The 144,179-nt window shown below is 36.4% G+C and overlaps 1 protein-coding gene and 1 long non-coding RNA gene across 2 annotated transcripts in view; one reads left to right on the forward strand and one right to left on the reverse strand.

Annotated features, from left to right (window-relative positions):
* The window catches only part of LOC122486463, a 14,873-nt gene extending 2,515 nt beyond the window's left edge, over positions 1-12,358 (forward strand). The window contains exons 2-3 of the long non-coding RNA XR_006298168.1: positions 11,773-11,880; positions 12,094-12,358. This is a non-coding gene — a long non-coding RNA (uncharacterized LOC122486463). The remainder of the gene's footprint in view (positions 1-11,772; positions 11,881-12,093) is intronic.
* A 58,380-nt stretch (positions 12,359-70,738) lies between these two features.
* PPP1R3A (protein phosphatase 1 regulatory subunit 3A) lies at positions 70,739-108,426 on the reverse strand. Its single transcript, XM_043589307.1, has 4 exons — positions 107,609-108,426; positions 76,200-76,258; positions 75,962-76,086; positions 70,739-74,044 (listed from the first exon to the last, which is right to left on the reverse strand). Exons 1-4 carry the CDS (start codon positions 108,394-108,396, stop codon positions 71,648-71,650), a joined length of 3,369 nt encoding a protein of 1,122 aa, XP_043445242.1. The 5' UTR covers positions 108,397-108,426; the 3' UTR covers positions 70,739-71,647.
* Between the last annotated feature and the right edge of the window lie 35,753 nt (positions 108,427-144,179).

Here is a 144,179-nt window from a genome sequence, read left to right on the forward strand (position 1 = left end):
CTATGTTCAAAAAAGCAACAAACTTCAAAATTCATGAGATTAACCCTGGAACTAGTGATATTGGTAGTTTATCATAGTGAAAAGTGAACTCAAAGTCTAGAACAATATTTTCAAAGTTTGAATCTCAGAACGTTCTGTATCAGGATCACAAGTGAAGATGGGGTTAACCAGCTTGTTCAAATGCAGATTCTAGGCCTTACACTAGACATACTGAATAAAAATTTGAGAGTTGAAAACTGCCCCCAGGAGATCCTTTTTGATATTGAAGCTTGAGAATAATTAGCTTAGGATACAATGGATGATTAATGTGATGAGGGGAAAACTAGTAGTAATAGTATAAAAAATAAATAGTTTACAATCCTGAAATCTATAAAGCTCTGAAAACCAAAAACCTTTGCTTTATTTCCTTAATTATTTTGTTGTTTGTTTTGTAATATATTTAGAGATAATTCCTAGCATTATCTCTATGTATTTTTGGCAAAAATTTGTGCAATCGTGTATATGTTTATGTTAGATCATGTATAGCCTCTATTTATCCTACTTTGCATGCATGTTTGGATTTTACTGTATGGTCACTGTGGAGTGCCCCAAATGGGGTTGGTATGTGATATAAGGTAGAATGCACCCTATTCTGAATTCAGAATCGCATTTGACCCAAAGAATTACAGATAGGGGAATGGGTACCTCCAGTTGTTCAAAGACTTTCTTTCCTTTCCTTTTTTTTTTTTTTTAATTAGTTTATTTATTTTGAGAGAGACAGAGAGAGAACAAACCAGGGAGGGGCAGAGAGAGAGGTAGAATCTCAAACAGGCTCCTTGCTGTCAGCACAGAGCCGGATGCAGGGCTCGAACTCACCAGCCGTGAGATGGTGCCTGAGCTAAAATCAAGAGTAGGCCACTTAACAGAGTGAGCCACCCAGGTGCCCCAAGACTTTTTAGTTACAAGAAAACACTGCACCTAAATGAGCCTGAACCTACAGCAAATACTAAAGGGAAAATTTTTGAAAGGCAAAGGAGAGAGAGAGAAGGAGATATGGGGAGAGCCTTTGGGCTACAGTCAGTTCTGACACCTCTGGATGGAGAGCAGAGAGGAAGGAGGCGGGAGTGGGGTGTGCTCCAGATTGCAGAGCATCTCTGAGAAGTCTCAGTCAAGGCAATGTGGAGTCCCTGACCAAAATCGCCCACCAGAGGATTCTTGCTTTGGACAGAAATGGCCTGCCTCCGGTGCCCCTGCCATGCTTATTCATTAGCTAGGAGTAGCCTGGGCATTAGTGTGGCCTCAACATGAATATCTGTACAGATCTGAAGCTACAGCAGCTAGTCTTACAGCAGATTTTCTTTAATAAAATCTGGGTGGTGTACCTCAGTGGCCTCCATAATTCCTGGTTTACCAGATGGAGCAGAGCAGCCCAGAAGCCAGGAGCTTCACTTAGGATTGGAATATTGCAGCAAAATATACTTTGTTGTTGTGTAAACTTCTGTTTTATTGAGTCTTTTTGTCTCAGACTCTAACTGTATGCTAGTCATTGCAGTTCACATTTCTAATGGTCTTTACCCATATATATTTGTCAAACCATTTGCCCTCGTTTAGGATTTGGAAAATATGATTACGATAGGTTAAATTTTTTCTTCTTTTTTTGTCAGTGATAGTCAGCCCTGAGAAGAAAAGCTATCAAAGGAACTGTTGGGCTCTAGATCTTCTGGAGAAACCTTGAAACATTTGACTCTCTGCTCCAATTCACATCCTGCTCAGTCCACTGCTGTTGAGGTCAAAACTGTCTTGGTTAACAAGGACCATAGCCAAATGGCCCTGTCCTCTGCCTCTCTATCTCCTGAGAGAAGCCTGACCTGGAAGAACCTATTTGTTTGCTATAAACCAACATTAGTAAACAAAAGTAGATTCTGTAAAATTTGTTACTAACTCTACCAATTTGGGTGTTTTGCTATCTTCAGAACCCAGCTTGGTCTTTTCATTTATAACCAGATAATGTGGAATTTTCCAGATAAGTCTTATGAGATACTGATAAAGGCCATTGTTTGACAAGAATAGAAGGATAAATTAGGACTCTGTGCTGACCTCTGTTGATAAAATACATAGAAAATCTGTTATGTTTTTGCCACGTCCTTTCATAGAATAGACATTTATAGGGCCAATTTTTCCTTTCTTTTCCTTTCTTTTCCTCTTTTCCTTTCTTTTCCTTTCCTTTCCTTTCCTTTCCTCTCCTTTTTTTCCTTTTCTTTTCTCTTCTCTTCTCTTCTCTTTTTTCTTTTCTCTTTTTTCTTTTCTTTTCTTTATAAACTGTCTTGTTAATAGTGTTTAAGTTCAGCCTTGCTTTTCCTTGTTTCTTTGCTGTTTCAATATAGTGATCACCTTGAAAATCAAATATAAAAAATTCCTAAGAACTTAAGTGTCTGTTATTCTGGTTTCCATGGGGGCTCCATGGGTTTCAGGTATAAGAAAATATGGGGGAAAATGTTCACTAGTCGGTGCCCTTGCCTCAGAGTTCAACTCTAGTTGTTCTCAGAGATTTTAGCATCACGCTCATTACTTATTTATATCTTCCCTCTTTTTTTCCACTTTGCAGATAATTGCTACTTAATTGATACTGCCTCTATGCAAACCTAGTCACAAGACACACTGCTAAATAGAGGAATCATTAATCTGCATGTATGTTGTAGATTTCCTTAAAAGGTTGGCTGGAATAAGCAAAGTCATTAGCAGTTTATTTGCAACAGTGCACTTATGAAAAGCTCTGTGGAGAACACATCAACAGTCAGTATGTAACTGAGCAATTAACACGGGACTCCTGTACTTTGGGGTGTTAGCATGGGAGTAAACAGAAGCAGATGTGAAGTGTTTGTACTGTTAGCATGCACGGTCTGTTCTGACATATGCAAATACCACTCATGCTTACAGAACCCGCAACCCCTATTGTACCGTGACCTTACTGATGAAGCCCTATGACAGAAGTACTTCATTTGCACTGGGTGCTATTAATTATTAACAGGCCAATACCACCTTTCCTTGTTATTAGAGATTTGCACAAAGCCAGGTAATAAAGCATCACAAACAAGTTGATAACACTCTGGTTCCCAGCTTGCCTTGACTACTGCTTTCTTGCCAGAAGAGAAAATAAAGAACAATTAAGGACAGAGAGAGCAGAAAGGGTCTCACAAGACTGACAGATGGGATCACCTGTGCAATCCAGACATGAGTTTAAATAGTTTTTTCCATGGGACTCAGGTGAACCCTGTGATGATCCAGTGGTTTCCATATGAAGGCAAGAGAATTCTGGTCTTGGGACAGGTTTGTATCATAAGGACTTCATTTACCATTTTTCCCTTCCTTGACAGGGAGCTGGAAAATTGTTGCTGACTAGAACAATTAAAATTGGAGGGAAATGACATGACTTTCTGTCCTGTGTCTTTAAAGGACGTGTCATAGGCCTCACCTTTCATATCACATGCATTCTAGAAAAGAAAGCAACTTTTATAGTATAAAATGTAATTCCTTCCCTCTCACTGTCAGTAAATTCTGAGATTTCTCATCGTTAAAGAAATAGTCTGTATTCCTAAAGTCATATATCTATCTCAAAAATGGTAATACTTCATTAAAAAGACAACTGCAAAAAGATTATTCTAGAGCTTTGTTATTCTGTAAATGGGCATCCTACTCATGAGTGATTTGACAAAAGACAAGTGGTTGATATTAACTAGTTAGAATTTTTTTTTTAATTCTCTAAATTACAATACAGTATACTTTTAGAATGGTGAAGAGAAACTTGCCCTTAATTCATTTTATAAAGAATATTTTTTTTCACCATGCATTGCTGGATATATGCATATATTCCATACTTCTAATGTTTTCCTATGACTGAGCGAGATGTAGTTTAAGTGCATCCCATTGGAATGAATTAATTTGAACCATTAGTGCATTCTGCTATAGATATCCTGACATTTACTTTGATCTTATACCAAAACCCTGGTTTTCCATTATGTTTTTGTGTAAGCATCTTACATGGAACCTGACTAAAGCTATTAAGGTAAGGGCTGAAACAACATATCTTAGAGTTATTGAATTGAAATTTTATCTCCTCTATAAAACTTAATCAGCTAAATGAAATGTGAGGCAGATTGCTCACTGTTCAACTTCACCCTATAATGCAGTTCTCATATTTGAGGGGAAATCACAATACTAAATCCTATGCACAGTGTAAATCTTCATTTCTCATAACCTTAACAATATTGTCTCCATCTTTATTTAATTTAAGTACAGCCCATATTTTTCTAGGTTTTTAAGTCGCTGTCCAGTATAGGGCAGGTGTTTTTGCTAGTCATGTTCTAAACATACTGAGTATAATATTTAATAAAATAAAATCTATTTTGTTTATTTAAAAAGTACTTTAATTTTATGAATATAATCCATCAAATAAGAAACATTTTCCATGAAGAGGGTAAGAGGTAGAGTGAAAATAAGTAGGAAACTAGAAAAGTGAATAAAGATTCATGTTGTGAAAAATAACTTTGCTTTGAATGCCTTGATCTTTAAACCGGCATATGGCCCAAGAGAACAGGAGTCCTGAAAGGAAATGTTTATGATCCAGGTGATATATTAACTATGGTGAGATGAGATAGATTGAAGCATTCTGAGTCCTGGAATTAGGTGCCCTGTTCCTGAACTATGGTGGAATGTATAGAATGAAAAGTGGTAAGAGAAAATCTCCATGGGTCTTTCATGTTTCTCTCTGTCTTGGGAGCAAAGCCTTTTGTTCTAAGACTGATTTTTTAAGGATGTTTGTATAGAAACAGGCTTGTAAGATAGAAATGTCATTTCTCTCCAGAGGAAGAGGCAGATTTGCTTACTGTCCAGTATAATAAAGATAATGTCTCCCTCCAAGGCATATTCAGGTGTGCCTACTGCCCATTATAAAAGATTTGGGTTCCCAGGTTCAGAGTTCATCTCCTAGAGCACAACCTACTGCATATGCAGTTATCATCTAACCCTCTTTATTTGCTCTGGGAGAGCTTGGTCTCAGTTCCTCAACACAATATATATTGACTTCCATGCTGGTTGCTGTGCTATGAGTAATGAAGTTCTTTGGGTTAGAAAAAGGAGTCTCACATCTATGACGAGCACCCATAAAATTGTGGCAGGCTAACACATTAGCTCCCAAGTAGAGTAAAGTCTCAGACCCATCACAGATCTCAACAGTTTGGTGGTGGGATACTGACAAAGATACACTTTCTGGAAGAGGAAAAGTTAGGGCCTTATGGGGAAATTAGTGGTATTTGAGAGAACCCCCTAGGAATTTTACCTATAGTAAACATAGCAACCAAATTGTATGGCCAGCCTGGCAGTAAATGGTCCTCTGTTTTCTTACCTCTTAATGAGCAAGTATTAGGGAGTTGTTTGTAGGCCAAATGCCAGGAAGTAGTCTCACAGACAGACACATGAGTGGTGGCCTGATTGTTGCTAACTCTTCTCCTATGTTGAAGGGGGAGGATTCCTTGACAATACCGCAGTCAGTCTTAGGTCAACCCCATTGAAACAACTAGCAACTAATACTATGAGTCATCCTAAGTAAATAGAATTTCCAACCCATTTCAGATAATAACTAAAGAATGTCCACTCCACTTGGCTGAAAGAAGGATAATCCATGAATAGTATGGGCAGGATCTAGGCAAATTATAGAACATTGGCTGGTTTACTAAAGAGATGAAGGGATGAGAAGCCAGGCACTTCCTGCTTGTTAAGAAAAAATGGCAACAACTGGGCAGTTTCATGGCTCAGTCTCTCCATAGTTTAGCATGACTAACTTAGTTCCATTCAGAGATGACAGTAAAAGGTCACAAGGTTTTGTTTTGTTTTGTTTTGTTTTGTTTTGTTTTTTGTTTTATTTTGCAGTGGGTCATGGCTGCACTAAGGGAAATTAGGCCCTCCCAGGGAGATTTCCTGGACACATAAATTCCCTTGAGAAGCCACAGGTGAGATATTGACTAGACTTTGGACTCTTACTTCCCTCATTGGGCTAACAATACCAAAGGAGTTTACTTGCTGGAGAATGAAAAATTGACCCAAAGAATTTTAGATAAATTTTTGTAGTCAGCCCTGACACCACAGAATACTCCCTAGCCTTTCTACTGAAACTGGGTATGAACCTAAGGTATACTATTTTGGCCATGGGATAGCAAATGATACAGATTAAGATAGATTGCATTTAAAAGGATGACTATTGCTCAGGGGTGCCTGAGTGGCTCAGTCGGTAAAACATCCGACTTCACCTCAGGTCATGATCTTGCAGTTTGTGGGTTTGAGCCCCGCGTCAGGCTCTGTGCTGACAGCTCAGAGGCTGGGGCCTGCTTTGGATTCTGTGTCTCCCTCTCTCTGTGCCCCTCCCCTACTTGCACTGTGTCTCTCTTGCTCTCTCTCTCAAAATAAAATAAAATAAAAACAAAAAAATTAAAAAAAAAAAGATGACTATTGCTCAAATCAATCCCAAGTGAATCAAAGTGTACAAACCTGAAAGCAACAATCTCAAAGCAGTGTGCCTAGGGCTACCGAATCAGAGGGTCTCCAAAGCTAAAGTATGTGTGTAAGTGACGATAAACCTGGTTGATAAAGGCCTTTGGTGAACCACTAACATGGGAATTTTGTTTGGTTGAGCCATGAAAAACCACTGTGTCACTGGAGACCTACGTAAGTGTTCCTTACTTAATAGCACAAGAGTACTCTCACCTGCATTTCCTTTCCCTCCCTCCCTCACTAGCCTGATCTTAGCTGCTTTACAAAGAAAGATAATTAAGGAGAAAAGCTAAAGTTTCCTTGTTCCCAAGGGGGACTGAAGTCCATACCTATTCATCCTAGTAACATGCAGAACTTTGGAGAGGGTAAGGACCTAAATTTTTATAGCTCTGTTAGGTACAGGCAGAAAGTTACTGTCCTATATGATCCTAGGGTGAGGAAAGGGATGCCCAAATTCAACTGACAGGGTTTGGGAAAGGTTTGCAGTGGAGAAAGGAAGTTAAAATGAACTTGTGGATTGGACTCTTTGGGTTATTTCAGTGTACTATATTGTTGTGGCTTCCCTTGCTGAATGTATAATTGGTATTAATGTTTCACATGCTTGTACTATGAATGTTCATAAAGTCCTGGGGGGATTTTTCTGATCAGTAAGAGCACATCTGGAAAAATGCTAGTGGGAAACATAAAATTCTTCCTATCATCTCTTTCTGACATCTCTACAGCCTAAAATAAAGCTACTGACTATGTGCCCTGAGTGGTGCCCTGAATTCACAGAGTTTCCCCTAAGTATCTGGGCCTAGTTCATTGATGATTCAGATAAGCAGAAACCCAGCAGTGTCTGTTGATCAGCTCTGGCTCCTCAACCTTAGTGCCGGCCATACAGAGCCAAAAATGACTGGTTGTTCCTCTCTGTGGGCAGAGCTTAAGTCACTTTCATAGCTTTAGCCTTTACTACCCTGGATGAACCTACTTATAGATTGAATGAATCTTGGACTGTTGCCTAGATGTTTGTTCTGCTACTTGTAAAACTATAGTCTGGAAGATTGTAGGAATCTTTTTGACAGACTGGCTACAACTGGTCCTTGACCCCCTCTTAGGGTTATCCATGGCACCTTACCACTATTGACACTTTTCACATTATGAGGTTGCCTTTCCAGTCCAATCAGTCAACTCTGGCCACTAATAGGTGTCAGGCTTTCAGCTTTTCAGTTCATGTGCAGTTTGACAGTCATGCAGCTCTTATCACAAAATCCAGTGAATAAGGGGTGATAGCAAGGTTTTGGTTATCTTCCATGTACTTGACCATTCACAATCCTCTGATATTATTGATTTTTAGAATGGCCTCATAAAACATTGACTTCAAAGCTCTCTGACTTTAACTCCCCATCTCATCCTGGTCCACACAGTTTAAGGACAATTTGGTCACTGAATATGGCTATCTACATAAATGTTCATTGTACTTTGGCCACTTCCTGGATAATTGTCATAATGATCAGGACAAAAGGGGGGTTATATAGATCTATTTTGCAAGTTCATATTTCGGAGATATTCCTAGGCATAATGACTTTTTTTGTCCCTAAAAGCCACCTCAGGATGGCCTGATTGGTAACCCTCTTGGTGGCAGCCCAGCCAAAAGGGGACCTAATGAATTCTAACTTAATTTTGGTCAGCCACTTGGCTTATCTTATTGAATAACCATGGGCTTAGAACATAAGGATGATAACTACTTGGTCAAGTGCAGTGCTTTAAGTTTCCTCCTACAATGGCCAATTTGTCAAAGTGGGGAGCATAAGGGTTTTGATGAGTTTTATAAAAATTCCCATGTCTCTCTTTCACCTGATCCTTCTGTATGAGTAGGAGATGGTTAGAAAAAAGGTGAGGATATAGCTATACACAGATTTTGTGGTGGTTGAGGGAAAACAGCATCCCTGTTCTCTGGGGAAAGAACAGTTCAGACACCAAAAGGTATGAGGGAAAAAGAGCATTAATAAATTCTTTCTTTCATAATCACCCCTGCCACTTTATTCATGGGGTAAAATATCTTGTGTGGCTCTCCTAAGTTGTTGCAAACACTTTGAAAAACTGACTGCTAGATCTGCCATTCCCTGTCAGATGGGCCTGACCAAGATATGATTGCTCTTTCCTGGAACCCAGCTTAAAAAACTATGGAAAAGAACAGATTATGGTCCCACCTCAGCTACCAAGCACACAAAACATCCATCAACACCTTGGGGTACTTGCCTTTCTCCATTGCTGTAACTGTCAGTCATTCCATGGGACAGATAAGTGACACCTGGTTGGTGCTGTGGAAAAATAGGGTGGGTCAGAAGAACTGCCTGAGAACTAGATTAAAAAATTCAAACAGAACCAGGAATTGTAAGGGTTACCAGCCAGTGGGAGGCCATATTTGATTACTGTCAAACTGGGCTCACAATTGATGTAAGTACTACTGATGGAGACTGACAATTAGAGATAACATGTTTTTTCCACGGGCACCACACACACCTCTATGACTATACTCTCTGTGTTGAAACCAGACATTACCTTGCCTCCCTCCCCAAAATATGGTGACTTGTGCCTAAGGGGTGGTCATGAGACCTTCAAATGTTTAAAGAAACACCACCAATAGATTATTTTGCCCTTAGATGACTTAAAGATCTCTCAAAATTAGCCATCCTTGATTACCTGGGGAAACTTCTGGAGGGATTAATGCTACATTATTGTGTGTGCCCTGGAGACACCTTTAATAGTCATCATCTAATTAAAAAAGCAGCATGAAATTTGTCACTGGTATCAACTGAAATGATTAATCACACCACTGGTCAGGGCTGTTATAGAGGACAGATTTTGATCTAGATGTAGCCATATACCTGAATTAATGCTTTCAATCTAGTGAGAAAGTCAAAATAGAGCCTTGAGAAAGCCACCTGGCTTTCTAAGGTAGATCATGATGCTTTCATGGGATTTATTCAGCTGGTATGGTGTTGGATTTGGGGGGCTATGGTTAATGTCAATCCTGCAAGTTAGCCTCATCCTGCTGCTTAAAGTCCTATGGATATCGACCTGAATTAAATTCTATCTGAGACAAATTGAAAGAATTTGGCCCCAGCCTCTGTTGGTCAGATCAGAGTGGCTGATGCAGTCACATACTCATGGGAATATTTTCCAGAATCTAAAATGGTTTAGAAACAAAGGATGAATTTTGTAGGGAGACAGTTATCCCTGGGTCTCTCACATTTTTGCTTGTCTTGAAAAATGAGTCATTGACTGCCTTTTGCTCCAAACTATCATTTCAAGAATGTTTGTCTAGAGATAATGTCTCCATCTGGAGCAAAGAGCAAGCTTGCTTACAGTCTTGGACAATAGTATCTTTCTCCAGAACAAAGAACAAGCATCCTTGCTCTCCAGTATAATGTCTCCCTCCAAAGCCAAAAGCAGGCACATTTCTCAGTCATGTTAAAAGATCCAGACTCAATAATCTCAGGGTTTCTTTGCTCCCATGCAACCCTTTGCATGTTCAGGTGTCATATGGTCCTCTTTGTAACTACCCTGTGGACTTGGAGATAATTACATGAAAATATGAAGAGCTTTATGCACAAGGATGGTCTTTGGAACATTGTTTGTAATAGTAAAGATTAGAAATTTTATCATATGTATATAATGCAAAATTGGTAGCTATTAATATGAGCTATTAAAATTTGCAGGCATTTTATTTGATATGTAACTATGCACAGAATAGTTAAGTGGTGCTATAAATGGTAAGAGATGAGGCTGAATAGGTAGGCAGAGGCCAGATTCAGAAGGAATTTAAAAAGGATATAGCAGGAAACTTCATTGAAGGGACTTAGATGATCATATTTTTGTAAAAACTCTGAAAGTATATACAGATGACATTGAAATCAGATCATTTAGGATGTCCTTACAATAATCTAGGCAAGAGATGGTAAGACACTGTAATACCACCTGGCAGTAATAATAGCAATGATGGGATGACTTCATGAGACACATCAAAGGGGAAATTCACAGGATTTGATGAATCATTGGATGACACTATGTGAGGCAGGGAAGAAAGGAGGCTGTGAATTAATGGAAGGTGTTAAAAATGATATCCAGGGCAATTGTGATTATCGTGAGAGATGGAATCTGGGAGAATGAGCTGGTCTAGTTTCAGTTACTGGGGAAAAACAGCCTTCCATAGGAACGTGTTGAATAAGCAGGTGGATATGTCCTCTAGTATTAAAGGTGAAGAGGGAGGGCTGTGGTGGAGGTGTAGGTTTGAGAGCTGTTGATAGAAAATATTTCAAATTATGATACAGAATGAGGTTCCCCAGCGAGATCATATGAAATATTACAAAAATCCCCAAAATGGAAATGTACAAAACAACACTTTTTTGTAGCCAATGAGAGAGATTTAGAGAACAAAAGGAGGGGTATTGAATCTAAAAAGTGAGTCTTAGAACGGATGATAGTCCTTAGAGAAATGAAGCCTCTCTTATTGGCACTCATCATCTTAAGTCATTGTTTCCATGGACATTTTGAAAAACTCAATGAGAGTACAAAGAGATTTATGGTGAAAAATTGTCAATGGGAAGTATAAATTATATATCTTTTTAATTCTCAAGATACAACACTTTTCTTTTGTAACAAAAATACCAAAACAAAACTCTACATTATCTTTTTGGCTAGAAGAAATGTGTAGGAGAGAGTTATTCTCGGGATAATTGACTGAGGGAAGATGTATTTATCTTCCTAGAAAACGATGGCATAGATTTTTAAGTGTCTTGAAATTTGTCTGGTGGGAGGGGAAATCCACTGACCATGCCCATCAAGCCACAGATGAATGCTTTTAATTCAGCCACTCTGGTTCTCTCGGCCAGGTGGGAAGAGTAGGCTAGGAACACAGATGTGTGTGTAACATATCCCTATGTCAGCAGGGTGGGAGGGGGTGTCTCAAGATATATTTTATTTCCTCTTTAAAAATAAGGTTTTTTTCTTCTTTAAAAAATAATGATGGCCAGTAATAAAGAATATTCAAAGAAGTGCCAACTATCATGATGGGTACCTTTGCCAATTCTTTGCCCTGCTAAAAACCTGAAAAAGAGTATTAAATTTGGTATAGGATTACAAAGACTGCTCCTTCAATTCAAGTGATTAGAAACATGGAAGGGAGTTCTTGAAAACACAACAAAGCATTAAAAAATTAATTACAAAATATCTGCCCTTTCATACTCTCTGCTTTTCCATCCTCAGCCCCCTTCCACGACCACCACTAGCATCTTGCAGAATTGAAAGTCAGAACAAAGGGGTGAGAAGAGACCAACAGAACACAAGACCTGACACGTCTGTGAAGAATGACAGGTAAAGGGGTTGCCTGTGTTATTTGGAGGAAGGTTCATTATAGGATGGTAATTAACATTATCCCTCACACCGGTAAGTTAGAAGAAGAGGGGCATACAATTCCTCTGAATTATTTCATAGTCTACTAAGACTTATCCCTTCTGTGCCCTCCTGACAATTTGTGCAATGTTCCCAGATTCTCTCCTCATCAATTTTCTTCTTGTTTTTTTAAAGAGAGAAGCCCAAGTCATTTTCCAGAGCTAGTTCTTTGTGCTTACTATTGCAGATTGCCTTAAAAGGTATGTGCCGGGAGACTGTACATATTAAGGACAAGGGAGGCTCGCCGTATAATCTATGCATCACATGAAGGATTTATAAAATAAGAGGCTATTTATAGATGATGATCTAAACTCTCATCACGTTCTTTTCCCTCCCAGAGAATCCCACTTGGATTTCTCTCCTTTTTTCTTTCCTGCTAATTGAATCTTCCTTTTTTTAATGTTTCCTTCTATTGTCTTTTCTTTGCTTCCTTTGAAGAGAAAGTTAGGTTTTTGTTCTTGTTTTATCCCTTTTTATCTTATTTTCTATTGAATAGATGGTCTGTTGTTTTGTATCTCACCACTAAGTTGGGAAATTCTCCACACCATTTATTTAATGAACTAATTACAATTCTTCTGACTTTAATTTGGTCAATTACAATTTATGTTTGGTTACCTCAAGTTCCTAGACTGACACAAATTGTGTCACTTCTAGCAGCTACAAATGCCATTGAAAATAAAAATTTGGTGTCGTTCCAATCAGTCAGCTCTCCCTTCTCCTTTTTAATTATTTATTTTATTTTTAAGGCTCAAACTTCTGTCATTATGAAGAGGGTTGTTCATTATTCCAAAAACTGCTAAGAACAGGATTGCTACCCAAGCAGAAGAGAATCTGTTTTAAGTGGTGAGACATTTGGGTTGATTGTGGAAGAAAAAGGTGCCTCATATTCTTCCTTCCCTAGTAGAAATGCTTCTTTTTAGAATTCTCAGACCTGGTCCTTATTCACATTATTCTCAAAATAGAATGTAGTGACATTTATAAAAGGATGAATAAATCCTACTTTGTTGCTTTACACCTAAATACTTCAAAATTTAAACACTTCATGAAAAAAAGATTAAAAGTGTATCTATTAACACTAATGTACTTACTTTAGTGGATTCCAGGCTGTAGGATGTTAAAACAATAAGATTAAGTGTTGAAAGAGTCATTCTAAATATTTATTTAGCCCCATCTACCTATATCACTGTAATTGATGTTTCTCTGAGATACAAAGAAAGCACATTTCAATTTGATTCAACAAATATTTATTAAATTACTATTATTGCCAAGACACCGTGCTAAGTACTGCATGGAATACAAATATAGGAAATGTAGTCTGGTAAAGGCTGGAGTTCAGTTCTGTTTATCTCAGACAAGATTTATTGAGCACCTAGGTACCATGCAAAGTATTGAAAAATACAATACGTTTTCTGTAGGCAAAGAAATGTATAGCCTGGCAAGTTGGGGTTGATGAATCCTTAAAATTCAATGTAAAATTGTGTGGGTCAGTGGTGTGTGTGTGTGTGTGTGTGCACATTCGTATTTTTTCTGAGAAGAAGGATACTATCTTCTGGATTCTCAAAAAGTTCAGTGACACCCCAAAATATTAAAAGTCATGTGTGCAGTACAGAGCAGATTCTCAGTGCTGTAAGAGAGATCCAAACAAAGGACTCTTTCGGACCCTGGTTCTTCAGTTGCCCACATGGTGCTTGGAACTAGGCTATGTGCTGAGATGACCACTAGCAGAGGATTTTACAGAGAAAAGGGAAAAGGTCCTCAGAACCAGAAGGGAATTTTAAACGTTACTGCTAAGTAGAGGGATATTAAATGTTACAGGAGAGAAGGGAATCGTCAGTAAATCCTGGAACAGAGGCAGCAGGCTTTTGGATCCCTGAAGAAATACAACTCTAAGGAGCCATGGAGGACATGTAGGGCTTAAGTAATTAGAAACAGAGGACAGTGCATGTCTGGTTTGGGGAGATGGCCTTAACAAAGCTGCAGTTCAAGGAGTAAGCAGGAAATGGACAGTGATTCTTTCCTTGATGTTTCTGTATGCACCCTGAACTGATGGAATCCTGGATCCAGACTCTTTGGAGTCCAGTTGTCCTTCAACTTGGCTTTAACAGTTGCCACACCTGTTATACCATTGCTGGCTGAGCCAAAAAGTAGAGATTGTTGTGTGCATAAATACACAGAAAAATTCTGTTTGTATACAGAAACATGCAGACATGTTAGTGTCATATATATATATACATATATATATATACACGTGTATATGTATATATATGAGCGAATATATATATGAGTGAATACATATATATTCATCTCTTACCCAGCTTTTCTGATCACCATTCATTAACATATTTTTGAAGAGCTTACCTTTTGCTAAGTCTTGTGTGAGAACTGAAAAAGAAAACTAGCTCCCATGATCAAGGAGCAAATGTTCATCATGTGAAGAGAGAAAGGGGAAGTATTGCAGCAAGAAAAGCACAAATAAAGGCAGAGAGGCAGGTCACCTTATGCCTCTTCCTGGAAATGGCAAGTATTTCATTTGAACTGTTGTTGAAAGCAGAACCCATCAAAGACTGAATTTGATGAAGTAAGACCTCATGGAATACAGTGTATATCATGTTCAGAAGCTCAGGTTTTAGATACCAGGGAACCTTTAAAAGAGTTTAAGCAGAGGAGCAATATAATTAGATTTAGATTTTAGACAATCTCTCTGGCAGCAGTGTGGACAGTAAGACTGAAGATCAGGACAAATTTGCACAGTATTACAACAGATTAAGCGATAGAAGATGTCACATAGATGAGAAAATGTTACAAAGTGAAATCAGTGAGAATTGGTCCTTTATAAGATGTGGGAAATGAAGGAAAGGGAGGAATCTAGGATAACTACTAGGTTTACGGTGTGGGTGACTGAATAGAGGATAGTTGTACTCAACAAAGCAGAGAACACAAAGGCAGGGAAGGTATTAGCCAAATTATGATCAAATTACTTGAGACAGGTTGAGTGTGAGGAATCTGAAGAGGTAACGCAGTGGTCGCTTTTATAAAATGAAGCTTGAAAAAGACCTCCAGATCAGGCCTTAGCAAACTGGGCCCAGCAAGCCCTATGTGGCCTATTACCTGTTTTTGTACATCCTATGAGCTAACACTAGTTTTGCCGTATTTAAATGGTTGAAGAAAATCAAAACAAGAAAAATATGTTGTATTAACTTGCAGGGCTGCAATTAAAAAGTACCACAGTCTAGGTAGTTTAAATAACAGAAATTTATTTTCTCACCACTCTGGAGACTAGAAGTCTGAGGTGTCTGCAAGGTGATGGAGGGTTGGTTTGTTCTGAGGCCTCGCAGATGGCTGTCTTCTCCCTGAATCTTCACATGGTCTTCCTTTTGTATCTCTCTATCCCAATTTCCTCTTTTTATAAGGGTACCAGTCATAATGCATCAGGGCTCACCATAATGACCTCATTTTCATTGAATTGCCTCTTTAAAGACTCAATTTCCACATTCAGCCACATCCTGATGTACTAGGAGCTAGGACTTCAACATAAAAATTTGGGGGAACACAATTCAGCCCCTAACGTATGTCATCACGTGTGAAATTTGCATGAAATTCAAATTCCCGGGTTTTATTGGAACACAGCCATGCTCATTTGTTCATGTCTTATTATGGCTGTGTCTGTGCTACAACAGCAGAGTTGGGTAGTTGTGACAGAGACTGTATGGACTGCCAGACTTAAATTGTCTACTATTTGGCCCTTTCAGAAAAAGTTTGCCATCCTCTACTCTACATAAAAGATGGTTTGGTAGCCACAGTTTAGGGCTTGTGATAGGAGTGATAAGATTACTAAGGGGGAGTGAATTGTGTGAAAAGAAAGAGGGAAGAGCACCCCTTAGGACATAAACAGGTCAGAGAAGGAAGAGGAAAAGAAGCTTCCAAGGTAATTGGGGACAAGAATGAGCACAGCTGTCAGAGAGAAAGAGGAGCTGAACCGTGCATGTTGTGTTTCACAAAAGAGGAAGCAGCAAAGAAGACATCCATGTGGCTAACAGACACATGAAAAAAATGCTCAACATCACTCATCATCAGGGAAATACAAACCAAAACCATGATGGTACACCACCTCACACCTGTCAGAATGGCTAAATTAAAAACACAGGAAATAACAGGTGTTGGCGAGGATGCAGAGAAAAGGGAACCCTCTTGCACTGCTGGTGGGAATGCAAACTGGTACAGCTGCTCTGGAAAACAGTATGGAGCTTCCTGAAAAAGTTAAAAAGAGAACTACCCTATAATCCAGAAATTGTACTGCTAGGTATTTATCCAAAGGATACAAAAATGCTGATTCCAAGGGGTACATACACCCTGCCATTTATAGCAGCATTAGCAACAATAGCAAAACTATGGAAAGGGCCCAAACGTTCACTGACTGATGAATTGATAAAAAAGATGTAGTATGTGTATATGTAGATAGATAGATAGATAGATAGATATACAATGGAATATTACTTAGCCATCAAAAAATGAAATCTTGCCATTTGCAATGACGTGGATAGAGCTAGAGTGTATTATGCTAAATGAAGTAAGTCAGTCTGAGAAAGACAAATACCATATGATTTCACTCATATGGAATTTAACAAACAAAACAGATGAACATATGGGAAGAAGGGGAAAAAAGAGGGAAAAAAATAAGACACTCATAAAAATAGAGAACAAACTGAGGGGTTGTTGGAGGAAGTGGGGAGGAGAATGGGCCAGATGAGTGATGGGTACTAAGGAGGGCACTTGTTATGATGAGCACTGGTTGTTTATGTAAGTGGTGAATCACTGAATTCTACTCCTGAAACCAATATTGCACTGTAGGTTAACATAAATAAATAAATAAATAAATAAGGCAATGAACAGTGACAAAAAACCACAAGGGTTCTAATGTGATAGAAGCCAGCATTTCGCATAGGAGGAGCTGGTAAATTAAAGCAAACACTATAAAGATGTGAAAATAATGAACATCAAAAAATGGCTTTTAGGTTTATTAGTGATCTATTTGCTTTGAAAATGTAATATATATAAATAAATACTTTATTTTAATATTATTACTATTTTAATATTTTTATATTTTTGAATAAAGCATTAATATATATTAATGATATATAATGTAACTTATATATTTAATTTTATAAATTAAATTTTATAAATGTTTAAAAAATGTATCACTGAAGTTTTGCCTTTCATATGAATTGCAGAATGTTCCCAAGAAAATAATCAAGTGTCTAAACTGTAAGTATTTATATTTTGAAAACATTTCTTGTGAAATTGTCTCTAGAATAATACTTTAATCAGTGAGTAGTGTGAGGTAAAAAGAACAATTTCAAATACATTCTAAAACCATATTTGGTACACATTTTCTTTATTTTTTTTATTATTATTATTTTTTTTTTACTTATAAGCAACCAAAATTTATTTCTTGCAGTTCTGGAGGATGGAAGTCCAAGATCAGGATACCGGAGTGGTGGGGTTCCAGTGAGGGCCCTCTTCTGGGTTGCAGACAGCTAACTTCTTGTATCCTTAAGTGGTAGAAAGAGCTGGCTCTCTGGCCTCTTACAAAGGCACTAATTCCATTCATGATGGCCGCCACCTCATGACCGAATTACCTCCCAAAGGCTCCACTTCTAAACCCTATCACACTGGGGGTTAGATATCAACCTATGAATTTTGGAGTGAGCGGCCACAGATATTCAGTCCACAACAGTAATTCTTGGAAGTTTAAGCAAGATAGTTTTAGCTGATTTATAAAACTCTATCTCTCTTAAAAAGTCAGGAAGAAATTAAGACATATTTTTTGAAATTATTTCTTCTCTTTGCTCCTCATTAAGTTACTTTCTTCTCTTCTTCATCCACTCCTCTGCCCTTATTTTTGTCGATGTTGTAAAATTCAACTTTTACCACTAATTAAATCCATTAGGAGTTGAAAAGGCATCCCAGCTGTTGGATTCTTTTTTTTTTTTTTTGATGTTTATTTATTTTTGAGAGAGAGACAGAGCGCGAGTGGGGCAGGGACAGAGAGAGAGGGAAACACAGAATTCAAGGCAGGCTTCCAGCTCCAAACTGTTAGCTCGGAGCCTGACACAGGTCTCGAACTCACAAACCATGAGATCATGACCTGAGCTGAAGTTGGATGCTTAACTGGCTGAGCCACTCAGGTGCCCCTGGGTACATACTTTAAAGGGCAAGATGTATAGATATTTCTGCCTTGTCACATTTACCAGAAAAATACCAGACTTCCATTTCACTTCATGCTGAGAAAATCATTGTAGTTTGTATTTTATTCCTTCAATGTTACTATCACATCCTTACTTAGTCCTTCTTAAAACAAACCAATCTCATATAAAGAGTGGATCTTACTATAAACTTCCATATTTTGTACTATTTCATATTTTATGCCTTGAATGAAGTTATTCGAAAAGAATGTCGCTGAGAATTTTATCACTAATAAAGAAGGGCATTTGAATAGAAAACAGCCATACCCATGAACTAGTGGTTTAAATATTATGATTAGATTAAAACGGATGCACCCTTTGTATGCATTAATTAATAAGACTAGTGCCAAGGACCTATTTATGCTTATAAGCATCACTTACTATCAACAAGAAATAAACTCAAACATAAATTCAGACCACAGGAGCATGAGCATTTCACAAAAGTACTAAAGAAAGAACTGTCACTAAAATTTAATACAGTAAAGACAAATACATCATGGACATACATAGAGAATGACTATTGTTTTTTTTTTTTCAGTGTAATTTTATTACTAATATATTCCCTGCACCTCTTATATTTACTCTTGAAAATTATTTTCCTCTATTATTTTTTATTATTTGGTTATTATCTTTAAATCTGCTTATTTTCCAAAAGATTTTCAAGCCTTTCTGTATTTCTTGGCATATTATTTATGTATTTCCTAACCAATGTTATTTATTTTCTAGTATTTTGCTTCTTAGGAAAAAAAATGTATTTTGAAGGCAAAGATAGAAAATATTCCAGAGAACTCATCCATCTGGAGTAAGTACTTTCATGCACATTCTAATATTTGTATTGGGCTGAATTTCTAATTACTTTATCATTTCAGGAGCAATGTAACAGAGTGGTCTGCACACACACAAAAAAGTATTTCCATTTGGAAGACCCAATGCTCTATTTAGAAATGGCTCCTGCCTATTAAAGTACTAGAAATAGATTTTTCATTAGATTATTTAAATAAATAAATCCAAATGCTAATGTGCTTGGTGTTTGTAGCTAACATAAAAGCATTATTATAATTGCTAAGATAAATACTTCTTCAGCCATATTCTTGTTGTACTTAATGACCGCTCCTTCATAGGAAAATGCTTGATTTCAAAGCAAAAATTTTACATTTTTTAATCCTGTAATATCAAGATAAATTTCCTGTTTAATGTCTTGACATTAGTTTTACCATGTGGATTAGTTTTAGTATCAATCCTTTAAAATGTGTTCTCAGTGAAAACTGTTTCCTAGAAAATGAGATTATCATCTCTTTGGTCCTAGACAATTGTGTTAAATGGATACACTGTTGATACAACTTTTAGTTGCGTTTTACTTTCAGGGGGAAAAATACTCCTAGCTGTAGAGGGACCAAAAAAAAAATGGTTAAAATAGTCTTAATACTGTCCTTCCACTCTAATTATTTTGGTGTTTTGATTTTTGAAATGCTATGCTTTGTTTTCTTAGAATGTGGGTACAGATATTGAATCCAGCATACACTAAAATCCCCAAAAGGAAAGCAAACATTTTATGAGAACATAGTGATTCTTCATCCAACCAAAATTTACAGACTGTGTGCTCAGCTTAGAAAGCATTAGTCAAGACTGAACTCAAACTTCCCTGTGGGAAGCGACAGCTAGTCACTATCAATTTATACTCCTAACTCATTAGGTAGAGGAGAGAATGTAAGCCTAACTTTTGCCCAAAGTGCAGCAGGGAGAACAGCTGTAGTCTTCAGCCTACTTTCCAGTTAATCAAGGGTTAAGTCCAGAAACACTGGAAAAAGACTAAGTAATCTGACTTTTTAACAAGTATCTTTACCATTTGCCAAAGTTTTTCAGAAATAAAACTTGTCAGTTTCTACATGTATTACTCATTTCTTTCTTTCCTTATTCCTTTTGTATAAATCATAATCTAGAATTCAACAACGTCTTGTGAGTTATGTATTTTTGGTTGATTTGTTTGCTTATTCTCTAACTGTACCCCATCCGTCAACACTCCACACACACATGCTACACTAAGACTGCCAGGTAGCCAAGCAGAAGAAAAAAAGAAAGAAGAAAGAAAGAAAGAAAAAGAAAGAAAGAAAGAAAGAAAGAGAGAGAGAAAGAAAGAAAACAGTCTCAGAAACTTGTTTCCTAAGTTAAGCAATATTTTCAACTTTCCTAAAGATGTTTTCTTTCATCACTTTTTGATGAAAATACCATATGTCCCCATGGCTCACATAATAGAAAATGTAATCATATACATCTGGGCAAGGTGAAGAATGCCAAGGCTGACCCAGGAGCCAAATTATGTTACCTTAATCTTCCACACTTAGTTCAGGAAAAAATGTTAAAACTTAATAGGGTCTGGAAGCACTAAAATGGTTCTATTTCATAGAATTTGGATTTGTAATTTTAAAACTTTTTCCAGTTTTTAAAAAGCTACCAATTAAGCTGCTAAAATTCAGAGGGTTTGTGCTTCAATATAACCTCCCCCCACCCATAATTTAATTTTCATCTGAGCAGTCAAGAAATATATACACAGGACCTGGGTGAATTATGAGCTCTGCCCTTTTTTTTTTTTTTCCATTTACAGCCTCCACACTTTTCATCTTCCCCAACCCTATCCTTCCCCGACCCTGTACTTCCCCAACTCTATCCCTAAATTCCTTTCTGCTGCTGATAATCTTTTCCATTTTGATATAATTGCATACTAACTGGGTCCCCTAAAATTCCAAAGGCATTTTCACATGATACTAAATATAAAGGACTTGATAGACTGTGAACAAAGCCATTTCTGTCCCTAAGTATACTCCAGTTATCATCTTTACCTCTAAAATAAAGTTTCTGTCTATATTGGTTATTGGGTCACAGGAGAATGGCTAGATGGATTTGGAAGGTGTGTTTGGGATGGTACAAACAAAATTATTATGGAGTATCATGGCCAGTGGTGGTGATAAAGGGCATCCCAAAGAGTAGGCAGTCTTCCACAGTTGGCAGCTGAAAGTAGGGCCTTTAAGGCTGCTATGCAAAAAGAAAAAACAACAACAGTGATTTCAACAGTGAACCCCGAGAACCAGGGGTTGACTTGCAATTGGGGTGTTTCTCTTGTGTTCATTCCCATAGGTGAGCAGTAGCAGGGACTTTTATATTTAAAGAAAGATTTTGAGGGGGCACCTGAGTGGCTCAGTCGGTTGAGCATCTGACCCCCTTTTTAAAGTTTTTATTTATTTTGAGAGAGGGAAAGAGAGAGTGAGGGAGAGAGCAAGTGAGCAGGGAAAGCGCAGAGAGAGAGAGGGAGAGAGAGAATCCCAAGAAGGTTCCGTGCTGTCAGCATGGAGCCTAGAGCATCCAACTCTTGGTTTTGGCTCAGGTCATGATCCCAGAGTCATGAGATTCTACCCTGTGTCGGGATCCACTCTGCGAGTGGAGCCTGCTTAAGATTCTCTCTCTCCTAAGGGCATCTGGGGGGCTCAGTTGGTTGAGCATCCGACTTCAGCCTCAGGTCATGGTCTCACAGTTTGTGACTTTGAGTCCTGCATCAGGCTCTGTGCTAACAAACATCTCAGAGCCAGGAGGCTGCTTCAGATTCTGTCTCTCTTTCTCTCACTCTCTCCCCCTCCCCTGCTCATGCTCTGTCTCTCTCTGTCTCTCAAAAATAAATAAATGTCAAAAAAAGAAGATTCTCTCTCTCCCTTTTCCCCTCTCCCCCGCTTGCTTGCTCTCTATCTCTCTCTAAAATAAATTTTAAAAAAAATTTAAAAGATAGGTTTTGATTCTTCCATGCAATTTTGGAGTTGTATAGGAACAGCTGGTATATGACAATACTATAGTAATTTCTTAGAAAATTATTTATGCTTTAATATCTTAAAAATTATATTAAAGTTACTTATTTTGCTATATATAGTAAATTGGAAGAAATAATTACAATGCGATCCTTGACTTCAAATAGCTGACAGTCTTGTGAGGTGGAGGACTGTATTTGCCTCCTGTAATGCGTGATGAAGAGAAGAGGTTTAGACAGTGTACTAGGTCAACATTGAGCAAAGCTTACTAGTCTTGACTGGGCACATAGAAAAGCTTTATTAAGGTATCTGCCTTCATATATAAAATGTTACATTTTAATTTTAAAAATATTTCACAGAGTAGCAATTCATGCCACCGGAAGTTTGGAAAATTTTTGACAACACAAAAAATCTGAGTATATACCTTCAAATTCATTTTGTTTGGACCAAAACATTAATCAGTGAAGTTGTACACAAAGACTATGTGATATTACCATTTTTTCTTTCTTCCTCCCATTTCACATCTCCTCTCCCTTGTAATCAACACTATCAAGGCTCCTGTTCCCAAAATTCCCTTGTACTCGGTCACCATCTCCAAACTGAAGGAAAGGGCAGAACTCTTCAGGGAGAAAATGGACAACAATGACATTTAGGGGTCAAAAAGCTTACCTGAAAAGGTGGCTTTGGATCAGACCATGAAAAGCACTGTCTGCCATATGTGGGGGAATGAATCTTACTTAACTCTGTAGGTGTTTCATTGAAGAGCTTTAAGCAAGACATGGACAAGACCAGATCTGCATTTCAGAAATATGATTGTAACATCACAGAGATAGGAGAATAATTTCATTAAACCACAAGAGAAGCTAAAAGTTCTGGAGGGCTGATCTAGAAGGATTTCATTGTTACCTCTTGGCATTAAAGAAGCTGTATTAGTTTGCTAGGGCTGCCATAACAAAGTACCACAAACTGAGTGACTTAAACAACAAAAACTTATTGTTTCAAATTTCTGAAGTCTGAAATCAAGTTGTTGTCAGTGCCAGTTCCTTTTGAGGGCCATGAGGGAAAGATCTGATCCAGGGCTCTGCCCTAGTTTTATGTTTGCATAGTTCTCGCTGTATGTCTCTATTCAAATTTTCCCTTCTTAAAAGAACATCCATCCTATCGGATTAGAGTCTATCCCATGGCCTCATTTTTAACTTGATTCCTGTGTAAAGATTCTATCTCCAATAAGGTCGTATTCTGAGGTACTAAGGCTTAGGATTTCAACATATGAATTTGAGGGGATACAATTCAACCCATGACAGAGACCAATAGACAAGGATTAAATAATTTGTTTGCAATCATAGGGTTGATCAGGATTAAAATCTAGATCTTTTAACTCTTAGCTCAGGATTCTATCTACTATACTAGAGGTGATGCAAGAAAGCACTCTGTTGCCAGCTAGCATTGTGGTTTCAATAAGGTAACTTTTAAAGTGCTGATATTGCCCATAAAGAATTAGTTATTCACAAAGGGATTGACTAATGTCTTGAAAAAATTTTAAATGAGAGTCCTGATTTTAGCAACCAAATTGATTTTTTAATAGAATTTGGAAAGCAGAGTTGATCTTCTTAAAGCAAATATCATGAGGTAATTCAAAGTACTACACGCAAGCCCTCGCTCATGCAGTATTATTCAGCATCGTCCAGTGATACTTTCATACAAATCCCAGGATCACAGTTTGTGAAAAAATTAGATGGGATAGCTTGTTTTTACTGGTTAAGACTCCACTTTTCTTTTATATGCAATAAGAATACAGCATTTTTTTTTGTTCATAATAATGTTATAAAGCTTACATTCAGAACAAACTAGGACAAAGGACTAAGTGGAGGTAATATGGAGCCCAAGCTTGGGAACAAATCTCGAATTTTTTCCCTGATGTTATGTCAGCTCATATGATGATTATATAGGATTTATATGTGTGGTGCTCATATGCTTTAAATCATTCAACAGATAGTTACAACCACAGATAATTCAAATTATTCATTATACTAAATCATTGTACCATCAAATGGAAATTTGTCTAGCACTACTAAAAAAAAAGTTCATTTGCTGAAGAGGTAGAACAGTTTTATTAATTGTTAGAATTTTGTTATGCCACAGCCATTTATCCTTTGTTTATTTTGCTAAGAGAAAGTATAGAATAACGTTTAATTAGTAAGTATGGGGCTACACAGAGATGTCCCTCAAAGATCTTGGAAATAAGTGAACTTGTCCACAGAGAAGTAAATTTTAAAAGCAACAAGTAATAAATTGGTAAAGATATAAGCAGTCACTGGAAAGAGACAGGATGACTGATAGGCCATACAACCAGGCTTACTCCAGTCTGATTATACATATGTGCATTGCACATACACATACACACACACACACACACACACACACACAAAAGTAATATGTCCATCAACAAGGAAACTCATCAGCACAGAAATAGAAAGAGAGTAATATAGGCTGCTGCTAGAAGTGCCCATTCAAACACTCTGTATGGTAGAGAAAGAGCCCTTAGCCATCAGGTATCTTCAATCCAAATGGCAAGGCTATTCCTCCAGTGTAGATGGATAGAGGTGGTGATAGCTGATGAACTTTACTGATTTCAGTGCCATTGGCAAACCCCTTACTTCGTGAGAGGGGAGTGTTAAGACACCTTAGTATGAAGCAATTCCATATTTAATTCATTTAACTCTTTTTGTTCAGATTCTACTCTGAAATAGCATCTTCTTGATTATGATTTAGTTTTAACTATAGAGCTTGATTATAGAGAGAGAATACAATACTAGAATACAATTGAGTATTCTAGTCCCATATGATTGTCCCCATTCTAACTGCAAATTAATACATTGACAACCTGGCATTAGTCCCTCAAACTTTTATGCATCCCAGTTATTCTACAGAATTTTCTTAAAGCTATGTTTAGGATAATGTTACAACCTTCAAAGAAAATGGGCAACTTAATCTTGACTTTATCAGGTTCTTTCTGGCTCCAGGAGGCTTTCCCTTAGATGACAACAGTATCCCGTATTTCTCTTTTCTGATTCATTTCTACTTTAGGCAGTAAGAAAATGTTCTCACCACTGTTTCTATGAAGTTTTTCTCTTCCCCTATTCTTAAGCAAGAGAAACATGTCTAATTGGCCTAATGTCAACCATATACATTATCTAAGTCAAAAATCATTCTCTTTAAAACACATACAAATTGTTACTTTTAAGAACTTAAAAGATTTCATTCAATTAACACTGAATCAGTTTCATCGTAGAACTAATATTGTACCCTATGAGAAATACAATTTGCATTCCATTAGTTCATATTCTTAAAATGCTTCAAATGGAAATGTCTTTGAGTGTTAAGTATTTTAGCCTCCTGAAGGCTTGTTATTTATCATTAATGTTTCATCAAGAAATGACTTTTTTATAACCTAGTTTTAGAATTCCATCAATAAGTACAAAGCTTCACAATAGGTCCTTGAACCTCCATTCTCAATAATAAGTAACAATTATCTCTGTGTTTTATACACATTATATGGAATTAGAGCCCCCTGTAGAGACATTAGATTAGGAATTATGAAACCAATGTGGCATGCAGTCATTGTCCTGATATTTTCAAACCATCAACAAAGAATGGAAAAAGGGGCATCTGGGCCCTGACCTACCATGTGGGACCATATTATGCAGCAGGGTATCTCTATGAGAGTCACTAACTAGACTGCCTGTGTAAAGTTAGATAAGGGGTAAGCTTTATGCTGAGAAACTCTATAAATAATTATGCAGTTCACCAAGCAAGGTAACACTGCACCCTGCGGGGTCTGAATCAGATGACTCAGTATGTGAAGAAAAATATTTGTATTTAACTGGAATTTAATTTAGTTTCACATCCTCACTATAGGTTAATCTTCCTTAAAAGTAGGTCACTAAATTGGTAGTGTTTTGAAGTGTAATTTCTTTTGCCATGTCTGTCATGTCTGTAGACCAACTTTTGTAGTTTATAATGTAAATCCATACTTACCCAGAATAATTTGAGGGGTTAATTCTATGGTGATCAATGAAATGGCTAAAATGAAGACTACTGTCTAACTGATAACAAGAAGATTTCAAGTAAAGGTCCTTCAAAACCTAATTTAATGAGAAGGGATTCATATGTAACTATCTTCATCATTCTTTTTTTAAAAATTCTTTAATGTTTGTTTATTTTGACAGAGAGACAGAGAGCGAGCAGGGGAGGGACAGAGAGAGAGGTAGACACAGAATCCAAAGTAGGCTCCAGGCTCCAAGCTGTCAGCACAGAGCCCGTCGCGGGGTTCAAACTCACGAACCATGAGATCATGACCTGAGCCGAAGTCTGACACTTAACTGACTGAGCCACCCAGGCACCCCATCTCCTTCATTCTTAAATATGTGTTAATAACTGTCCCTAAATAATTATTTTCTGAAGTTAAATATATATGTCTCACTTATTAATTTGTTTTATCTCAACGCTTCTTTCTTTCTAGAGATTTTCCCAGAACTCTTCAGATCAGCCTGGATCCAATTTTCATAACTCATCCACACAGTGGATGGTGGGCATTTATATTATGTCTCCTTAGAAGCAGACATCGTCCTACACAATCATCTAGAGCTTCTTGCAGCCTTGAAAGGTACATCAATTTTTGCATTCATCAGAAGAGTAATCTTCATTGTTATTTTTATTGTTACCTTATTAATTTCTCCCCATTATTCCTAGTAACCTCTAATTATAGAGCCAGGTAATGCTATGATAAGTTCTGCTGGTTAATAAGATGTTTCTAATCCAACTGACGAATGTCCTCTGAAACACTTGAGCTCTTAAATTAACCTGATAAGTCATGCTTCATAAGAGCCAGTAAATATCCCAGTTCATTTTGGCAATCCAAGGAGATTTTTTATAATCTGGAAAAGGTTAAGAGATGCAGCTCAGCTTCCTGGGACAGTATTTGACATCCACTGACCTTACCCGAGGAAAAGCTATTCTTCCCTAGAATCTCAAGGCAAAGACATGATTCATTCTGTATCATTAGGCTGCGTACATATAGCATAGAAAAGGGTGTTGGGAAGAGAGAACTGGTATTTATTGAACAGCTATTTTATAATAGCCAGCAAGTGATGGAGTTTTACACAGGTAGGCTTATTTCATGCTCACAAAAGTGCTACAGTAGATAGCATCAACTTATCAAAGTCATTCCACAAATAAATATATATAGTTGATAACACTCTATTGTATAATGAAACTTGCAATGAGAATAGACCTAACTCTTCTCATATACACCCAAAAAGAGATAAATATGTGAGGTGATGGTTGTACTAATTAACTAGATGGTGGGGAGGAATCTTTTCACAATGTATACATATATCAAATTACCACGATTTATTATTATTATATTTGTTCATTATACCTCAATGAAACTGAGATTAAAAAGGAAAGGAAGAAAAATTCAGAGATAATAATATCTTAGCTCTAGGAGAAGAGAGATTTGAGCCAGGCTCTTTACCCTATGTAGCCTCTAACATAGTGGACTACATAAAAATAAATTTTTATTTGTATATCAAGACACACACACACACACACACACACACACAACCACCACACCAAAATAAAAGACAAATGACACACTTGGAAAAAACTATTTTCAATTTATGTTCCAAAGAATTAATATCCTTAATACATAAAAGACTTATAAAAGTAGAGAAGAAAATAATCAACAACACAATAGAATAATGGACAAGAGATATGAGTAGTAAGATCACAAAAAAGAAATCAAGGCATGTGGCTCTCAAATATGTGAAATGATGCTCAGTATCACATGTAATAAGTTAAAATCCACTGAGATATATTTTCTCATCTAATTGGTAAAATTCAAAATTTTGTTATAATTTACTAGTCATGCACAATCTAGACTCTAATGGACATATAGCCCATTTTCATAAAAATGTAAATTTATAGGAATTAAAAGAGAGACATGGAAAGGAAAGCTTTGGAGTAAAAGTAGAAGACATACATCGATCAGTTGCAAAATTTGGACCTTATATGGATCTGAACTTGAAAGAGTTAAAAACACTTATGAGACAATTAGGAAAAGTTGAACAGTGGCTAGATGATTATGAAAAGAAATTATTGGTAAAATATTTGGTAAATATTGATAAAAAAATTTATGCAGGATAATGGTATCATGAGTTTTTTTGTTAAGTCCTTATATTTTAAAGAAATACCCTGAAATATTTATGAATAAAATGAAACGATGTTTGGCATTTGCTTCACAATAGTCCAAGGCAGGCAGGCAGTGGAGGATGTAGTGGATTTTATAAAGCAAAATCAACTATGAGTTGACCATTTTTTAAGTTAGATGATAAGTTAATTATATTAATCTCTAGCTTGTTATGTTATTGAAATTTTCCATAATAAAAACTTTTTTGGACTGTCAAAGCAGTGTATATTAAAAATAAATATAGTTGGGGAGCCTGGGTGGCGCAGTCGGTTAAGCATCCGACTTCAGCCAGGTCACGATCTCACGGTCTGTGAGTTCGAGCCCCGCGTCAGGCTCTGGGCTGATGGCTCAGAGCCTGGAGCCTGTTTCCGATTCTGTGTCTCCCTCTCTCTCTGCCCCTCCCCCGTTCATGCTCTGTCTCTCTCTGTCCCAAAAAAATAAATAAACGTTGAAAAAAAAATTAAAAAAAAAAAATAAATAAATAGATATAGTTGTCCCTCTGAAGCTCAATTTACTATAGTGTATATCAAAATATTTTTGTGATAAAAAACTGACAAAGTCTCTACCGAACCCTGAAAATCTGAAGACAAAGACAAGGTTTATGTTTTTAGGATTGCATAACAGACAACTTCTAGTTCAAGGTGAAATCCCTTGTTCTTTCACGTTCCCTAGCAATTTCCCAATGGCTAAGACAATCTCCCTAGGTCCTCTCTTCCTACATTCTTCACACTTCTCCTCCTTACTTTCTGTTTACTTACTCTGGGCTTCACTCTCAGCAGCCATGCTAGGAAACTAAAAAATTTTTAAAAGCACCTTAATTAAATTATCCCCCCTTTTCTCTCCTTGTTATTTGAGGGACTGCCATAAGAATCATCTTTCTACACACAAAGTGACCTGAAATTATTTGCTTTAAGGAGATCTTTCCCCACATTTAAATCAATGCTCTGTGCCATAAGTATATGGATTTATGTATTAAATAGATACATATTCTCAAAATCTTAGTTTTTTTGATATAGTCATTGACCTATACCGTTCATATTTCACAGCAACAGTTTGCTAGGAATGCATTATATTGTTTATATTTAGATTTTTTTTAACTTATAAAGACTCATTTTGTTCACTGTTAGGAAAAATATACATGAGGATATACGTCAAATATATATGTATATGTGGAAAATATGTATTTCATCAAAGAAACAATTATCTTTAAGTAGTTCTTTTTTTTTTTAATTTTTTTTTTCAACGTTTTTATTTATTTTTGGGACAGAGAGAGACAGAGCATGAACGGGGGAGGGGCAGAGAGAAAGGGAGACACAGAATCGGAAACAGGCTCCAGGCTCCGAGCCATCCGCCCAGAGCCTGACGCGGGGCTTGAACTCACGGACCGCGAGATCGTGACCTGGCTGAAGTCGGATGCTTAACCGACTGCGCCACCCAGGCGCCCCAAGTAGTTCTGAATGAGAAAGTCATCATATAACATCTAACAAACTTGTCATCTTTTATGCTTTAATTTTTAAAAATCACTTTATATTGTTCTCTCCATTTTGTTTCCTCCATCCCCCCCCCCCAATGTAACGCATGGAGACATTACAACTACACAACTTTCAATTTATTGGAAAATTTCTGTATGATTTTATAAATTTAACTTTCTGTAGCAACTTTTGTACTGTGCAGAATTATTCATAACTGCCATATCAAAAGTCATCTTTATTATGTCAACAAAAATTTATTGAGTTTCTGACAATACAGAAGCACCGCCTCTTTCCCCTGTATCCCTCAGGACTTGGGCACAGAGCCCCGTCTCTCTCTTGCAGTGTTCTGGTATACAGTGCAACTCCAACTTCCCCTGAAACTTCTGTAGTTTGGATCCAGAAGACATCTTTGCCTCTTTTCTATGTTTATTTAGCACATGAAACCTTTGACTCTTGGATTCATGCATCTCAGAAGTACACCATTCATTTCTGGGTAGCTCTTAACTTGTTTTAAGCTTGGACAATTTTTTTATATAGCTTCTGGAAAAAAGTTTAAAAACATGTGTTCAAGGGAAGATCCTCAAAGCCCAAATGCAAGCTCATGCACTAAACTATTGCTTAGTTAGTTATTTTTTTTTTTAAGTTTATTTATTTTGAGAGAGACAGAGACAGCATGAGCTGGGGAGGGGCAGAGAGAGAGGAAGAGAGAGAGTCCCAAGCAGGCTCTGTGCTGCCAGTGCAGAGCCCAATGTGGGGCTCGAACTCATGAAAGTGTGAGATCCTGACCTCAGCTGAAACCAAGAGTCAGAGGCTTAACCAACTGAACCACCCAGGCGCCCTGCTTAGTTTAAATTCAAGTGACATCCATGGAAAGACTGACTATAGATAGGACAGTCATTTTTAGAGGAAGCTAGAAACAGCATCATAACTTTTGGGAATGGCCAACAATTAATTTGCTTCCATGATGTCATATGTACAATATTAGGTCACCTGGTAAGTGTTGGAATACATTTTTGCTGCAGTGCAAGGAAGTTTCTTTTCACCATATGCACCTTAGCCGATTAGTTATCAAATTCACTAGTGTAATTAAATGTGAAATAGGAAAACACACCTAATTCCTTTTTCCTAGAAGCAAGTTCTTTTTGAGAAATAGCACACCATTAAGCTAGTTGGTTTGGAAAAGACTCAGTAACTTTTTATTTGAGCCCTCCCAAAGACAATAGCGACATTATTCCCCATGGTTTAGGTTCTTTCCTAGTTCCTCTTACTCTGAAATTTCTGATTTAATGCAAAAGCTATGTCACACATTTTAGTCCTGAGGGAAATTACTGTGACCTGTTTCTTTTTTCTTTTTTTCTTTTTTTTCTTTTTCTTTTTCTTTTTTTTTTTTTTACTTTCTTCAGGGAGTTTATTTTTCTCCACTTCCCCCTTCCCCCAATTGTTGGCTATTTCTTACCAGCTACACTCCTCTAAATCCTGTTCTGGCAGGGCATGCCAGCTGTCTACTGAGGATGCATCTAATCTTGGCCCCTGTCTGTCATTTGGCCTTTTTAAAATGGTCTCAGTTAAACATGTTGTGTAATAAAAATAAATAGGTTTGCCTCCCTGAGTGCTATGACTCACCCTCATTAAAGCCTCTGCTGCCTTAAACGACACTGATTTTACCTTTCTCTTCAGAGTAGAAAAGCTAACATATGTGTGCTTTGCAATAGAATTAGAGCCAGAAGATTCTTGTATTTTAGTTAATCCACATTTATGGATCACATACTATATGCATCAACCAGGAACGTGCCAAAAAAAAAAAAACCTGCATAAAGGGCAAAAAACAAACAAACAAAAAAAACCAAAAAAACCCCAACTCTACCAACTATTTCATCCCGGTATATTTAGATTTAATATCAAGAACCTGAAATCCACAAATCTTTCAGGAGTTGGTATCTCAGGAATTCCTTCAGCTTGCATTCTTGGCTTTCACAACCCTGAACAGAATATACATATTTAGTTGCTCTTGCCTTCCTGTGGTCCTGTTCACCTCCAACCCCACCTGCCTGCCTACCACAGCTTCTGCTGTTTCTGACAAAAAGTCCTAGGTGCTGAATACCCTTCTGCAAGTTTCCCCTCCATATGTCCGTCCAGATTGCTGTAAATAGTGTATGCATTATGCTTGAGTTCTTTGAAATTATAAATTATTAATACTAGCTGGAAAATATTAAATAGTTATCTCTATTGTGTTGTTCAGGACCTGTCTGAGTAATTGGTTTTGTAAAGGAATGAACATGAATCTGAGGGAGAAAAGATCCACAAGGAATTTGACTGTCTTATGTGTTCCTACGATATGTTGCATAGTTCATCCTAGGAAATTTTCAGATATATTATTTGCATGTTATACACAGATAAGCAAGAAAACACTGCCTAGTAGTATTTAAAAGTTAATACCAATTAAGATGCAGATGGAACTTTTCTTTGAAAAAGCACCTTGTAAAGCAAAATCATTTTAAGCAAAATCAACCTATTTGTAGTTTTTTCCTAGTATTCATGTAAATGTTGCTACCTTCATACCATGAATCCCTGGGTCTATATGGGCAAATCATTTGTTTAAGTAGCATGTGGCAGTCCCAGACTGTCATCTGCCAGTTGTTACACATCAAAGCCATTAAACACTCCTTTCTAAAAGGAGAGTAGAGAGGCTGATAAACAGTTTGTATCAATGGCCAACCTCACACACTTAGAGGGCAGAATTATAGGGCTTTAAATATGCCCACCAGAGAGTAAATTAAAAATAAACAAATAAAGGAAATTCCCAATTATAGCTTTACATGTTAAAGGTCAGGCTTCTTTAATAGAAACTTCCTTTGTGGGCCAGTGATTCTCCCTGTCCATTTTTTGTTTTTGGTTTTTTTTTTGGGGGGAGGGGGGCTCTTAAAGCACTTTCTTTAGAATAGAAAGTTAAAACAAAATCCAAAATAGAAAGTTAAAATTCAGGGCACCTGGGTGGCTCAGTTAGTTGAGAATCAAACTTTGGCACTGGTCATGATATTGCAGTTTGTGGGTTCGAGCCCCACATCGGGCTCTGTGCTGACACCTCAGAGTTTGGAGGCTGCTTTGGATTCTGTGTCTCCTTCTCTTTGCCCCTCCCCCACTCACGCTCTTGTCTCTCTCTCTCTCAAAAAGAAATAAACAATAATATATATATATATATATATATATATATATATATTATATGTTAAAATTCAAGGTGAACTCTTACCACATATTTTTCATGAAAATAGCTATCTCACCAGGAAGAAAATTGGTCATGGTTCGAACTAGTTTCTCAAACTGTTTTCCCAGGATCTCTGGAAAACTTAGAAGGAAAGAAGACATGCAACTTCAGGGTCAAAATTTCCAAAATAGTGTTTGAAATTTGTTTTTTCATTTTGATGATAATCTTTTTAAAGATACCAGTTATAAAAGTTCTCTTTTGTGGTATACATTTTATTTTTTATTTTTTTTAATGTTTTTAATGTTTATTTATTTAGAGAGAGAGACAGACAGCGTGCAAGCAGGGGAGGGGCAGAGAGGGAAGGAGGGAGACACAGAATCCAAAGCAGGCTCCAGGCTCTGAGCTGCCCGCAGGCTTGAACTCACAAACCATGAGATCATAACCTGAGCCGAAGTCAGATGCTTAACCGACTGAGCCACCCAGGTGCCCCACTGTGGTATACATTTTAAAGAAAAATATGTTTCCATAGGTTTAGAGGTCTGCAAGAAGTTTATTTTTTACCCCTCTTTATAAAAGGGGTCTATACCATGACTCAAGTTTGAGACTAGCTTTGGTTAAGGAAATGAACAAATTGGTTCTTACTATGTAACAGAGCAGCAGAAACTGAAGAGAGAACAAGACACATGATGGGAACTTTCAAAGGAAAATTGCACTCAAGAAAGTTAAACAAGGAAGGCTTTATTTAAGACTGTTGTAACAGGGGTCATTACTATTGCAATAAGGTAGAGAAATTGAACTCAGTGTAGGGGAAACAACAGAGGGAAGAATTATTAAGCTCTGTAGGACTGGAAAGTACTGGAGAGCATTAAGGGGGAAGTTGGTCAATGTGATTAGGCTATCCGTGTTTGCTAACTGGCGCTTATTCTAGACTGATAACAAATTTAAATTCCGAACACCTAGCTCAGTACCTTGCACAGTGAAGAACACTCAATGCGTTTTCTCATGGCAAATGTTAATTGCGCCTACTCTAGTCCCACCGTATACTAAGCATTAAGATAAGACAGTTTCTGTGCATTAGCAGGTGACAGTAAAGTCGGGAAAAGAAGCAAATAAACAGGTTTTCAATAATGCAGCCTGCTATAAGAGGACATAGAGGAAGGAGTACATGTCCCTCTGATTTAATACCTATAGGGACTCTAGCTTATTGTGGTTGGTGCCATTCATTCATTCATTCATTCACTCATTCAAAATACAGTTATTGATCACCTACTATGTATCAGACACACTTGTAGGTGTTGGGATTTAGCAGTGAACAAAACAGACAAGAGTTCATAGGGTTTATATTATGATGAGTGGGACCTACAATAAACAACCAACTATGTAAGGCAATGTCAGAATAATGGTAAATACAACAAAGAAATTAAAAAGTCTGGAAAGAAGAAAGGGTAACAGGAAAGCCCTACTTTAGGTAGGGGGTTTGGGGAAAACTTTTCATAAAGGCAAGTTGTAAGCAGATTTTAGAACGGAGTAAGGAAGCAAGTCATGCTAGTATGTGAAGAAGAACACTTCAAGCTGAGAACAACAGCATATGCAAAGGTCCTGGGACAGGAGCGTATTTGGCATGTGTCACAACATCAAGAAGGCCAGCATAACTGGAACAGAGGGAGGAGTAAGAAGACTAGAAGGAAATGAACTAGGAAAGTTGGCCAATGGCCAAATGATATAAAATCTTGTAAAAACCATGGTAAGGACTCTGGATTTTATTCTAAACATGATAGGATGCCAATGGAAGATTTTGAGCAAGAAATCAATATGATACAATTTTATTGGATTTGCTCTGTACTTGGGGGGAGGGCTGGTGCATTAGATAGGCAAAGATGTCTGGCGATGGCAGACTGAGTTTACTCTGGAAAGATACATTAGAGCTAACTAAATAAATAAATTCAACTGGGTTAGAGAGTAGAGAATGGAGTAGAAAATTGCAGCAGGCAAAGGCAGCAGCATGTGTAAGGTTTGGGGACAGGAGTCATGATAATATCTTAACTGGGCTGATTTACCCAGTAGACAGTACTAGACGCACTGTGCTAAAGGCCAGTGAGCTTTCAAAAGATGGCAAAAATGTTTGAGACCAAAAAAAAAAATCTTTTTTTTGTTGTTCTGAAATAGTAAAGGGGGAAATTTTTAAATTAAGTGAATCAATAATTATAGCAAAATATAGTTAAAAATAGAATGTAGACTCCACAAAAGTAGGAACTTACCTATTTTGTTCACAGAAGTATTTCAGGACCTAAAATAGAGACTAGTCTGTAGTAGCCACCTAATAAGTATTGAATGAATTAATGAAATTCATTCTATTTTATAAAATAAGGTATTATGTCAACCAGTCAACCATAACTCTGCTCAAATCCTAGTTTTTTGTAAGCTCCTCTTCATGTGGAACGTGGGTTTGCTGTAATATGTCTGATAAGATGTAGATTTCCAAAAGGAATTATTTCCAGGCCTGTGTCTTTAAAAGAGTCTGTGTCCTGGAAACCAGCAAGTAGTTAGTATTGCATGAGCTGGTGGAATAGTAAGGAACAAATCTAGAGGCATCAGCAGGAGCCAGGCTGTGGAGGGCTTCGTAGTGCCATAATGAGAAGCATCAACTTCATCCTGGAGGGAATATGGAGCCATTAAAAGCATATTAGGAATGGAACTCAGAGTCAAATGTTAAAACAGGCACTCTGGTTTTCACTCTGACAGTGGATTTGATTGAGATAAGACTAGTAATTGACTGGAGACAAGGTAAGAAGATGGTTGTCTCAATCTGAGGGTAAAATGAAGGTAGATTGATCTATAAGGTCATGACCCTGGGAATGATGAGAAGGGAACTGACTTAAGTCTATTAAGGAGATAATATTAGTTGGAATTGGTAACTAATTAGTTGTAGAAGTAGAAATAGGAAAGCATTGTGAATGATTCTCAGGTTTGTAGCTGAGTCATTATAGATGGAAGGTAGTGCCTCTCCCAGAGACGAGGAGTAACAGAGGAAATGCTTATTAAATTAATTAATTGATTGATTAATGAAAAGATGTTTCTAGTCCCCCTCCAAAATTTACCATCAATTTTACCTTGGGTAAATTACTTAAATATCATTTCCCTTATCTGTAAAAAAAGGACAATTGTATCTACTCCACCTGCCTCATAGAGTTGGTTTGAAGAACAAATATAATATTTTCTAATATAAAAAAATTTACATTTTACACACAAAAATATTACATAAGTTAGAAAGCATATTTTTAAGAAGGGGTCTTCTTGAACTCACCATAAATATATTTTTAAAAGAATATTACAGGGGTGCCTGGGTAGCTCAGTTGGTTAAGCATCCGACTTCAGCTCAGGTCATGATCTCACGGTTTGTGAGTTCGAGCCCCGCGTCAGGCTCTGTGCTGACAGCTCAGAGCCTGGAGCTTGTTTCAGATTCTGTGTCTCCCTCTCTCTCTCTGACCCTCACCTGTTCGTGCTCTGTCTCTCTCTGTCTCAAAAAAAAGTAAAATAAACGTTAAAAAAAATTTTTTTAATAAAAAAATAAAAGAATATTACAAATGCTTTTTCATCAGCGTGCTTTTCCCCATCTTATCCTCAGCAACACTGTTATGCATTTTATGTTTAACATTTTGTTACTTAAAAAATAGTTTTCTTTATATATGCATACACTTCCAAACAAGGTATCACAAAGTTTTTCTTGTTCTTGAGCTTTATGCAAGTATGTCATCTAGACAAATGTACCTTGCTTTTATTCAGTAAATATTATGCCTTCATTATGATTACAGAAAATTTGTATATAAAAGCAAGAAGAAAACTAGAAACAATACACATGTCTATCCACAAAATAATAAAATTATGATAAATTCTCCCAGTGGAATATTGTATAGCAGGAAAAAAATCATAGCTAAATATAGTAATAGAGAATATGTATTATTACCTTGAAAAATTGCAAGAAGGTATGCAAATATAATAATGCTTTTATGAATTTTATATAGTTAAAAATAAAAGTTTCTAAGGAAAGTCTATCCTATTACAACACCTGATAAGAAGTTAAATCACATTTGATAAGAATTTAGCAATTAAGAACCAAGCAGGAGATTGTTCATTGAGAAAATAGATGTTTTCTTTTGAACTTTTGTTTTTACCTTTATGTTCTCCTACTTAGAGGTGCTCAGTGATCACCACCACTAACTGCCAGGAATGCCTGCTTTCTTGAACTCTAAGGCCTAAGCATGTATTAAGAAATATTTTTTGTCTGTAACAGGGTTTAGGAACTAGCCAATCTGTTTATTTTGTCCCATTCAGACAAAGGCCAACTTTATTAAAATTAAAACATTACCTGACTCAAATCATGTAAGACTTAGTATTTTATTTCAATAAGGGAGGCTTCTCTATTTCTGAGGGCTTTTTTAAACATCAAGAATTTTCATATGTCCTAAATTGGATTCAGAGCTATAGAACTTATTTTTTAAGCTCTATGAATAGATCTAAGTGTTGTAGTGCTAGATAATAAATCCTATAGAATCAAGTTATTAAAAATATAAACGTCTATGGCTAGGAATTATTCTATTTGATTTATATCTTTCCTCCCTGTATCCTCAGTATTTAAGGAGTACAATAGTGATTCCGAAAATGTGCCAATCCAAGTCAACGCAGCTTTGCTTCAACCCATATCCATTATAAAAAGGTAAAGTTTTAATTTTAATTTTAATTTTAATTTTAATTTTATTTTTGGCAGGAAGACAAAGGAGGAAGTCTTGTTTATGCTTCCATCTCAGTACGAGCAGTATATTCCTCATCTAAGACATAATTTTCAGTTTACTACTACTACAACACTGCTTCATTTGTCTTTTCTGTATCTATCTATACATATATCTATGTAATACATACAATTATCATGTATCACATTATGATTACAATTATCATGGCTCATTTAAGTAAATATTTTCTTTATTCTGGTAATAGTTGATACATTTATAATTTTTTCTGTGTCTAAGTGCTTGACTGTTAAAGCCTGCAGCCTGTTAGGTGAGAACTTATTATCCACATTTTGCAGATGAAGAAATTGAGACCCAGTGAGTTAAGTAGTAAGATCAAGATCACACTGTTCCTACGTATTATACCTAGGGTTCAAACCCACATGTCTGGCTCCAGGGTCCATGCTCTCAACCTTACCCTATATTGCCTTTTACTAAACACCTATATGAAATGAAGCCATTTAAAATGTTGGTATAGAGTTAGGCTAGCAACCCAACCCAAAGATGTTTCGAATTTGCTTAGTAGCTACTTTGAAAATTAACCTTTGAAGTCTTTTTGCCTTCATCAACTAGGTAGAATTTTTTCCCCCATTAGTACTGCCATTGAGTCTATGACCTCTTCCAGCTGGAGACTACTCTTAACTATTTCTACTCTCCTGAACATTGTTGAAAAGATACATAAGAGTGACTGATGCAATTAATTGGCAAATTAAAAGAAAGTTTTGGTAACTGGGTGCTTCAGATTGAAATTTTGCTCTTAAGAAACAGTAACATATTTTGGTCTGCATTAATCAAATGAATAGCCTGTATTAATCTATTTCATTGGGTAAAAAAAAAGTTGATCACTAATTTAATTAGCTTAGCCTATAATTTGTGCCCTTTGGTCATAAACTATCAGAGATTATTCCTGTGACTATTTTAACAAGGCCTTTGAAATTTGAGTACATAGCATTCTCATGACACTATAGTGTTGTCTAAAGGTGCAAGCACAAAATTTTATTCAAATATGAACATTTTGAGCAAATACTGCAGTGTATTAAATTATTTCAATATATTTAAAAATCTAACTAAATTACTAATTCCTATTGAAAACCAGTTTACTTGTGATGAGCACTGGGTGTTGTACATAAGCGATGAATCACTAAATTCTACCCCTGAAACTAATATTACCACTGTGTGTTAACTAACCAGAATTTAAATAAACACTTGAAAACCAGTTTAAAGGGTACAAAGTTTTCAAATGAAGAAATGTTTAAAACATTTGCTACTGTGTACAAAAAAAACCTTAGCGTTGGTGAAATATAGTCAAAATTTAATTCTCAAATTATTTTAATGGAGAGAAATATAAGACAATCATTTGTGTGTTTCCTGTTTATTACCCGACACTTACAGATATAAAACATATGTAAGAGAGGTAAGTCAGGCTCCTAACCCTCCAATCTCTGTGTAACAAGGCTGGGCCACTTATCACAATGGTTCTGTTCATTCAGTTAATATTTATGGACCACCCATTCTATAAAAGGCACTATACTAAATTCTCTGTAATCACATACTGCATGCATATGATATTTTAAAGTGCTTCCAACATTCACAAGTATTGTCATGTTTTGAGTTATGAGGTACAGTTGGCAACATTGGTGTCCTTCTTATCTGATTACAAATGTAGAAACTGAGGCCCAGCAAGGTTAATTATACTACCCAAAGTCACAGAAGTGGTGAGGAAACAGGCTACAGAAGCAGTAATGGTAATAAAAAGGAGAGGGAATAGAAATAGCCCATCAAAAGGTTCTGCTTCATAAAAGTCTTGATTTGAAAGCAGTGTTAAATGGTGTGGTCATACACGGAATACAGACCAAACTCACTTTTATCATTAAGGGTTAAGATTCTTTTGATTGATACAGACCACGTTCCAATAATAATACTGTTTTTAAATATAGTTGGTATATTCTTATATCATACTTTTCTCTCTTCTTGCTTAAACTTAATTGAAAAAACAAGCTTCAAAAAGGCACCCTAAGAATAAATAGGGTATGTAATGAGCAACCATTATACATGATTTCTTCACTCATGTGGAACTCCTATAACCCACTAATGAGTTCACCACTTGTGAGGTACTAAGGCCTTTTGTTTCAACTAGGTTAATCATATTTTATGACCAACCATTATGCCTCTTCTATTCATGTATACTACTATTTCATCACTAGGTACAGTATTCATACTTTATGGTCCAATTTATTATTTGGCTGCATCTGAAAACCGAGTCTATATGAATATTTTATTTGATATGCAAAATACACTAAAGTTACTGTTACCTTTATAAACATATTATAAATTGTATAAAAAGGCATATTTTATTTATTTATTTTTTAATGTTTATTTATTTTGGGAGGTGACAGAGACAGAGTGAGAGCAGGGGAGGGTCAGAGAGAGAGGGAGACACAGAATCCGAGGCAGGATCCAGGCTCTGAGCTGCCAGCACAGAGCCCGATGCGGGGCTCAAACTCACAAGCTGTGAGATCATGACCTAAGTTAAGTCAGATGCTTAACTGACTGAGCCACCCAGGTGCCCCTAAAAAGGCATATTTTAGAAAAATAAGAAAATTGAATAGGAAGTTTCTAAGCTTTCCCATCCTCGATGTCAGCATACTAAGCATGCAGAAATTTATTTGGCTCAGTGTTGATGGTAATAATATCTACTATTTATTGGGTACCTTCTCTGTACCTTACTCTTTATGTATACATTTATGTATTCATTATTTCACCTAGCTGAATCTTTAAATTGCACATATTACAAGAATTATCTTCATTTCACAGCTGAGGAAAGTGACGTTCAGCAAGGGTAGTAACTTTTCCATGTCAGAAGGCAAATCCATCCTAACACATTATCTGCTACATCATAGCTTTTCCCTACCCCCAGTCCTTCCATCCTCTCAGACCAAAAAGCTGATGTTCTGTTTTAATTCCTACTCCATCATCTCTGCAGCTCATTTATTTAGTTATTTTTTCAACATATATTTATTGAATACTTACTACAATCCAGGCATAGTTTTAGGAACTGAGGACACAAAGTTAACAAGACAAAGTCTCTGCTCTCAAGCACTTAGAGACTCAAGGCAAAAGCAGGCAATAGGATATAAATAAACAAGATAATTTCAGAAAGTGATAAGTGCCGGGAAGATAAATAGAGTGAAGAGATAGAGAATCCAGGAAGGGGGGCTGGTGCGAGTGGAGAGTGTCTATTTTAAATTGGAAGACCTTTCTGAGGAAGTGACATCTGAGCTGGGCCATGAATGATGTGAAAAGACACCAGGTGATCTGGGGCTGGGTATTCCCAGTGGAGAGAGCACTAAGTGCAAAGGCCTAAGGCAAGAGCAAGTTTAGCAAGTTCAAGAAATAGCTAGAATGCCAATGTGGCTGAAACTTAGTGAGCTGAGAAGAAAGTGGTAGTATGAGATGGGGCTGAAGAAACAAACAAACGCCCGATCCTGTAGAGCCTTATGGGTCCTGGTAAAGAGTTTGAATTTATTTTAAGGGCTGTACGAGGCCACTGAGGTATGTGGAAATGTCCTAGCCTTATCACTGCCAGTTTAGCTCTTGTTTACCTCTAGCCACCTTCCGTTATCTTATTGTGATGAAGCAGCTGCCTCAACTATCAATCACCCTCTTAGAATCTCTTCTGTCTCCTGTGGGTTTACCTGACAAATTTCACCTTTTGATACTGATGCCAGAGCCACGTTAACTAAGTGCACACTTTGGATGCCTTGGAACTGCCCTGAGCATGCTCTACCATTCACTAAAATTATCTTTACTTTCTCTGACCCAATGCTGATAGTCCCAGCTAGATATCAGAGAAACATCAAGGGGGTGAAGGTAGAGATAATTCTCTTTAAAGTGTGGCCATCTGACATCACTTTACTAAACTCTGTAAGAAATGTTCACATTTTTTTTTTTATATTTAAAAAAAATTTTTTTTTCAACGTTTATTTATTTTTGGGACAGAGAGAGACACAGCATGAACGGGGGAGGGGCAGAGAGAGAGGGAAACACAGAATCGGAAACAGGCTCCAGGCTCGGAGCCATCAGCCCAGAGCCCGATGCGGGGCTCGAACTCACGGACCGCGAGATCGTGACCTGGCTGAAGTCGGACTCTTAACCGACTGCGCCACCCAGGCGCCCCGAAATGTTCACATTTTTAAAAGAAATTCATATGAACCCAAATGAGCTTTTAATCTGTAGAATGTCAAGTCATTTTAATAAAGTGACTTGGGAATCACCACATATACAGGTGTAGCCAGGATTAGTTCTTCTAAATTAATTCTGCTTTTCAAAGTTCTATGACTTTCTTACCTCTGACCAGTACTTTAAAACTCCAACATTTTTCCTACACTTACTCTCTTGACAGTGGTATTCGGGAGGAAGAAACCAATGGGAGAAGGGTATGAGGATGACTCAGAGGCAACTTTTTGTTTTAAAGAGAGAAACAGAGCATGCGTGAGTTGGAGAGAGGGGCAGGAGAGAGAGAGAAAATCTTAATCAGGCTGCACACTCAGTGTGGAGCCCAATGAGGGGCTGGATCCCATGACCTGGGATCATGACCTGAGCTGAAATCAAGAATCAGATGCTCCACTGACTGAGCCACCCAGCTGCCCCAGAGGAAACTATTTTTACGTGAAAATTAGTTTTAAGTTAAGGATTTGTACTATAGGTATATGCACACAAGTATATACTTATGGTAAGTAGATATACAAACCATTTCTAGAGAGAATGAATTCTAATATATAATAAAAAGCATTGATATTAATTAAAGTTTGCTTCCCAAGTTTGTTAATAAAAATGATTCCAAATGATTTCTGTGGTCTTGAAAAGTAGTTATAATCATTTCTCTAGTATATTGCCCATAATTCAATCAAACTGGTTAAGGGAAAGGAGCTAGGGAAAGCGATTGCTTTATTACACATGTATTTGAATGTAGTGGCCTAGTAATTACTTTATATTTTTATGTAAAGACAATCCTGTAGAAATTTTCATACATGTGAGATCTCAGAAGTTTAATTTCTCCTATACCTAACCTTAGCAAGCAGGTTCAGTGACATGGAAATCAAGAAAGAGAAAGACATAGGACCCAAGAGAAGTGGATGCAGCCCCAGAGAACAGTGAAATGAGAAACAGAGAATGAGACAGTGAAATGAGAGCACTGCTAGGCAACAAACCTGGAAAGCAGTTAGTCTATGGCAGCAGGAAAACTGGAAAGAAATTTTTGGGGAAAACATTATCTGATAGAATTTTTGATATGACAGAGCATTTGAAAAAAATGTATACAACAAAGACAGGTAGTGTAAGAAAAGAGAAATGCAAAAAGTAACACCATGAAAACCAAAAAGTAAAACAATAAATGAAAAGAAATAGAACTAGAAGACTTGGCTCTATAGTGCACAATATTTGCAGACTAAATGCTGTAAATATTCTTCACTGATTTAATTAAAACATCTACATGGTTATTTAGAAGAATGAGTGAGGGAAGGCATTAGGGTCACACATCGGTTAAACTCTCATCAGTCTTCTCAGGAATTGAATAGATGTCTCAAAAAGATAAATCAAGAATGGTCTGTGTATTAATAGAGATGAAGTATGCTATCTCCACTGTTAGAAACAGTTAAGAGTTAAAAGTGATTCTAACTCTCAAGGTTATTATCACTAGACTCCTGTCTCCTGCAATGTCTTCTGAGGTATATGACTTGAGTCTGTCCTGCAGTGTATCTTTATGGCATTTCTGATGTCCTTCCCATTTGAAGAACTTTAAAGAATCACTGATCTACAGTCTTATTGCCATATTGTCTCATTCATTCAAGAAATATACTGAATGCCTGCTATATATATATTAGTTAGTACAGTATGTACTAAAACTATGAAGCAGGAAACTTAATACTGAGAGATTGTATTCCTTTAATTAATTCTACCTTAATTGTAGTACATATCGAAGAAAACAAGCAGAAATACAGTGTGTGGCATTTAGGAAACAGGTTCAAAGGTGCCTTTTTTTTTTGAACCTGACCTATGTGTATGTATGTATTTGACAAAATAAGCAAACCAAAAGAAGCAGAAATAAACAAATAAAAATATTATACTTCCTACTTCTTTCTTATGAAGCATTATTAGAAAGTTTGTAGCCTAGGAACCACAGTTTTAATTACTTTCTTCATTTCTGTCAGTTACTCTCTTCAGTCATCACATATGCTGTTCATAAGAAAGAACTTACTAACAGAGTAAATTGTTAGAAAACAGTCTTGCTGATATTTCTAAAATGCAGTTTGGATCACATTAGCCATCTGTTTAAAATGTCCAAAATTTCCACTTTGCCCTCAAGATAAAATCTAAGTCGTTCTTTCTCTGTATCTTATCCTCCCCTTCCCTTCTTTCTTTCCCTTCCTTTCCTAAACTAGTCAGTGACAAAGCCATCTGGTGAGGCAGAGTATGACAGGCATAGAGGTTGCTCAGAGTGAAGAGTCAAAGCCCAAGCAGAGTGAGTAAGGCATCTGCACAGACGTGGGGACAATCTGGTATTGAGTGCCTGAGTCTGATAAGGGTGAGATCTCTCTCAGATAACAAGGTCCAAGTAGAGTGAGGAGAGCATCCACACAGAAAGGGAAACGTAAATTATGGATTAGTTATATACAGGAGGATTGATCGAACAAGTAAAAGATATTAAGGAAAATAGGAGTCGATTTTCCCAGTGTTTGAGAGGGGAGTTACACATACAGAAAGAGATGCAACTAGAATGAATCCAGTGGCACTGTATTATAATTGCAGGTGTGAAATCTGGTTATGTATTGATATATTTACATCCCAAAATGCAGTGGTTTGAAACACCATGATCATTTTGTTATTTCTCATGGTTTCTGTGCCTCAGGACCTTGAGAAAAGCACATTCAGAGAGTTTATCTCTGGGGATTCAGATGGGAAGACTTGAAATATGGGCCTTACTTGGCAGCTGGGGGCTAAAATCATCCAAAGACTCACTCCAATGTCTAGAGTTCCATGCTGGCTCTTAGCTGGGATCTCTACTGAGGCTATTGCTGGAACGTGTACACCTGTCCTTTCTTTGTGGCTCTCTTCTTTTTAAAAGGATGATTCCTGGGTTCCAAAAGGACCAGAAAGAAGCTGTATAATCTTTTAAGACCTATATTGAAAGTCCCTTAGTCTCATTTCTGTCATAGTCACAAGTATTAGCTTAGGATGCTATAGCAAAATACCAAAGAGTGGATGGCTTAAAAAACCAAAGTTTAGTTTATTTTCTGACAGATTTAGAAGCTGGAAGATCATATCAGGATGCCAGCATGGTTGGGTTCTGTTAAGATAGCTGCCTTCTCTCTATGTTCTTACATGGCAGAGAGAGATAGAGAGCAAGCTATCTGGAGTATCTTCATATAAGGGAACTAACTGCATGATGAGTGCCTTACCTTCATGACCTCATTGTAACCTAACTAACTCCCAAAGGCCCCATTACAAATACCATAACACAGAGGGGCTAGAGGAACATATGAATTTGAGGGGACACAATTCAGTGCACTGAACTCCAATTCAAGGTAGGAGACAGGCATAGGTCTCATTTTCACATGGGAGAAGCATTAACTTTATATTGTAAAATAATTACGTAGTTCATATGGTATAGGAGACCTTGTCATGGCCATCTTGGAAGATGAAATCTGCCAACTTATATGTACATGTATACACACATATACATATATGCACATACATATATGCATATATGCATATTCCCTAACTCTGTCCAATGAGAGGCCCCAAGAGAATAACTGTGCCCTACTCAACAGCATTGAGTACATCTAGAAACCAAATCTTGACTTGCAAATATCACTCTTCATTCATTATAGGGAACTGGGGATCCTTGGGGAAATAGCTGATTCAAGAGCTAAGGAAAGAACAAGATGATTTTAGAACCAGTTGTTGTGACAGAAATCAAAAGAATGATGAAAGATGCCAAAAGGATACAGGGATCAGCTTAAAGGAGCTCAGTTGGCCAACTCTGGAACCATTTGAACATCAAAAAATATAATGAAAGTAACTGATTATATAACCCATTGGATTAAATATAAAACCTTTAGTGAGGAATGGGATATGTACATAGTTTCAAATTACCTCTTTGTGCAAATATGATTTACAAAACTAGAAAAGGAATTTCACAGTGAGGAAGTCTGACACATGCCGTCTTAATTAAGTGATTAAAGTGATCATCATTAAAGGGACAAATTAAAATTTCATACCACCTGATAGGAGGCAATGAGAAAAGTATGGCCCCCTCTTCTGTGATATGCCTGCTGAAGATGCATCACTTGAATCAAATCATGACAGAAAGCTAGCCTATTACAGTGTCAAAGTCAAGGAAAGACTGAAGAACCATTTCTGACTGAAGAGGACCAGGAAAACTGGATGCAACATGTGGTTCTGAACTGCATGTGTTGCTGTAAACAGCACTACCAAGACCATGACAAAAGTTGAATGGAGTCTGAAAACGACATTACAATCCTGTATCAGTGTTGATTGTTTAATTTTGAGATTGTATTATGGTTATGTTGGAAAATATATATGTATGCATTTAATTTTTTTTTCAGAAAGACATAGCGAGCACGAGTGGGGGAGAGGCAGAAAGAGGGGGAGAGAAAGAATCCCAAGCAGGATCCATACTGTCAGCACAGAGCCTGACATGAGGCTCCATCCCATGAACCATGAGATCATGACCTGAGCCAAAATCAAGAATTGGTCACTTAAGGTCACTTAACCAGTGGGACCACCCAGGAGCCCCGGAAAAGTGTTTTTATTTGTAGGAGACGCAGAGTAAAGAACTCACAAAGGGTGTCACATCAGCAATGTTCTTTCAGGTAGTTCGGAAAAATAAATGTTTTGTTGTTGCTATTGTTCTTGTGCTTTTTTGTAAATGGGAGATTGTTCCAAATTATATTTTTAGAAATGACACAAAGCTTAGTACACATTCAAATTAGTTAGCATCTTATCCACAAACCTTCCAGTTTTGTGTGTTACCTTATATCTTCCCACTTCCCTGAAATAACCACATGCTTTAGTTCCAGAGCTGGTCAAGCCTCCTTCTCATCCTTTTACAGGAATACTGATACCTTTCTCTTCTCCCTCCTAGAAAATTTTTCGTTATTCTTTATGACCCACTGAAATGCTCTCTCTGTGGAACCTTTTCAACTCTTTTGAACACAGTTATCTAGGCTCTCTATTCCCATCAACTTTACACATTACTCTGTGGGTATTGTCTGTAATACAATACCTGTTATGAAGGAAAGGCCTGCAATATATTCATCTTCCCATTCCCAGGACTTCTCACAATCCCTAGAACATAGAAGCAGCTCAATATACTGTATTGAATGAGTGAACACTAAATTAATGGATAAGGTGTTGGAACTGTTTGTTAATATTGCGTTTCAAAAGGAGTTCTGTTATAACACTTAATCTTATATATCACATAAGCTTGTGAACATATGATCTTTGGGGGAGTTGTAGTAGTCCTGTTATATATGTGTTACATTATAAATCCTTTCAGATTATTATTTTTGAATAGAATGGAAGTAAAGAGAGGGAGAGAGAGAGAGAACAGGGAGGGAGGGAGAGAGGAAAGAAGAAAGAGAGAGAGATTAGAAGGGAGGGGAATAATTTTGAGTTTGGGAAATCCAGTGAATTAGTAAGACTTATCACCTCTAATATCTGGTTAGCACAGCTGCTTGGGCATAGTGGACAGTATACTTATGTTAGGATAGACAAACCTGCATGTAACCTCCAATTCTGCCACTTTTCAGTTACGTCGTGTTGGGCAAATTAGTTAACTTTGATGATTCTCAGATACTTCATCTTTTAAATGAAAATAATACTGTGAACTTCATAGGTTCATTGTGGTGATTAGAGGGAACATTTTATTTTATTATTTTATTTTTTTAATGTTTATTTTATTTATTTCTGAGACAGAGAGAGACAGAGCATGAATGGGGGGGAGCAGAGAGAGAGGGGAGACACAGAATCCGAAGCAGGATCCAGGCTCTGAGCTGTCAGCACAGAGCCCGACGCGGGGCTCGAACTCACAGACCGCGAGATCATGACCTGAGCCGAAGCTGGACGCTCAACCGACTGAGCCACCCAGGCGCCCCTAGAGGGAACATTTTAAATAAAGAGTTTAGCATTATGCTGGGGATATTATAAGTCCTTAGCAGGTGGTAGCTCTTATTTTTATTATCCCTAAGTTTTGATGCTCCATATTCTCTAACTGATAAACTATCTATCACCCTGTTGTACTTGATCAAGAAGTTAATACACTAAATATTTGAAAGTATGAAGCAGGAAAATCCTACTTCGAAAATATCTCATAGTTTTATTTTTTATCTGTAATAGTGTTTATGATTACAGATTTTGCTTGCAGTTTGGTTATTTTCCTAGGCAGTTGTATTTCCGGGTGAGTTGTGTATGAGAATAGACAATTGGACATTTTGCACATGTAAAGCATCTTCTTTGGTTTTGACAAGATAAGAGGTATATTGTGCTTAGTTCTTGGGATCATTTTCTTACTTTCCAGACAAAAGGTTTTCTACTGCTAATCTGTCAGTCTTAAATCTCATGGGATATGCTCTCTTCAACCCTCCTCTCTCTTGTTTTTTGAGTAAATAATTATATGATGTGTTCTTCCTAATGCATACATTGCTTTAAATCAAAGCTCTCTACAAGAAAAATTTACATGGAAATGAATCACATAGTAAGTATTAATGGTGTTTTGAAATAATAAACAGCAGCTATAATGGCTTTTAGTCAAGTCAAACTAAAAAAATAAAATAAAATAAAGTAGGTTACTGAGTTCAGGCTGATGTTATTTTTCACATCACTTCTCTTAGAGTTAGAAAATTCATGAGGAATAACAATAAAATCTCCCAAACTGGAGACAACAAAAGATTTCAAAGAGTGAGCCCAAGATATCACACTTCTAACTTTAAGGTCATGGAGAGTGAGAAACCTAAGCATAGAGATCCATTCAGGGTCTGCATTTGCCTGTAACCCCCAGTGTTACATGTGAATTTCTATGGTGGTGATGTCCACATTCCTCACATGAATTGCTGAAGGAGTTTCTACATACCACCTCCTTCAGTATTCACTCTAAACAAGTCAGCAATCACTATTCACTCTTTAAGTTTAAAGAACATTCTTTTTATGTGCGTTGAAAAGTGTTGTATAAAATTGGAAATTTCCAGGGTGTTGTTTATGTTCAAGGACAGAATTAAACAATGAGGAGACATCAGGCTTGGAAGAGTCTCTGAAAACAAAGACAACCTATATCCTGTATGAAGAGAAAAACATTAGTTGGAAAAGGCTGTGAGTCGATGCATCACTGAGCGCACATACACCAGTGTAATTATTACTAGTAAGTCCCTCTTCTCATGCTGTACACCTGTACTGCTGGGTCTTTGACAGTGCTCAAGAGCTACACTTTGCTCTGTGGATTGCAGAGGGCACCTAACAAGCCACCCATATTTTGGAAGCAGTGAGCTGGAGGATTAATGAGTTGCTTAGGCCCCCTCCTTTGAATGACTATTTATTGATTCTGACAGAGGCATAAGGAAGTGAATGATAGAGAGGAGAGTTGCATACCTCATCTGGCTCTCTGCCTTAATTTGTTTGTGAAAATGAATTAAGACTGATGGCAAATAAGACCGTGCAGGAAAGACAGGACACAGAAAACTATAATGGTCACAGAAAGGGAGAGGAGCAACTAAAAAAAAAAAATCCAGTTTTTAGCTGGGTGCTATTTTTATAGTCTAGGATTTTAGGCACACATAAGCTATTTTAATATCATGTGTATGAATACATTCACAAAGTTATATGCAGTTTACAGCCTTAAAAACAAGGTTTTCCTAACTTGCAGCACAGTAAGCTCGATTTCGTGTACCTGGGTCTGAAAAAAAATCAGATTGCATTCTTTTAGTCACGTACATCATCACCAATAAAAGAGATTTCAGGTGTTCAACCACAATGGCACCCTTGTTAAAGATGCATGAAGTCAATGGAATAGATCCTATTTCTCTACCGCTGTAGAGGCTCTGGAGGTCTGTCAGTGATAAACATTTGTCTGTCACTTAAATGAGGCATAAATGACTCAGAAGAGAAGATATAATTAATATGCGGGGTGGGGGGGGTTGTTTGTTTGCCTTCTTGTTTGGTTTTGTTTTGGTTTTGATAAGGCATGCTGTTGGCCAGACCAAAATTAAGGTTAAGAATGCAGTGCTATTGGAACCCTCTCATTCTATGTGGTCTTTAGCTTCCTTTGTTGATGGGATAAAAATTAGAGTGAAAACTCCAGTCAGCTGGGCTTCTGTGTGGCTATACTCTTGTATTAGCTTCCTAGGGCAGTTGAAACACAGTACTACAAACCGGGTGGTTTAAATTAGCCAAAATTTATTGCCTCCTGGTTCTGGAGGCTAAAAGTCTGAAACGAAGGTACAGGCAGGGCCATCCTTCCTCTGAAATCTGTAGGGGAGAGTCTTCTTGCCTCTTCTAGCAGCTGGCTGTTTGCCTGCAGTCTTTGCTGCTCCTTGGCATGTAGACACATCACTCCACTCTCTGCCTCTGCTGTCCCATCGCCATCTTTTACCTGAGTGTCACTGCCTCTGTATTCCCCTCTTCTCATAAGGACGCCAGTCATATTGTATTAAGGGCCATTCCACCCCAGTATGACCTCATCTTAACTAATTACCTCTGCAAAGACACTTCTAAATAAGGTCACATTCTGATGTACTAGAAGGTTAGAACTTCAGTATATGGTTTTGAAGGACATGATTGAGTGATTTCCATGTGTATGTATGTATTTATTAAAGTTTATTTTGAGAGAACACACACACACACACACACACACGCTTGAGTGGAGGAGGGACAGAGAGAGGCAGGGAGAGAATCCTCAGCAGGCTCTGCACTGTCAGCTCGGAGCTCACCTTGAGGCTCAATGCCACCAACCATGAGATAATGACTTGAGCCAAAATCAAGAATCGGTCACTTAACTGAGCTATCGAGGCGCCCCTGAAAGACACAGTTTAACATATACAATTCTCAATTGATTTTTCCCTAGAACAAATATGTTTTGGATGATTTATTTACATGTAAGACAGTGGGAAGTACATCCCAGTGAGGAACAAAATTGTTTTTTTTTTTTTAATTTTTTTTTTCAACGTTTATTTATTTTTGGGACAGAGAGAGACACAGCATGAATGGGGGAGGGGCAGAGAGAGAGGGAGACACAGAATCGGAAACAGGCTCCAGGCTCGGAGCCATCAGCCCAGAGCCCGACGCGGGGCTCGAACTCACGGACCGCGAGATCGTGACCTGGCTGAAGTCGGACGCTTAACCGACTGCGCCACCCAGGCGCCCCGAGGAACAAAATTGTTAAGAGTACTTAAAGTTAGGTTGAATTTCATGGAGTCTCTTACCTTCAATCTAATTACTACATTCTTCTCCCTTCAACAGATTTTAAAAATTTTAGAATGTTTGAAAAACAGAGTTTCCTAGTTTCTGATTTGCCTGATGAATTTTATAAAATAAGCTTAAATTAATTATTCTCTTTTGCCAACTGCTAAAATTAATCTTTTGCAAAACTGCTAACAAATCAGCAAAGTTTCTATAAACCTCTCAATCTATCTATGATTCCAGTTCTCTTCAGACAGACCCCAACTCTGGTTATAAACCAAATGCCAACTATGTGCCAGGCTCTGGGCGGGACACTTTTCCTACAACTCTCCCTAAATCCCATTATGTTGGCATTATTCTTTCCATTTTACATATAAATGAACAAAGTAATTATAGTTATGTGAGGTCAGTCACTTCTTATAAAGTGTTAAATGCAGAAAACCCACCCTTTTGAATTCTCCCATGTCCATATAAATGGCTTGACTAACTTTTCCTCACTGACTTGGCTGGTTGTTTGGCATTATGTACAGACTGACCTGTTACTACTTAAACTTGGCCTCTGCTTATTACAGAGAGGGAAAAAAAAATCACCCTGAATTTACCTTATGAAAGATATTTTCCACTAGTCTTTTTGAAGACTGGTAATTGTTTTTCTGCTTTTTTTAAATTAAAAGGGATATAATTTTATTTAATTGTAGAGCACAGACTCAACATTTGAACCCTTTATTAATATCACAATACAATGCATGTGTTTACCTGGTATAACCAATATTGAATTCAATGCAATTTACAAGCATTTTTTATTTTCGTATTAATATGGCAACTTGATATTTTTAAGACAATATCCCTAGTACTGGTCAATTTACAGGAATGTGAAGCGATAATTGACTTTGTTCTAATGGTAAGATTAGCTTTTATTCACTGAAATTTCCTTTCTTTTTTTTTAAATGTTTATTTATTTTTGAGATGGAGAGAGCGTGCATGTGAGAGGAGGAGAGGAGGAGAGAGAGAATCCCAGCAAGCTGCACACTGTCAGTGCAGAGCCCAATGCCGGGCTCGAACTCACGAACCATGAAATCATGACCTGAGCCTAAATCAAGAGTCGGATGTTCAACCATCTGAGCCACCCAGGCGCCCCTCCTCCTCTCTTGACTCCCCATTTCAATCATCTCCATCTGTGATTTATCACTACACGGCAGCAAGAGAAGATTCTGTTAGTCCCTACCTGAAATGCATTACACATTAAATGAGACCCAAGCTCCTCCTCTTGGTTCATGAGATGCATCCTGGTCTGAACTCGTTTCCTTTGTGCTGCTGCTTGTTACTCTCCACCCTAACTCGCTTGGGGTTAATTTCTCATCAAGAGCTGGTTCTTTCCTTCCCCGGATCCTCCACTCACACTGTTCCCTCTGCTTTTCCATGGCTGTTCCTCCTACTTATTCACGCCTCAGCTCATATTTGGAACATTTCTTCATGGGTGCTTGCCTTGCTTAACTCTATCCATTAGATTGCCCCATGTCATTCTCCTTCATGTCACCTTCTGCTCTGTTTATTTTCTTATGAGCACTAAACACCCTTCATTGTTTGTTTACCTGTTATTGCTAGGTCCCCCTCTAGACAGTTAAGCTCTGTGAATTCAGAGAATATGTCTGTTTTGTTAACCACAGTACACTCAGTTTCTACCTCATTGCCTGGCACGTATTAGGTGTTCATTAAATATTTATGGAAAAAAATGAATTGGCATTTAATACTTGGTTTCCCCATGAAATCTTGGTACATTTTTAATAAGTTTGGTTTTGGCAGTCTGCTTACTATTATATGGAGGAAACCAAAGAAATACCAAGGTATGGGATGTTTTGCTTTTATGTTTGCTTTTTGTTATGTATTTGAGTGACAACATTGATTTTAGGAGTTTTATAGCTAATTGGAAGCTCTTCTAAAGACAATATTTGACCATATTATACTTCCATCACTATAGTCAAAGGGTAACAAAACTCATCATTGTCCTGTGTGTGCCTCACACTTGACATGGGTTAATTGGGAATATAAAAGACAAAGACAAACTTAATACTGACTTCCAAAGCACAAATTTAAAAATATATAACTATCGCTCCCAAAAAACAATATAAGACATTATGAAAAATGTTTAGCTATAAAAATTATTCATACCTCTCATAGGTTACTGGGGAATTTTAATGTTTATATAAGTACTACAAATAATGACTCAATTATATGTATGAAATGGTTGAATTGGTGGCTACTCTCTTTATTACCATCAGAGTATTAAAACTGCATTTGTTTAAACCATTAATGTGATACATTATTCTTTTAAAAAATTCCCCATGATAATTGTTGGCTCTTTTTCATATCTCTTCAGGACCCAGCCCATAATGATATGTCAAATAGGCACTCCATACATATTAAACAAACGAGTAGTCATTAAATACATGCCATTAAATTGAGATCTGAACTCTTCGTATCTGTTTTGTGACCTTTCCTAAACATTACCTTCACCCTGTAGTATAATGCCCAGAATTAGGGGGTTGGGGGCATGCTCCTCAACTTTGCCACTTATTGCCACTCAGCTCCCTCTTTCTATAACGTTACTTATCTCAGTGGGAGCTCCTGAGACTGCATGTCCAATACTTCGTACATCTTAAGCACCCAGTTAGCTGGTTACTGAAGCTAATTATCAGGCAGACTGTAAAACAGATGGCCATTTGTGATCTCTGCTAGCTCCTTAATCAAATAACATCAAACACCTTTTAAAGGCCGTATCTGGACACAGTCTTCTAGAAACTCTAGGTAATATGCATAAGGTAAATGTGTTTAAAATTAGCCAAAATACCAAAATATATGCTTGATTTTTTCTATCTGTAACAAAATTTCCAATGTCAATGAGGCAATAATAACAAGTCTCATTGGAGTTACTGATACATGTTATGCTTTGGCATTAGCTAGCCATATTCTAATATGCAGTGGGTATCTTTCATCCACTTACACTGTACTTCTTTTCTTTAACTTTACCTGTAGGGGTCACTGGTGTCACAGGGCAATCTTCCTCTCTGTTGAGGTTTTGAAGGGTAATTACCTGCTGACAGGTAATGTATTATAGGAATAAGGTAATATATTCTTACGATTTACTATTCAGTAAGGAATTCATTAACATAAAGATTATGACCTAGAATATACCCTTGGGAAACTTTCATGTTGATATGCTTTTATTTGGAAGGTGAGTCACTATGTTTGCTAGTGGAAAATAGTTGACAGAAACTTCATTTTTAACTTACTTCTTATTGGATATAATTATGGGGTTCAGTCAAATGACAATGAACCAAGAAAAAAAGTGAATCATTCATTTAAAATTTATTAAATAGATATATCCTTGAATATCGTAAGAGGTATGATTGTCATAAGAAAAATGCATTATATAAACTTAGTTAATGAAAGTAGCTTTATACATTTTATTAGGTATGTTAGTAAATTCTAAATAGTAGCCTTCTTTTCATTCAGGTTGTTAATATAATAGAGACTATAAGAGATGCTTTGCATCAATTATTTAGTTAAAAGAGTGCCAATAAACCTTAGCATCTGATAATCTAATACAAATTCAATTTTTGTATTCATATAACTATTTCTTTCATATATGGTATTTACCTAAGTATCAAATAAATAATCTTCAAATAATAATTTTTAATTGGTGAAAATGACCCAATTAGACTTATTGTTGATCTGTTTCTTTTCTTTGAATAAATGTTAAGATATGGAGTTTAGAGACAAATTGGACTAAATCCAATCCATTTCCTTTTCTAAAACAAAAATTATGTCAGCCAGGGAGACACCGTCAATGTAGAAAGTCTCCATGCAACTGCTGACTGGGGAGAGTGATCATCCACAGGCAATCTTACCTCCGCTGTGTGGGTCAGAGAACAGTACAGGGAATTCATTGCTGGTGTGTTTGGTTTTTTTTTTTTTTTTTGTGGGGAATAAACTAATTAATGGGGCCAAAGAAATAAAGGAAGTTTGGTAATTTTCCACTAAAGTTTAGAGTAGCAATAAAATCAATTCAGAGAGCTTATTTTTAAGAGACTGATTTTTTTTTTTAACTCAAAGCTGAAATTGGCAATGAGACCATCTCAAACCCATAAGATAGTTGTGTGACTCCTTGATTGTTAGAACTGGATCCATCAGGTTTTTGCAAAATTAAAATGGGATTTTAAGAGTTAATTTTTTAATTCCTTGGAAATTTCTTCATAACCTTTCTCTATTTCACAATGAAAGGCAAACACTATCTTGAAGTTGAAATGCAAGTGAATTCTGGAAAAAAAATGTATTTGTACTAGAACTGCAAATGTTTGACAGAAATTGGAAAGTGGCTCTTTAAAAGAAACTCTCAGCAGGAGAGCCATAATTAGTTTTGAGGATTACTTCTAGTGGCTTCTCAGACCAACAGGACTTTGTTTGCTGTAGCATCTTAAGGTATCTAGGGGACATTTAGGCTTCAAATATCAAGGGAGATATATTTTACTGTAGTCCAAGGAGCAATTGAAAATATATGTGAAAGTCGCAACAAAAGCTGCCAAGTAGAAGCCATTTAACTTTATATTTTTCACAATCTTAAAAATAATCTTTGTGTAACTGTCCCATACTGTATGGATTTGTATATTTATTTTTAGGAAAAAAAATCCTCTTCCACTCTTGTGGTATATTTTCTGGTTTTGGAGATAAGATATAAAAATACCACAATAAAAATTAATATGAATTTTTTAGTTTACATAGCAGGGATTAGGAAAACAAATCATCATTTTAATTTTATATATCAAATTTGTCTAAAAGCTGAATCTGGCAAATTTTTCAACTCACTGGAAAAGTACCATCATCAAAGTGTAGAACTTCATACTGCCATTAATGAATCAAATAAGTAAATATTTTTTGAGCCTATGTGATATATCAATTTTTGTTTAGATATAAAAGTATAAAATGTGGTCTTTCAGTTTACCACTAGTTGAGAAGAAATGCAAGTAAGGTAAAAGTAATGATCAAAATATAGTATCTATGTGCCAAATGAATGGAAATATTAAAAATAATAATTTGCTAAGGAAAGATATTCATATCTGCCAACCACCGTCATGAACAAAAATTATTTGTGAGAGTTTTAAGCACAAAGTCAAGCACAGAGAGTCCATGACTTCTAGAAGCTGGTGATCATATATTTATTTTATAGATGAGGAAACAGAGGATCACAATAGTAAGGGACTTGCCCAGCGACACCCACAGAAATCAGTGATAGAGTGTGGTGGTAGAATTATGAAGGCAAAATGAACTATGGCAACAAGCCTGAATTGGTTTTCATGCCTATAGTAATACCTCTGCCCTCCTGCCCTCCTCTTTATGCCTTGCTCCCAAAATAATCTTCCAGAAATGCCTTTGATCTATCACTGACTTGTTTAAAGACCTCTTCAAGTCTCCATGAAATCTAAACTTCAGGCTGCTTTCCTGCCTTTTTTTTTTTCCCCCTCACTGCCTTCCCTCCCTCTATGCAAACTAAACACAAACCAAGCTATTCTCCAAAAACATTCTGAACGTTTTTAAAACATTCTGCCTTTGCGCATACTGTCTTTTCACCCTGTAACGCCTTCCCTCTTATCTCTTCAACTGCAAGCTTATCCATCCTATGTTCTGCTCAAAAAAACACCTCTGGGGCCTTCCTTAATCTTTTCCAGTTGGAATTAATCTCTCCCATACTAAGCCTATTATACCTCTGGGGTATATATCTATTGCTCCTACAAAAATTGCAAGTTCATTGAGGACTGAGACCTCCAATTTCTCATATTTGTATCATCTGCAGTACATTGAATAACTTACACATAGCCACAGAGAAGTAGCAATGACATAGCAGTTTATTAGTAATAACAATAAACATAATTAAAATATATAACTTATATTAGGCACTTACCCGGTGGCAGGCAGTAACCTAAGTGCTCTAGATGGAGTCAGAATTTGAAGCCAGGCAGTCGACTCCAGTATCCTTGTGTTTAGCCGTGTAGGTTCTGGAGTCAGCTGCTCTGGATTGAATCCTGATTCTACCACTTACTAACTGAGTGATCTCTCTGTGCCTCGGAGCCTCATCTATACAATGAAAATATTAATAGTGTCTACCTCGGGTTTTAAAATAGATTGAGTTAGATCATTTGCGTTAAATATTTAGGGTAGTGCCTAGCACATAGCAGTGCTGATTAGTAGTTAACTCAATTTATTATAGTTTTTTCTAAGTATTTATTGAGTTAAATTAGTTCAACCCTCTTGGGTAACACTTCTTACTTTCTCACCTCCTATCAAAATTCTATTCTAGCTTTAAGGACCTGCCCATGAGCCAACTCCTCTGTGAAGTCCTTCCCAATGTCATCGAGATTATTCTTTCACAGTATGGTACTCTTCTAATCTTCTACTACATCTAACTATAACACCTGTTAGTTCCAGGAAATAATTACGATCAGCTATGGTTAGCAGTAATGTAAGAAATAGCTATGGAGTTACCAACTTTTTCTCATGATAACAGAGAAATGATTGTCTAACCTTTTGTGTTTTGACTCACCTAAACATGTAAAAACTGTTCTTGTGGTAGGCAGAATACTTTCAAAGTCCTGAGTAGGAATATTTAAAACAAAAACTCTATACTTAGTCACAACTACAGCAGAATTCTAATTTATAAATTGGAAGGCACAACCTCTCAAGGTCTCCAGGTAGCGTTAACATATGAAAGATGAAGTGTTTACTCAATATGCTAGTAAAATCCCAATTTAATTCAATATTTTCCCATACAAGAATTGTTTTGGTATCTGAGGAACCATACTCAATTTTCTAGGTTATATTAAAGCATGTTTTTGATGAGGTAATACATAAAGATGTATTTTCCTATAATGAAAAGTAAATATATAGTAGGCATTTTCCCCGAATAAGATGGGAGGGATTTTACACTTGTCAGGACTTGATAGCTTGTTAGGTCAGCTATACACCATGATGTGGTTCAGGAGAGCGACACAAATAAGCAGAGGAGTGGTTGCAATGTACTTTGTTATTGCTGTGTTTTGGTCATGCCTTTTGAAATTGAAACATGACAAGTAGTCTAAATTAGTCATTGGCTAATGTTTTTAGCACTAAAATAAGTTTTTATTTCTTTGTCTAGTTATTTAATGAGAATACAATAGGATTATTATATATTTTGGTAGCATCATACTTCAGTGAGATCATAGCAAACACTAACCAGTCCTAAAATCTTTTGAGATGATGTATCTCTCCCATACTAAGTATTTAAGTATATTTAAGTATCTGAGATCATCTTAAGGTAGAAAAGACTATCATTAAAATGCAGGCGGAAAAGAAAAAAGCTTAGAAATCCAGGTTGTCTCTCTCAGGCCTCTCAGAGAGATTATGATCTCTTCTACAGACCACTCTCAGTGTCTCTGCTACAAGTGTGGAGACTTTGAGAAAAATAATATCAACTACTTCAAATGCACGTACCAGCATTCCATAACAAAGGAGGTTTGATTCCATTAGTCATTTGAACATAGACCTTTCAAGCCCTAGGGACTTCTTGGATTACAATGAAACAAACATTTTAGCAAATGTCTTGGAACCTGTAATAACAAATCACTTCCTTCTCTTTAACATAATAATTTTCAAACATATTTTGAATTCCATAAAAGGATATGTGGTAGTATGATTTACAGATAAATCATAAATATTTTTGAAAATTCAATTTCACACAGTATCTCTGATCTAATTCTAAATTCTTTAATTTTGAAATTTCATTAAGTTTTTTAAATTTTAATTCCAATACAAACATAAAATTCTAAATTCTTTTTGATTAATTTCTTAGCACTTATCGAAGAGAATAAAAGACAACATACTCAACCAAGGTCTGTTGCTATTGACAAATCAAGCCTTCTAAACAAAGCCATTCTTAGGGCTAAACTATGCTATGAGATAATCCTAAATACACATCATTAAAACAGAGACAGCCAGTACACATATTTTTCCTCTCCCTTTAATACTCTTTTTGGCTAATACGCAGGACTGAATTTTTCTCCCACCAAGCCCCACTCCTGCCATTTCCTAGGACATGACACATACAATACTCAGATAAATACAAACAACATTTGATAATGTGACTCAAAGCATGTTCACAATTTGAACCCAACAATTGGAGTGGAGCTCCCTTTCTCATGAGAAAACAGACTAAAACCTAGAATGCAGGTTGAATAAGCTCCAGGTCTAAGAAGAATAAAGACATAGCCTTCCTGCTAAGAATAGCACAAAACAACCAACTGACTTTGCAGTTGACAGAATCTGCAATGTTTATGTTACCCCCACAGCACAGAAGCCCCCAAATCTGATGATAAGATCAGCTGCATGTGAGGATCAAGAAGCCAGGTGAAAACAACCACAAATTAAGATCAAGACAGGGAGAAATAAACTCAGAAAAAGAAAGTGACAGTGAGCTTGTAAACAAAAATTCTAAAGCACATAAAGAAATCAAATACCAAATACAGCTAACCAAATCAAGAATTGGCATATTCATTCCAAGCTAAATTTATTTTATGAAATTTTCCAATAAAGACCTTGAATATTTATGTTTATGATTCTCAAATTGATAAATGGAAGAATATTTCTGTTTTTTTTTAAATGCCAAGGAATTATTTAAAAATACATTTTAAAAATTCTGGGCATAAGAGGGAAGAAATTCTATACATTTAAATAAAAACCATGGTTATTAAAATTTGAAAAATAATTTCTACATTAGAGTAGAAGAGAAAAACAGTGAACTGGAGGAATAATTTAAGGAATTCATTAAGAATGCAGTATAGAGGGGCACCGGGGTGGCTCAGTTGGTAAGCATCTGACTTCAGCTCAGGTCATGATCTCGAACTCTGTGTCAGGCTGTGTGCTGATAGCTCAGAGCCTGGAGCCTGCTTGGAATTCTGTGTCTCCCTCTCTCTCTCTGTCCCTCCCCAATGAAATATAGAGAACAAAGAGGTAGAAAATATAAAATACAAACTTAAAATAGCATGGTAATAAGTAAATTCAAAATATTAGTTAATTAAAATACTGTGAATGGTTCAAACTCACCTATTAAAAGACAGATTACAGAATGGATTCTTTTTAAATATAGCTATAAGTTGCTAGCAAGAGGTATGATAAAATGATGGGGAAAGCTGTATTTTGTGAATGCTAACCATAGGAAAGCTACTACAACAATATTAATATAAAATGGAATAGAATTGAAGGCAAAATATTAATTTAAGGCAAGATATATCATGTATAACAATAAAGGAGAAAATTCACTTAGGAAATGCTAGCAATAATGAACTTATTTGTAACTAAGAACTAAAGTATTGAAATACTTAAAGCAAAATAGGTACAATTGCAAGAAGAAATGGATACTTCCGTAATATTAGTAGATTTCAAGTAATGCTGTTTGAAGCAGACTAAATATTAGTAAGAATATGGTTTTGAACAGCAAACTTAGGAAACTCAACTTAATAAATATGTACAGAATTATATACCCAAAAAATACGTGTGTACATGGAATAATAATTAAATTGATAGTGTAGTAAATCACAAAGGAAGTGTTATCATAGTTCAAGTAATTGGCAATAAATCATATTCTATGACATAGTCTAATGTAATTTGACACCAATAATCAAAGATCACAAAAGAATTATCCTGTTAAATGACACATTCTTATGTTAAATGACAGTGGGAATTATGGGAACAGGAAATATTTAGAAGTGAATGGAAAATTTTACGTATACATGTTTTGAGATATAGATAATTATCTCAAAACCAGTTCAATGCAGTTAAAAATGCTAGGTTTATTTCATAGTATTATATGAACTTTTTTTTAAGAAAAAGGATTAAAAATAAATGAGGTATACATTCACCTCAAAAAAACAAGGAAAATTGGGGTGTCTGGGTGGCTCAGTCGGTTACACGCCAACTTCGGGTCAGGTCATGATCTCAAAGTACATGAGTTTGAGCCCCGCGTTGGGCTCTGTGCTAACAGCTTGGAACCTGCTTTGAATTCTGTGTCTCCCTCTCTTTCTCCCCCACTCACACTCTTTCTGTCTGTCTGTCTCTCTCTCTCAAAAATAAACATTAAAAAATTTTTTAAAACACAGAAAATAATTAAAAATAATACAAACTGGTTGTACTAATAAGAGTTATTGCTAAATTCATAAAAGGACATCTAAAAATCAATAGTGTTCTTATATATTATTGGCATAATTACCAAAATATCAAACTAACAACTAGTAGAACTAGTGAGAGAGTTCAAAAAAGTGGTTGAAAAACTGGCATGTAGAAATAAACTCTTACAATATATCAATAATTTCCCAAAAGAAATATAATAGGAATAATATAATTCATTCACAATAGCACCAAATTCATAAATCACGTAGGAATAAATCTAATAGTAAATGTGCAATGTATTCATAAGGAGTATTATAAATCATAGTTGGGAACAAAAATGCACTATTCTTATGGATGGGCTTAATATTTTCACGATGTCAATTCTTCTCCAGTGTGCATATTCAGTAAAATTCCATGAAAAATCAAGTTTTTCATGAAATTTGACAAGATCCTATAATTCAGATGGAAAAGCAAAGGGCCAAGAGTTGTAGAATTATAAAGAACAAAGTGTAGGAACCTTATCCCACCTGATATCAAGATCTAGTATAAATCTATAGAAATTAAGATCTTATAGGAGGGCACTTGGGATGAGCCCTGGGTGTTCTATGTAAGTGATGAATCACTAAATTCTACACCTGAAACTAATATTACACTGTATGTTAACTAACTGAAATTTCAGTAAAAACTTAAAAAAGAAAGAAATTAGGGCCTTATAGATCCACAAAAGGAAAAAGAGAGGCAGAAACATATTCATAAAAAATATGAGAATTGGTGCATTACACATTACAAATCCCTACCTAATCTTGAGAACCTGGAAACATTTCCTTTACAGGAACTCCTCATCAGTCTCTGCCTCCAGTTACTGGGACACAATGGACTCTATCCGGAATGAACGTCTTATCCAGACAGAGCAAATGAATTTCTCCCTTCTAGGAGATTAGAACTGATACCCAGAAAATTCTAACTAGTTAACATTTGGACATTATAATCAAGATGTAAGACTGCTATTGGAGAATACTGTTTTAGGAATCATATATATATATATATATATATATATATATACACACACATATATATATGTATATATTATATATATATAAGCCAAAAGAGAAAATCCACTGACCAAAACAGAAAAATGAAAGACAAAAAACAAAACAAAACAAAAAAAACCCTCCATTTCTGATGGCTTTTCATGTCCTGGCTTCTATTCCTATTGATGCCTATTTTCACTTCTAGCCCTGGAATAGTTTGTCTTTTTTCCTTATGATATGTTGTTCTTTTTTTCCCTTAAACTACTTTGAGGGGGTTTGGTTATTTCCAGAGAAAGCACTTTGAGTGAATGAGATTGACTATCACCAAATTTACATGGACCTTAACAATTAAAAATAATGATGCCCAACTTTATAAAATAATAGGAGCTCTACACCTTCAATGATAGAACAGCTTTATAGATACATAGAATTGACCCCAGTGGTATTTTTTACGTGAGGAAAGAGTATACGTAAAAAGACCAGTATTTAAAAACTGTTCCTCTATGTCTTATGTGGGTAAGGTTGGGTTGAAGTCAGTAAAGGCAGAGCAAAGATTTTAAGGCAACTATGCTAGCCTTTGTCATTTATTCAGCATGTACATATTTTGTGGTCTTAAATTGCGATAGTAGTTCCTTGGGTAATATTGCCAACACACATATCCTAAGCAGAAGTGAAGGAAATGCTGATCTACTGCCATTCACAGTCTTAGCACAGAACACCTATGTGAAGTCAGGCCAAAAGTTAAGGTATTGCAAAGGCCAGAACTCGATGGAGAGACTCTGGTTCTGCCTTAAAATGTCTTTGTCTCTCACTGAATATCTTGGGCTATTTATTTATATTTTAATTTATTTTTGCTATTCTAAAAATTTTTTTAAATGTTTATTTATTTTTGAGGGTGAGGGCGAGGGGCAGAGAGAGAGAGGGAGACAGAGGATCCAAAGAGGACTCTGCTCTGACAGCAGAGAACCCAATGTGGGGCCCAAACCCACCAACTGTGAGATCATAACCTGAGCCGAATTTGGACACCCAACAGACTGAGCCACTATTTTTTCTATTGTAATGCTATTGGCCTACGCCATGTTTGTTAAATGCCAATAATATGATCTAATTTCTTTCCAAAAATTTTTTCTTCCTCTTACAGATAATGAGCAGAATGTATACTCATAACATAGCTTACAGCAACATATGCTGTTACAATTTTGAGTAGAATACAGTGGCCATCACTCCTTTGGCAAAAGTTTCTTCTATCTTCATAGTTCCACTTTGGCTATCCTGGATAATGGAGTTATCATGTCCTGAGCCCTCTGAATAGGGTATAGGCTATAGTATCTGGTTCCACAGTGTTAAAATTATCTTGTGTCAGAAATGTAAATGACTTCTTTCCAGTGGTTTTTGACCAGTGCATTCTTTTAAAAAGTTCCTGCTTTTTGTTTTTTAGTCATTTGCCTCAGCATACTGAATCTGAAAAAATGTTAGACTTCTTTACTGAGGCTGACCGGGAGGTGGTATATTATATTATATTCTACAACGCTAAGGACAAGAATTTTACAAGCTCTAGAGGTGTTCATATTGCAAGCTTCTACTTTTATTCATGTGACACAGGGTGATTTACACCTACTAGCTAGAATATTTTGCTGGATTTTTAGGCTGACCTTACCATTTTTCATTCAAATTGTGTAACTTTTGAAAGTGAAAGGAGTACTATTAATAATTACACGGGGACATCAGGAAAAAATAAGCACTATATCAATCACATCAAGATGTATCTTCATTGTAGTTATTATGTTTGTAAAATTTAATTGTAATGAAGTATTTGGGATTTTTACTGTGGTTTTCGTGATGAATAAAATTATAGAGTTATAAAGATTCCACATCTCTGAAATCCAAGAAGCAAAGTGTTTATAGGACCAAACATTCCTTCCTTTGTGCCACTTCTTTTCCTAAATATTACCTCTGTTACTGAATTGGTCACATGATACTGCAGCTGCTGGTTTGTATCTCCATCCCCTTTGCTATACTCAAGCTAGGTAAGACCTGGGACAGGTGCATTTCTTGTGGCCTGGAAGGGAATTGATGTATATTTTGCTAATTGAGGTTATTTGATTCATTGAAAAGAAAAAAATAGTTTTAGGAAAATTTTTTCTAAGGAGCATTAATAAAGATAGGATTATCTGTGGGGGCAGCTGGGTGGCTCAGTCGTTTAAGTGTCCAACTCTTGGTGTCAGCTCAGGTCATGATCTCATGGTTCTTGGAATCGAGCCCTGCATTGAGCTCTGCACTGACACTGTGGAGCCTGCTTGGGATTTTCTCTTTCCCTCTCTCTCTGCCCCTCTCCTGCTCACTTTCTCTCTCTCTCTCTCTCTCTCTCTCTCTCTCAAAATAAATAAATATACTTTTAAAAAGATATAATTATCCGTGGAAAAGATGGTGTGTTACAGGTAATGGACTTATATATTAGTATCACACCCTGTAGCATGCTAGTATATAACTGTGATTCATAATATAATTTGGTATATCTGGATTAAAGGAGTAACAGTATAATGGTTAAGAGGGTCGACTCTGAAGAAAGTCTACTGGAGTCTGACTCTAGACTTTGCCACTTACTAGCTGTGACCTTGGAAAAACTAGACTCTCTGTGTATCTGTTTCTATCTGTAAAATGGGAGAATAATAGTAAATACTTCTCTCTCTCATGGACTGGTAAACATAAATGAGTTGTTGCACACAAAGAGCTTAAAAGAGTGCCCAGTTCTTGTAAATGCTCAAGTGTTGGCTATTGCTCTGTTGTTATAATAACAATCGCTCTTATTATAATAATTATAACAGTGATAAATATTATTATTGATACTGTTATTATTAAATGATGAACCTCACATGCACAGATCAATAGAGATACAGATATAGATTTATACTCAAATATCCTGGCTAACTGGGTACCAAGCAAGAATGAATTTTTCATTCCTGTAATGAAAAATCAACATGTTGCACTTAAATATTAATTTAAGGATGGGAGTAAGACCAGGTAAGCCAAATAATTCACATGGGAGAAGGTAACTAATTAAATTGAAATCTATAAGATTTATCCCAAATATTGAAGACTATGAAATAAATATGAAGGATATTTATAATCTCTTACCTTTACTTCCTATTTTCCTTTCCAACTTTCAAAGAATAGAAATGTATTTAAAATATTTTCACTTATATCTGCAAAGGTGGGAAATAAATTATCTTTTCTTTAACCTTTACTCCCTTCAGAATGTTTTCACATGAACATGGGGGACTTAGTGCGTAATGAAAATGACAATTGAATTTCCCCAAAATTCATGGGAATACTTGGAAGTGTCATTTAATGTATAGAAAACATGATATCAATACCAGTTTTAGAATGTATGTATAAATATGATTTAAATGGGTGGTATTTTCATAAATTCTCCATGTTAAAATATTTTGTAAATTGAACATTAAAAGCCTCCTACATAAAATTATTAAAAGTAGATTATGGTTTATTTCAGTGTTTACAAAGAAAACGTCTAACCTTTTATACTGATTTTTAAGCACTACCTCTTTGCTGCTTGATATTATGTTTTATAGTGTCTTTAAGAAATTTTAAATCTGTTTTCACTCAGAACAAAGTCAACCAATACATGGCACTGATGAATTCTACAATACAGTAAATGTGTATCTTACTTAATTCTTAAGACACTAATTGCAGATGGTCTCAAGCTGTTGTGTGACCTGATACTACATTTCCAGGCTATATACTGCTTTGCTTTAGACTCTGTCTCAAAAATAGACATATTTTTGTGTTACCGTTTTAATTTTGTATCTAATATGATAAAATGAGTGTCTTCAAGGAAAGGATAATACCAACTGCGTCACTACACACTGTTAGTAGATCATGTTCACAGCCATTACCGTCACTTATCAGATGTTCGAATACCATGCGCACATGCGTGCGTGTGCGTGCGTGCTTATGTGAGTGTATTTTTGAATATATGCAACATATTCATATATATATAATATAGATTATATAATACATATTACTCTTTTATATGTTAATAGGGCAAATGTTTTCTTTTAAAAAAATCCAGTGACTATTTTTGCTGGTTGTGCTATTTGCTTCACCCGAAAAGTTGACATGCAGAACAGGTGTGAAATTGAGAGATCAGCCGTTTTCAAAGGGCATGGCAACAGTTCAGAAGATTGAGTTTCTTACACTTTATACCTTGTGATGTTTGTTGGTTTTTAAACTGCTGCACTACTTTATCTGAAACCAGGTCTTGTTCTATCAATTTTCACATTAGCCAGTGAATTGAAGTATGCATTATTATTCTTTTAATATATAATCAGTATGTTATTTCCCATGAAACAGAAGGAAGGGGGTGTTTCTTGTGCTAGGAAGAATTCACAAATACAGAAAATCAATTGAACTCAAGAGAAGTGGAAAGAAAGGATTGTTTCTTTCTTCCCCACATCCCAAATCCACTGCATTGCTCTGTCTTCTCATTCTCTTGGCCCCTTTCTATTTGGTCTTTGGTAGTTTACTAGGCCATCCCAGCTTTGTTCTGATAAAATTTATTCATTGTGAAGTCAGACCTCAGAGTAGCTTGTCTACGTTTTAGAAATAAGATAGAAAGGAGACATTGCTGCAGTTCAATTCTATCCACAAGTATTGACTGAGGGATTCCCACAAACTAGACCTTATGAGGTGATGGGAGGGAAGAAGAAGCCATTGTTCCTGTCCTGAACAAGCAGGCAGTCCAGTTAGGATAATTAGTGAAATGCCCACTGCATGCAAGAAAGTTAGCATCATAGGAGATCTAAGAACGAGGAGACTGCACAAACTGAACTGGTAGGAGACTTCAAAATGATTGGGGCCTGAGGTGTACGTAGAAAAATGTGCAGAGTTAGATAGGAAGAATAAAGAGATCTGCAAGTGACCTAGACAGAGGGGTGTATATGAACAGCCACAAAGGAACAGATGTGCGTGGCATGTCCTGGGGACAATGTGCCTTGCTTTCCTGACGGAGGACTTAAGGCAGAGAGTAGTGGGGAATAAGGCTTCATGGTTCAGGTAGGGTGATAAGGATGGTGGATGAATTCCAACTCAGACCCATAACTTGATTAGGCACTGGATGAAATGTGCCACAGAATCAGAGTTTGGAGGCATCTCAGCCAAATAAAAATGATTTCACTGTAACCCACTGTTGATTTACCCATTAGTGGTATCGTGAATATAAAGAATTGGGTATATTAGGGGAAAACTTAGGGAATTTTCCTTAAATTTTCACATAATATATTGCTTCATGTTGAAAAATGAAGGTAATATATACGCATTTAGCAAATACAGAAATAACACAAAACAAAAATGCTGAACTTTTTAAGGAGTTATTTGTTTAATAAGTTTTTAGCATAATACAATGATGACATTTCTCAAAAACATATGATCCTTCGAGGCTCGGCTAGTGAAGATTTAATTTGCTATTTAAAGAGGTTTGGGTAAAGTTATTGCAACAGATTAATGACCAAATCTATTTTTAAAAGACAAAAAGTAGATTATGTTGCTATGATTTTTATTATGAACTGCTTCTCAGAATGGAAGAAAAATAAGTAAATTCATTTAAGTAAATAAAAGTAACTTTGTTAGCTGGTCTCTTCACACACAGATACCACTATGAAGACCGTGGAGGAGCATGGCCTCCCAATATTTCTTTCATACCTTGTCGTGGAATCAAAGCTGACCCCATTCTCAGTTCCACAAGAACTGGCTGAAACGGGATTCAGATAACAAAAGACAACCCCCATTACATTGTTCAATTCCTGTATTCACTCTGTAAAAATTTGAAAGATCAGAGACCCTGATGACAGAAACCAGTGGATGAATTGGGCCTGGGGGTGACAGTCCTCCCGCCTGCTATTTATTTCTCCTGCTAGTTTTTTGTTGTTTTGCTATGTTTGCTTTTTTGGTTTATTCATATGCAAAAATCAGCCTAATACAAAAGGCAGCAAGCCTGGTGGTATGATATAATATTCAAGACAAAAAAAATTGTTAAGAAAGTCCCACGAATACTATTTGGGAAAAATAGTTTCTTTATTTCCCCAAATTTGGTCTGGATATCTTTAAGTTTTCCATTTACCCAGCAGACTGGTTTAAGATAACAAGCAAAAATGATCCTGTTTCTCTCACAAAATGGTGACAGTCACTGTTGCATTATCAAAATATTAGAACTCCCCAGGGAAGCATGACCGCATTAACCCAATGTTCTTGAATGTTGAGGAGTGAGTCATATCATTGACTCATTTCCTTTTACATGGAAAAATCTATTGGGATATTGATGGCTTATACAGATACGATTTTTTTAAGACCGTTGATTCTACTACCTGTACTTGCTAACTAATTTTTAGAATATTCTTTCTAATAGAAGCCCAGCAAAATAAAAGGTAATGGGGATTTTATCACATTTCTTAGCCACTTTAGGAAGTAGATGTGTAGTGCAGTTCTCTTTGCTTATTTTCGTGCCACACCCTCTTTTGGCCCTTAATCAATACTCGCGGGTGGGATGGGGCAGGGGACATGGTGAGGGCAGCTATGCTTATAAATATGACCTTACCATGGTGATTCACAGTTGAATCTGTATTAACCAGAGGCTACCAGTTTTTTCTGAGATCCACTTCTGTTGCTTATCATAATGCTGTGATCAAAATGGGTTGCAAAAATCTTCCTCTCCACCTAGCAATACTTTCCTAAGCTTTTATGGTTTTATTTCAAATTCTTCATAAGAAATGTTTGGAAAGTCAGTTAAATCACCAGTTATTTCTTCATTGCATGCAGAGAAATACATAATTAAATATTTTAAATTCTTTCAAACTTCTATTGTCATATTACAAATATGCATGAGAAGGTTTAGTAAGTTAATGTTACCAAAAGTCAAGTAAAAGAGATAAAAGAAATTACATTCTTTTATGTATAAGGGAATAATTACATTTCAGGCACCTGTGTTCATAAAGAAATGTAGTATTCTTTGCATTAATAAGATATGGCATATTGACTGAAACTCTTAAAGGTAGAATGCAAAAACCATGCCATTAAGATCTGAAGAAATACTAACCTTATTTCCACTGTAATTTAGACCTGTCAACAAAATTATCAGGATAGCAGTTTTAGAGATAATATTCTAGGTACAGCCTACAGTGTTCCACTTGTATTTATTGAAAATGTGCTTTCTCAAGCAATCAAATATTTGCCATAAGTTCTACTTCAGGATGTTTGTATTTGTTCAACTAAAAAGTTAAGGTCAAGCATTCAGTTTCAATGGGACTTGAGACAAGCACACAATTAGGAATTTGGAAATAGTTGTGTATCTACTGAAAATTAGGGAAATGATTTACTACCACATTAAAGTCAGTTTAAATGCTTCATTCTCATTTTTTCTTCCCATAGATGCATGTTTCTTAGGACTGTGGGATGAGATAATCAGGTTTTACTCATTGAATTTACCTTTACAGGTAAATAAACAGATTATATTTTCTCTTTGAAGACCAATGTTACATGCTCTAGGAAAGAAGTTCCTATGAAAAAGAAATCACCCAAAAGGATTCCCTCAGTGTGACTCTCTTCCACATTTCTGGCCAAGTCAAAAGTATCAAACTATATACCCATGCCTCCTTCTGGAAAATTAGCCATTCAGGGTATCAAAGGAAGTACTTTGCCATAGACCAGAGCACAGGATTTTTGCATCTAGCAGTCATTCAATAAATGGTTGTTGAAATCTTGTATAAAAATCTTTGCATTACCTTTATGTGACCAAAATGATTAGTTCCATGATTTCACATACTTAGCCATAGATAATAACAGCAGCCAATGTCACTGCTATATTGGATATTGATTTCTCCCTGAGTAGATTTCTAGATCTACTTAGTTGCCTATTTCAAACTTGAGTAATCGGGGTACCTGGGTGGCTCAGTGGGTGAAGCGTCACACCCTTGGTTTCAGGTCATGATTTCATGGTTTTGTGAATTCAAGCCCTGCCTTGGGCTGTGCTCTGGCAGTGCAGAGCTTGCTTGAGATTCTCTCTCTCTGTCTCTCTCTCTGTCTCTATCTGCCCCTCCCTCACTCACACTCTCTCTCAAATAAATAAACTAATTAAGAAGGAAAGAAAGAAAGAAAGAAAGAAAGAAAGAAAGAAAAGCCTGAGTTATTACCTGATATATAACCTAATGGTATTATAACTATCACCAATGGTTATTTGTTCATTCTCTATATGCACCTTGGGAAATAACTCATTGTCTTATAACAAAAGCGATTAAAAATTTTTTTGAAGACAAAAAAATACTACCAAGTAAAACAGTTCATTTGGAAATCTTTTTTTAATTATTATTATCATTTAATGCTTTATGCTTTATAAGTACAAATTCATTCTGAAGCAATGCTTGTAGAACTTTAAAACCTTGACTCTTGAATAATTGACATTAAAATTGTTCAACTGTGTTATGCTTTCTCTTTATACAAGAGAAAAACATTGCTTAAGGACGGGCCACCCACAAAATTTTGTAGATTACAAGATTATCTCCCAGTTGCTTCAGTCTCTGTCAGATTCGGCTTATGAGTGCTCTTTGAATGTGTGAAGGAGGTAAAAAGGATCCGTGTATAAAGTATTCAAACAAACAAGGTCTTTCTTTAAGTTTATGCATTTCAATATACATGGGTATTGTTCTTAAAAATATGGAATCAAAGTTGAAAGATTTGATCTATCAAAACGTGCTGATAAATGATACAGTGATAAATGCAAATTTCATGGTCAATACCAAAAGACCAAAAAAAAAAAAAAAGTCCTCTGCCATTGTTCATGTTTTATCTATTTTTTTTTTTTTTAACCGTAGAGGGAAAAATACTCTCGGGGGGAAAAATGAAGCTTTACTGCAAAAGAAATGAATGCAAGAAATGGCACTTTAAGTAGTGAAGAGACGTGAAGCATTGCAACTTCATAGCCTGCTAAGGAGCAACAGCTGTACCTAATTTCAACTTGACGTGCTTCAGATCTCATATTCATATAGGCATTTAATGATCCAAACATAATGGTCCTATATAGAATAATTACTTATATGAAGGAGCAAACTTCATACGCATTCCTTTTTAAATGATCCTTCAAGAGAAAAACTGCACTGGGTCTTTGAACAATGAATAGTCTCTTTCACCAATCCAAATGTTTGGGGCTAAAAAGCTTATCATTTAAGAGAAAATAATAATAGTGGTGAGGTTACTTCTTTTTGACAGACTCTTTTTGTCTCCCCCCTTCCCAGGATAGCCAGTACAATGAAAAAAGGTAGAATGCCAAGCCAATCATCAGGTCATACTGGTAGATAGTTACAAGAAAAATCAGAAACAAAAGGAAATAAGGTATTTTAGAGTTGGTGTATTTTGAAATCAGAGATTCACTGCTTTCACTTTGACCTTCCTGGGCAAGGAGACTAGCAGAAGAAGAGCTCTCGGATTCCTTGTCACCTGAAGAGCCCGGTGATTGTCCAGAGTTGAATCCTTCTTTTCCATGCCTTGCCTCTTCCATGTTCTCCGCGGCTTCACTGACGGAAATCTTTGGCCATAGAGATTTTTCCTCACTGCATTCTTCTTGTTGAAAAATCTGGCTTGTCAATCTTTCTCTGCTATTACCTGATGTCACTACTCCTGAACTTTTAGAAACTTCTTCAGGTGTAGACCCAGGATGAGGGTGCTTCTCGGTACCCGGGATCTCACTTGTTGGATTACAATTATATTCTGATTTAGTAGAAATAGATTGGAGAGTCATGGTAGTAATTATATTCTCTACAGCAATTGCCTGTTCATGAGATGGCACTGAGGTTTTAGCATGGTGATTGGAAACGTGAGAGCCATTCTGAGAAGCTCTATTAGTGTCTGAATTTAAAGCAGAATGAATAACAGCTTCTAGATCCTTTCTCTTTGATGATTCTTGGACCTGTTTATGATCTCTGTTTTCTGGAAATGTTTTTTTGTCTGTTGGTAACATTCCCAAATGTAAATCCAGTTTTGAGGCTGCCTTTTGATTGCCTGTAATGACCTGTAAGGATTCTTCTACAGATGTGATATTTCCAATGCCACGTTTCTTCCTGTCATGTGTCTTCCTGGGATTGTACATAGATACGGTTTCTTCTTTCTCCGTTTCATCTACATGTACATTACAAATACCCAAACGTGACTCCTTTTCAAAATCATTGTCATAGATTACACCTCCTGTATCTCGTTGACAAAGGGTATAATGTGAATCATCATTTCTCCCTTCATGTGGATCAAACGCTGTTGCCTTTACCTCGATGGGCCTGTCACTTCGTGCTGTCTCTTGAGGTAGCTTAGCAATTATTGCTTTTTCTCTAGCAGACATGCTTTCTAGAGTACTTTCTGATGTTGTCTTAATTATATAAGCTGTACCTGCTTCTGCTCTCTCAGTAACACCATGATCAGCTAGAGAAGACAGTTCACAGCTCACTGTTTCTTGGCAGGTAAACAATTCTTCCGTAGGAGTAGCTTTCAAACTCCTTGTATTATCTCTCTTTCCCCACACGTCTTCACAATCTGCTTGTTCCTTGATCTGTTCTGTTCTATTTGTCTTGCTCTCTCTCGCTTTTCTCTGACTTTCCAGAACATTCCAACTTTGTTTATGTTGTGCGTTCTTATTCTGATCTTCAGGATTAATCCAACCTGATTTTTCTTCTTCAACTTGGAAAAGACAATCATTCCTCAAAACTTTTCCATTTCTTCGTGAACAAACCTGATCAGGCATCCCTCCAATAGTGGTGCCGTCACTAGTCGAGAGACCATGCTCTGGAGTTGTTAACCCAGCTTCTTCCCGACTTAGACTTATCCTTGGTGAATGAAACGTATCTGCTCTGATTGTCTGGTCGGGAATTGTGGTGTCTTTACTCAGCCGAACGGCTAGGTCTCTGTTACCAGCTCCGGTCCCTTCCATACTTATTTCAGAGTGGCCCTGCTTCCTTTCTTGGTCATGTACGACTGAATGAAAATTTTTGCTTTGTTTTTCGTTAACACCTGAATGTGTTCTTTGCTCCCCCTCCTCAGTATTACCATTGCCATGATCTTTCTTAGAAGATCCCTTTCCTACTGATTCTTCTGAATAGAAATCCAAACAGAAACCTCTTCTGAAACATTCCCAATCTTTCACTTCAATTTTCTCAGCTCCTCCTTCATGTTTTTTATTGAGATTCTCTGTGACTAGTTGATCTGAGGAGGGACAAGATATTTGCACTCTGCCTCTCGCATGGGCTGGATTAGCATTATCATCCAGTACTTCTCTGCTGCCCGTGTGTAATTGCACTAATTCATCACTACTAGTATCTCCCAATGGTGGCTTGATTTCTCCTATATCTGGAGTAATTTTCTCTGAAGGTTGATGACTACACTTACTTCCTGAAGAGTATTTTTCATTGAAGTAAAAATCTCCCTTGAAGGAGCTTTCTGCTGATGAACTTGGAGACAAAGGCCTTTTAAACATGTCAGTGTACACTTCACCATGGATTTGCTTCTTCTCTAACCCCTCAGCTCTATTTGGAAAATTGACCGGATCTATCGCAAATGTATTCTTTTCATCTCTGGAAGCTGTACTTCTTATTAAGCATTGATTTATCTTAGGGGATAAAGAACAAAAACAAAACAGATAATGACCAAATGATTTTAAATATACAAAATGAACTCCATATATTTCATTAACGGGGCTAGCAATTAACCGGTAGGTTTCCTTGGCTCGTTTCATTTATGGATTTTGTATAAATTCTCAAAGCCGGATGTTTTGGGGGGATCCTTGTAGGCTATGACTTGGGAATGAGATTAATAAGAAAAGGGACCAAAATTAATCACTCTCCTTCCCAGCTTCCAAATATCACATTGTATTATTCAACTATTCTTGCTTGTCATTGCACTTTCTCCTCACTTAGGATATACACATTGATAGCTCCATGCTAATCAATTAGAGAGCAGCTTCCTGGGTGCCCCTTGCTGCATTTACACTTGCTGTAGGTGCCCCTATTACAGTTTCTCTTATTAATATGTTTTCTGCAAAGCCTCTGCAAACTATTAATAGCAAAACGTCACTCAAAGAAAAGTGAGGGAGTTAATGTCTCTGCAAATTCTGTTTTAATGACCCTCTGCCAACTGGTACTCAAATGTATTTGAGCTCTTCAGTGATGCCAACTGTCAGGATTTAACAGTGAGATGCCTGTGTTTTTTTTTTCTCCTCATAACTGACATTTGCATGATCTCAATAATTATATGCAAATCTTACGTTTTCCCCTTCTTCTCACATAAGGCTCATGTTACTTGTCAACTGCACAGCTGTCTTGTAAGCCAATGCCTGTGGGTTCCACAGATTTGGTTGTATTTCCATCTATTATAGAGCTTCATTGTTTTATGCATTAACGTCAGCATGGAGCAAATTAGCATCTAAATTACAGCTCCCTGTTCATTTATTGGATGTACAATCTCAGTAACTTCTAAACAAACTTTTATATTTGAGTCTGCTCATTGTAATGAGGTGTATTGGTGAAGTATGTGATTTTTCAGGGCCCTTTCATTATATTCTGTGGTTTGAAAAAAAAATGGCGATGTTAACTTTCAGCTGGTGAGAATTCTCACAATGGGTGACAACTTTGTAGTTTCTTAAAGTTGGAGCAAAGTAAATTGCATACTTTAGTGATGCAGCTTCCATATCACTATAGAAAAGGTAGGAAATGTAGGGAAAGAGATGAGCTCTATTTCTTTTCTTTTCCAGCTCTGACACTTGAAGAGGCAAATGTCATTTTAATCTTAGATGATTATGAATCCATGTATCCTAATGATATGAGCTCCAACCAAATACAGTAAAGGATAAATTGCATTATGTGACTCATTTACTCCCATTTCTTCCTTTGTGATAAAAATGCTATCTAAACCATCCCCCCAAAATTCCAAATAGATTGAATGTTCACCAAGTGTGAAATTTATGATAACAAATTTAATACTAAATTGTACAGTGCTGGATTTGTTTCCTGTTTAAAAAATATAGCACAGGCTATTTTCTCCTCATTTGGTAATTTAATACTTTCCAACAACATAGAACTGTGGGGGTCTCATAAAGATGGAAGTAAGTTTTTAAAAATGCTGCTAAATGCAAGAATCACACTTGAAGAGCTGGACAGACTCTAACAATCATCTAGTCCAGCCCTCTCATTTTAGAGACGAGTTTATGCTAAGTGTGCACTTGTCACAAAGATTAGAAATGCACATCAGGATAGTGCTACCTCTTCTATAATTCCTACAAACTATTACTCAGAGCCGCTGGTAAAGAGATAAGAAATGAATGTCATTAATTTACCACTGCAGAGACCAGAAGCAACATACTGAAATCAAAGTGCCTTGTTGATCAAGCTACAGATGCGAGGACAGAATAGGCTGTGCTTTCACATTTGCAAATTATATTAGTTGAAACTATCGAAAGGCAGGCGTTGCAGCATCTTTGAAGCATAAATGGATTCATCGTCTCTAATACCGTGGCAACCAGAACACTTACCATCAACTCTAATTCTATTTCATTATGTTCATCATGTTCCCTGTTTACGTCTTTTACATTTTGATTACTGGTTTCTGAGTCTTCCTTGTCTTCATGGGAACAAACAATTGTTGGGATGTAGGTATCTGCAAAGTTAATACAATTGTATCTATGTGAGACTATTATCATCATAGGCTTTAACAAAAGGCACAGACTTTGTTTAAAAATTAATTTGAATAAATCAAATAAAAAATAGTACCTGTAATCTTTGAATTCTCAAAGTCATTCTCATCTGAGGTCAATAATGATTCTTCTTTACTGTCAAATTTAAAACAAAATGTTATACATGTTTTCTGGGACTACATCTTCTAAGTATTTTTTGTACAGGGGGAAAGTCAAACAAATAGCAAGCCAAATAAGTATTATATAACCTTTCATATTTTCTTGCGTTACTTTGTATGCTTTATAAATAAAATTGATTTCTTAGAATAATTCAGTAGCAAATATTATTAGTAGAAAAATTTAAAAACAACTTCCATAATGCTGTATTTCTAAATAAGATTATGTTGCCTATATTAAAACTTACATAACCAAAGTAAAAATAAGTGTAAATGTTGATTATTCCATCATTCATGAATTTAATATTTGCAAGTGAGAACATTTTTCTCTTGGTTTAAATGCTAAAGTTTTATGAACTGTCAGTCCATTTGTGGTCATGGAAATTGTTTTTTAATGTTCTAATGATTAATTTTTTGTGTTCTACTTTACTCAAAATTCCTTCATTTGGATGGATACAACGTTAACTCTCCTTTCAGGAAAGGAGAGAACAACAAACTTACTAAAAAACTGAAAGGCAGCTAAATTTATACTCAGTTCAAAGACTTTATGTGTGTATTGCCAAAGGCTAATTTTACAACCAAGACTTCAGATTGCTCATATGAAAGCATATATTTTCTTTCTTTAAAATTATTTGGGTTATACTTCCTTTATGATAATATTCTGCATTGTGATTAAGAAAGGTAAAAATATTTTTATTTCAAATGTACTCCATTTGTAGTTTTATTTGTGGAATCATTAGGATTTAGATTTGTCCATGACACTCAGCAAGAAAAATGTTACTGAAAAAGCCTATTTTGTGTATAGCTATGTCACAAGCCAATCTATCAGAAACGATTGGCCCAGTGTCCACATTTTCTTATATTGTCTCAGCTGAATTTTCTTCTAGTGACTTTTCTCAATGACTTTTCTTGAATAAAATGCACGTAGAGAGTTGGCAATGTCTGATAAAGTTGTATAATACAGTCTGCTCTTCATTACGTGGATAGTGTTGATCCAATTTCCAGGAAAGCCAATCTTTTTCAACAAATCATGAGAAAACTGCAAATTCTTCCATCTGGACCATGCAAGAAAGAAATTCAGTTTTGTATATATTTATGATGCTTAATTGTAACTTCACCAAAAATATTTGGTATTTTCCAGTGGGCCCATTAAATAAAATAATGTTTCTATATAAATATAGTATCACTGGAAAAAATATAGCATTTACATAGTGGATACTGACTTAATCTATAAATCTGTATCATTTAATGAGGCCAGTAAATATGCAAATATTTATTTTTATGGAATTTAACTGCAAATTGATGCATTTTCCTTTCTCCACACACCTAATATATAGGAGCTTTAAAAAACCCAAACCATTAAATATCATTTGATTGTTCTTGCTTCCTCTTTATTCCCATAACAGTGTTGAAAAATCTCATTTGTAGAGGGAAAATCATAGACATTTAAAGCCTTCTGTTTTTACTAACTAAAATGCTCTCAATCATTTTTCTAAATTAATTCTCTAAGATACTTCAATTTTTAAAAAATAAGTGCATCAAAAGGAAATAAACCTGCTTCTAACTCATTTTCGGGATAATTAGTTACTAAACTGTGTATTATTACACTGGTGTCTTACAAAACATGTAAATACAGAAATATGGGGGGGGGTGGATTCTTAGATTCAGGAATAAATACAAGAAAGAGAAGCTGAACTACATGAAATTTAAATATTATATCAAATATCTATGCAGTAAACTAATAGAAGATGTGTAAGACTCCTACAAGGAAAAGAATAAAATTGTATCAGGAAATACTAAAAACCTAGAAAAATTGAGAAACATACCATGTTCATAGATAAGAAGAAGATATATGAAAGTATTCTTTCCCAAATTGATCCACAGATTCAATCCAATTCTAAACAAAATTCCACAACAGTCTTTTATAAAATTTGAAAATATGGTTTTAAAGAGAACAAAAGACTGAAGAAAGAAGAAATATTTCTGAGAAGTAGCTGTGAGGAAAGCTTGTTCTACCTCATTTCAAGAGATCTTATGAAATTTTAGTTACTAAAACAGTTATGTTGTGGGTGCCTGGGTTCAGTTGGTTAAGTGTCTGACTCTTGATTTTGGCTCAGGTCATGATCTCACGGTTCATGAGCTCTAGCCCCATATCTGTGCTAATAGCACAGAGCCTGCTTGGGATTCTCTTTCTCTCTACCCCTTCTCCCACCCCTCTCTCTTTCTCTCTCTCAAAATAAACAAACTTCAAAAAGACAGTTATGTTGGCACAGAGACAGACAAAGATTGAGAGCTTAGTAAAGATTCTCACATATCTATAACTTGGGTATATGACAATCATTGTATGTCACATAGCAGGTAATAAGAGATTTCCCAATACATGGAGACAGGGAAAATGACTATTGTTATGAGAAAAAAAATGAAATTGGCACAACCTATATTTAGAAATCTACTCTGGATGGATGAAGATCTGAAATGTCAACAACCTTGAAATTCTTAAAAAAATTTTTTTAATGTTTATTTTTGAAGGAGAGAGAGAGAGAGTGTGAGTGGAGGAGGGGCAGAGAGAGAGAGACCCACACACAGAATCTGAAGCAGGCTCCAGGCTCTGAGCCGTCAGCACAGAGTGGAACGCGGGGCTTGAACTCACAAACCGTGAGATGGTGACCTGAGCTGAAGTCAGACACTCAACTGACTGAAACACCCAGGTGCCCCAGCAACCTTGAAATTCTTAATAGAAAATGCATGTGAATATCTTATGGACTTCAGAGTAGGAAACATTTTCTTAAATAACAAGAAAAAAAGTGGCTATAAAAAGGATTGTCAGCCTAACTATATTGAAATTTAAAACTGGTTCATTAAAATACATATTTATAAGAGAAATGTATAAATTACAAACTAGGAAAGAATGCAAAATCAACACAAATAAGTATAAAGACTACATAAAGAACTCCTACAAATCAATAAGAAAGTACAAACATTTCAATAGAATCAGGGGAGAGGGACAGACATTTCATAGAAGAGAAACTTCATATAAGCCTATAATATGCACATAAAGGGGTAGTCAGTATGGTTAGAGAACAGAGAAATGTAAATCAAGACCACAAGGAGATACTCTTTTATATCTATTTAATTGATAAAAATTGCTATCAACTACAGAATCTTGAAACAACCCAAATGCCCATCAACAGAAAAGTAGACACAAAACGATGGCATATCACAAAAAAGAATATTACGTAGCACTCAGAATTAATAAACCAAAGAGACATACAACAATATGGATAAATCTTAGTAACATAACATTAAATGAATAGTCCAAAAACATTACATCAGAGGATGTTCTTTTTTATATGCTAAAAACTACTGAAATAATTTGAATACATATATGAAGGAAAACAGAATATACTAAAAAGCTAAATAATCTCTCTCTCTCTCTCAAAATAAATAAAAATAAAACACTTTTTTAAAAAAGGGCCATTGATTCTTCTAGAAGATATTTTGATCACCCACTCTCATAACTTTCAATAAACACTGGAAAATTCAAGATAAATAAACTATAGCCTTTTATTTCTAGGAAGCTATAATGTAATGACTAAAATAGGTGCATCAATAGGCAATTATAATCATAATAAGTGATAAATATTATAATAAATTATAGAATATTATACATATTCTCTAAGACAAAAAAAGAGAGGACAGAAACCAGGAGGTTATTCTGTGGGAGAATCATGGGATTTTTTACAAAGGAAATAACATTTTGAGTTACTGAGTTATTGAGAAAAGTAGGAGCCTGGCAATGAGAGAAGAATGGCAAGGTCATTCCAGACAGAGGCAATAACAAGTGGTAAAAGATTTAAGGGTATTTAAGGGATTTAAGAAGGCACAAAAGAACGAGACACATTCAGAAATAAGATGTTCGGATGGTTTGGATTGCATTTTGGGGGGGGAGGGGAAGAATGCCAAGGAACAGAACTGGAGCTAGTTTGAGTACTTTTTTTTTGTTTTTATTTAAATATCAGTTAGTTAACACACAGTGTAATATTAGTTTCAGGTGTACAATTTAGTGATTCAACGCTTCCATACAACACCTGGTGCTCATCACAACAGGTGCACTCCTTAATCCCCATCACCTATTCAACCCACTCCTCATGCCCCTATCTCCTCTCTAGTAACCATCATTGTTTTTGAGCATGTTTTAAAGGGCTTAGCATGCGGGGAAGTGGATCTGAGTTCTTTAAGCATGTTTTTAGCCACTGCGGGCGTGGTGGGACCTTTCTAAGGAGAACCTGGATAGAATGAGCCATGGTGGGGCAAAAAGACTAGCCATGAGATGACTACAGTATTTCAGGCACAAAATGATGAGGGTTAAAGGCGATGGCCAAGAGGAAAGAGGAGAGAAATGAAATGCTACATCCTTTTGATGTGGCAACAATATGATTGTTGATCAATTCCTGTAGATAGATTTAAAAAATGACTAAAGCTAATGCACTCATGAGATTTAGAAATCTACTATTTTTCCTCCTAAGACCTAAGTAAGGGAGAGTTAAGTCTGGTAGTTAACTGGGGCTCCTGCACTACCAGTCAGTACGGTGTTGAATTAGTCTCCAGGGTGGTTTCTGATCTCTTATGGGCTGGGTGATCTGCTTCTCAGGTACCCATGAGAAGCACCTTCCTCCCTAATCTCACATGCTTAGACAGGGGACCCTCAAGTTATGCTTATTAGTTTTCTGGGTATTATTCTAGTCCTTCCCTGGGGAAAAAGAAAATGCCTCTTCATCCATTCTGTTCACCTGGGCCCATAATATTCTAAGTAGTTACCAGTCAGCCTCTAGGTTGGAGCCAACTTGTTTTGCTAGATTTGGGCATTCTATCTTGATGAATTTCTAAGGAACTAGAGATCAAGCTCATAACGGAAATTTAAGCATGCCAGTTGTTCAGGAGCCCTGCTGCCTTGTCCTTCTCTTTTCCCATAAAAACTATAGCTCTTGATACAACAACAGTTCCCCAAATCTCCTTTCACATCAGAAGCACCAGGTCCTATCTCTGTAAGTTTTAAATTAATAGACCTGCACATGGAGGTGGGGTGGGGGGAATGGACAATGATATTACTGGTAATCTCCTAAAGTGATTTCATGCGAGGCAGATTTGCAAACCCTGATATAGACGTGGTGTGTGTCAGTGCACGGAGTCCATTGGGTCTAGTTGCGCAGGTGGCCCCTTCCCTAGTGATAGGCAGTGGAGAGAGTCATTCTTCTGCTTCCGTTGACCCTCCTGGCCCCAAACCCAGTTCCCTTACTCCGTGTTAGTTTGATAAGACTTTGTAACACGCTTTACTACTATTTAGAAAACACTTATGGGTAAAGAGAAATAAAGGCTAATGCAGAGGTTTCTAGTTTCAGAATTCCAAAGGATGGAACTACCCTCACCTGAGATGGAGAAATCAGGAGGCGAAGCAAGGGTGAAGGAAAGCAGATGAGTTTCATTGAAGGAAATGTGTTAGGCTTAGAAAGCCTTTGGGCTTTTGACAAAATGGGAAATGAAAATCAGTTCTTATTGAGTGAAAAATGCCCAGATTATGTTGCTTTTCTTTTACCTCTCATAATACCATTGCACAAAGGCTACAACATCTTTACATTTAAAAATTTCCCCCCACTTCAGAGAAATGGGATATAGTACTGCAATTTTATGTGATGGCCTCAAGTAGATAATAAATATGTTTTGGATGTGTAAAGAAATTAATGATTTCCAGTTAATAATGATCCCTATGAAATGTAATAGTAACAAAATATATAGCAATCCGTATTCATTCATTCAATCAAGCATGATTTAACAAATGTTTGAGTGCCCACAAATTTCCAAATATTGTACTAGATCATCACAATGAATAAGACCGAGTTCCTGCCCTCAAAGAGCTCCCAAACCCATGGGAAGACAGATACTTTTTACACAAATCACAGTGTAATAAGTGTGTGTTCAGTGGGGTGGAAGATGGGGTAGAAATAGTTTCCAGGAGGATCTGGCCTCTAAGTTGAAAATAAGAAGTAACGCTAGTTAGGGAGGAGGGGAGCGGCAATTCTAAGTTTAAAGTGTCATGTACAAGTATATTATCAGTAAAAAAGAGCTATTTTAAATATGTCAAGCAATTTAAGATACAATTTAGGAAGAATGAAAGATCAAAACCCTGGGTATCAAATAGTAGTCAGCCAGTTTAACAGGCACAAACTTAAAATCCTAACAATGCTTCTTAAAATGTGGTTCACTGAGCTCCTTCAAATAATGACCTGGTACTCATTACAAATGCTGCTTTGAAGGCCCAAAACCGGTTCTGAATCAGCATGTCTGGAGTGGGGAGTAGGAACTGCATTTTTTAGTAGAACTTCATTTTTTAGTAGATGTTCTAGTGTTTGAAAACATCTAGTCTCACTGCTCATATAAGGGCTGCAGGAAGACACTCTAAGAATCCAGGAAAGTGATGCAGGAAGTAGCTCCTTATGTCTCTGACTTTTCAGCAAGTCACATCCAATTCTGCAAGGATTGCTGCAGCTCTATGTACAAAATAACTGTTTACGTATCACATATACCCAGAAAATAAGTACATTGGAAAACAGACCAGTCTAGGTATCTTATAGAATAAAATGATGAAAGATCGATAAGGTAGAAATTGAAAGGTATTTGAAACCTATCTAATAAATTAACAAGAAAACAATAATTTGTGTTTATGAGTCAGCAGTTAATAACTCACAACTTGAGTCAGTTCTACAGACGCTCAACTTCTTAGCCTCATGTAACTTCAGAAATGTTATCCTACTTTTTTTTGCCAAACTCCTTCAATTCATAGGACCTCAGTTCTGTAAGAGGCCTCATACTTGGATAGTCCCATCCCATCATATCATAGGCAGAGAAACTCAAGCCTAGGGAAACAATATGGCAGAAGTCACACACACTAGTAAGTAAACTAGAACTATGTTCAGATTTCTTGGTCACCATGCCAATGTTCTCTCATAGAGGGTCAAACCAGAGTGAAAGAGAAAGGCTTGGATGCATATCTCATTCACCACTTACTAGCCATGTGACTTCAGACATGATACTTAACCTCTCTATGCCTCAACTTTCTCCAAAATATTGCCTCCTCTTTATATAGGGCTATTATTTAACATAGTCTCAATATGTGTAAGTGTTTGATAAGTTTATTATTATTATCACTACTGTGTGGTAAATATGTTTTATAACACCATAGCACCAAAGTCCCATCTTTTTCCTTTTACTTGGACTTACCTGTATTTTTTAATGTTTACCCTATATTCTCTCATATCTTTAATTCACAAGCTACTTTCAAGAGTAAAATTTGCAACCCATGATAGCATACTTGCTTAGTTGTTTTTAGTGTGCCCTTCTTAGAGGACCATCCTCCAAAGAAAAATCACCAGATCTTCAGTGAAAGTAACCTTTTATTTAAAAGTGTCCTCTCCAAATACAGTGTGCATGGGAATGTTAATTCACACTTTGTTCTATCACCCAGTTATTTTATTCAGTGTCAAGATCTGGGCACTGAGTTAATGCTACTGCAGTTTCTGGGTATATGGACCTTCTGCTTTAACACTGTCAAAATGTAGTAGGTTTTGTGTAAGTAATCATACGGTTTTCCTAAGGTCCTGTAATGCCATTGCGCTAAAAGTTCATATGTCTCTTAAAATAGGAGTGAAACGTCTCGGAGACCCATTCCACACAATCTACGTCTGATGTGATGGAATTACCTAACCAATCAGGGTAAATGTCAGGATTAGGTTGTAGGCAGCAAAAGTGTAACTCTTTTCCAAGAGGAATAAAAAAGTTGGCATAAAAAAGGATCACTTCCAAAGTGAGTCATGACTTGTCTCTGTGTCTCCTTAACACTGCTTGAAAATGCTTGGCATTGCTCAAAGAGAATCAAACTTCCACTCTGAGATAAACAGCTAAAGACTAAACGTTGAACTGAGAAGTTCAGCCTGTCCTTTTGTTCAAAGCGGGGACCTCATTTTATTTCCTCTATCATCCTCCTTTAAAGAAAGAAAGGAAAATAAATGAATGGAGAGCTTTTAAATTAAAAAAACATATGTACCTCAATTGAGATTTTTTTAAAAGGACACTTAAGAAGAGTACATTAGCCTTGACATTGGCACAGACAAATGGCTACTTCTAGAAATACCAAAAAGACTTTCAGACATTTTTATTTTACCCATTTCTGAACTAGAGGAAGAAAGGAAGCAAAAGCTTGTACTTAATGAGAGGTAAAGTTTGTAATACATTAACTACTAGCGCTTAATATCTATTCCTTTGGTGTTACAATACCTGGAGTCTTCTCTTAATCATGAATAAAACTGAAAACAGAAGCAAAATATATGATCAAAAGAGAGAGAATTAAAGAGATAAATTTCTAATTGTGCACAGACGTATCTAAGGAAAAACATTTAAAGGCATGATGCAGAAGGGATTTAGATTGAAAGACGAGTTACGTTCAGTTCCTTGATGATAAAGAAAGGACAGTAAAAGGAAGACAGCTCTGCATTATTAACAGGGATTGAAAGAAGCAGGAAATCATCTTAAAGAAAAACTTCAAAATTTTTAAATGGCTTTATATTCCCTTCGATGCTGAATCTGGAGATGAATAACTAATACGGTAAGGAACATGGTTTTCGTGGACATCACATTCCTTATCTTTAAAGCGAAAGCTCTGGATTAGATTAGGGATATCAAATACAATACCCTCATGCTGGCCTCCCTCTCTAGCATCCATGGCAAGCATTGATAACGCATCAAGGGATTTCCTTGCTGAGACTCCACTGAGCTCCACGAACCTTCTCCGCACAGCCTGGCATCCACCACTTGTCAACCCCTTTATTGTTCAAATTGGAAGGAATTTGCTCTTCTCACTTTTGCTATTAAATAGCATGCCTTCCGGTTTTAGAGTTCTATATTTATATAAATAATAGGGGTATCTATGAATATAATTTTGACATGTTTAATTTGGAAATTTCTTAAACTAATTAAAAACATCAAAATGCTAGAAGAATCAGTAGAAATAGCTGTTAACCTAAAATTGTAATACAGTCAAAAATAAACTCTTGATAAAATCTTATGACCAGCAGTATCAGTTCAAATTGATAGAAATCCTACCTGCACAGTGTGTGAGCTCATCTTCTATTCTTTGTAATAAAGATGACAGAATCATGTATTTCCACATTATTTTACTTTTGTCCAGGTAGAACGTTTCAAATAATGGAACATTACCAGTATCAAAACTGGTTGGGATAAATAAGTGTATTGGGTAATACGTAACATATAAGCTAATTTATTACTTTTAAAATATAATCGTAAACCATGGCGAACCACACGCCTCTTGCGTAAACTCTAGTGAACTGCTCAAGCATTCAAGAAACTAAACACATACCATGACATTAGGGAGCAGATGGTTTTATAGAGTCATTTACCTATTTTCCATTTACTACATTTCTGAAAATCTCTACTTCTATTTCTCAGTTAGAACATTGCCCATTGCCTCAGTGCTTGATCGTGAATATGTACTGGAAACAATGGTACTGTGCCTTCTTGATGCAGGAAATTTCAATAACTGAAAAACATACTTTTGCTGAAAAATTCTTTGTTAAGTTTCTTTTCCAAAGTTTCTTCATTTTGTCACTCTTTTTCCTACTCAGGATTGCCCCTTCGAATCTGCTTTGTTATGTCAAAGCACTAGGTGCTTTTTTTTTTTTTTCTTGCTCACTTCACCTCACAGGAATCAGGACAAAAACAAAACAAAACAAAACAAAACAACAACTACTTAGATTTAATTCTGTGATGGCATCTGGGCAACATGTGCCATTTTGTGGCAATGTGTATTTTCTAAAGAGGTACTAATTTGTGAGGCTGTAGGAGGATCTTGGAGATCCAAGTGTGAACCAAACATTGTAGGTTGCTTTGGGAGGAGATGTGATTATAAGTAGAACCCATGAATTTTAAGTGAAGAAGGCTTATAGGTAAACCTGGCCCAAGGGGGGCCTCTGCCACGTCCTGCCAGTTATACTTGTTATACTCCACTGAGGGAGAAATGTGAATGTTTATAATCGATAGGTACTGGAAAAACTAAAGAATACACATCAAAGAGATTTCAGAAAATATTCTTAAACTTATTGGCCCAAAGTCCTTATTTCACTTGAGTTTTAAAGGAAGTAATTGTCACCCATGGAGTAGGTGGGTGACAAGAAACTAGTGATTATTCAGCTGAGACTCTTGCTACTTCAGAAGTCTGACATTCTTTTTCTCCACAATTCCCCAGCAAAGTGATTGCTAAGAGCTTTATACCATCTCCATCTTTCAAAAATTATCAGAGTGTTGTCATGTGAATTTTTTTTCCAGAAGATACTAAATTGCAGGCATTATTTTTTTCATAATGATACTGATTTTGTCTCTGGTGGTGTAAAAACTCATTATTCACAGAGTCCTGACTACTGAGCCAGCTAATTGCAGTTTAAGAAATTCTGATTCAACATGTTTTCTTTGTGGAATCTACATGTAAGCATTGCCTAAGCTATTTGGTTTGTTAAATCCAGAGCTTTGACATCCCAGCTCTATAGCATTTGTGTTACGTGTCGTTTTGAAACTGTTTTAAGAAAAAGCAATTTCGATCCCCACAGTGACCAAAATATCTCTTAAAAGTAAATAAAGTAAATGTGTGAACCACTGAAAAAATAAATAAATAAATATTTCCACAGAAAAAAAGAGAGAAAGTACTTTAAAGTGTAAATTGATATATCCAGTGTATGTTTGGAAGGGTTGGGAGACGGAGTCAATACAAAGGAGCATGAGACTCCCAGACTTGAAAATCCAATCATTCCAGAAGTGACACCTCTCGGAAGGAATTGTTGACGAAGTAAGGGTGATGGGTATGAAGTCAGAGCACTAGCCTCAACTATTCACCTGAGCATCTTTGCCCTCAACTGTGTCTCAAGATAGCAGTGTTGACAAGTAGTAATTCATTTTTGTTATGGGGAACAAAGTGCTAAGAAACTTCTCCAACTTTTTTCCCAGCTTCTGTCCATTCCTGTCTCCTGACCAAGAATTTCAAGCATGTGTCAATACTCTTTCTTTCATCTGGATAGTAAGTTGGGTGAGATGGTATACAGTTCAGTAGAAATACTGAAAGAACAATTCTGCAGTATTTCTTCTAGGAGATCACAGGTTTTATGTTTGTAAAAATTCACCAGATATCTTAAATATAATAATTGGGACCAACAAACGTAGAGGCATGACAAAGCAAGTTAGAAAAGTTCCAATACACAGTGTCTTCCTGTGACTACCTTTGTTAAATTTAAAAGCTATAAAGTCATTCTTAGCTTGTTTCTTCCTTGCTATGGAATTATACATGTCTATTTCCTCTATGTTTTGAATTTTTTATATATTATCAGCGACTGTTTTTTAGTTTTAATGAGTGTTTATGATATGAAATCCGTTGTAATTCACTTCCATTCTCAAGCAATTCAGTTTCACCAACATATTTCCAAACTAGCTCTTCTACTTATGCTAATCACAGCATAAATTGATATATCAGGGAAAAGAGAAATATGATAAATTGGGTTGGATGGTTTATGTTAAAATCCAAATAAGAACCCTATTATCCAAGTGGATTTGTATTTAGCTGCATTTGAAAAGTTTTCTAGGCAGACCGAGTAAGGCTTAAAGCATTATTTCTAAATTTAATGCTTTTGTGAACTTACGTCACACATTAAAATCATCTTAATGCACCTTTTTGTCAATTCTTCACAATAGTATTACAAAAGGAAGGAAGGAGAGGATACATTTAAAAAGCAAATGAAAAAGAACTCAATGGAAGCCTATTAGGCTACCTGTTGATGAGCATGTAAGAGAGTCATTAATATGCGGCTCATTGACATGATAGGCCATAATGACTCCTCTAGGGACGGTTCAGTCTATTGTGTCAGAGACTAGTTAGGGATTCATTAACGCGAAGACTCGTGACTTCTTAATATGCAAATTATTAATGCAATGCACTGAGGCATCCCTCACAAATGTCCACATTTTGCATTACATGTTTTTTGCCACCCTTCACCCACCCCTTTTGTGAACTATTTTCTTTCTTCCATCTTCTGTTGTGGATTTCTTCACAAAAGATTCTGCACTCACGTGGAATCTATCACTTCACATTCAAAGACCTCCTCCCCTTCAGCCCATGTTTCTTGGATTTAATGCAGGTTTACATATACAAATCGCTTGAACATTTTGAATAAAGCAGTAAAAATTCAGCATAAAACCTGATTTGAGATATTTCTCCAAGGTCAAATTGGTTTTTGGCTAAAGGCAGGACAACGTGAACAAAGTCGTTGTTTTTAAAAAGTGAGACTCTGAAACGTGAATAGTATCATTTGTCCTGAAAGTGGGAGGGGAAAGAGAAACAGAGAGCTGAGAAAAGCCCAAGAAAGAAGACACAAGAAAAAAACATTTAATTAAACCAAGAAGAGTAACTATTCATACCAATGTAATACATTAAATGAAGAAGTGGATTTACACTACTCAATGTCTAGCATACAGCAAGTAATCAGTAAGTATTAGCTGGTATTATTATGTTGGCATTTTGCATGTTGCAAAAAGTTGAAGGTAATATCCACATTTCCTATTGAAACAATAAGAAAAAATATTATGGAGTGAAAGTTATTCCGTCTTTGTCTTTGAATTAACATACCACAAGGAGGGGATCAAACATATTCTTTATTCCTACAGCAGAATTAACTACAGAATTCATGGAGAGATACTCAAGTATTTTTTGAAACTTATCCATATTTCATGTATAGAAAATATGTTATAATATACCTTTTCATGTGGGACTTTGTATACTACCCATATTCATTTTCTTGCACTTTATTACTCTAGCCTTGTCTAAAATACAATAGCTTCTCTACTACATTTCAGGAGAAACAGACTCTATTTCTAAATTCCATAAACCCTAAACTCTGCAGTGGGTCTACAGAAGTCTGTTTATCATGAAATTCATATTTCCATACAAAATCAGTAATTTTTTTCCATACAAAATCAGTAATTTTTTTAAGCTAACAGCTTATAGAAGTATAATGTGTATATAAACTCACCCACTTTAAGTGTACAATTCAGTAATTTTTAGTATATTTAGTATATTTTCAGTACATTTTAGTATATTTAGTATATGATGGAGTTGTGCCATCACAAAAACCTAATCTTAAAACATTTCCAGCACCCCAAAAAGAAAGTTCATGTCCCTTAGAATCACTCTTCATTCCCCACCCCCAGCCCTGGAGTACTAATCTTCCTGTCTCTATATATTTGCCTAATCTGGGCACTTCATACAAACACATTTATGCAGTATGTGTTCTTTCGTGTCTGGCTTCTTTCACAGCGCATCATGTTTTGAGGCTCCTCAGTGTTGTAGCCTGTATCCGTTCTTCCTTTCTTTTTGTTGTTTAATAGTATTCCACTATATAGATACACCACACTTGGTTTATCCATTCACCAGTTGTCGTGCATTTGGGTTGTTCCATCTTTTGGCTCCTGTGGACAGTACTTCTATGAACATTTACGTATCTGCGTGGGCATATGTTTTCATTTCCCTTGGAAGAAACCTAGGTGTGAAATTTCTGGGCTTGTGATAATTCCATGTTTCACATATTGAGAAACTGTCATATTATTTTCCTTTAAAGTGGCCGTTCTATTTTATAATCCCACCGTTAGTGAGTGCATGAGGGTTTTAATCTATTTCCTTGCCAGCACTTGTTATTATCTCTTATCCATCATAATCATTCTAGTGGGTGTGAAGCAATACCTCACTGTGGTTTTGATTTGCATGTCCCTAATGATTAATTAGTTGTCTACTGTTTTATGTGCTTATTGGTCATTAAAATAGCTTCTTTGGAGAAATATCTATTCAAATGCTTATTTCATTTTATTTTATTTAATTTCTAAAATTTATTTATTTATTTTGGGAGAGAGAGAGCGTGCAAATGAGGGAAGGGCAGAGAGAGGGGAGGACAGCGAGAGAGAGAGAGAGAGAGAGAGAGAGAATTCCAAGCAGGCTCTGCACAATGGGGCTCAATCCCACAAACCATGAGGTCATGATCTGAACTGAGACCAAGAGTTGGTCGCTCAATTGACTGAGCCATCCTGGCACCCCTTAGTTTATTTTAAAATTGAGTTCTCTTTTTATTATTGAGTTGTAAGAATTCTTCTGCATGTAACTCACTTACTAGTTATACGATTTGTATTTTCTCCCATTATGTGTGTTGCCCTTTCACTTTCTTGACTGTGTCTTTTGAAGTGCAAAAGTTTTTAATTTGGATGATGGCTGTAATTTTTATTAGCCCTAAAGTCTTTGCTACCTTGGAGAGTTCCTATATAGACTTTATTTGATTAAATCTCTTTAGGGAAAAATATTATTTTTAATATAAATAATCTTTATTAATATAATTATCACAAGCAGCTAATTATACTTCACATTCTCACTAATGCTAATTTCAATACCAAATGCTAGAAAACATCCAACAGTAATTAGTCCTACCTAGGTTCTAGACTGAAGTAGTTGTAAACAGATACAGAAGTGATCCAAATGAATATGTAGATTTAAGGAAACAAGTCCAACTGATTTAGGAAGCTCATAGTACAAACATCATGTTATTTTGTCTGGAGCCTACCATTAGAAGAGATAGAGTAAGCATGGAGGAGTTCATCAGTGCCAAGATGACTCTCCCGGTTGAAGGTCTTTGGATCCCTGATTAAATAGAGCAAAGTTTATTACTAGGAAATCCTAAGAAGATGAAGTGAGAAGGGCTCAATAAGATAGACTATGGTTGAAGATTAGTACAAGAGCAATATGGTGCTTGGAAGGACTAGGTGAGAACCTGATATGAGTCAAAAGGCAAGGAGCAGGTGACTAAAGAAGTTGGGCCACAGACTGGGATTGCTGAAGGAGTCGGGTGCAAGAGCCAAATTCTGCTGAGATGCAGCCAGATTGCCAAAGGTGGTATCTCGGCCACACTTTCAACAAGGCAGAGGGAGATTCTGGAGTCAATACTCTGAAGAATCATACTACCAAGTGGGTTTGAAGGACTCAGTCCATCTATTGGACATCATGCTAATTCAGAATGTCAGACACAACTCAGTGTGTTTTCGATGGACAGATATTTAATATTTGCTAGACATTATACTAGAAGTTAAACCACAAACACAAGCCAAGATTAAACAAACTCTGCCTTCATAAAGTTTACAGTGTAAAGAAAGATAAATAAAACCAGCAGTTTAAAAATCACAATTGCACCATTCACGACTGGGGAAGCCTGGGGTCCTACAGAAAAAAATACTAGGAGCACTAACCCAAACTGAAAGAAGGGAGGGAGCTGGCTGTGTAGATACATGGGTTTGCAAAGAGAGATCAGACTGGAGGAAGAGGAGATCCTGCAATCTGATTACAGACACTTTTTAAAAGCTTGATTTTCTGATTTATAAAATACACAATTCTCAAAAAGACAAACTTTTAAAAGAAAACTTCTAAAATTTACTTCATTCTAAATGGTAATTAACTTTATCTTTAACATTGCTACTATTACTTAACTCTCTCACGTGCCATACCTGTAAAAGTGTTACTTCGTTTAGATTTACTTTCTTTTCGTTTAAACTCTATTAGTGGATACTGAGACCAAATGAATTGCAATTTTTTTTAGAAAGTTAACTCAGAACACCTGTGTTTATGTCTTCAGATTATACCAGTTATTCTTAATCCTGGGGCATAACAGAAACACCTGGGGAGCTTTTTAAAAATACCTGTGCCTGAGCCCAGCCCCTGACAAGTGCAATTCATCTTTGTCATGGGGCCTACTTATGGGTGCCCTTTTTCCCCCTTTCCTATGTGCAGCCACACTTGAGAAACCCTGGTTTACGCTGCTACACTGGCTGCTCTGGGAAGGTATGGTTAGTGTGAAATTGATTCCTTCAGTAAAAATACTTGGAGTTTTCATGGGGTGGAAAGAGGAGACGGAACATATAATCAAATATGCTAGCATTAATATAAATTTTACACAGGTTGTATTTCTGCTACTGTTATGTCTATAAAACAATTAATTTTCATTCATCATGGAGATTGCCCATCCATACTTCAGTGAATCTAAATTTACTTATTTTTTTTTAACTGAAAGGAAAACTACATGTTGTTTAGGGTAAGAAACGTTCATAATTTCTACACTAAGAACCATATTGCTATTATAAAACTGATAGTGTTTGTAAAATTTTAGACCCAGACTAGCAAAACTGTTGAAAAAGGCAGAACTTTCAATTTCATAGTTTAAATGTAAGTTTGTGGATAATGCTAATAGCTTCATGTTTTTGGAGTTTATCATATGTAAGAGAATGTTTCATGTAAAAATGCCACAACCAGGTATATTCTGGTCTTCTTTTTTCCTGATATGATACACAAGTGAAGGCACTTAGAAGATTATACTTGCTGTCTTTGAGAATCGGCATTTTGCAATGGTTTGCTTTGTTTGTATATGTATGGTGTTGATTTTATGAAAAAAATTCTTTTCACATGTCTCATTTTATATAAACTTATTATGCAAGTTTGTACAATACTATATATATATGATACTAGTAGTCTATAATCAGGATAAACAAAATATGCGAAAGTAAAAATGATAGGTACAATTATTTAGTGCTTTTAAATTCAAATAACTCCAGTGTTAAATTTCCTCTTTGTTTAGATTCACTATAACACAACTCCATCTTCACTAAAACAAAGCTGCAACTTGGTCCTTCAGTGGAAAAGATGGACCTTTGAAAGATAAGATATGAGAATCTGGGCAGCCAGACAGCAGCCAGGAAAAGGAGAAAGGGATCCTAGAAAGGTATGGTGTCAAAGAGAAACTGTTTTCTCTTTACTGCACGCTCTCCTTTCAGTCACGGACCCTGTGATGAGGTAGTGACTGGTCCTGTGGAAAATATGCCCAAGGGTCTATAGGAGACATAAGTAGACAAAAGGGAAAGGTCCATCACTTAAAATCACTTCAAATATTGCCCCAGCTGCTTCGTTCAGCGTGGGACTCTGTTCCCCCAGATTTCTTCATGACTAACTCTCTTCAAGTCTCTGATCAGTTGTGATTTCCTCAGTGATGTGCCGTCTTTACTAATTCTTCTTATGCCACTTTGCGTTTTATATTCTCAGCTGCATTTGCCATCTTCTAACATAACTTACTTATTCGTTATGTTAATTACTTATTAGTTTTCCCTCTATTAGAATGTAAGCTAACCAAGGAAAGAGACTGTCATTTTTTCACTACTGTATCCTTGCCGTTTCGAATAGTATCTGGCACGGGTAGTATGTGCTCCATAACACTTGTTGAATGTATGAAGACCCTTGATTGATTTCTCCAGTCACTCGTGTCTTTTGTTTGTTTATTCTCTATCCATGCACAAGCTGAAGAGCACAGTAAGACCTTTGCTACTGATATTCTGATTTTTTTTCTTTCAAGTTAACCAAAACTCATACTCTGTCAATCTTGAGGTCACTGGTGTTATAGAAGGGACCATACTAGGGTAATTTCCATATGCCCAACCACAAGGATAAACATTGAGACGCCTGGACTAATCTTTCTCACTCAGTTAAAACATAACCCTTAGATTTTAAAGGAAGAATTTGGATCAACTAATTATAAAAAGAAAATTTCCCCAGGCATGACCATGAAATAGGTTTAGAAATATCTAAAAACATGTGCCATCATACATATCTGCTTTTTATATTAAGGATGACCTATAGCAAAATGAAACAACTAACATTGATAATGAGAAAGGAATAAAACCTATATTTAACCATTCCAATAGTAAAAATGGTAAAGACACAGTAAAAAAAAATGGTTAATAACATAAAAAAGATTTTAAACCATGAGACACCCAAAACACAAACAGAAGTGTAATGGTGCTCATAAATGCCATAAGAAGTTTTTCAAGGCAGTAAGGGATCTTCCATAAAACACGATTAGTAGAAACGTGTTAGGAGAAAAACATGAGGGCAATTATGCTCAACATTTACAATTAAATCAATATCATTTCATACAGTTAGCAACCCAGTTCATACTTTTCATTTATTTATTCTGAATACTTTCTGAATTAATATAATTGAAATACTACTTTATCTTTGAATAGAGAGACTAAAGTTCAGATATTCAGCCTAGCAAGAGGGCACAGTTCATTTTCAACTTTGTTTTTCAAGTTTGACTTTCACAATTCTATCCATTCTAGGCAGTCTGATTGACCAACAAAATCCTCCCGTTGTCCTTCGCACTGTCTTTTCCACAAATATTTTTTACTCTATGTAAATGCTCTCCTGCTCCTCCTCCACCTACCGGGGTTTACCGTTTCAACGTCAAGCTCAATTCCTCTGAGATGCCCTTCCTAATGAGGGCAGCCTACAAGTACAGTCCTTTCTCGAATGCCTATTGCTCCGTGTCTCCATTGATTTTCTCTGAGTACGTCATTCCATTTGTCACATACCAAGTTGATAGCTAACTCTTCAGGTATATAAATATTATCCCTTAACCAAATCCATGCTTGAAGATAGAAGCTACCTAGAAGTGTTCTACATAAAACAAGAACCCTCTTATTTCTTTATGAATAAGTGGCTGTTTGAGGCATTTTGGTTCAGAGCCACAGCAGATTAGAGAGCTTAAATCACAAACCTGACTTCTCTTAAATATTTTCTGGACTTGATCAAATAGATCCCTTTTGCCCAATTTCTTATATGAAATGAAGTGGTATTGCTGACTACAATGTATAAAAGTGATCTAATGGGAGATAACTTTATATCACTATAGAAATGTGATAGATTTAAAACATATATTCTTTAAGCTTATATAATTCGAAATTTCTAAATGAAAGGACATGGTAACTTATTAAAGTAGTAATATCATAATATTAATATCATAGAATTAAAGTTGTCAGTGTGATATAGTCCATACGTGATATGAAAGTCCCGCCTCATTTTGTAGCCAAGTTCTAACTAATGTTACAGATCCTTAGGTACAAAATTAAAAGAATGAAAGGAATTTCATCAAAAATTACCATAACTGGCCAAGGAATTCCCTAGGAATTAGAGAAACACACACCCACATACACACACACACACACACACACACACACACATGCACACAATTGACATTTATAATCATGCCAACATAATTTTGAAAGGGGTTTCAAAAATTAATTTCCTTAGAGGTTACAATTCATCACAGACCATTATATTGGACTGTACTAAAAAAATACCCCCCCAACTTTCTCAACAACGATGCCTTACCCAGAAAATGTTTAATTCAGTCTCACAAATAACATTTTCAGTGGGAACCCATCTCCACCTGTACTTTGAAAGTTAACTGGGGGCACCTGGGTGGCGGCCTCTGTTAAGTACGAGACTGTTGATATCGGCTTGAGTCATGATCTTGCAGTTGTGAGATGGAGCTCCCCGTTGGACTCTGTGCTGAGCCTGGAGCCTACTAGAGATTCTTTGTCTCTCGAAATAAATAAATAAAAATTTTTAAAAAGTTAATTGGGAAACAACAAGTTTAAATAATAAAACTTTAATTTCTACCTAACTTCACTTAAAAACTTCTTATAACATAAGAACTATTTACAAATGCCATGCGTTCCCTCCCTCAATAATACATTTTCACTTTGGGTCAAGACTTTAGGTTTTATACAATAAAGTTCTTTTAAAATATTAGGAAAATTATAGTAAAACTCTTAATGAAAACTATGGGGTGTCAGTGGAGGGTGATGATATAAGAAATAATTACTGTGTCAGTGTAGGGGGAGCATATTAGTATTTTTGCCATAAAAATATATAATTATTTATGCTAGTTTCCTAAGATGTTTGTTTCACAAATATTACTGTCACAAAACTCTAATTTTTAATGTTTAAAAAAATTTAATTAAAACTTTATACTGTCTGATGATGACAGTACTATTTCACTTTGAGCTTGTTAACATTTTCAGCAAGTATTTTCAAGGTATTTTATGTTCTGCAAAATCAGCAATTAGGTATAAACTAGAAACTTTCCATTGCTTAAAGTTTTCAAAAGTTAAAGCTCTTGCCTATAAGAATCAATGCAAATGGGCCCCTGTGTTATATAGTTTCAAAACATCTGCATACAGGAATATGGGAAGTCTTCCTATTCTTCCTGTAACTTTTCTTTAAATCTAAAGTTATATCCAAAAAAAAGTAAATAGTATTATATAGAGTGTAGCAGATCCATCACACTACCTTTGTAGGTTTAAGGTTAAACATTTAGATGCATTGCATTAGTCCCCTTAAATATTTTTGGTTTTTGATTTCATGTAGGGGAAGACCAAGATTGCAATCCCAAGACAGAGCTGAAAGTGCCAAACAACTTAGTACAGTTGAGCTTTAGGTACACAGGAGGCATCCAGGAGAGGCAAAAGGCCCAGGCAAGGGAAGACAATAAAATAAAGAAAAGCTAACAGGACAGAAGGCAGGCCCAGAATCCACAGGTGTCAGGCTGAGGGAGCAGCACACGAGCAACAGTAGCACTAATCTGAGTATTGGCTTCGGTCCTAGCCCTGGCAAGAAAAAAGAATGAATGACCCAATTCTGATCAGTAGACATACAATATCTGCCTTTGGTCTTTCATTACTCAGCCTGTTAAATTTTTCTGGCTCTGGTCCCACTGGTCTGGACTGTGGTATAAAGAAAGTCATAGGCCAACCAATGAATATTTATTTTATTTGAGATAAGATTATTTGACATTACTTCAAAGTAATATTATGGTGACTCCATGAATCAGGTCTTGGGAAGACTCGGGAAGACTCGGGATAGAAAAAAAGACCATCATAGTAGACAATCCCATAGTAGACCATATTAATTTATTTCTGAATTGTTGAGAAAGTTACTGCAGAGACAAATTTGCTTTTCATCTGTTGTTTTTTATAATATGTATTTATAGTCTTTATATATTCTATTCTTAATTTTTAAAGTAATTTTTATTTTTGATCAAATGCACGATCATTACCTCATGGCCATAAAATATAATATGGATATAGAATCAATAGGAACCAGCAAAAGAGAAATCAGTTCTTATGTTTTTTATTTGCATGGCAGGGATGTTGTCTTTTATTAAGGGATGTTGTCTTTTATTAAGTTTTTTATATGCGTGGCAGGGATGTTGTCTATTATTTTAAACAAAATATAAAATAAAGGAAGAAGAGTTATGATTTAAGGAGTAATGTAACTTTGGTGTGAGACATCAAGGGAATTAATTTGCCACCTGGATATCCAGATGGAGATGTCCAGAAGGCATCTGAGTTTTAAAGATTGTGAAAACAATAAACGTACTCATCATTAAACCATAACAAGCATAATTCATTCTTCAATTATTCAGAAGCTGCTTTTGGATTTTACTAGGCCTCAGGGTTATCAATGAGAAAACCAGTTGCCTTTAATAGATATCTTTAAGAGCTTTTTATATGCAAATACTTTTATTAGTTACAGTGAGGAATAACACTTAGACAAACATATCATTCCTGGCCTCAAGGAACTTGCAGTCCAGTTGGGAAGATGATACACACATGAGTTTTTCTTTAAGTGCAGGAAAAGGCCACCACTGTAAATGCCACCTTTGTAAACATTCTGACTAAACAGATGCCGAGAGCCCTATGACAGAAGTCTCTTCCTTCCAGACATACAAATATATGATAAGCAATAAGTCTTCTGTTAAATGTTAATTTTTCTGTCTCTAAATAAATTACATCAGATACAAACATGGTAAACAGCAATCCTTTCATTTAAGGAAAGCTGTTTCCTTTTGTACCCTAGAAGCAACTACTCCATGAAAGAATATGGCCAGAAATACTGTCATTTAAAGGAAGAATAGCAAAGAAATATAAGGGCAAGGGGCAGCTGGGTGGCTCAGTTGGCTTAGGTCATGATCTTACCGTTCATGAGACTGAGTGCCAAGTTAGGCTCTGCGCTCATGGTGAGGAGCCTGCTTGGGATATTCTCTCTCTCTCTCTCTCTCCACCCCCCCGCCCCGCTCTCTCCCACTCTCTCCCTCTCTCCCTCCCTCCCTGCCCCTTCCTTGCTCTCTTTTTCTCTCTTAAACTTAAAACAAAACAAACAAACACACAAACAAAACCCCAAAGCAATATAAGGGCAAAAGGGATCCTATTTGAACTACATGAGTTTAATGAGAATGGTAAACAAATGTCTTGAATGTCCATATAACGAGCATTATCTAAAAATTCAACTTTGTTTGCCAAAGTTAGCTTTAAATGAGATATTACTAATACAGAAAATATGCACACGATTAGCAAACATATGATCTATCTGAAGAATGTGTTTATGTATTACACACACATATACACAAACAAGATAAGGTTTAAGTAAAAAGCCCATAAAAACAGATACGTGTGTGTATATTTTTCCACAAAAAGGAATTGAGTCAAGAATAATTCAAATATAGATGGACAGTATTACTTCTACTGCTCCCTATGTTCAATTTACTAAATAAATTATGAACTGGATTAGCTTTCCCAGTCCTCTGCATATATTCATTAAAGCAAATAGCACACACACACACACACACACACAGTCAAGAAATTTAACATCTATTCAGATGAATTCTGCTTGTAGACATTGTATTAACCTTTCTACAAAAGGATACACCTAACAATTTAAATTTCAGCTGGCTTAGACTACATTTGATTTTTATAAACCTATTCAAAATTTCTTTTCATTGTCTTATACAGATATATTCTTGAGTGAAATTTTATTAAAATATTAGATATCTATAAAATAGTGTACATAGCTATTCTAAATTATTCATTATTTGTCTAAGATTCTAACAGCTATCTTTTTAGGTAGAATTGAGAAATACACTGAGTAATCTTCTGAAATACCTCTAACTTTGTAATTTTGTAAATTAAGTATCTTTCTCTTCTGTGACTCCCATAGGAAGTACAGTGATAATAATAATCACTCCAGAACTCAACTCAAAGCTACTAATGGCAGGATTGGGAGAGCTGTTTAGCAGCCTTCTGTTCCCTGCCGCACCTGAAATGTTAGTGCCCACAGTGCCATCCTTGTAATAGTGATACCATTCACTCCTTCAGAAAATCTAGTTGGTGAGGAGGTTTTTTTTCTTCTTTGATTTTTGCATTAGAATACTACAAACTAGTTTATTAGTTTACTAGTTAGGCCTGCAGGGTAACAATCTAAAGTTGTTAGGTTACTTGACAAAGAAAATAGAAATCAGTCACAGAAACCGAGGAAACAAATGGCAAGATTAAAGACATAGAACAATATGAATGGGACATAAAAGACAAGGAATTCCTGATAGAATACATTACTGAAGAGCACAATTTCCCAGTAGATGATTAATAAGAGAATATATAACCATTCGGCCCGAGTAGTTTTTGGCATAAGTCTGCCTGAAAGCAAAAGAATTAAGCGGTCTTTTCTAAAACAATACAACTTGTTGAAAATTACTCAGAAATCAAGTGTGTTTTAACATTGGAAACAATGATTATAACTTTATTTACACCAAACACAATAGAGACCTACTTAGAATATATGTGAAGATTATATTTTCTATTGCACCTGAATGTGATTTTCAAAATCTGTGCAATGCTTCTATTGGTAAATACCCAAAAGATTTAACATATGACAGTACATTATAAAATCAGCTGTATTAATCCTCAAAGGGAGATATTAGTAAAACGTGAGTATTGTTCCCAGTTTCATTTCACACATGGCTTATGAAGCTGAAATTTACCTACACATCTCTTTGTGATTTGTAATTGTGTATGGACATCCACAGTAATTTTTAAGAATGAAAATAAGCTTGGGGTTTTACTTAGGAAGTTATAGTCTATTTGATTTGTATCATAGCTTAAATCTGTAAAACAAATCAGAATACCATCAATGTTAAATGGGCTATAAAATCTGTTTCACATAATTAAGAAAAGGGCCTACTATTTGGCATGCTTTACAAATCTGAATTGGGGGATATTTTGTCTTTTTTACTACTACAGATTTCAAAAGGGGTAAATAAAATTCAAATCCACAACCACACATAGGACAGTCATTGTCTTATGACAGTTTGAATCCCATTTCTATTTGTGACGTAAATGGTACTTATTTGCAACACACCCCATTTTCAGACCCTTTCACTTGAGGGGGAGGGAGTAGCAAAATTTCCTGAGACAGGTTTGTTTCATGTACAGTTGGTCTCTGTCACTAAACAATGCCATATAGCATTACAATCTAGCAATTTCTATTTTGTCATAAAATCTTTAAACAGCAGGGTGATATGATTAAGCTTTCAAAACCAGTTATTACTTATATAATAGATAATAACACTACCATGGCATTTACCCAAGTAAAACTATTAGAGAAGCAGAATAAAAGCCTGAAAAGATCCGAGACATATGTCCTGAGGAGATTTTTTCTTTTTTATATAGTGGTAAGGTACTGAGAATGCTTTAAAACAAAGAAATGACTGAAATGCAATGGTATATAATATATTTTCTTAGAGGAAAAGAACTACATAAAATTCAATTTCATCTTCTATTCAGAGGTATAAAGTGATAAGGTGAAGTCGTGTGCAGGTAACTTATTTATTTAGTCCAAAAGAACTATTTTAAGAACTACCTTAAAAAGAAACACGTTGTAGTTTTTTGTAAGTAGTGTTCAACTTATGAACAGGCAATCCAGATTTTTTTTTGTAACCCAGAAATTGCTGGAATTTGGAAATAATTTTCCTCATAGCAGCAGTGGCATCAATATCAGTGTCCCTGATTGGTGACCAAAAGCTTATTGAATCTATAATACAACTAAATTTGAAACTCTTTGTATTAGCCTGGGTCCTGGCAGCAGAAATTATTATAAGAAAGAAAAGCATGCCTCCATTAATCCTGAGCATAGAACTAGCCATATACAAGATTTATAAAAGTGGAATTTATCAGGGCGCCTGGGTGGGTCAGTCAGTTAAGTGTCCAACTGCAGCTTAGGTCGTGATCTTGAGGTTCATGAGTTCAAGCCCTGCATCAGGCTGTCTGCAGCACAAATCCTGCTTCAGATCCTCTAACCCTCTCTCTGTTATCCCTCCCCCACTCACTTTCTCTGCATCTCTCTCAAAACAAATAAATAAACTTAAAAAAGTGGAATTTATCACCAATGCCATTTTGAGTGCATATAAAGTATCAGCAACTGAGACAGATGCTTGTATATGTTAACTCATGTATTTCTCATAGCACCTCTGCCAAGTAGAAATTATTATCCCTATTTTGGCCTTAGTGAAAAGGATGAAAAATATAATTTATCCAAGTTTGCACAGTTAGTAATTAGTTATACTGACAGCTCAAATCTGCCCGACTTTAAATGGTATGCTGTTTCCATTAGGCCTCATTGTTTATGGAATCCACCTTTTCCCTTCAATACACACATACAGTCCAGACCCTCCCGAGTCCTCTTGCCTCTATGGAGCCTTTACTACAACTCCGTACACAAACTTGCCTTGTATCCCATAATGCTCTCTGCTCTAAAATTATCCATTTCCATTGTTTCAATCCACACTTAAAGCCCCCTTGTGCAGCTGACTTTAATCAGGTGTAAGATAAAGATAGTCCCTGCCATCCTAGATGTGTCTGCATTTAAGGAAGAGGTGTGTGTGTGTGTGTGTGTGTGTGTAAAAGTTTCAGGCATGGTTTCAAAGTGAAGTGTCAGAGCATAGAAGACCTTTTACGTCTGCCAGGGCACTAAGGAGTCGGGCCCACCTCAGGTGTCTGCTCCTGAGGTCACTTCCCCTATGTTATTTCTGTTGGGGTGTTGGGGTAAAAACTTAGAAGAGGGACAAGAGCCACAGGCAGCAAAATTGGAAGAAGGTGGAAAACTAAATGTCCCAAATTATAACCATTTTTTTCTTCTTGGAGCCTTGTTGGCTCATAATGCTTGGGCCCTATAAGAATTTGTGTAGACTTGCAGATGGGCTTTGGGTGGGAAGTAAAGTCTCATGGAGATCCAGAGGATCCATGTAAGAAACGGGATCCATAGTGATTTCCTTCAACCAGAGCTTCGGAAACACCTTGAATGATGAGACTCTCATGTTCTTCTCTCAGAAAAGGCTCCAAAACTACTCCATGGAGTCTAGGCTTCTAGGGCTATGGGTTTATACAAAACCAGGAAGCCACAAAGCCCTGGTAGATCTCCAAGGAAACTAAGCTACTTGGCTCCTTGCTGTCAACCAGCTGGCAGCTTCTAAACGGTCCTCTTGACAGGTCCTGTGCAGCTGCGTTTTATGTTTCCATATGGCCTTGCCAGGGTCCCCTCCCCCCCTTTAACCAGACCTGGCTTCCACAATTAGTACGGACTCACAACAAGTTAGTTATGGAATACATTAAGTCCTAAAGGCCTCATGGGGCTATTTACACCTCTTTGGACTATTTCCAGGATCCCAGATTATACTGTAAGTGTAAATTAAGGAAGTCTCACGATCCAATGGGCCTGACTGGAACATGCAACATTACCATATCTTATGCTCCATTTTCCAATGCTTTTCTTGGCTTCATTTTGACGATTTTATACCACCCTGAAAGGTAAACTCTCTGTAATCTTAAAATCATGCTTTAGAAAATATTTCTGTCTTTTCCCTTCTTGAATGTGCCTTATTCTATTCTCGGGTACAAAAATTGAAGACTGATCAATTTTCTCCTTTGGCATTGAAATCTTTCAGGAATTTATTTGCATTCACCTGGCCAAGTTATAAATACCATCCAACACCTATATCATGCCATTTCTTTACTTAATAAATTGGGTTCACTTAATAAAATAGAAAACCAGATGAAGTCAGTCTGTGTACCCAACAGTTGGGAACATACATTTAGCAGCTGGTGGGGGAACAAAAAGGTCACTCCTCTAGCCCTTGCACAAGATCAGTTATAGATCACATATTCTAGAAAACATGAAACATAATGTAAATGGTTCTTACTTTATTTTTTATCCCATCGTATACCCAAAGAATCAGAGCTGATGGTCTCTCTCTTTCCCTTTCTCTTCTCTCAGCCCCTGGGAGGCCTTTTCTTTGGGGCCTCTCCTCATCTCAGAGTCATGTTTACAGCCATGTTTTTCTCATGGATACTGGTGTCTGACAACACACAGGTCCTTAATAAACACTTGTTGAATGAGTTTTGGAACCTGAACAAGGTAGACTATGAGGTCTAGAGAAATCATGCAAGTCCAAGAATCAGGAAATTAGCTGAACAAGATTTGATAATCATGGCGAATATGCTTCGCTTTTGATGACTACTCTGTATGTGGCCAGCACTCTACTAGAAGCCTTAAAAGTATCCAATTTTATGGTAATTGAATCATCACAATATCAGGCATCATTACCCCTATTTTACAGATGAATAAACTGAGGCGCTGAGAAGTAAAGTAATAAGTCCACAATCACCTAGCTACTAACTATATATTTTACTGGGATTAATATGCATGTCTGTTCAATGCTGAAATTCATGCCTTTTTTTTTACCCCTTCCTTTCTGTTCCTCCATTTTGTCATCTAGTAAATGTGGAAATTTTAATACTCATTAAGAAACCCAGTTTCAGGGTGTTTCAGATATAAGGTGACACATTTCTCACGAAAATTTGCAATTGAATTAGTTTTGTTTATTGATTAAAATCCTGCAACAGACAAAGGAATGGCTCTCCAAAGCTGAAAAGTTGGGAACCCTGAAAGGAAAGTCTTGGTATCAAGACTTTGGGGCAGGTTGAGCCTTTCTAGGGTTTTTGAGATCCACCTAAAGCTAAAGTTAGCCTTGTCTTTTTTTGTGCTGGTTAACATTTACTGAAAACTTACCATGGCCAGACACTGTGCCATAGAAGTTAATATGTATCATGCCACAGAAATCTCAACCCCTAGAAGATAGTAGTACTACTGTTATTCCCAATTAACAGATGAAGAAACCAAACTTGCCCAAAGTCACACAGCCAGCATGGTAGAGCTTGGACTCAAAGCCAGATATTTTTAACTCTGAAGCCCATAATTTTAACTGCTTATGCATGCTATTTTTGGCTTATTTATCTCTGTAAATTTAATGTAATTTGTATCAATGTCATTCATTTCTTTTGGTCATTTATTTTGAAATAAATCCCAAGGAATGCAGATCAGAAATCTGCTTAGTTTGTTTGTTAACACATACACCTGTGCCATATATGTGGTGACACTTATCAAGTATCTCATGATGCATGACTTTCCGTGCAATTAAATACCTTTGGGTCACTCTCAGTCACATGCCTGAGAGTTACAAACTCTGCTTTCCTCTCCCTCTAGATATTTCTTTCTGTCAAAGTGGATAGATTAACAAACATCAAATAGACAGCCATATCAATGTAGAGATTTTCAGACTCTGACCTGAAAAAAATCTCCACAGGAAAAGCATAGTGCCTAGGGTGATTGACATAATAGAAATCCTACCTCACTAAATGTGTTCCCACAGTTCATTCTGTATTTATTAGAAGGAATTATTGACACTTTCAGAAGATACAATCTCCAGGACCCTGATAGGAAATTAACTTTGGTTTTAAAAAGAATTCGAGCTAGATGTTACTGTCTGCATCAGGACAGTTTATTTTCCCTTTAACTCTGAGTTATATAACACAGTATTATCAATTGTTTGCATGTATGGAACAAAAATCCACATAAATTTCTCTTCTGTATTTATCCTATGGAAGAAGTGACCTCCAAATTAAGCTATGGAGGAAGTGTGGAAACACTAAAAACAACAACAACAACAACAACAACAACAACAACAACAAAAACCTATCTAGATTCCATAACTCTTTGAAGGGAGGAGGATATTTTAGAAGCTATAATTTTTTGATCAAATAAGTATTAGTTCACTTTTATTTTAGCCAACTACACGTTTTGCAAAATAACACTAATAAGGTGTGCTCTTTTTCCCTAACTAAATTCTTCACAATGAAATCCAACTGCAATATTCATTTAGAAATTTGATAATGCTCTCTTGTGTGAGTTTTAGGAATATTTGAAACCCCATTGCATATAAATTATATCATGGAAAAGCTGTATAAATATTCTATTACGGCACATGCTGTTCTAAGGATCTGTCAGGATTTCCTTTATACACTCCATTTTGAGTGGTATATAAATCAGATGTAAAAATTCATGTTGGACTGAAACTCAGCACAAAAGGCCTCCTCCAGAGGCAAATGCTTTTTTCAAAATGTGGTTTGAATTATGTTGGTCATTTTTAAGTTATAGAAGTGCAGAAAATGTATTTGTGGTTTTGAAGGAGAGAGATTTTTTCCATTTTTATAACTCATTAGGAAACTTTACAGGCCTTTAGACCATTTTGTGGTTTAGTTCTTCTCAGGTTTTTCCCCAAAGCAATATTAAAACTTGAATGGTGTCCGCTATGAATCCAATGATTACTGTTCTGAATACAAATGTGTGTATGGATGTATATAGTTATACATATCTTAGACTAGGAGAAGTTCCAATAATATCATAACTGGGGTAGAAGATTAGACCTATCAGTTGCCCTTTTTTGTTCTTGGTCTCAAGTCAAGGTTTGTCTATCAAAAGAATCCTCTATCTATACCATAGTTCACTGCTTGTATTTTTAAAGCTGCATCTTAAACTTCAGAAAATACCTTGGACTTAAACACTGCTTCTTCTATTAGCATGTTGACAATAAGGTTGTGACCTTTCTAAATTTTGCTTTTCACTAACAGAGAGAGCAAGTTGCAGCACGTTTAATAGATATTGTAAAGTATTCAATGTGCATGTTTGTGTATATAAATTACTTTGTTAAATAGTGTTGAACTTATTTTGTCTATATAGGTAACATGTTGCCAAGTAATTTCATAAACATCTAAGTTATTATTTTAGCACATGTAGAGATTATGGTTATATTATTCTCTTAACAGCATCAGTTAAAATCTGAGAAAGTTTTATTTGGACTGAGAAAGTTGGCAAAATTCTCAAAGTGGAGTAAGCCAATCTTTCAAATGACTTTAAAGGATAATGAAAATAGAAATATTTTATATGATTGAATTGCTTCCACCTATGTTATATTTAGTTCATCAATGTGTTAGACTAACACATTTAGTGTTATTATTTACTATCATATAATCAAGACATTAAAGCATAAAGAGGTTAAAATTTTTCCAACGTTATTCCTTATATTTTTTATTAAATTCCACTTGGAATCTCAGTGTCTTGATTCCTAATACAGTTCCCTCTTCAAATTACACTATTTCTGGTGCAATTGTGAGAATCTTTAGGTCTAGTAACCGTTAGGATGGACCACCCAAAGGACAATCAAACATTTGCCTGTGACTTGTGGAGCAATGTCGACTTTCCCACTGAGACACTTGGAGGATCAGAAGGGATCTATCTCCTCCTGGATGTTTTATCTACTAACCTAGTGTCATGGAAATTAGCCAACTCTACAGTGGAGACAGCTGAATGCAGTTTTCTTTATTTTTTCATATTAACAGGAGAGCAGGGTTACTAATGAGGAGTCACATCCCAAATCTCTGATCTATAAAGCTGAATCTCCTTATTTCTATTTGGGTCATTTTTTTTTTTAATTCTGCTCCATTTGCTTTTACTAACTTATGCTACTTTGTGTTCTATAATGTTATATTTGTTTATAATTATTCATACATAACTCATATACTTTTGTCTTTCTCTTAGTTTGACGTTAAAGTCATCACTGTTAGGATTTACTTAACACATATCACTCCAAACACCCCTATATGACTCAATCAGTCATTAAAAAGTTTGGAGGGAAGCCTACAAATTTCTGAGAACTAAGAACATATTGAAACACTGTTTTGTGAGAATCAGAAATGTTTTGAAGTATGGCATAGACATTTAAAAGCCACTGAAAGTAAATATACTATACATGTCAAAAAGAAGCTTTACATGTTAAGAATCTACATTCCATGGTTAAATTTAACAATTTGTAAGTCATTAGGCGGGCAATATGCACACTGTACTCCCCTGCTCCTCCATTTATTATATTATACCCATATTTTTCCTTGCATTTGGAGGAGAGATAACACAGTGCTATTATTTGAATAGCACTGACATTGTTAAAGCCTAGCACCGTTGTTTTCTATATAATGAGCAGTATATTTTTAAACAGAATGGCTATTTCTTATAACACATGAAATGAAGAATGACATAAAATACTCTAAGTTTATGAAGAGTAATGAATGTAAGATATATCCTTACCTTGATTTTACCTTTAAGCAGCCTTTTATTTGTCTATTAGGAACGTCTTCCCGTGGTTTTACAGGCTCCAGCTCTTGTTCTTTCTTTTGACAAATCAGTATATAATTTGTGCCATTATTATTTGACCAAAACGTACCAACAGAAGTTTCGTAACGTATACAAAACTCAACTTTACTGCCATCTTTTTGGTAAGGGGGAACCAATAAAATCTTAAAGGAGAACTGATCAGTTTCACCATCACATGAATTTGGGACATATTCTGCTAAAATGTCATAATGTGTCTGCCAGTCATCCAAGGACATTCTCACATATACTAACTTCTCAAAAGAAATATTCAAAACTCGAATAATGCCCTTCATACTCGTAGACCCAGGAGGATACTCAGTTGACTCCAGTATTGCTTTCTGTACTTGAAGTTGCTGCATAAGATCTTCTTTTGAAGAAGGCAACTCAAAGAGTGGAGATAAAACATATTCTTCTGTGTGGAAAATGTCCTTCCTTAAGTCAAAACTGGTTGAAACACTCGGTAAATCCCAGCAATCAAATTCTTTGACAGACACAAGATTGAATCCAAAGGTGTCAGCGAATGAAACTCTTCTTGTACCTGAAGACGGAGTGCCCAGGTACATATCTTCAGAAGAATCAGAACCTCGTCTACTAGGTTGAGGGGAGAAACCAGGTTTGAAGGTAGCTTTAACTTCTTCATCTTCAGAAAGAGAATCAGACAAATTAGGAACTTCTAAAAAGTTATCTTTGCTAATCTGACTAGGTTCTTCAGAAGACTCCATTGGGCTCTCTGTTATCAAATAAGAGAGAACTGTACAACTAGTAGAGGCTGATATTTGAGATACTGAGGCTTAAAATAAGTATAATGTTACAGTTGACATTGCAGAAAGGAGTCAGCTCTATAAATAGGTCCAATGGCGTGTAAACTATGCTAGCTCGCCTCCAAAGGCCTTTAATATGATAGCATCCATGTTACTCTCACCAGTATGTTTCAGATTTAACTTGCAGTTTTTAAAGTTGCATTTGTTTATGAGCTGAGTTCCAAAAAGACATTTTAAATCATTTTTTACTGTGTTGAAAAATCTGAAGCTTTACAATTAAAAATTGTTATAACCAGTTGATCTTAAAAATAAAAACAACCACAATACTAATATGTAGTTTGAGCTAAATCAATCTATTGGAGCAGACAAGGGCAGACGGAAGAAAATAAGAACATTTGTAGAACTGGAAAAATCCAGTGCCTAATAATAATGGTAGCTACTATTTAAAAGGGCCTTACAGTGAGTGTAAAATGTGAACTATAAAAGGGTTAAATAGAGGTGCTGGGAGTTCTCAGGAAACATGATTTAGATGGAGAAAGCATCATTTGAAATAAAGCATGAAGGGTAGGTAGGATATAGACATGCAGGGTTGGAGTGAAGCGGATTTTCCAGGTGGGGGAAATGGCCTAAGCCAAGGCCTAGAACAAATAATTAGTCAAATCCGTTATTTTAAACATTAGTGAGTTTCTTTTAATTAAGCTATGGAAAAATACACACAAGTAATATGTTATTGACTTGAAAATATATATGAGCAATGGTAAGCCTGGCCCAGGAGTGAAATATTTATGTAGAATAAAATGTTCATCTTTGGCAAATTGCCATTTCATGCCCACAGAGCAGAAGTTAATACCATGAAATCTTGGAGTTTGATGTGAGTTTTAAAATGTGAGCAGCCTTTTTAGACCACTGAATTTTTGTGTTCATGTAAAACCCACTTTGGGGATGACAATCAGGTAAATACCTATTAAAAAAATTAAATATACATAAGCTTTGGCCCTGGAATGTTCCAGCTAGAAATTGCCTTATCAGTACAACCTAAGTATACAAAGATAAATGTGTGTGTGTGTGTGTGTGTGTGTGTGTGTGTGTATTCATAACAGAACTGATTATTTTAAAACTCTAGAAACTATCCAAATATCCATCAACAAGAAACTAAATACTGGGACACCCATACAATAAAATGTTTTGTAGTCATTAAAAGGCTACAGTAGCTCTTTATATACTGATACAGAAAGATAACCAAGATAAATAGCTAAGTGAGAAAAGAAAGTGTGTACAGATATTTGCACAGAAAATTCCTGGAAAGACACAGAAGACATTGTTAGCAGTGGTTATCTCTGATCATAGAGGTTGAGGGTTGTAGGTAGAGGAGATTCTTGACTTGATAGTCTTCTTCTGTACTCTTTGAAATTTTAGCCATGAGCAAGATCTTTCACTATCTCTTTGACTCAATGAATTAAATTAAAAACTAAAAAAAATATATTTTCAGCTTATCTGTTTTGAGAGACAGAGAGAGCAGGGGAGGGGCAGAAAGAGAGGGAGAGAGAATCCCAGGCAGGCTCCCTGTTGTTTGCATGGAGCTAGATGTGGGGCTCGAACTCACTAACCATGATATCATGACCTGAGTTGAAACCAAGAGTCAGATGCTCAACTGACTGAGCCACCCAGGTGCCCCTCAATTAATTAAATTGTGAGAGGTGATTAATTAAAAAAGGTGGGCTGTCCAATAGCATTTCTTTAATATAATAGCTTTGTAAGTATATTATAACTTATTGGACAATTTGAATTGCATAAAATAGTGGTTCAGGAAATTATTTTTTTAATTAAAAATGAGTAGGATCTAGAATAAGGAAATTAAGTTATTTGGGCCTTACCTCACCCATAAAACAAGAAGGAGTGGTAACCTCACGGATTGTGCAAGAATGGAAAATGGCTATGGAAATGGCTATCCTTTGCAAAGTTCATGACTATAAACTTTGAGTAGACATAATCCAAGTTACCTAAATATATCACTAGGTATTCAAGGAAAATAGTAACAGAATAATTTAAAGAATTAGTCAATAATCCTTACAGTCATGTAAACAATAGAAGAATGAAAATTTATAGATACAATAATATACAGAACTAACTTAGCTATTGAAGGATGATAAGCAGAGACAGAGATAAAGACCCATGGGTTGTATTCGGGCTCTGCCACTTAGTAGCTGGGCAACGCTCAGAATTTTGCTCAAATTTTCTAACCCTCATTTTCTATAACTGTTATGCAATGTTAACGATTAAATGAGCTGTGTGTTAAATGTCTAGCACAAAACTTACTGTAATAATAGCAGCATTATTTTTATTTCTAAATATGCTATGGAAGGCTGATTTCTAAGATACATCAATAGATAATAGATTATAGAGAACCTACATATAGAATATTAAGTAATAATTTGTAATTTGTTTGATTTTGTCTTTTTCAAAGACTACAATATGTAACAACACTTAACTCTGTAACATAGTTTTATAAGACACAAAATAGCTCTACGTTAGAAAATGGTCTTGTTATTTGAGGTAAACTTTTCCCTTCTTAAGTTTCTCTTTACACAGAGCACTATTCCCTTGATCTGTAGTAATCACTGCCTCTCTTTAGGAGACTATAACCTTCACAAGATTGGAGACAGTTGAATGTTGCTCCTTAGTCACTTAGCTAAAGCCCAGTGATTTCATCCTTTCAATCTCTTCTCACATGTCAGTCCTCCAGCACTTTTTTTATCATATTGTTACTCCTCTAGGAACTCCTTCCAGCTTGCCCATAGTATTCTGTTAATCACAGATCAGGTGTCTCTGGAGCAGGTACAGAAACACTACCGGTTTCAGCCTTGTGATTTCGTATTTGTATTCAGTTAAAATTCACATCGCCTTGCTTCTTTTTAATATCCTAGGTCAAACCAACGTCCCATTTTCTCATATTCACTACTACCTCAATTTTAACATGACTTTTACCATCCTGTTCTTCAACTGTACAGGCATACCTTTTTTTTAAAACAAACTACAGCTCGAGTTTTCACATATTCCACTTCGTATTCATCAAAGATTCTCAAAGTCACCTTTAACATCTGTATCAGTCAGGATCCCAGTAAGTGGGAAATCAATGTCATGCTCAAAATAAGATAATTCCAGGAGGGTTTATTTACAAGGATCTATTTATAAAGTGTAAATGCAGAAAAGCCACAGGGCTAGTGCAACAAACTGGGAGCCAGTTGCCTCAGCGTTGGTTACCTTCCCTCAGTGGATGAGGAAAGGGGTAATCATCAGAGCTTGAAAGCAAAGAGCACCATGATCTTTGGTTGAGGGACACAGCCAGCCAAATATGACCTTTCCAGGAGAGATCTGGGAACAAAAATACACTTAATTTACTTTTCTCCTTTCATATGATGTCCTACCAGAATTACGCATTGGCCAGACAGAGGCTTTGGGGACAATTACAGTTCATTCAGGTCAGTCTCCTGGTGCAAAGAAGCTGGGTAGAGAAGGGTGAAAAAAGTGCCAAATGGAGCTGGAGGGACAAAGGTATCAGAGATTAAAAGTTTATTTTTAAGTTATCATTATGTGCTTATGCACTATATTTAAGCATATATAATTTAAAATATGTATGTGTGTTCCTCTTGCCTTATACATAGTCTATCTCAATGCCAACTGAATTCTTATTCCCTGATAATTTGTTGTCACAGCAAAATACTCAAATATCTAACATCTGTAAACTCTGATCCGGTGAGGGTCATAAATAAGAAATATTGAGTTTATCCACAGATGGCAAAGAAAGAAACCCTCTTTTCTGAGATTATAACTTTGTATCTGTTTCCCTTGTTGTCATAAATCTTTGCAACTTAAACTCAAGAGACATTTTGTCAAAAGAGGACATGGAAGAGTGATTTTCAACCAAGCATCACTGAGAGGTGTTCAGATGACACAGGTTCAGGTGCACCATTAGGTCTACTGAATAAGAGCTTCCAGGTTGATGATACTGCACAAGTGATTCCAGTATAGATCGGTTAAGGTACATGATCTGTGAGTCTGTGGGCCAGAGAGACAAGGACTTGTATTCTGGTTAGAAAGAATCATAGCTATCATCCCTCAAGTATTAGGTGTTTTTGTTTTTGTTTTTGACATAGAATCTATACAATAGTTTTATTTTAAAAAAGGCATAAAAATTTAGTACAGTTACAGAGTAGCAGAATTTTAAGGCATTTAGAAATCATGTAGGCTAGTCACTTCACTTTCATAAAGGAAAATGGAAGCCTGGAATAGTGAAAGCCCCATCATTTAGTAACCGAGCTGGAACTTGAACCCAGCTCTTTCTTGCTTTCTGTCTGGTGTTCTCCATATTATCCCATACATACACCAACTTTTAGCCTTACAATTCAGAATTAACAAAGTAATCATTTTTTGAAAAATAGTCATTAAAATTCATTTGTTCTAGATCCAGTTTATTTTTTAAAATCAATTAACTTTTGTGAACTTTCTTTTTTCCATTTGATGAAAGATCTCCAGAGTGTCCAGATAATTTTTCTTCATGACAGAGTCACTCAACCTTTTTTAACCTTTGCTGCTTTGGGTAAATATAATATCTTACACTGTCCTCTCTCTCCCTCGGAGACTCAGCTATACTCCTATTTGGGAATTACTGATCTAAGTTATAAAAATGAATTATATGATCTTTTTAGAACTAATATTGATACTTGGTATTTTAAAGGACTATTAGTTAAAGGACACTACTTCAAACATAGTTTGAGACACAGATTGGCTCATCAGATGCCAATTACTGGAAAAAATCCTCTGCAAATGTGCACATCTACCAACAGAGGACACGCAGATAAATCAGCAGAAAGTGGAAACTTTGCCAGGTGAAGATAAATTTTTAAAGGTATGTGTCATTTATCCCATGGAGAGATGAATGATTCAGTGTAGGTAATTGATCATGTTACAGGAAAAGAGTTTGCCACCAAAGGCAGCATCCTCATTCCTTAGCTTAATTTACAAAAGAAAAACTAGTATAATATTCAAGCACCAAGTGCTTATTTTATATGGATTAAATAATGTTCTTTAAACTCCTTTGATTGAAATAAAGACATAGAAATACAACTTAAAAAAAAATCTACAGTTCTAAGTTTGCGAAGCAATCAAGCATCAACCCCTTCATTTTATATATAAAAACATCAAAATCTAAGTGGTCAACTGGATTCTTAACTCGGGGTGGGGGTGAATCCAGTATTAGCCCTAGAAGAGAAATAGATCATAAATTTCTCAAAGACCAGTATAACTTAATAATTTCTCAGTAAATTATTAATTGACCTTTATGGCTCTTCTCCCATTTGAGTCACTTAATATAGCCAAAAATGTAGCATCAACCAGGAGTTTCTCCTGAAGTTCTAAAGATATATATTCACTTTATACAATGCTTGGCACAGTTTTGGATGAGGATAAATAGTTAATGCTTCGGTAACAGCTTAAAGAATCTTAAACTGAATTTGCCATGCAGGGTACAATGCCTAATAGTGTTTAACATTCTAACAAAGTCAGCAACACTGTCAGCATTACTTAGTTGCCTCTACTGCACATATTAGTTTACCAGGCTAGGAGCTTGAAACCTGTGATCTATTGACATTGCAGGGTAAGTGGATGGAAAACAAAGGATCTGAAAATTCTCTGCAAGTATATGTTAAATTTGTGCGTGTCTCCATTTTACTGTGTTGACTATACCAAATTTACTTCCTGGGTCTCTGAACCAAATATTTAAGAATTTTTGGGATCTACAAATGACTTGACAGTCAGGAGGAGGCAGTCCTGTAAATTAAAAGTAGAATATGTACCAGTCTGTCCCTTTCATGCACCTAAAGTTGAGCACAAATTGAATCAGGACCCATTATAAAAATCTCTTTGCTATATAATATGAAAAATGCATGATGATGTTTATGTGAACACATACACACATTATGCATATCTAATTTATTTAGGGGAGAAATAAATAGAACTTGCTCAATTTTTCATAAGGCACTCCTGGTACAGTGAATAGATATATTTAGCATCATTTAAAATTTTCCCTTGGCACATCATCTTTTACCAATAGAGTAGTCAACTGTTTGGGATTATTTTAGATTTTTCTTAAGAATAAAAAAAAAAATCTGGACCTAATATCTTGCTTAACCAGTAGTTTAGTCATATATATTTTTAAATCATATAACAAAAGAGTTGTCAAAAATACGAGGAACTGAGAAATACATGTTCTTTCAGGTGGAATCAGCTTGAAAGTTTAAATGATTTGCTCGTTGATGACCAGTGTTTGGAAATTTATTTGGTAGAACACATTCAGGAGCTTGTGTTTGTTCATGATAAGGTTAAAATTATGTCTCCTAGAGTAAGAAAGTTCCTTGGAAGTCATTCTGTCCACCTCCACCCTTTAAAGACTCCCTTTTAAGATTTATTAATAGGAATGTTTCTATCTTTACCTTAGATAAATTTAGTGATTGCAAACTCACTGCATCATAAGGCAGAACATCTCACTTTTAAAAATTTTAAGAAAAAGATCTTTGTCATTTTGTGCCACAACCTAATTTATATTAGTAACCCCACCCCAGGGTTACTTTTTAAAAATTTTTTATTTATTTATTTTTTTACTTTTTTAATTTACATCCAAGTTAGTTAACATATAGTGCAACAATGATTTTAGGAGTGGATTCCTTAATACCCCTTACCCATTTAGCCCACCCCTCTCCCACAACCCCTCCAGAAACCCTTTGTTTGTTCTCCATACTTAAGAGAGATCGTTCTCTATTGTTCTCTTATGTTTTGTCCCCCTCCCTGTTGTTATATTATTTTTGCTTCCCTTCCCTTATGTTCATCTGTTTTGTATCTTAAAGTCCTCATATGGGTGAAATCATATGGTATTTGTCCCTCTCTGACTGATTTCGCTTAGCATAATACCCTCTCATTCCATCCATGTAGCTATGAATGGCAAGATTTCATTATTTTTGGTCACTGAGTAATACTCCATTGTATGTATATATATATATATATATATATATATATATATATGTATATATACCACTTCTTTATCCATTCATCCATCAATGGACATTTGGGCTCTTTCCGTACTTTGCCTATTGTTGATAGTGCTGCTATAAACATTGGGGTGCATGTGCCCTTTTGAAACAGCACACCTATATCCCTTGGATAAATACGTAGTAGTGCAATTGCTGTGTTGCAGGGTAGTTCTATTTTTAATTTTTTGAGGAACCTCCATACCGTTTTCCGGAGTGGCTGCACCAGCTTGCATTCCCACCAGCAGTGCAAAAGAGATCCTCTTTCTCTGGATCCTCACCAAGATCTGTTGTTGCCTGAGTTGCTAATGTTAGCCATTCTGACAAGTGTGAGGTGGTATCTCATTGTGGTTTTGATTTGTATTTCCCTGATGATGAGTGATGTGGAGCATTTTTTCATGTGTCAGTTGGCCATCTGGATGTCTTCTTTGGAGAAGTGTCCATTCATGTCTTTTGCCAGTTTCTTCACTGGATTATTTGTTTTTTGGGTGTTGAGTTTGATAAGTTCTTTATAGATTTTGGATACTAACCCTTTGTCTGATATGTCGTTTGCAAATACCTTCTCCCATTCCGTCGGTTGCCTTTTCGTTTTGCTGATTGCTTCCTTCAATGTGCAGAAGCTTTTTATTTTGATGAGGTCCCAATAGTTCATTTTTGCTTTTGTTTCCCTTGCCTCCGGAGACGTGTTGAGAAAAAAGTTGCTGCAGCCAAGGTCAGAGAGGTTTTTGCTTGCTTTCTCCTCAAGGATTTTGATGGTTTCCTGTCTTACATTTAGGTCTTTCATCCATTTTGAGTTTATTTTTGTGTATGGTGTAAGAAAGTGGTCCAGGTTCATTTTTCTGCATATCACTGTCCAGTTTTCCCAGCACCACTATTTTTATTTTTATTGTGGAAGCAGCATTTGATATTCTCATAAAAACTTACTGTGCTAGTCAAATTCTTCATAAAATTATGTCAACTGAAAGAAAACTTTTAAAGTATTGCATTCGTGCAGAAAAGTTCATAAACCATTAGTGTACAGCTCACTGAATTTTTCTCAAAGTGAACTTAGCCATTTAACCACCACTTGGTCTAAAAAAATAGATTACCAGTGCTCAGCCAGAGATCTGTCTCATATCCATTCCCAGTGGCTACTTCTCAAAGGTAACCGCTATCATGATTTCTCACACCACTGATGAGTTTTCTGATTTTTGAGCTTTACTTTGATGGAACTAAATTTTTTCAGCACAGCTAGTTAGTAAAGGATGGAATTAGTCCCAAAGCTAGTACCCTTCATCTACCTGCCATTTTACACTAGATCCAGTTCAACTGATGTCCACTGGGGAGAGAGCAGCCCATTATGAAAACAGCATTTGAGTCAAGAAAATTCTATTTAAAACATAGCTCATACATTGACCGTCTTGTGGCCTTGAGCAAATATTTGACTGTTCTAAGGGATCCTCATTTTCTTTATACACATGTAAAGCTAAAATAATAACAGTAATGCCATGAGTATTAAATGAGATGATACCTTTTTTTAAAGTTTACTTATTTTGATAGAGACAGAGAGAGCCTGAGCAGGGGAGGGGCAGAGAGAGAGAGAGAGAGAATCCCAAGCAGGCTCTGCAGGATCAGCACAGAGCCCAATGTGGGGCTTGAACTCACGCAACTGTAAGATTATCACCTGAGCCAAAATCAAGAGATGGTTGCTTAACTGACTGAGCCACTCAGTTGCCCCAAGATGATATCTTTTTTTTAAAGGTCAAGCACGGTGCCTAGCAAACAGCAGGTGTTGAGTGTATAGTAACATACACTGAAATGAAACATAAGGTAATATATTGCTTTAAACTTGCATAAAATATTATATTTTTGAAGCACAAATTCGTTAGATATTATTGCTTTTATAATAAACACTTTCTTCTCTTTCTGCTTGTGTAACTTCCTTTTAAGGTAACTTACAGTGTTCACTTCACACTGGAATAACCACAGAAGAAAAAGAAGAGTTGTAATTGTTGTATCTTTTCCACTGAATATTTCAGCTCCCAATCTTTCTATCTCCCACCCCCAGTCTCATCAGCCCATCTGAAAAATAGTCACTGCTACCCTCAATCCATACCAAAATAACACACAGAAGACAGGAAGTTCCTAGAGGCCTAAAGGGTAAACAGGTGGGGTTGGAAGGATCTGATATTCTCCTTTCTACACTTTTGGAATTTAAATTTATTTTAACTTGGTAATTCCCTCAGAAAGGCTAAATATAAATTATTTCACATTCCCAGCTCCCAGAGAATGAGAATGTGATTTCTAGTCATGTTCTCTCATTAAAATAAAATTTCAATATCATAAAACAATTAGATAATCCCCAAGGTCCTTTTTAATTTTCTAATTCTGACTCTATATACCTCATGAAGTTTACTGCAATGTGCTTAAACTTGTGTATTGAATCGTGCCTGTTTGTTCATTGTGTGTATAAAAGTGCCTGTCCCAACACACACAACCGATGAACTCCCCAAAGTTCTATTTCATAAGATTCACTTCAGTAAATACTTATTAATACTTTTACTCTGTGCCAGGGTGAATGAGAAAGTGCTCTTGCCTTTAAGGGGACCATAATTTATCACAGGAAGTGTAACTCAACTTCTCCACTGTGAATTAGACAAATATTTTCAGATACAATGATTAATGTTCATCCTTTTACTTCGTTAAAAGTTTATTAGACTGTGACTTTCTTTTAATTTTAAAAATTTCAGTTGATAGCTTTCCACACATAATTTAGGTAAGTTGCCTACATCACATAAACAATTGGCTGAACCACACTAGACTGCTGTGATGAATAACATTTTCTTTCTTTCTTTCTTTCTTTCTTTCTTTCTTTCTTTCTTTCTTTTTCTTTCGAGGGAGAGAGAGAGAGAGAGAGAGAGAGTGAGAGAGAGAGGGAGCATGCTTACGCAAGCCAAGCAGGGTAGGAGCAGAGAGAGAATAAGAATCCCAAGCAGGCTCTATGCAGTCAGCACAGAGGCTGACCCAGGGCTCAATCTCATGAACGATGAGATCATAATCTGAGCTGAAATCAACAGTCAGATGCTTAACCCAATGAGCCACCCAGGCACGCCAAATGGCATTTCACTCTTAACAGGCAATCTACATGTCCCAGAACTAGACCATGAAGATAGTATCATAATTATCACCAAATTCAGACCAGACAACATTATTGAGTCCTTTCATTACTTGCATAATATTGCAAGATTGGCTCAAAATTTCAGCTTAATTTTTCTGTACTATTTTCACAGAGGATGAAGTAAATAAGAGCTGGTATTGAAGGGCTTACCAGAAGACGTTTGTATACTAGAGCACATTTAAACTGGAAGGGATTCTAGAAAGCCAGTAGACACTGTACTACATTTTATTGTAAAAGAAGCAGGTTTACAAGGAAGAAGGGAATTTTTCCCCCTCTTGTTATCAAAGCACTAGCAGTATAGTCAAAGCCAGCAGCTGCTCAGCTCACAATTTGATGGTCTTCCCCCTCAAACTCTTTAAGTAGATCTTGTCTAATAACGAAAAGAAGTGCTTAAAGTGTGGCCCCTGCCACTCCTGAAGTTGTTCTCCTGGGCATAAGCAGCTAAACTCTTCTAGATATTTTTATTGTATCCATATTAAAGACTGGGATAGTATGTAAAATCTAACTCTGAGGATCAGTCGAGTCCCCTAAAAGGAAGCAGTATCTATCCTCTTTATCCAAGCAATTGCAATGAGATCACTATCACACTCCTTGACAATGAGAAAGTCCAAAGGTGCTTCCTAATTGATAAAGGAAACCTTCATCACTAATACGTCATCATTTCTCTGCTTCTCCTCACTTGGAGGTGATTTCTCCACTGCCTCTATGGAGTCTAAAGAAGAGTGCTTTGTATCTTTCAGAATAACCTCTTGAAAAGAACAACCGAAAAGGTTTTAATGTATTAACAGTCACCATAGTGAGATGTTTATCACACTCATTTATATAAGAAGCCCTTTAGGATAAATTTTCATCATGCATTTTACAGATTTACTTGAAAAAAAACTTTAAAGAACAGTAGAGTGCAAAAGAGTTATGAATTCATGAACAAGTAGACTAACATTAGATCATTTTCAAGTATAGTTTCATATAAAATATAAAGGTGTAAGGGAAATGATCCATTAAAAACTGGTATCAGAGAATTAGAATCACTACAGGAGATGTGATAAATACATACTTTCACTATTTCCCCCTGGTTGCAAATTTTTGAAATTTAGGAATGGCCTATTTCCTTACCCCAGGAGAGTAATTGGAATTTAAATCGAGGGTGAGAAGGTGCCTGATAAGGTTTCTGATCCTGAACTTTCCCAGAACGGAGAGAGGAGTAAAAAAAAAAAATAAGTGCTAGCCTACCTGGAAGGTGGTCTTCTCTTTCACTTTTTGAACACTGGAAATCATGGCCACTGTGGTAAAGAAGTAGGATGAACCATCGTACATAATTGTAGGTTGAGTCTTCTGAGCATAGGTGAAGTGAAAATAGAATATGAATAAAGTTCATTTGCCCAGTCTAAAATTCAGGAGAGACATAGCAATCTCTGATTCCAAGGCGCAAATTACTACAATTATCATAGCATACACGGTCAGTGGCCCGACACTGCAAATTTCAAAAAGAAAAGCAGAATATACAGAATAATTTTATTCTGCTCCATGTGTCCAGGTGTCACTCATTCACCCTTTACTGAAAGTTGGAGTTTGGAGGCCAGGTAGGTGAATTTACTTTCCACACCATCCCTATGAGCTTTTGTCTAAATTATCTGGCTATACAAAAGATCAGCTTGAAACTTATTGCTCACCTCTTATCTATTCAATGGTTTGATGGAACAGCAAGGAATATCGTTAAAGACAATGAGGCATCAACTCCTTTAATTATTCTCTCTTAAGAATCTGCCATTTCAGACCATCTATTTCAGATTTGGAATCATGACATTTTAACCTCTTCTTGATTAAAGGTTTCTATCTCCATCTCAAAGAATGCTTACTTATATGTGGTTTCTCACAAATGGCTTAACCTTTCTGCATCTCAGTTTCATCCCTTATAAAATAGAGATAATTACAGTGTGTTCTATTTCCCCAGCATGTGGCAGGCATGCTCCATGCATGGACTCCCCGTAAGGTCTTCATATGGAGTTCGAAATATGTCCTAAGAATAAAGACAAAACCGAAAATAGAATTGGGACTAAGAGCAAGGCAAGGTGTAAGGTATAGAGGAGTTGAATGTTGGTGTTCTAGAGTCCTTTAGTTTCCTTCTGCCTTTTATGCATTTCATTCACCTACCTAAACAATTGTAAAAACAACATGCATAATAAGCAAATAGAACTTTACAACTAGTATAAATTAAAACTTTCAAAATGTCTCATGAGGCTTACAAGTAATGTAGTACTCTTTTTTTTTAACAGTTACAGAAACACAAAGTTGAGAACTGGTGGGATTTTAGTTTTCAGTTATTTTTCTAACAGAGATAAAAGATGTGGGATGCTGATATTTTAATGAAGAAGTGAATTATTATCCCATGATTTCTCCAGTAAGAATAAAAACAGGCTACCCTTGGAGAAGGGTTTGTATTAATTTTTTTAGAAATTTCAATTTTGAATGCATTTATACTTACATTTTTTAATTATAGCATTTTTGTTTTGTCATCGACAAGTGCAAACTTTTAGTCAATTTTCTCCATCAATCATTGGTGATTAATGGTATTAGTCTATATTGGTAAATATTTTAGAAATGTTTCTCACACAATATAGATAATAAACAGTAAATTGCCATAAGTGGACATATCCTTGAAGCAATTTACTTGATATTAGAACTATGTAGAGCCGTTACCCGTAACATGCTATCAAAATGTGATCCATAATCAGATATTAAATGAATACTATTGATAAATATTGAGGAACATTTGTTTGACTTTAGGTTTTTTAACCACAGTACTCACTATTAGCAAAATGTTGGCAGCCATAGTGTCCCTTTTATGACTTACCTTTAGTTGAATAGAAAGGCTTACAATTAATTTTAAAATATGTGTGCTTAAACCAAAATATTTTCACGAGGTAGTATCTCATCTTAGATGAAAAAGCAAGACCAAGGCAAAACAGGAGACATTGATTCCATGTCAACAAATTATGACTGTATTTCTCTTTCAATAAGTGGTTAAGTGGAATGTTTTCATTCATTTTATGTGAAGGAGGTTGAAGTGGAAAGAAGTTCACTAAATTATTATTGATTTACCTATTATTTTTAATAGGCTTAGAAAATCGGATCCTGATAGAATTTTGACAGGAAGAAACTATTTGCCAATAAATAAATCTTAGAATGATGTTAATTTATTCTTTAGTTTGGTTGATGAGATGAAATTCTAATATCTTTAAATTTCCTTCTAAATATAGTGCTTTGTTGTGATATTAGACATGTAGTTATTATAGTTATGTTTTGTAATATATCTTCTAAGAAAAATGGATAAAACCTTCTGCATACAACTCAGCTCTTTGAAGAACTACTTTCAGATTTGACTGTGAGCATTTATTTATTCTGGTTTCATTATTCTTTCTTGACCAAGTAATTTTTGTCTTTATTTCTTTCTTGCATCAAAGCTACTAGTAAATACAATATCATTAGTGTCTACATGTAAAAGGCATTAATTACATAATGGGGAATGTAACTGACCATTTCTCCAGCCTTCTCCACTTTACTCCAAACAGCCTCTTACTGACAGAAGAATTTTAGTATGAGTAGTCTTCTTAACTCTGATCAAAAGAGAGCACAGGGTCTAGTGCACAAAGGGCTGCCTCCCCAGTATCTCCTTGAGTGTGGCCAAGTGTTCATAATTCCCCTTGTCATGCACACATGATCACAAACTTTTCCCTGAGGTGGACATAAGAGAAACAGACTTCCATGCACATAGAAGTAAATACCAAGATAAGTATTGTCCAAAATTCTAAAAGAGCGAAATCATTTATTTTGAAGCAAAGGTCTATAACTACTCTTAGAAACTTCATAATAGTGTCAAATAGTTTTAAAATAATTTAAACTAAATAAGTAATAATAAAGGAGAACTCCATAATCTTTAAAACAGTAGTCAATGAAATGTTAGGCGTCTGACTTTTGATTTCGGCTCAGGTTACTATCTCACGGTCTGAGATCGAGCTCTGCATTAGGCTACGTGCTGAGTGTGGAGCCTGCTTAGGATACTCTCTCTATCTGCCCTGGCTCGCATGTGTGCCCTCTCTCTTTAAAAAAAAGAAAAGTGGTCAATAAACTGACTTCTTCAGTGAGAATGGTAGGGCAAGGTCTTGGAATTCTTTCACACTGCACTGAATAATGAATACTGAATAAACACTAATGGAAATAAGGCTATCTCTATATCTAATTATCAAAGCAAATGATTTGGCCTAATGTGACTCAGGATACTTAGTAGTAATTATTTCGCTGTTACACTCTTATTTAGTCACAACTATTGATAGGAGCTGGTTGTCTTTCCCACATTAAAATAGTGTTCCTGACCTATTATCAATACACATAGCATATAAGAGTTATTTTTTAGGTACCAATGATAACTTTGCCCTCATTTAAAAACCCCTCACTTCATTTATCCTTAACAAGAGCCTAGATGAATGACCACAATTTAAGGCAAAATCTCTGGCTGGAAACTCAAGGGCCAGAATAGCAAAGTCATTTCATTCTCATACCAAGCATAACTGACAGATAGTAGCTCCCTGGAGCACTGTGTTGAGAAAAATTGTAAGTCCAAGTTTAACTTAGTAGGAAAAACGTTATGGTTGAATTGTGAATGAGAGGATGAAGCAGGGAGTGGGCTCTGAATAGATACTAGTTACATTGGATTTCCTTAATATTTATTCAGCACCTACTATGTGTAGGACTCTGAACATCATTGCAAGAGATATAAAGATCAATCAGTTATGACTCTTGAATTCAAGGAAGGCAGCAGGGAGAGGGAGGAAGAAGAGGTATAACAAACCATCATGCACTGAATAATAACAGTAACATATGAGGAGTACACAGATCAAGTTCTAATCAGTTTAGGGGAGGGAATTTTAGCTCAAACAATTATTTTAAGATTCATGGAGGAAATGGTAAAAAGACTTCACAAATATTGTTTTGAGGTTAATAATTACTCTTATACCATTTCCTGAACACATGAAAAGCTTGCAAGTTTACCAAGTTAATCCAAGTATTAAAATTGAAATTTGGTGGGGCCCCTGGGTGGCTCAGTTGGTTAGGTGTCCGACTCTTGATTTTGGCTCAGGTCAAGATCTCATGGTTTGTGAGTTCCAGCCCCGCATTGGGCTCTGTGCCGACGGTGTAGAGCCTGCTTGGGATTTTCTCTCTCTCTCTCTCTCTCTCTCTCTCTCTCTCTCTCTCTCTCTTTCTCCCCCCCTCCTCCTCCCATGCTCATGCTCTCTCTTTCAAAATAAATGAATAAAATTTTTAAATAAATTAATAAAAAATAAAATAAAAATTTGGCAGGTAATTATAGTTCAGTGTAATGGAAACTTGCCCAAATTTGTATTTATTTGTTAACCATTCTGTGGCATTCTAGATTTGAATTTTCATTTTTTGGGTTTGATTCCATACCAGACTATATGATATGTTTCCTTCCCCACCCACACCCCCCCGCCCCCAAACTGCTAGACTCCATCAGATGACCAAGGGTTAAGGATTTAATTGATATTTTGAATCTGTCAAGAACCAATCACTTGGGCTCTCGAGCCTCTTGGTCCTATTTCGAGAATGGCCTGCCCCATATAAGCCATAATACAGTTTGTAAATTGTCCAACTTAGCTGTGCAGCTGCCGTAGTCTAAAGTTTAAAAATATGTAAGTGGGTCAGTTCTAAAATTAATTCAGCCTAACTTTGCCTGAAAATACTAAGAATATTACCCATCACGAGGGCCAAAACATCACCCCCAAGCAGACAGAAACAATCCCTAGAGAACAACTGCCCAGGATGATGGCTCTGTGACATGCTCACTCTACCCCTATGTCTGTAGCCCTTGATTATAACCCAGATGCTCTGATCCTGCTGATCAGACTGAAAGGTGCCAATTTTAAGCTGATATGCAAATAAAAGTAGGTTGATCAAATGAAGCAGTTAAATGTTAAGAATCATAACTAACATTTAGTATGTAAAATCTACTAGACAAGCATTTAATCTTCTGACAACAACAACAACAAAAAGAGGTGTTATCATTATGCCTACTTTACAGATTTAGAAACTGGGTCTGGATGAGAGGTGTAGCTGGACCTTGAACACAAGTCTCAAAAGTCTGTGCCTTTACTCACCATACTATACTCTAGATGATGTATGTATTACTTTGCTTTGTATCTACCCATGATTTATTAAGTACTACTACCTATCAGTCACCAGGCAGAGATTAGGGAAATAATGACAAGGTCTCTGTCAGATAACAAATACAGTGATGGAGACTGCTATGGACTGAATTATATCTCCTCCAAATTTGTATTTTGAAGCCCTAATCCTCAACGTGACTGTATTTGGAAATAGAGTCTTTAAGGAGGCAATTAAGATTAAATGAGGTCAGGGGCACCTGGGTGGCTCAGTCGGTTAAGTGTCTGACTTCAGCTCAGGTCATGATCTGGCAGTCTGTGAGTTTGAGCCCTGCATTGGGCTCTGTGTTGATAGCTCAGAGCCTGGAGCCTGCTTTGGGTTCTGTGTCCCCTCTCTCTCTGTCCTTCCCCTGCTCATGTTCTGTCTCTCTCTCTCTCTCTATCTATCTATCTCAAAAATAAATTAATACTAAAAATTTTAATAAAGGAAAGATTAAGTGAGGTCAAAAGAGTGGCTCTAATCCAATAGGATTGGTGTCCTTATAAGAAGAGGAAAGGGTATTGGGGTGTGCATGCACAGAGAAAAGGTCACACGAAAACACAATGGGAAGCAGAGTATACAGCTGGAAAGAGAGGTCTCAGTAGAAACCAACCCTGCTGACACCTTGATCCTGGACTTCCAGCCTCCATAACTGTATAAAAATAAATTTCTATTGCTTAAGCCACCCCGTCCATAGTATTCTCTTAGAGCAGCCCTAGCAGACTAATACAGAGACAGATACATGTATCATTTTCTATAAAAGAATAGGAAAAGAACTAATATATGCACAGATATATGGGAAGGATAAATGTTGTTACTTTAATAAACGTGAAAGTGGGTTACAAAATGTAATTCTTAGGGAATATACAATTTTTAAATTTTTCATCTATAGCTAATCGGTCTTCAGGAGACCCCATTGTGGTTTATTAGGAGAAGCATTAACTAACTGTCCAATCCATTTTAAAACTTAGTCAAATATGACAATTGAAATAACACATTTGGGTAATGTTCAGCAACTCTGGGAAACTTTAGTCTCTCAGATTTCTTACTCTTTGTACCACCTCCCAGGTTCTTCTTCAACATGACACCTGGGTGTGGGGTAAGGGTCACAGGAGTGGGGCATTCCTTTGGTGGGGTTTTCTGGCTCCTCCAGCCTCCTGGTGATGCTCCTTAATGGTCTAGTTTCTGGATGCTCTGTGGTCCTCCCATGCTAAAAACTGAGCAAGAAAATGGTGTACCATTCTTTTGGGTTCTCCAATATTCAGATCGCTCCCCCTGGCAGGTTCAGCCTCACTTTTGCTCATATTGCTGCTATAAACACTAAGCTGAGTATCCCATTCAGTACCAGCCTAGGTGGTCCACTCACAGAAATACATCACACTGCCAAGTCTTGGCAAGTCGCCAATCAGACTCTTAGCTACCCAGGGGGCCTATAATACACAGGAAAGGGTAAGAGTGAATTGGAAAAATAAAATTTCAGGCTGTGCCTTCAAAATTACTCTGTTATGGCTGAGTCCCAGCCAGGATGGTACAAGAAAAAGTATGAGAGGCCCTCCACCCAGAGTCTCAATCGGGCAAGACTTCACTCCGCACGTTGGTATCTTGACTCACAGAAGGGATAGATCTATTCATCATATTCTCCCACTTCTCTTTTTTCTTGTCACATTTCTCTAGGGTTAGAAAGGGACACGCTTTTTTTTGTCCTCCATCCTCTTCCTGTCTAGAAAGCTTATGCAAAAATCTATACTCTAGATCCCTAAGTCTATGCTAACGATAGACATAATGGAATATGGAAAGTCCAATTCTCAATAACTGAAATCCGGACTATTGCCTTGCTGTACATTCTACTCTTGAATACTAGTTATTACTTCTATCTTATTCTTTTCATTCCTTTTGGAAGAAATTTAACCTACATCAAATCAGAAAGATCTCTTCAATGGATTACAGCTCACAAAAGCAAAAGAGTAAGCCACGTTAATAATATTCAACATAGAGATCCTATTACACTTTTCCTTAGTAGCTAAAGATAGTACAAGCAGTCAGGGAGAGGAGGGAGAGGGAGAGGGAGAGGGAGAGGGAGAGGGAAAGAGAGGGAGAGGGAGAGAGAGAGAGAGAGAGAGAGAGAGAGAGAGAGAGAGAATCTCAAGCAGGCTCCATGCTCAGCACAAAGCCTGATATGGGGCTTGATCTCACAACCCTGGGATCACGACCTGAGCCATAAGCAAGAGTCAGATGCCCAACCAACTGAACCACCTAGGCACCCCTCTAATGCTCTCTTCTAAATTCAAGAGTTATACATTTACTTTCAATCTCAAAGGTATATTAAGTTTACTGTATCCAAAGTTATGTTATATTTATAACTCAACTACATTCCCCTCAAACATTTTCCTCTCCCAGGTTTTCTATTTTAGTTGATGGCGCCAGGAGCCAGCCAGCCATTAGGCTGGTTTCATTGTTAATTCTTTACTTGGCCTCATCTTCAATTATTAATTCTTTCTGTATACCATATGGAGGCATCAGCAACCATTCAACGATTTAGGCCAGAAATGTGCAGCATGTTTATGTCCAATACCCCATCTATCTAGCTTGAGAGAAAATGATTGTAGCAATGTAGATAGTACTCCCTCACCCCTGATACAATCAATTACCAGAGCCAGTAGATATTACCATCTGAAAAGTGTCTTGAATTTAAGCTTTCAGATAGTGAAGAGGTAAATGAAGTTGAGCTATGTGTGAACTTGAATACTTGGAAGTTTCAAGCATTCAAGTTCACAAACTTGAATACTTTAATCTCATAACAGAACAGCATGCAAAAGACAGAACTGGAATGCTGTCCATGTAACCAAAATGGAAATGTAGAGGGACAAAAAGGCTCTGGGAGTGAATCACAAGGCAAAAGCTCAGTCCCTAAAATTAGGTGTAAGACTTGAATGAATCAAGAATAGACAACAATAATGTTAAATCTCTGTGCTGTGAGACTAGGACCTTATAAATTTCCCCTGACTAGGGATGAGGTTAGTTAAAGGATCAGAGGCAGAACTGAAGAGATATTTACATACATATATATATGTAATATATATACATATATTTATATATATATGTAAATACATTCATGCATACATACATAAAACAAATTCACAAAATACAGGAATACACAGAATTGCAGAAGCAACCAGTTATTAGTCTTCTTCAGTGCATAAGCTCTGAAGTCCAAATTTCTAGGTTTTAATTTGATCTCTACCATATACCTTAATATCTACCATATGATGTTGGAAAACAACCAATGTACTATGAGCCCCATTTGTAAAACAAAGATTATAATACCATCTACCCCATAAGATTGTTGAGAGGTTTAAATAATTTCAGGGGAGTTAATAAATAACAAATTTTATTATTACCATTATTATGTATCAAAACATCATGCAGCAGCATCTTCACCTAGAGCTAGTTTCCTTTAGGATAGCAGTGTACTCCATTTTTTCTCTCATCACTATACAGTAACACCCTAATCTGCATTTCAAATCAAAAGGGCTCATCTATGTCTTACTTATCTTTATTAATTTGAATGTTTCCACTTGAACAGTCTTTTATTCATTTTACAAATCTGAAACTTAATATATCATCTTCTCTTAGTTACTGTACATAACAATAACCTTAGCAATGACTAAGAGTCTTGGCTAATGAGACTCCAAAGAAATGTAAGACAATGTTCTTCCCCTTACAGTAAATTAACCCTGATCTTCTCAACTAGATTGTAAACTCCTTAAAAACCTTGAACAATTCTTCTTTTTACTATTATGAGGCTGGGCATCCTAGGAGAGATGAAATTTATATGTTTGGGTGGGGGACAGGGGAAATTGTTCTCTCATTTTCTCAACTGAGAGTTTTGCCACAGAACGCCCTCTGTATCCTTGAACAAGTCCTCCTACCTAGACTTTCCCTCAGAAGACAAATCACCATGGGGCCCATGAGGGCAGTCTCCATTGATAAAGCAGGCAAGCAACCCATTATCTGGATAAAAATATAGGACAGTTTCAGAAGGAAATATTACCTTCCTCTGAGGGGTATGTACCCAGGTAGGCATCAGATTCTGGAACTAACCCTAACTTGGCATTCCTGAAATCAACCAGAAGACTGGAAATGCCAACAAAACTGGGAATAGAGTTCCAAACCTCCTGGAAGAGAGTGAGACTATTTTCCCTTTAAGACTCTGAGTCCAAGATCTGAGGCAGCTGGTATTGACACCATGCAGGAACTGCATGCTTCTCGCCCAGAAGAGGACCAGGCGTGGGAGAAGCACTATGTGTCAACAAGAAGCAATTCTAGGGTTCTCAGCTGGCCCATCCATCCCACACACATACAATGTGTGCATCTAGCACCCACTGCAGGTACATGGGGAGGGACAGGACCAGCTGTAGAGAGAATGGAAGTAGGAGTTGGTTAGGAAAATACCATAAGTCAGATGATAGATGAAAACCTCATCTAAGATGAGGGTGTTAGGGCTGATCAAAGTTGGCAGACAGAGACTGATTCTTCCAGAAGAGTAAGGGACCTGGAAATCAAGGATGCTGGCAAGAGAGTAGTGGAGACATAAAAGTTGACAGAGGAATCAGTCTCCAGAGATGGAGAAATCAAGAGTCAAATGGTGAATAGAAGGAGATGGAGATGTGGGCTGAGAAGTTCTAGAAGATTGCCTGCAGACAACAGTACTTTGAGTAAAGCACCAAAGACCTGAGTGGCAAAGGGAGTGGGAAGCCCATGCAGAGGCTGCCATCTGCATGCTTGCTTGAAGAGGCAAGACTGCTATTAAACGAAACTATTAAGGAAGCAATGTCAGTGTTTCATCTTTCCTTTTCCTCTTTCTTTTGGTACCCATGAGATTGTCCAGTGCCTTTGACTGTTTCCTCTGTTTGAAGGATCTTCTGCACAGATACCTGATGGCTCATTCCCCAGCTTCCTTTAACCTTCACTGTAAAATAGCCCTCTTATCAAAAATTACAACCTCCTCTCTGGGAAGCACACACACGTCTTATCGCCCCTCCCTGCCTTCCTTTTCTCCTTAGCACATGTCAATATTTAACATACTGTGGATTTTTTTCATTTCTCATTGTTGATTGTCTGTGTTTCCCTTTAGAATTTAAGGTCCCTGAAGACAGGGATTTTTGTCTGTTTTATTAACTCTCTAGCCCCAGTACCAAGGACAGTGCCTGTTGCATTATTATATAGGCTCAATAAATATTTGTTGAATGAATAATCAATTTCTAGATGGGTCTTTTGTTGTCACAATGGCTGGCCTCCTTCACTTAGGGATTTGCGTGTTCACAAGCCATCACCAGGGAATTTCTGCCAGTAACCATGTTTTTTTTTTTAATTTTTTAATGTTTATTTATTTTTGAGAGAATGCAAGAGACAGAATCCAAGCAGCAGAGGGGCAGACAGAGGGAGACAAAGAATCCGAAATGGGCTCCAGGCTCTGAGCTGTCAGCCCAGAGCTCGACGTGGGGCTCGAACTCATGAAGCATGAGATCGTGATTTGAGCCGAAGTCTGACGCGTAACTGAGTGAGCCACTCAGGAGCCCCTGCCAGTAACCGTGTCTTAAATGATTCTTGAATCACTTTCCCACTCTGTTGAAAATTATTTGTCCATTTTCTATTTTCTTGGAATTTTTCTAGATAATTGGGAATTATTTTGAGAAAAATATCTGAGGGTAGATGGTTAAAATTAATGTAAGGTGCAATCCATATACTCTTTTCCATTATGGGGCCCTCAGTGACTCCTCCCAAAGAACCAGTAATGTGAAAATTTCAGGAAATGGGACAGTCCTTTGGGAGAAAATTTGAGGGCCTGGGAGTATTAAGCATCCCATGTAGAGAGCTGAATGTGCCTTCTATGTTTATGTTTAACCCTGGGTCTTCCAGTGTAATCACCCTGGCTTAAGCTAATGTGTCATAAAAATTCAACTTCGTAAATTCCGTAGACATTTACTAAAATGGGTAACCCATTTAGGAAATACTTTTTAGCACAGATATGGGCCTTTTGGCCAAGACATTTTTACTTGACTACAATTTAAACCAATTTCCTTTTGTTTAGTCCACAAGAAAGAGTGAATAGCTAGTTCTTGTTATTTATCTTTCTCGCAGTAATATTGTGAAGGATTAATAAAGGGCAAAACAATACTTTAGCAGGTATAAACTGCAAGAGAAATAATGGTGGCTTTATTCTTAAGCGGCTCCATGTCACCCTGCTATTTCACGCTCGTCATTCACTAATTAAATGTCAGTTCCCAGTAACTACACGGCTAAAGGTGTTATTTGACATAATCTAAAATAGAATCTAAGTACACCCAATCGTGCTTAGATACAGATACTGTTTGTGCCCCCATTCCTCACCTTAAGCCAGTCTCTCTGGTCTCCTTTATTGTTTGTCCCTTCCCTCTACCGCACACCTGCCAAGTCCCACCCCATTCCTCACCATCTCATAGAAGAAGTGAATACTCACCACCGTCCCTGTGTTATTAGCTAGTATTACCAGTTCCATACCCACTGTCCCAGTCCTGTACCCCACTACCTACAGATTTCATGCTGCTTTTGTTTTTTGGCTTTTATTTGGTTTTCATATCAGGGATTGTGTAACCAAAGATGAGCAGGCTAGAACTAAGATCTGGTGTTAAATCAACTTACCGGGACTGAAGTGTATGTGAAGAGATAGTGAGAGATGAAGACTGACAGAGGCAGCTGCGGTTAAATCTACTCGTGGTGGGATGACACTGCCCCACCACGGCCGCCAATGTGTGATTTGCCAATGGAAAGACAGCATTTTGCAGACAAGATTGCTCTTAAAATGGGTAGCCTGGGACATTAACCGGCTTTTGTAGTCCCTCATTTTATTTCAAACAGCATTAAAACCGTGAGAAAATACAGTGGCCTCTCATAACAGATTCTGTAAAGTAAAAAAAGGAAATATTAATGACATTTGTTTGCTACTCTCCACAACATCTCTGTAAGGCAGGAAACTAAGTTATAGAGAATTCAAATGACCAGCCTGGGTGCACAAAGACTGGCAGTCAGAACTCAAACCCAGGTCTTCAGAATCTGTACCCAGTGATCTTTCTACTTTGTTATAATTATATCCAACTCTGTACATTTTCTAACCTGTGTGCCAGTAAAAAAAAATAATTAATTGTGTTGAAGTTAATTCTTTCTCCATTTGAGGAAGAATATTCGCCTGATATTTTATTTTAGTATAAAGTGAACAACATAGGTCATATGTGTGTCAGGTAAATTCCTTTTGTGATAAAAAACACAAAAAGAAGAATCTTTACTAACCGAGCTATTTCCTTAACACATCGAACAGCCCCGTTGGTCTGATTCTATTCAATTTTGCACATTTAAATGCTTTCTCTGGCGCAGGTTTTCTCAGTTGCCACACAGAACGAATGTCATCGCACACTGTACACGTTGGATATAGGAACAGACCCAGTCGTGAACAGCTTTGTGTTCTAAAGATCAAGTGTCAGCTTATTATTGCTGTGTCTCAATAATTCCTCTTCAGACCTGTCAAATACCTCAAGGAAATTCATCTAAACTCCCAAGTCTTAACAAGAGCATAATCCCACAAAGAATCCTAAGAACTTTGACTAAAGAAAAGGGGAGAACTAGTTGTGACGTCTCTTCTCCTGTACCATTTTCAAAATACGTGTTGCATTCCAGTTGACTTCAAAAGGCCTGTATGCCAGCTCTATTTATCCTCTGACTTCTGCACAATGTGCCTTCAAAGGGAACAGAATTTTATTTCAACTATTTGTATATTCCAAAACACTTGTTTTATATACAGAGCAACCACATATATCTTTAAAGAAAACGTTTAATTCTAAAAATAGTAGTAAATATGTTGAGAGATTCTTGTTTGCTCTTTCAAGACATCTTACTAGTTTTGCTTACAAAGACTGTTTTATGCCTGATTAGATTTTTTCTTGCCTCTAATAGGGATATTTTAGGGATACTGCGTATGCTCAATATCCACTATCCCTTCCTAACAGCATTGCTATCAATTTTGGGAAATTACGCATTTCTCATTTTCTGTTATGTTGGTGGGCCATGAAATCCTGGGGCCTGCCTCCTACTAAGAGACTCAGGGGAGGATACTTTCTTACATTGCCTCCATACAACAAGAAGGAAAGTGTATGACTTAAATTTGGCTAAAGTAAAAAACTAAAAAGTTGTAATCTTGGACAAGTGAAGTGAAAGAAAGAAAGAAAAAAGAAGAAAGAAAGAACGAAAGAAAGTAACAAAGAATAATTGGAATTCCATTCCTCCCAGAGTGGTCCCAACCAGTCTATTCTTTTTTGTAATTGAGGTAAAATTTTACAAGCTTAACATAAAATTAACCATTAACCATTTTAAAGTGTGCAGCTCACTGGCATTTAGTACATTCACACTGTTGTATGAGTATCACCTCTGTCTTGTTCCAGGACATATTCATTACACTAAAAGCAGTAGGCATACCCATACCCATTTAAGTAGTTACTGCCCACCCTCCCCTCTCCCCAGCCCCTAGCAAACACTCATCTGCTTTCTGCCTCATTGGATTTCCATATGATGGATATTTCACATGAATGGAATCATATAATATGTGGCCTTTTGTATGTGACTTCTTTCACTTGGCATAATATTTTAAAGTTCCATCCCTGTTGTAGCCTTGATTGATACTGACCAGCCTGTCCTTACCCCCAGCCCTCTCCTAGCTTTCTGTTTCTATTCGTCTGCTCCTGCCTGGATTTCTGCACTGACAAGCCCGGTCCTCCAATCATCCCAGCTGTTCTGTCCGGTGCCCTTCTTCCCACAGTCTTTCACGTTTCCTTTTTTCCCAGTGGTGAGCTAATCATTGGTTTGTGTTTCTTTCAATGGATGATGAATTGACATACTTTCCACTGGGCACATTAACTGTTAGTTTCTAACTGGCTACAAAAGTTCAAAGGTTTCTTTCCATTTTCCACTGTCTTTTCGCGTGCCAAATAAATACATGAAAATGGTAGAGATCTATTTACTTTCCTTCTCTTTTATTACCCCTGTTAGGGAGTACTTTCTTCAGGCAAAGACATTGTAAGCATAAGAAGAAACAGATGTGGGTTCCTGGTGACTCATTCCCTCCCTTTTGATAATTTAGCAAGAAATTAGCTCAAGGAGAATCTGTTGATAACAGAGGTTGAGATCCAGAGACTCCTCTTTTCTGAGGCCAATTCCTCTAGCAGGGAATTTACACTTGAATAGAAGGCATTCTATCCCTAAAGTCCCTTCAGCTGGGTGCCTGCACTCAAACTGGGTAGTCTAAAATCCACTTCTATTGGGGTTGTGAGAATTTAGAGAAATATATGCACTCTGCTACTTTTTTGCTTAAAAGTTTTTGTCTTAGTAAAATTAATTTTATAGCTATACCATGTGATACTAGCAGTATGTCCCCGTAATCCTTTTGCATAACAAAGCAAATCCAATAAATAGGATGAGAGACACAAATATAAATGAGACAAAAGTCCTTATTCATTTTGGGGCGGGGGCAAGAGTTTAAATTTTAATGAATGGCATCATATCGAACACATTCTCCTGCAACTTGCTTTTTTCTTTTTTTTTCTTTTATTACTTTTTTTAAAAAAATTTTTAACGTTTGTTTATTTTTGAGAGAGACAGAGTGCCAGCAGGGGAGGGGCAGAGAGAGAGGGAGACACAGAATCCAAAGCAGGCTCCAGGCTCTGAGCTGTCAGCACAAGCCCGATGTGGGGCTCGAACCCACAAACTAAGTGTGAGATCATGACCTGAGCTGAAGTCAGACGCTTAGCCAACTGAGCCACCCAGGCGCCCCTAATTTATTACTTTTTAAAGTTTTAAAATCAAAATATTGTTTCTTCAGGAATGGAATTTAGTGATTCATCACTTACATATAACACCACTGCTCATCCCTAGCAGTGTCCTCCTTAATGCCCCTTACCCCTTTAGTGCTTCCCCCCACCCAAAAAAAGTCCTTATTCTTAAACAACTAAAGTCTAATAGAGAAGACACCTTCTGCACAAACTAATATAAATGATGATGTTTGAATCATAAATCCTACAATAGCCACAATCATGGGGCACCCAGATTTTGCTTCAACACTTCCTTTGAAGAAGACTTACTCTGTCTTGGGGCTAATACTGAAGTGGCTGCAACTATTCCCCCATAATGCATCTATGCATGTCTCTATTCTTCCCTCTAGAACTTCAGAGAGTAAGCCTATCCTTCTTCCAGGTGAGCATCCTCCAAATATCTGAAGATAGTTTTCATATCGGCATCCACTCTCAGCATCCTCAATAACTTCAGTTGTCTTATCACTACAAAGCTCCAAGGAAACACAGGAGGGAGAGACCTCTATCAGGTGGGGACCTGAGTGATATGAATTGAATAAGCAGCACTTGACTTCAAATTGAAAAACATTTTTCGATAAATGAAGGCACGAGGAGGGTTAGTCCCAGTGGAGTGAGTGAGCAAAGAAAGCAGTTTATATTTGGAAAAGTGAAGATTAGGTCCTAAAGATGTCCCTAGTTCAGCAGAGGGATTTCAGCAAGAACAGTGAGACCATGTAGGGTAACAGCACAAACTCAAGTTTGTGGTACAGATCATTAGAATCTTTGAAACAGGGACACCTAGGTGGCTCAGTTGGTTAAGTGTCTGACTCTTGAATTTGGCTCAGGCCATTATCTCACTATTTGTGGGATCAAGCCTCCCATAGGACTCTGTACTGACAGCACAGAGCCTGCTTGGAATTCTCTCTCTGCCCCTCCCCTGCCCACCAATGCCTCTCTCAAAATCAATAAATAAACATATACAAAAATAGAAACCTTGAAACACTTTCAAACAGAAGAATGACATGGTACAAGACATGCTTTAGGAACATTATTTAGGTATAGAATGGAACTTAGAGAGAGAGGAGGATAATTAAAGGGTTATTATGGAACTCTAAATGTTGTGTAACAAATGCCAGAAATAGAAAAATGATGGGAGATATGATAAGAACAGGTCAAATGCAAGATACTCTACAGAAATAGAATCACCATTCGTAGCCCTATCGTATCTCTCTCTTTGCTTTAATAGTAAGAAATGAATGTGTAAGTGTTGTATATTACAGATGTCTCTAAAGGCAGGATGGTGAGGTAGAAAGCAGCTTTAGAGTCACAGAGGCTATATCTCTTGCTTCAGAACTGTTGTCATGCACAAGTTATTTCAGGTAGGAATCTCATTTGCCTCGTTTGTAACACAGAGGTAACAAAGTGTGGTGGTGCCTGGTACAACGACACTAACCAGATGTTAGTTCCCATCCTCTTTTTCTTATTTCACTCAGACATTTTGTGAAGCTACATTGGTGTAGTAGGAAACACGTCTGCTGATGAAAGCCACAAAACTTGAACTCATGGTATGCAGAGTCCACTGTGTGAGATACACAAGTGTGGCAGATGGTATTGCTCACAATTACTCTCCTTTTGTAAGAGGATTCCATTGCCCAACCATCATCACGAAACTTGCAGAGACACTCTCTCTAGGAATCTTTTCTGCCCCACTGACTTTGAGATGTGAGCATAAGTGATGTATGCTATACATGAGAAGTTTTAAGAGACACTGAATGTTTTGACCAGTCATTTTCCCTTCTGCCATGAAAAAGACATGTCCCAAATGTAGGTTACTCCTGGAATGAAGGGAACTCAGGAATCAGAGCCACAGTTTTTCAGAATTTGCTGCAACCAAAATGTAGGTGAGAAACCACTAAAATTTAGGGATTTTTGTTGTTGTTGCTATAGCATAACCTAATCGCTTCTTGGCCTTTTGGCTAAGATCAGGTGTAGTATAGCATAACCTAGCAAAAAAAATGATAATTAACAAATACAAAACAAACAAATAATTGCAAAAAAAAAAAAACCCTGTGAGATGGATTTAATAAAGAAGAGGGACAACCAATTCTATCTGGGAGGAAAGTGGAACTCAGGGGATGGAGAGGGGATGATGCCATAGCAGAATGGGGAATCGAAAGTAGAGAGGCGTTGGGCAAAGAAAGGGCTTCTGTGAAAATTGGACATTTTGTGTCAAACTAAAGTGCTAATAGGTGATAGAACAAGGGCTGTTCATGGAAAGGAAGATAGTAAAGTATGGTGGGAAGCTAGGGTGCATGTGGTGGTGACATGCACTCAAATCTCGAAAGGCTGACCCTGACCATTCCGTGGAAACACACCCTGCCTCGGCCACTCCCAGAATTTCTGATCTACTTTCCTTCCTATGGCATCTAGCATCTTCTAATATGCCGGATAAGTTACTTACGTATCATATTTATCATTTATTATCTCTCTCCCACCACTAAAGTGTAATCTCCATGAGGGCAGAGATCTTTCCCTGTTTTGTTCACTGGTGTATCTCAAGCACTAGGAACAGTGACTAGATGTAGTAGGTGCTCAATAAGTATTTGTTGAGTAAATGACTCCAAAGTCATACTAAGGAGTTTAGGTTTTATCTCAATGAATATTGGGAGCCTTTGACAATTTTAAGCAAAGGAATAAAGTTATTTTGCATCTCAGAAATATTGCAGCAGCAATATGGAAAATGGATTGGGGGCAGCTGAGTATCTCAGTCAGTTAAGTGTCCAACTTCAGCTCAGGTCATGATCTCAAGGTTCATGAGTTCGAGCCCCACGTCAGGCTGTGTGCTCACAGCTCCAAGCCTGGAGTCTGCTTCAAATTCTGTGTCTCCTCTCTCTATGTTCCTCCCCTGCTCATGCTTTGCTTCTCTCTCGCTCAAAAATAAATAAAAATTAAAACAAATTTAAAAAATGAATTAGAGGAAGAAAGCAACAGACTCTATCTTACTGATTCTTCTTAAGTGAAATCTGAAATAGCCACACTGTAAAATGTTTTAAAAGCAAGTCTTTAGGTGTTTATTCAATGTTTCAAAGCACCTCAGGAGGAACAAGGGTAGAAGCTGAGTGGGGCTTAGGAAGAATTGGGCAATTTTAGGGTGGAATAAAAGAGAAAGCCAGGGAAATATGAGATTTTAAAAGAAAGAAAACACAAAGTAGTATGGTGATAGGATTGTGGGGGCAAAGAGAGTATATGAGTCACTTACATGTTTAACAATGGCCAAAATAGACAAGGTTGAGAGAAATGATGATATTAATTCCTCAAGATTAAAAAGTGAAATTAAGCTCCAATACCTCTCATCTCTCTTCCCCCTCCGTCTCTCCAGCTCTCTCCCCCTCCCTCTCCCTTTCTCTGTCTGTCTTTCTCCATCTGTCTCCCTCTCTTCTTCTTCTTCTCTCTCTCTCTCTCTCCCTCTGTGTGTGTGTGTGTGTGTGTGTGTGTGTGTGTATCTCCTGGTTCTCATATATCTTGTCCTAAAGTATTACCAACTCCAAAACCAAATGCCACTTAAGTATATAAGGTTTGTAGTAGTTGTTTCTTGATTTCTCCAAGAAATGTTTCATATGTAGAGCAATGGTTCGGGTCACTTTGTAGATCACATCTTAAGCACTAAGATAGTAGTACCTACAAGAAAAGGGAATTATTCCATTATGTTTAATCAACAACTGTTACAGACTTCACAGAATATTTTCTTTCTTGTGTCTTTTCTTTTCTTTTTAAAGTTTTATTTATTATTTATTTATTTATTGAGAGAGAGAGAGAGAGAGAGAGAGAGGGAGAGAGAGAGAGAATGAGTACAGGAGGGGCAGAGAGAGATGGAGAGAGAATCCCAGGCAGGCTCTGCGTTGTCAACACCGAGCCCAATGCAGGGCTTGAACTCATGAACTGTGAGATCTTGACCGGAGCTGAGTCCAGAGTCAGAGCTTAACTGATTGAGCCACCCAAGCCCCCTTCTTGTGGCTTTTCTTAACTATGTAAAACAAATGTGTATTTTCCTAAACACATGTTTATCTAGGTCTAGAATACAGAAATGGAAACAATGGTTTTCATTTGTTCTCCATATCTATGAAGGATTTAATCCTTTTGTAATGTTATCCATCTATAATCCTTTTGTCATTAATCATGAGATTTTAATGGAGAATTCTGAAGTATTTTTTTCAAGATTAAAAACATGTGAAAGGCTAATGTTATAAATAGTTTATCTTCATACTCACTGTAATCTAATTTTTAGTGCCAATTAGTGTTTTTTTAATATTAGCAGTTCTAATTATTTAGTACATTGAGTTAAGACTTATATAAAGAGGATGATTTACTGCTAAATCACTGGTGTTCAAAATTGACTTCTATAGTATTTTAGATTCAACCAGTCAATTGTCTGAGAAATTTATTTTATACCATTAGAAAATCCAGTATAATCAGATAATTAAGGTCTATTATAATGACTGAAGATACACTTCTAAATGATCAAAAGGCAGTCAGTGTTCATAAAAAAGAAGTTTCAAATGGTTTCTGGAGTCCCATCTATTGGTGTCATTTCTGAATCTTTTGCAAAGCAATATCTCTCAAAGAGCACAAATGAAGAAGTTCTGTCAGAAAGTCATCTCTGTCTTATGTTGGCCTAATTCAAAAGCCATTTTCACCTGACCTGCAAATAAAATGAATTTAGCTTCCATTTGCATACACTGAGCACAACATTCTCTTCTACCCGAACCAGTACCAAGGATGGAGACACAGTGAAGGCACAATCTCTCCTGCATGACTGTTTCATCAGCAGGGAAAGAGGTAAAGACAGGAAGAGGAATTACTGGAATATCTGCCAGCTGACCTTACTGACTTTCTCTGTAGGGATTTTTAGATGAGAGAAAATCCAGAAAGTGCAGACAACAATGAGAGTGTTACATCTTTTTGGAAGATTTATTTGGCTCTCTAGGGAAATTTTGCTCTATATATGCTAGGATTTATTTCACCAGTGCCCTCCTAATTCCCAAATCCTATGTGAAAATAACTTATTTTAATAGTGTTTTAAGATGACAACATTTTAAAATACGTTTTTCAAATGTAACAACAACTACATTTTATATGGAACAAAGTTATCATCATTAGCACTAGACATTGAAGATGAGAAAAACTGTTTGTTGTGAAACTTTTAATTAACTATATAACCTAACACCAACCTTTTCCTACCATAATTAATAGGAAATCTAATCATATAGTCAAATATAACTCTTAGGTCTTTTCTTGTTTGTACTCCTTTTCTTATGTTCCCTATGTGTAAATATACATCTTTTAAGATTCAAACAGTATACACCTCTTTGGAACATTTGTTACAAATGAGGTAGAGAAATAAAAATTTGACTGTAGAGTAAAATTCATTTAAATAGTTTTGATTTAAATGATTTCCTGGGGTGCCTGGGTGGCTCAGTCAGTTAAGCAGCTGACTCTTGATCTCAGTTCAGGTCATGATCTCACAGTTTATGAGTTCGAGCCCTGTGTCAGACTCTGCGTGGACAGTGCAGAGCCTGCTTGGGATTCTCTTTCTCTCACCCTCTCTCTCTCGTCCCCTCCCCTACTCTCTCTCTCTCCCTCTCAAATATAAATAAATACACTTTAAAGAAATAAAAATTAAATAAAATGATTTCCTTTTAATTAAATAAAAATCAATAACCGTAAGGATTCCTCACAATATCTCACAAATATCTTTGTCACAAATATCTTTGTCATTTTGTCAGATAACACAAAATAAAAATATAGAGATAATTTTTTTGATTCTACATTTAGCTTTTAATTATTTTCAATATCTTCTGCGCTGTTATTTAGAGCATTAACAAGGGTCCAATTTAATGCATGCCGTAGGAACATTAATACTAAATTTTAAATATTAACATTTTCCAAGCACACACAAGCAAATAGATCCCCCTACACAGAACATGTGCTGTTAATTGTTCAATAAAATGCATAAAAATTATTTTAATAAATAAAACATGTAGTAAACAGTGTGGTTACACCATTAGACTGTAAGTTAGGTAACATTTTAAAATCTCTCTTCATTATTATCTTACCATTCAGTTGCTGATGTCAGGAAAAATTAGTCTCAAACCTGGACCAATTGTACCCACAAGCTGTTTAATAGACTACAGCTGACTTAATAGTACCTAGGAATATTCACCACTGCCTTTAAGAGCAAATCAATGTGGTAAAATCTAATAAAATATAAAATATTTAAAACTTGCCTTGTGACAACTGTAACTTTTCTTTTAATGAGTGGGCAACTTTTTTGAGGTTGGCGAGAGGCTGATGAAACTGAGCGCGTTACAGAGGAAGGCACGTGGGCCCAGCACAGCCGCAATCGGCACCGGTCGCCTCCTCACAGCGTCACCCACATGAAACGTCTGCGACACGAGGGCCAGGCCCTGTGGCTGAGGTTGTCTGTGCTCTGATGAGCCAGCACTGCAGGTTGCCTTTTCTATTTCTGCAGTGATACTAGTGACGCTGAATATATACAATGAAATAACACCATACATTTAAAACAGAGATTAACTGCTCTTGTAATAAATGTTTTCTTAAAAAATAAGAATCTGTAGTGTGTTTTTGTCTATCAGGGAAAGAGAGTTATGTGGTTTCTGTATTTTTTTATTGGTATTTTATATAATTCGTTTTAGTTCATTGCTATGGTTACTTTCTAGTCTAGGCAATTTATCCCAAATCTGGAACTAGCTTTCATTGTCAGCTGGAATAATAAACTACAGTGATCTACAATGAGAAAATCCTAGTTACATTTCAATAAACTGAAAAGTCAAATGTCTGAGTAATGAAACAAGGAACAGGAGGGTGGACGTGGAGAAAGGACATAGAGAAACTAATGTGGCGATGTGACTATTCAATCTAAAGTTTAAAATCTAGGAGTGTCTGTGTGGCTCAGTAGGTTAAGTGTCCAACCTCAGCTCAGGACATGAGCTCTCCATTGGACTCAGGTCATGATCTTGGGGTTTGTAAGTCTGAGCCCCACATGGGACTCTCTGCTATCAGCGTGCAGCCTGCTTCATATCCTCTGTCTCCCTCTCTTTCTTGCCCCTCCCCCCCCTCAAAAATAAATAAACTTTCAAAAAAAGTTTATAATATAGTTGGAGATGGAAGCCATGTAAGATGTTCATACGATCTAAATGAAAAGTATACGTGTAGAGCAGCATTACCAGCTCTACAAAGTAACAGAGCATGAATTGAACGCATAGGTTCTGAGGGAAGGGTGAGCGAAGGAAAGAGTCACCAGAAGAGTCTGTGATAGTATGTTTTCTGTAAAGGTTAATGCGGCAATTGACAAGAACACTGGATTTATATAAAGGAGAAGGAATGCTTTCTAGGTAGAGTGCTTCTCTGAAAAAGCACAAAGTATGGACTAAGTGAAAATGTTGGTAGAAGGAAATGAGACTTATTTAAAATAAATCAAAATCTGTGACATCTTGTCAAGAGAAAACAGCAGAATTAAAAAGAAAATCTATAAACCAGAGTATACTCTAGAGATTAAGTAAAAATACATTATATGTAATCTAGTCTCTGTTACCATAAACATACATGTGGGGCTGTTACCTGTATTACACATATTTTATGAAGAAAAAGAGAAGAGTGAACTATTTTATACTCAGCGTTATTAAATAACATCCCTATATTTATTTCAAAATCCCTAAAAGAAAAAGCAATGTGAAGCAAGTTCAGGATCATAAAATAAAAGGAAGATAAGATATTTGAGTTTATATTAATTGTCAATCTTTGTAAAGTGTTTCAAAAAGGAAAGAAATGACCTTAGTAGCATCATGAGGAATTTAATATTCAATGTGTTTTCTAATGATAGATGCTTATGGATAAAACACAAAAGCAAAGGGAGATTCAGGGGACTGTGTGAAACAAACCAGGGAGGTTTATGCGAGAGGAAGGTTAGAAAGCGTCAAAGCAGCATTTGTAATAGAACACTTGACTAAGAAGCTGGAAACTGATTCTCAGGGTTGCTTCTAACACTAAGTAGCTAACCCAGCTTGTCATCTATTAAAGTTTATGAACCTTTTGCAATCATTTCCAATTCCATTCTTTTGAGTCAATAAACTGAGTGTAATGTAAGAGGATGGATAATGTCTTCCGGATCTGGACTTTAGAAATCAATCAACTCTAAAGAGAATTCTGAATATGAAATGTCTTTACTAAATAAGCATTTTTTTCTAAATTGTCCTCTATGGTGTGATCTAAATGGCTATTTTCACTTTCTTTTTAAATCTATATGGGGATTAAAAGTATATTCAAATAAGACAGAGTATAAGTTCGACCTTTGCTTTACTGCTCATGAATGGAAAATTCTCTTTGAGATAAGTTTGTTTGTTTTTTTTTAAGTGAAGGTTTTTTGATACAGTGTCTCCATAGATAGACCAGTTCTTATCAAGTAACGACTTCTCATGTAATATTCAGAGAATATTTCAGGGGTTATCAACTAATGGCACTGATACTACTGAGTAAAACCAAGGATAATTATTGAGGACACGCTCATTTGCTGTCATGCAGAAATACACTTAGATAACAAATTACCCAAAATATATTTTCTACTCCTGATTTCAATGCAGTTACAGTTTCTTATCTAGTTTCTTGCTTCTTTAAGGACATCTAATCACAAGACTCATACTCAAAGGAACTTGATAAAGTAAACTCTAAATTCTCAATTCAATGATTATGTAATATGTAATAAAAGTAACTATCCAAGTTAACCCAGATGTTCCCATGTTGAAGATTCACTATAGATGGTTTATTTAATGAATTAAAATTAGAACATGAAAATCCAAAAGAAATGCCAATATTAAAATTTTGGTAAAGTGCAAATGACCCAAGGATATTCATAAAAAGTAGTCTTATTATTTGCAGTCCTTAGATTTCTGAAACAAAAGTCATTTTTAACTGGAATTCGCCCTAACAAAATGACCAATAGAAAAGAGATCCTTTATTGGAGAAGAATTTAGGGTATTGACAAAAAAAAAAAAAAGGACTGGCAATAGAATATAAACATGAAATGCAGTAAGTAAAGATACTTCAAGAGTTTTCACAAACATTGTCACTCACACTTACAGAATTTACTAAGCAAAGGGACTATGAAATCTTCTATGGTACTTTCTAGTTTTTAAATTATTTACTGTTTTCATTGATTTACTTCATCAGAACATGTCCAAAAGGAAGAATTTGTTTCTTTTTTATTTTCATTTTAAGTTTATGTAATTTTTTTTGAGAGAGAGAGAGAGAGAGCATGGGAGAGGGCAGAGAGAGAGAGAGAGAGAGAGAGAGAGAGAGAGAGAATCCCAAGAAGACTCCATGCTCACTGTGGAGCCTGATGTGGGG

The sequence above is a fragment of the Prionailurus bengalensis genome, chromosome A2 (assembly GCF_016509475.1).
Source record: "Prionailurus bengalensis isolate Pbe53 chromosome A2, Fcat_Pben_1.1_paternal_pri, whole genome shotgun sequence".
NCBI lineage: Eukaryota > Metazoa > Chordata > Mammalia > Carnivora > Felidae > Prionailurus > Prionailurus bengalensis.

Coding starts and splice junctions, on each gene's coding strand:
- PPP1R3A (XM_043589307.1), bottom strand. CDS start 108,396: ATGGAGTCTTCTGAAGAACCTAGTCAGATTAGCAAAGATAACTTTTTA. Junction 76,259..107,608: donor TGCTTAAAGGTAAAATCAAG/GTAAGGATATAT, acceptor TAAATTTGACAG/TAAAGAAGAATCATTATTGA. Junction 74,045..75,961: donor AAATAGAATTAGAGTTGATG/GTAAGTGTTCTG, acceptor TTATCCCCTAAG/ATAAATCAATGCTTAATAAG.